At 40.0% G+C, this 144,179-nt stretch overlaps 1 pseudogene; it reads left to right on the top strand.

The window, feature by feature from the left end:
* Positions 1-694: 694 nt before the first annotated feature.
* On the top strand, positions 695-118,960 carry LOC127630552 (aminopeptidase O-like; annotated as a pseudogene).
* Positions 118,961-144,179: the final 25,219 nt, after the last annotated feature.

A 144,179-nucleotide genomic window follows, 5' to 3' on the forward strand; every position in this document is an offset into this window, starting at 1 on the left:
GTGATGTGACGATCTGCGGGAGAGAGAGAGAGCGGTAAGGCTCGTCACCTGGTTCATAATTATCTCTAACACCTGTCTCTCATTATAGTGATGGCGGAGGGAGATTTAACCTGTTGATATGCACCCCCTTTTTGAGCACAAACCATGAAAATGACACACCTCAACTTAAATGGTTGTATTTACTGGACCCTTTGAAGTATGGACACAGTTGTATCTTTTGAAAGAAGACTTTATTTATATTGACAAGCCGGTTCTTGCCTCCTCCTTTCCATTGGACTGCTTTACAGTGATGTTCTCTTTAATGTTTGAATTACAGGCTGTTAAATACCTCTGGACAAGATGCCTACTAAATAATGAGGGGAATTTTGCGAGAGCCAGGTTTATTATGTGAATGGCACTCAGTTTACATTACTCCTAATGATATTTCAGTCTGGTTCAAGACCCGTTTCTACCTATAGAAAACCCTCAGATATGGAAAGTAACCCACAACCTGATATGGACCCTAATAAAGATGACCTGGCCCTGTGGGCTAACACCAACCTTGCTTGACTTAACTGTTAACTTTCAAAGAAAGATCATTGGTGCCAGTATTGTTCTTTTTCTGGAGCCTGTTAAGGGTTCTTGCAAACAAGGTGAACAGGGATCTGTATCAAACACACCAGCACAAGCACTAGCAGATTTAGGTATAGGCGACATGGGCAAGCGCCCAGGGCGGCATCTTGCCGGCAATGCCGTCGGGTGGCATGGGGCACCCGCACAAACAAATTCGGAATGGTGACATTTGTGCAATCAGTTTTCTATTGCTCATTTGCATATCGTGTCAATTATATCATGTCACCATGCTGAAGCTCATCAGATGGGGTTCGCCCAGTGCGCCATACAAGCTAGAACCGCCACTGAGCACAAGACAGATCTCAGTGGGATGAATTCACCTTAATGCTGCATTGTAGTGACTTGGATGTAGTTGTTTCCCTACTGTCCTAAATGCATGGCTTCTACTGTTCAATATGGACCAGTGGAGTCTTCAGATAAAGAAAGAGGGAGTTTGCTCCCCCCATGCTTTCCCATGTGCTCTCAGAATCTGGCATGATACTAAACCCACAGCTGGTTCTGTGAGATGGACAAAGGACCAGGATTGCAGGTACCAACTATGTTTAGATATGTACATGCATCCATAAGCTTGTCAAGAGTATGTTAATGTTGTTGCATCTGATCTTTAAATTTTAGAATATGTGTATATACAATGGGCTGGCCCATCAACAACAGATCCCTCTTCCCATTCCAGGAACCACCTGTTGCCATGTCAACATGGCAAGCAAGTGTGAGAGCTCCATGTGATTACACTGTTCTAATGAGGGTCGAAAATAAAGCTTATCTAAAGCCTGTGGAGTCAGGTACAGTTAAAACCCCTTAATCAGCCATTGTTGAGTTCAAAATCACAAAACAGTAATTTAATCCACTAATCTCACTTTTGACAATGCTGATGTCTTTTTTTTACTCTGTTCTGCAGGTTTTCTACAGGATTATTATGTTACAATGCCAATGCCAGCCTCTACTTTTACCATGGCAGTAGGACAATGGCTAGAGGCCGGAGTTAAGGTTCCCAACTTTGAGGTTGAAAAACTAAAGAAGCCAATGTCGAAACACCCCTGTACATTTTCCCTCTCACTTAAAGGGATTGTTCAAACTAAAATGTACATTCTTTCATCATTGCTCTCTATTTAAGTAGATGGAGACCTAGAACTGTCAAGCTCCAAAAAATACACAAATAAATAGAACCATTAAAGCATAAAAAAAGCAGTCCATGTCACTTGTGTGCTATATTCCAAGACTTTTGAAGCCATATGAAACTTTTGTGTAAGTAACAGTCTGAAATATTCACTGAAAATGTTTTGAATATATGAGGAAAGAAAGTCATACAGGTTTACAGGCACGTGATGTCAGAATTCTCATTTTTGGGTGAACTATCCCTTTCAATGTCAGTCTAGATAAAGGTCAAACAGGCAGATATTTTCTGTATAATAATTTATATTGTATTCTACTTAATATTTGCATATTTCTCTGTATTACAGGGCTTCTTTGAAAAACTCACAGTCCAGGCCTACAGATCAACAACAGGATAATCTAACTGCTTGCTATTTATCAGAACAAGAGATGATCAGCAATACATTTGCACCCACATTGATAATCCTTGTCGCTTCATGGTCATTGCTGCAAGAGCACAGACTGTTATTCCTCACCGGGTGTTTGCCCCAAAGTTTCACCTTCAGAAAGCAGAGGACATTGTTCTGCCCCTGATTCTCTTCTGTCTGAGTGCTGCACACACTATTCGTGGCGCTATATTTTCACGTGTAGATGTGCTTAATGTACCGCCAGGATTCTCCAGTCTGGGTATGGCCAGGTAAAGATGCTACACTTCTCTGAAATAATTTAAATAATTGTCTGGAAATGATGCATATTGTCCTGTTATCTACTGTAATTTTCTACATTCATAAATAATGCATACAGTACATTTACCAATCCACTTTCTTAGACTTTCAGTAGACTTGGAATATTAAATATTATCACACTCTACCTCTCTGTCTCTGCAACCTTAAGGAAAAGTTCAAAAAAATAAATAATAATAAATAAATATATATATATATATATATATATATATATATATATATATATATATATATATATATATATACACTTTGTTGATTATCAGAATTACATCAGCAGCGGTAAACTACAACACTTCAAGCTTCAAGCTTCTGCTGGGCAGCTGTTCCTATTGATTCCCTTTGGCCTGTGGGCATTGCCCTTGAGGATACCACAGCATTTACCATTTGACTTATTTTAATGCTCTTTTTGGGCAACCAAAGTGTTTGTTTAGAGGTGTGTGTAGCTTTAAGTTGTGAGACCCTGTAGGATCTGCTTAAATGGCTGCTTGATGAGTACACTGAAATACATTTTCCTTCACATTTTTGAAAGGTCACTGCTTTGGAAACTTTTCCAAAGTTGACATGTTTTGTTGTATTTACAGCAAAGTAAGATTTGCTAATATTGTGATTATTGTAATGCACTTTTTATTTGAACATTAACTTTCCTAAGTCTACATCATTAGACTAGGATTTGAAACAACACTTCCTTGTTTTAAGACGTTTAGTTTAGTTAAGACCGATTTTAACTTCTTTTTTTTTTAGATAAGTAGTTGATTTATCAACATTTTAGATGTACTGTTTATTATAAGTTGAATACTCATTATTTTTTGGTTATAACAGCTCAATTATATTAAAGGAATAGATCACCCAGAAGTTCAAATTCTCTCATCATTTTCTCACCCGCATGCTATCCCAGATGTGTATGACTTTCTTCCTTCTGCAGAGCACAAATTAAGACTTTTATAAGAATATCTCAGCTCTGTTGGTCCATTCATTTTGGGACAAGTGAATGGTGACCAAAAATGTTAAGCTTCAAAAAGCACATTAAGGCAACATGAAAGTAATCCATATGACTCCAGTGCTTTAATCCATATCTTGTTAAAGCGATCCAAATTGTTTTGGGTGAGAAAATATAACTCTACGTAGCATTAGGATGTGTACTCAAGCTTGAAATCATGATGATTGTGCCTAGAGGCTGCAATGGCAAGATGGCACGGTCTGTTCTCACCCAAAACCGATTGGATTTCTTCAAAAGACAGATTATACCACTGGAGTAGAGTGGATTATTTTTATGATGCCTATAGGTGCTTTTTGGAATTTCAAAGTTTTGTTCACCAGACACTTGCATTGAATGGACCTCCAGAGCTTAAATATTGTTCTAAAAATCTTTTTTGGGTGAACTATTCTTTTAAATGTGCTGTAAGCGACTTTTTATTTTATTTTTATGGATTGAAATGCAGAAAATGCAGAGAAGGCTACTCTTTGAATGACATCACTTAAATAAGTGTCCTGAGATATATCACTGGTCTCTGTGACAGCTCTAGACTCTGTAAACAGCAAAAAAAATTAAAAATAATTTTGCACATTCTCATAGTTGAAGCGGATAATTGACTCTTAATGCCATCTTCTGATTCATAATAGTTGTCAGTTGAGGGCATGATTTTGCTGCTTGACAACCATGGGAACATGCTTTAATTCTGCTCCTCTGCTCAGTGTTTCTTTGATGTGCTGAATTTTGGAAAGAAGTGGTGTGGCTAATTCAAAGGCTCAGTCTCGTGGAAGTTAGAACGGCTAAAATCGCTTACAGCACCTTTAAGTAATTTTAATAATTTAAACCAAATCTAATCATAGGAGTTGTATGAAACTCCGGGTTCTGGGCTTAAACAGCTCTCTGTGCCGCTGGATCCTGTATTCCTGTCTGGTAGACACCAGGTGGTTAGAATGGGCAGCAACATCTCTCAGTATATCCATCCATCCATCCATCCATCCATCCATCCATCTTCAACCGCTTATCAGAAGTCGGGTCGTGGGGGCAGCTGCTCCAGCAGGGGGCCCCAAACTTCCCTATCCCGAGCCACATTAACCAACTCTGACTGGGGCCAGGCCAGTGTGGAGATGTAATCTCTCCACCTAGTCCTGGGTCTTCCCCGAGGCCTCCTCCCAGCTGGACGTGCCTGATACACCTCCCTAGGGAGGCGGCCAGGGGGCATCCTTACCAGATGCCCAAACCACCTCAACTGACTCCTTTCAACGCAAAGGAGCAGCGGCTCTACTCCGAGCTCCTCACGGATGACTGAGCTCCTCACCCTATCTCTAAGGGAGAAGCCCGCCACCCTTCTGAGGAAGCCCATTTTGGCCGCCTGTACTCGCGACCTAGTTCTTTCAGTCATGACCCAACCTTCATGACCATAGGTGAGGGTAGGAACAAAAATTGACCGGTAGATCGAGAGCTTTGCCTTTCGGCTCAGCTCTCTTTTCGTGACAACGGTGCGATAGAGCGAGTGCAATACCGCCCCCGCTGCCCCGATTCTCCGGCCAACCTCCCGCTCCATTGTCCCCTCACTCGTGAACAAGACCCCGAGGTACTTGAACTCCTTCACTTGGGGCAAAACCTCATTCCCTACCTGGAGTACGCACTCCATCGGTTTCCTGCTGAGAACCATGGCCTCAGATTTAGAGGTGCTAATCCTCATCCCAGCTGCTTCACACTCGACTGCCAAGCTGATCCAGTGAGAGCTGAAGGTCATGGACCGATGATGACATGAAGACAACATCATCTGCAAAAAGCAGCGATGAGATCCACAGCCCACCGAACCAGCACACCTTCCCCACCCCGACTACGCCTCGATATCCTGTCCATGAATATCACAAACAGGATTGGTGACAAAGCGCAGCCTTGGCGGAGACCAACCCCACATGGAATGAACTCGACTTCGTGCCGAGGACCTGGACACAGCTCTCGCTTTGGACGTACAGGGATTGGATCGCCCTAAGAAGGATCCCCCACCCCGCATCTCCAGCAGCACCTCCCACAGTATCTCCCGGGGACCCGGTCATACGCCTTCTCCAGATCCACAAAACACATGTAGACCGGATGGGCATACTCCCAGGCCCCCTCCAGGATCCTTGCGAGAGTAAAGATCTGGTCCGTCATTCCACGGCCAGGACCGAAAACCGCATTGTTCCTCTTCAATCCGAGGTTCGACAATCGGCCGAACCCTCCTCTCCAGCACCTTGGAGTAAACTTTACCAGGGAGGCTGAGAAGTGTGATACCCCTGTAGTTGGCACACACACTCTGATCCCCCTTTTGAAGAGGGGAACCACCACCCCGCTCTGCCACTCCTTAGGCACTGTCCCAGATTTCCACGCTAATGTTGAAGAGGCGTGTCATCCATGACACCCCCTCCACATCCAAAGCTTTCAGCATTTCTGGTCGGATCTCATCAATCCCCGGGCTTTGCCACTGCGGAGTTGTTTGACTACCTCAGTGACCTCCCCAGGGAAATAGAATCTGATCCCCCATCATCCTCCGGCTCTGCCTCTACCATAGAGGGCGTGTTGGGATTTAGGAGTTCTTCAAAGTGTTCCTTCCACCGCCCAATAACCTCCTCAGTTGAGGTCAACAGCGTCCCATCTTTGCTGTATACAGCTTGAATGGTTCCCCGCTTCCCTCCTAAGGTGGCGGACGGTTTTCCAGAAGCACTTTGGTGCGGACCGAAAGTCCTTCTCCATGGCTTCTCTGAACTTTTCCCACACCCACTGCTTTGCCTCCCTCACGGCCGAGGCCGCAGCCCTTCGGGCCTGTCGGTACCTTGCAACTGCCTCCGGAGACCTCCGGGACAACAAATCCCGGAAGGCCTCTTTCTTCAGTCAGACGGCTTCCCTGACCACCAGTGTCCACCACGGTGTTCGAGGATTACCACCCCTTGCGGCACCTAAAACCTTGAGGCCGCAGCTTTCCACCGCGGCTTCGGCAATGGAAGCTTTGAACATTGCCCACTCCGGTTCAATGTCCCCAACCTCCGCTCTCAGTATATCACTGAACCTAAACACTGGAGCCCTGCGGGGCTGTGTTCCCAGCCCACTCTTGTATTCCCTGTACACACGACTGAGGCAACACATAGCTCCAGTGCCATCATTAAGTTTGCTGATGATACGATGGTGGTAGGCACTGACAATGATGAAACACGCTGGTGTCAGGACCACAACCTCTCCCTCAAAGTCAGAAAGACCAAGGAGCTTGTGGTGGACTTCAGGAGAAAGACAGAGAACACAGCCCCATCACCATTAATGGAGCACCAGTGGAAAGAGACAGCAGCTTCAAGTTCCTCTGTGTCCACATCACTGAGGAACTCACATGGTCCGTCCACATTGAGGCCATTGTGAAGAAGGCTCACCAGCGCCTCTTCTTCCTGAGACAGCTGTGGAAGTTTGGAATGAACCACCACATCCTCATACAGTTCTACACCAGTACTGTAGAGAGCAACCTGACTGGCTGCCTCACCTCCTGGTACGGCAACAGCATCGCCCTCAACCGCATAGCACTGTATAGGGTGGTGAAAACTACCAGACACATCATTGGAGGTGAGCTTCCCTCCCTCCAGGATATCTATACAAGGAGGTGTGTGAAAAAATCATCAGAGCCACCTGAGCCTTGGGCTGCTCCCACTGCTACCATCAGGCAGGCGGTATCGCAACATCAGGACCCACACCAGCCAACTCCATGACAGATTCTTCCCCCAAGCAATCAGATTTTTTAACTCTTGATCTCTCACGATCAATATACGTATATCAGCACTGCACTTTATTAATCTCCCACTGGACTGTCAAAATTATATTCTCTCTTAACAACACACTGGCAACTGACTATCAACTGACTCTCTGAATGTCAATACAGCACAATGCAACCTACTGTATATTATATATGCACTGTACTATTCTTATTGTATACTGTGTATTCTATATTGTGTGTATTGTATACTGTACATTGTATAATATTATTTGTATATTGTGTTAAGTAATTATGTGCATATTAGTTTTGTAAATTGTGTTGTGTAAATCTGATGTTTATTGTAAATTGGTATATGTCTCATCACTGTCATGACTGCCATGTTGCTCGGAACGGCACCCAAGACTTTCACCCACTGTTGCACTTGTGTATATGGTTGAGTGACAATAAAGTGATTTGATTCAAGCTTGTTGTATTTAATGAGGTTCCAAATGTATTTTTTATTGATTTTTTTCTCCCCAATTTGGAATGCCAAATTCCCAATGCGCTCTAATTCCTTGTGGTGGCGTAGTGACTCCCTCAATCCGTGTGGCAGAGGGCGAATCTCAGTTGCCTTCACATCTGAGATCGTCAATCCGTGCATCTTATCATTTGGCTTGATGAGCACGTTACTGCGAAGACACGTGTGGAGGCCTCACGCTATTCTCCGCGGCATCCATGCTCAACTCACCACATGCCCCACTGAGAGCCAGAACCACATTATATCGACCACGAGGAGGTTACCCCATGTGACTGTACCCTCCATAGCAACCGGGCCAATTTGGTTGCTTAGGAGACCTGGTTGGAGTCACTCAGCATACCCTGGATTCGAACTTGCAACTCCAGGGGTGATAGTCTTTACACGCTGAGCTACCCAGGCCCCCTCCAAAAAATAAAGGTGCTAAAATTGGTATGTTCAATTAATTTCCATTAATCCGTTCAAACTGTCCATTTCAATTAATTCGAAAAAATGATTCTTCCTTGTGTTCATTAGTGGGGGTCACATAATTGCGTTAGTGATGATGATTGAGAGGCGATGGATCAATTTGCAGGCTTTTTAATGAAGAAGATGAAGATGTAAATCAACGTGGAGTGTCATGAACCAAATCAATAAACTAACACAAGTGTTACACGTATTAGAACAGACAAAGGAATGAACAAAACTGGAGGGTATCTATACACTGGATGAAATAATATGGGAATGGAAGACAGGTGAGGATGATGTGGAACTGATGGAAGTGATGACACTATGCACATTACATAAAAAATGTAGTCTGGGAGAAAACTTCAAAATAAGAGTCCTAGGGAAACCATGGATACAGACTGTGAAATTACTATGGGATGGTCGAGGCTACAGGCACTGTCTCTGGGTCATTGACTGTGGCAGGTGTGGGCGCTGGCTCATTGACTGTGGGAGGATTGGAGGAAGGAGCCGTGGGAGGAGATTCCAAGTCCTCTTCTTCCACACCCACAGTGAAAGGTGAGCTGGTATCTTGTAGAGCCTCCTCCATGAACTCGGAGCGTCCAGTGAGGATCTGCCAGAGGCATTAGCTCCTTTAGTGCACTATTGAGACCAGCCCTGAAGCCCACAAGAGAATGGTCTCTATAGTGCACCAAATTTGCCAGCTGGAGAAACTCACGCATGTGATCCTCAACCGGATTGTCCCCCTGCTCGAGGAGGAGGATTCTAACAGCTGGTAGACCCATCTTTGTCATTCAGATCTTCTATCACGTAATTGTAGTAGTGATGATGATGGAGGGGTGAGAGGCAATGGATCAGTTTGCAGGCTTTTTAATGAAGAAGAAGAAGAAGAAGAAGAAGAAGAAGAAGAAGAAGAAGAAGAAGAAGAAGAAGAAGATATAAAACAGTGTGGAGTGCCACGAACCAAACTAACAAGTGTTACACAGACGAGAACTGACAAAGGAATGAACAGAACTTGAGGGTGTTTTATACAAAGGAGGAACTAATGAGGGAATGGAAGACAGGTGAGAAGGATGTGAAATGGATGGAAGTGAACTTCAAAATAAGAGTCCTAGGGAAAACATGGAGACAGACTGTGACAATGGGAAACATTCCTTGATTATTTTAAACCAGATCTTTAATGCATTTTACTTCTTAAACATGTATTAAACATTTTTTATTTGATTGGCTACAATCACCCATCTACTGTAGGGCTGGACAATCATTAGATATAAATATAATATAAAGTACAGCTGCCACAATTAAATAAGTGTCAATTATACAAAGTAGTAATCCATGCAGGTCTATTAATGTTTCATCAAAAAGTTATATTCAGATTTTCTGTTTAATGTGTGTTTTTGCAGTGGTTGAGCATTATACCCAATCACAGACAATGTATTGCTCACTTCTGTTCACAATTTATTCCAAATTTGAATAACAGATTTGTTTTTCATTCTTCAGAGAAGTCCAATGTGAAGTTAACAATTTCGGCACAGTCTTTATTTACTGATAAAACAGCCATAACGTAATTCAGAAAGAGTTATCTCCTTGTTTTGGATTTGAAGTCTACATAAAATAAATGTCATTCTGTTGGTCCACCCAAAATAAATATTTTAGTGAAAACTGTATCAATCAAAATGAATCGCAATTACAACATCAAGGGAAAATAATCAACAAATGTGATTTTTGGAATATCAGGTATTGTTGTGATTTCTATGGAATATAAGGTAATTTGTGATTTTCAGTAAAGCAACCCTTTTAGATTTATGCAAACATCAGTAATGAGAGTCATTTGGCTACCATTTAAATAAACTCATTCTTCCATAGGTGTTCCTGTATTTCCCACCACGCCCCTGTCCAAGAATATGTATTCCACAAGAAATGAGGTCATTTTTCTCTGCCTCAAGCACTTCCAGCCATTCATCAAGAGAAAATGTCACATTCTAATTAGCACTGGACACGCATAATAACAGTGTTCACTCCTGTTTTTCTTCTTCTGAATTAATTACTCCCTTTTTGCTTTAGCTAGTGTGAGGCATAGTACCATATTGTTTCTTTTTCTTTTTTATGTCTGGAGGTTATTTACTTATTTTAGAGAACTGAACATTTATTACAGCTTGGTTTTATTAGCCTCCCTACAAATCTGCCAGTGGATGACTGTGAAATATGTCTGTGCGGGAGAAACAGATACTTATGTTCCCTGTCCTTTGCCCTGTGCAGGTCACAAAAGTAGACAGCCATCCGCCCCTTCTCTAGGGAATGCTATAGTCCTCCAGGCTCCAAGCTCATCTCAGCCAAATCAGAGCAAAAGGAGTGATTAACAAAGTAGGTTTGGGGCTGAGAGATGGCCACTTTAAGTTGCAGATCCCCCAGGATGTGGGAGAGGATGTGTGGATTACTCCTAGCAACAAAAGCCATTTGCTTCTGGAACCACTTCAGAGAGAGTAGCTGTTTAATCTGAAAACTGGGAAGTATGTGGGCCCAAATCCTTGGGGTCGTGCCAATATCTTCTTTTATTTTACGCTTGTACTTTTGCTGCTGGGGCCTTTGGACATGATGTTGGTGGTGGTTGTTGTTCTCTGGAGGGATTGAGGTTGGACAGGAAGTCACAGTTATGAAGTCAAAAAAGGGCAGGCCTGATACTGTGTGCTTTGCTTTCCTTCCAAATACCCACATGACTGGTGTCCCAGTGCGAAAACACAGCAATTCCACAGGTACATGTGTGTATTCTTGGCTTAATTCCAGTTGAACTGAATGTGATTCGTGAAATCCTGGAATCTGATTACAGACTGAAGGAAGCTTGAGGAAATATTTCTGTAAGGAATGTCATCCTCATTCCATCCTGTGTATTGCTGACTGATCTTGTAGGAAGTCTAGACCAAGGCGGCAACATAAACAGAGATGCTCATATCTTCAGATCTTCAGCACGTCATGCACCAGTATTTGCTGGAAATGCACAGGAAGGGCAAAGCACTCTCCTCAACTTTGAAGGCGGTCAATTTCTGTCCCTTAACACCTCTTTTACACCACAGCAGGACATAGTTGGAATTCTTCTTGTGCCAGATGTGCAAATATGGGCATTGCCTGCTTTCGGGGAGACTGAAAACGTCTGCAACTAAGAGAAAACCAATAGGGACTTTTTGTGTTTTCCCACGCTATGTCGGTGATGTAAGGTGTTAAGTAACATTAGGTGGGTAATGGCTTTATCTAGATAATTTTCATTTTAAGTAAGTCTAATTTTTAGAGAAATCGAACTAAATTTAGTGAGGCTTATGTTTAAAACGAGGTACCACAATGTGGTATGAAAATGTAATTCAGTTTTTTAAAAAGACTTAATATATAATTTTGCTTCTCAAGTAAATGTATTTTGTTTTAAGGATATTTAAGGATTTTAATGGAAAACAAGACCAATTTTGACAAAGGAAATATTTTTAACAGTGATTTTATGGCAGACATTCTAACTCACCAACCTACTCGAAGTGCATTTCATGTGCTTTTTTAATAATACACTATATAAATAGCTCATCACTGCCTTTTACTTAGCAATTGCTCTGCTACTGAGACCGGTAGCTGACCTTATATAGCCTGTTTTATATGAATTCTGAAACAGTCTGGACCGACACTCGAGGAGCCTGAATGATGTGTGGAGAAAAATATGCAGAACGCTAGCATGCTGTAAAAATCCCACTTACCCTTCACAGTTTGGGTCAAAATGAGCTGTCACAGAACTGTCACCTACTATGAATGAATTATGGGCTTCATCTGGATTATGGCCTTGGAGTGATTTTGAGAGGGAAAAATGCTTTTCAGATTGAATTTATTTGTTGGAGCTGAAGAAGAGAGCAAGTGTTTAAATTCTGCCTGGGGAGTTTGAGACCTTCAGCCTGGGGGCCAGTTACTGTTCATATTTCACTACCTGAAAGGTTAGTCAGCAAATGCACAGAACGAATAAAGAAGACATTTGTGTTCATTTCCCTAAGGTGCTTGAGTGAGCAGTACAGGAGCTGGTGATGGGAGATATTCTCCACTTAATAAAGCATGCTCAAGGTTAACCAGAGGTTATTGCGCAACAAGTTTGCATCTTTTCACAAGGCTTTAGCATATTTATGAAAAAACAGCGTGTACTACATTTTTTGCATATTGGACCCGTTCATTTCTTTATATGTGCCTTACTCCACTTGATATTTTTCTTTAGAAAAAGAGGGATGAATCGAAATAATTTTCTGTGAAAATAAACATTATGCGGCCCTCTACATTGCGAGTAAAACACTTGCATATGCAACTAAATTTCAAGCTAAGTGACTAAAACATATGTGTTATTAGCCACAGGCTAATGTTCAGATTTCACTCACAGGTGATTGAGTTGAGTAATGGTCAATAATATAAACATAGTGATCTTTTTTACTGAATAAGAAGCTGGCGATTAAGAAGCTGGATTCAGCCTAGTCTTTAACTGCATGTTGTGTTTCGAGAACATGCACTCTGAAGGAAACTGACCTTATTTGGCTGCATTGGGTCCTGAGTAGAGGTCGACCGATATTGGTTTTTTCAGGCCGATGCCGATCTTTTGAAATCCGGGTCGGCCGATGGCCGATAAATGCTGCCGATTTATTTTGGCCGATATGTGCTTGTTTTAAACCTCTTATTTGAACCTTTTATTTGAAAGATAAAATGTAACACAAATAATTACTTAAGATAGACACAATTTCTCAACAAATACATTTATTGAACACTTGACCAATATGCACTTGTACACTTACAGTCAGGTCCATAAATATTGGGACATCGACACAATTCTAATCCTTTTGGCTCTATACATCACCACAATGGATTTGAAATGAAACGAACAAGATGTGCTTTAACTGCAGACTTTCAGCTTTAATTTGAGGGTATTTACATCCAAATCAGGTGAACGGTGTAAGAATTACAACAGTTTGTATATGTGCCTCCCACTTTTTAAGGGACCAAAAGTAATGGGACAATTGGCTGCTCAGCTGTTCCATGACCAGGTGTGTGTTATTCCCTCATTATCCCATTTACAAGGAGCAGATAAAAGGTCCAGAGTTCATTTCAAGTGTGCTATTTGCATTTGGAATCTGTTGCTGTCAACTCTCAATATGAGATCCAAAGAGCTGTGCAGTTAAAACACATCTTGTTCGTTTAATTTCAAATCCATTGTGGTGGTGTATAGAGCCAAAAAGATTAGAATTGTGTCGATGTCCCAATATTTATGGACCTGACTGTAAATTAAAAATGTATAATGTAAAAACATATTTTATAAATAATGTATAACAAATATATTAAATAAACGAAGCAGGTGTTACGAACTGCTCTGAGACACGAAGGTTGAGATCCAAATGCAGCTTTAATTAAGGGGCAATCCAGACATGTAATCCAATATTCAGAGCATCCAAGAGAAGCACAGGCATAACTAGGGGTGGGTACCGTTAAGGTTTTAATGGTATTACTATCTTACCGATACTGCTTATCGATCCGGTACTTAAACGGTATTCTTAACGGTTCTTTTTGTTATATACATATATAAAACAAAGATAAACAATAGATAAACAAAAGATAAACAATTACACAAAGATAAACATTATAGGCACAGTGATTTAATTTCAGGAAGGTCTACTAACATTACTGTTCAGGTGTGGTCTAAAAAGAAATCTAATAAAGTAATCAATTGTAAAATAACACTGCATAGTTTATCATAGATAGGTTAATGCTTATTAATGCAGAAGTTATTCATTCAAGAGCTGTAAGTGATTTTCTCTTTGGCTTTTGTTGTTTGATTCGCAGTAATGGCTCAATCGTCAGCATGTTTATTAGACAGCTTCCACTTTAAGACCGAGTGCTGATCTAATAGGCTCCAGATGCACCATATTTTCTCCCAACTATTTCCATAACTACGTCCATTTAAGACATAAACTGTGTTTAAGTGAATCTCCACAAGTCGTTTTGACATATTTGTGTGTATAGTTGATCGTTTAGATGCGCACATGAAACCCAAAGTAGCCTATACTTTGCTTGTCTCGTTGTGGTCTGTTTCGGAGCGCGCGCCGCCTTGGGAATGGGATCTCTTGCGCTATTTTTATTATTAAACGCGTCCTGCAATTTAGCAACAGAAGCTAGACTGCATTTTACAACAATCACCGATCGTGCTGATTCTGACGTTAAGTTTGAGTTTTAGGGAGAAATGTCAGTGCACCGCTGTGAAGGGAAGGAAGTTGTGCTAGACAGAATGCAGCTTATGTATTTTTCTTTTTATAATCTTTGGAAGGTGAAATCATAATATAAAATCAGACTAATATCACGCATCTAAAGTGTAACCAGGCTACGTTTGAATGTTTACTTCTGTCACTCATTAAGCAGGGCTCGTGTTGTGCTTGCTGTGGCACGGCGTCAGCGAGATCTGTCTCTCCCTCTCTGACTGCGAATAGATAAATTGCATCACAGACAAATGGTTTCATATTATTATACATAGTAGTGGCTGGCGAGATAAAATAACTTTCTCTTTATAGCAATAATAAATGGTTATTTAGGGTGTTGTTACACATGGTCTGCCACTGCGAGGATGATCAGCTGTCCTTCCTGTCTCCCTGTAGCACTGTCTTAGGCGTCTCACAGTACGGACATTGCAATTTATTGCCCTGGCCACATCTGCAGTCCTCATACCTCCATGCAGCACGCCTAAGGCACATTCACGCAGATGAGCAGGGATCCTGGGCATCTTTCTTTTGGTGTTTTTAAGAGTCAGTAGAAAGGTCTCTTTAGTGTCCTAAGTTTTTATAACTGCGACCTTAATTGCCTACCATCTGTAAGCTGTTAGTGTCTTAATGACGTTCCACAGGTACATGTTTATCACATGACAAAATTATTTTTAAAATACATTGTCCTGAAAAAGGGACATTTATTTTTTTGCTGAGTTTAGTACAATAAAGATTTGTAGACGGAAGTCAAAACACATTATGCAAGTAAAAGCTTCCTTTTTGGCTCATTCTGTGTATTTTGTGTCTAGGCAAGACAAGATCCAGGCATTCCATTTTTATTTCATGTCTCTTTTAATAGCATTTTTTTGTTGTTGTTTAAAGACAATTGGTAATCAAGAAGTAAAAAATAAACAATTCTAATCATACTTTCACTTATAAGTGAAAAACCACCGTGCAACTTCTCTCTCTCTCTCTCTCTCTCTCTCTCTCTCTCTCTATGTGCACTGCACTCATTCAACACTACTGACCCTGAAGCATTTCCGGTATCATTCCGGAGTTAACATTTTCTGAAAAAAAACTCAAACGTTTGTCTGAAGTGACTTATCCAGACGTGTTGAAACTGAGAACGTCTATACGAGAGAGGCAATTAAAGTGTATCGTAGTTTAGATGCTTACAGTTATTTCCTCAGTTGAAAGGTCAGGAATATTGAATCGCTCCTAGTATAAATAATGAAGCCGTGCAATGAAGCTGTCTGCATGACCTTCGGACAAGTTAAGGATTTCTTTAATTAGAAAAATAAATATCTTGCCTCATTTTTCTGTAGCTTTTATACTACTACATCTAACCTGAGAATTTAGCAGTTCAATACTCCAGATATTGTTTACTTTTGACAGTTTGCTTATGTACCTCATTTGTTAGTTGCTGAGGATATAAGTGTCTGCTAAATGACTAAATGTAATAATAAACTTGTTGTGTAGCTTCATTTATTATAATGTGAGTGATCTATAGTCACTTTTAGAGCTCTACCCATCAAACTTACAGTTAGTTGGCTTAAATATTTGTTCACCAACCAGAAATAAGATGTGTGCTACAGTTGTTATTACTGCACATATCCAGCCATCTTGCTTCATTGCAGCCATTCATTCATCCATTTGTGGTTGCTTTCTCAGAAATCTTTAATTCTGTTAGTTCCAGGCATCCAGGGAGCATCCATCAACATAGTACACATTTTAATAATGACATTTTATGATGATCGTGTTAAACGTTAGCAACGTTAATAGTGTTTAAATCATGACAATCATCTAGTAGGAAGAGTTCAAGGGAAAACAACGTCACTCCCTTAAACCAACGAATAGTGAGATGGTCTATAGGCTACATATCGATGTACATCATACAAGTGCATATAAAAAAAATGTAGGATGTAGTAAGTATAATACATGTGAAAAGTAAATATTTAAAGGGTCAGTTGTACATAATGAAACATTTTAACTAAAACAAACACAGCAAATTTGGAAGAATGACAAATTAGCTCTGGGAATATATATGAAAACTGTGTGAAGATGCCCCCATCTTGGTTTACCTGATATTCCAGATTGAATTACGGCAATACATTGTAAAAAGTTTGCTGAGTGAAAACAAATTTACTGGCCAGTGGTGATTATTTCTTGTCGGTAGAGGGTTGTTATGCCACAAATACTGTCAATGTAACGTTGAGCAGGACAGGCAAGAGACAGTGATGAAGATGATGGGAAAACCCAAGTGCAGTTTCATTTTAGAAAGTGCAATACATAGAAAATGTAAGTCATGAATTCAAAGTGAAAACAAAACAAAATATAAACCAGAACACAAACTACAACCAAACTTATCTAGACTCAACCTGACTTAAACATTATGCAAAAAACATCTGACCAAGGACAAAGGAAAACATAAAAGATTTAAATAATATATAATATAATATAAATATATTTTGTTTTGGATTTTTTGCAATTCAGTTTGGTGATACTTCTCGTTTAAGCAGAGTAGGACAGAATGTTTTTGGTATTTATAGCAGTGACGATTACAGTGTGCAAACTTAAAGATTAACAATAAAAAAAAAAATTCTCTCTTAAAATATGCACCACCCACATAGAGCAGATTTGGGATTGTACATGTTTAATGGGAAATTAATCATCCTGCATATACAGTATTATGACTCACCAGAGTAGTACAGCATCATGAATTTTTTAGGATTTTTGAGTTCTGAAAATCACAAGCATTGGACCAAAGATAATGAAAATGCAAAAACATTAAAATTATAGCCACACATTTAATAGTCTGCTTTACATAAGGTTTTGCTGCAATGTGAAATGCCCTAATTATAATAAGGCTGCCTTTGGTTGTTGAAATTTGTTTGGGCTTATTCAAATATTATATGGTTTGATATGTAATTTGATATGTTGATTGGACCATGAATGAACACATGAATGTCCAAACAATGAATTAGCACCATTTTTCAACATCGCTTCTGTCAGCTTTTCAGAAAAGGCATGTAAATGGATACTTCAGCACATGTTTGTAAGGTATTGTTGGGTGGGTTTGGTGGTTACGGTAATATCTTGACTCACTGTCTGTTGGGTGATGCATAATATCTGGGTTACATCAGGCTTAGAGACAATTTTTTGCTTACGTGCTCTTCCTGCAGTTATAATATGACCATATAGGAAAGGAAAGTGGAGTCCCATGGGTATAGGGTGTAATGTGGGTGACGGATGTGAAGCTTTCGGAATGTGCTGCACTAGCCAGGGAGCAAGGAGACTGAGATAACACCACTTAAATAGCCCTTTCTCTTGCTCTTTCTTTTCTCTCCCTATTTCTCACTCTCTTTACTTTCTTGTTTTCACTCCACTCTGATTACTGAGTAACCTAAGAAGTGTGTGACAGAGACCGTCTTTCAGACCTGGGGGACTTTGGCACGAAAGACAGCTGTTAATCAAATTGTCAAGGATGAGATGTTTTTCTCCCAGAGTCCACAGAGAGGGTTTTCTGTCCCTCCTCATGCTGTGTGCACACAAAAGCCCAAGCGAATGAAAGAATTCAGAGCATGCCTGCACCTGGAGATCGGGGAAGCATGTTTAGAGGGCAGTTCAGTATCTGCAATCACAAGCTTTTCTACTTGGTGTGTTTTTCACTTTTTAATGAAAGGCAGCAAAAATAAGATTTTTTGGCATATCTGACTCAAATTTGTTCATTTGTTTGTTTAAAAAACAAACAAATGACCGGATTCAGACAACATCCATATGTGGTTTATAGTCCAATTAAAATCAAATTTTTTGGATTGTGTCTCAGGCTGAACATTCAGCTCAGATTTTAAAACAGTTAAAACATTTTTGTTGTTGTTTATTCTTTTTAAGTCATTTGTGACAAAACATGCATGTAACAAAAGTCAAAGTGTGTAATATTGTCCGAATATACGTATATTCTCCCACTTTTTCCACATTTAGTGAACTATGATATTTGCAATGTAGGGAATGAGTGAACCAGTGAACCACGTGGTTCATAACACATATTGCGTTAGTTCTGAGTTGAAATGCTCACTATGTGGTGCTAAAAGTGAGTTAAAAATTCTCCTTAATAAGTTTTTAAAGTTAATACTCTATTGCAGTGATTCCCAACCCTGTTTCTGGAGGTGCCCCAACACTGCATGTTTTGTATATCTCCCTTTTCTGACACTCCCAATTCAGCTCTTGGAATCTCCACGAACAAGCTGATGAGTTGAATCAGGTGTGTTTGATTAGAGGGATATCCAAAATGTGTAGTGATGTGGGGCCTCCAGGAACAGGCTTGGGAACCACTGCCCTATCGGGTATTAAATTAATGAAATTGTAATGAAAATGAATGAAACACTTAATGTTTGTGGTTCTTCAGGACTCGTATCCCTTTACATCACAAGTGCAATGCTCTTTCAGTTGAGCTATTGATAAAAAATTAAAGTTGACTAAAAGGAGAGACATTTTTTAAATATTTTTAAATATTTGTTTTATTTAAAACATTCTTTTTTTGTTTCATTTATAAGTTTTTAAAGCCCTAAAATGAAATCATATATCCCTACTTTATTATTTTATTTATATATTGTAAGTTAAATATGTAAAAATTACTTCTTAAGGTGTATGAAGCACACATTTTATATGACAATTAATCGTGAAAGCCCTAAAAGAGACCATTAATCTTCATAGTCCTAAAACAGACAATTAATTGTCATAATTGTAATTATTTTTTTGACAATTAATTGTCAACCAAATTTCATAATCGTGACAGCCCTGAGTAAAATGATTCCATGAGACCAGATTGGTTATGGACATGAATGAGTCAAATGCCTCTGTCACGTATGTTCTCTTATGCTCTTTGTAAATTTAGTACAGTGGTAAGATGGAATAGACATGGGCAGAGGCAAAATGTCCAGTTTTTCCTCCTATCTTTCCACACTGACAAGCAACTCACAGTTGTTGTACTGTATGAGTTAGTGTCTTAGCTTCATGCTGACACTTATATCATTAATAGATCAAGTACAGTAAATACATTGAATAGTGAATACACTGTCTGAACAAACAGAGCACATTTCATTAATTGAAAATCACAGTGTGGATAGTTCTAAAGATTAGATTTGAAAACCAAATCTATTTATTTAAGCAGTGGGAACAAAGCCTAAGCATACCCCAAGTCTTTTTCCTCTCTTCTCTTTAAAAGCTTGCATTAAATTTAAATAAGTAGTGTATGCTCTGTTATTATTATTACATTCCTGCCTTGTTATCAGGGGCCTTTGCTTCCTTTCTTTATCAGCCTCATGGTTTACCCCTTTCTGGAGGACTGGCCTGACTGAGTCATTTCCCTAATTAACCACCACGTCTTTGTTGATGGGACAATTCCAGCTGATTCCAAAAGACTGTCTGCCATTTGAAACCTTGTGTGGATGTTTCAGTCGTTGTGTTTCAGACCAGCCTCATATTCTCTACTGGAAATTGAGAGTCATATTGGAAAACAAATTGATATGGCTTTGTGTGACAGAACCTGCATCTTGTATTGCGCAGAGAGAGTTCATTTGGCCCAGAGCCTGATTTAAGGCAGTGGGAGTGTCAGTACAAGCTGGTAAACTGGAGCAAAGATTGAAGCAAGGAGCCATTACCCAAGTATCCCTGGAGGAGAATCTACCACACAAAAATCCAGAATGGATGAGCCCATTCAAAGACTTGGCAGATGCCCCTGCTATGTGTATACTGAATCATTCTATATTACTGTAATAGCCATTTGCATTTAATTTGATTCTCCGAGCCAAGAAAGCCGCCCTTCCTCCCCAGACCTCTGACCAGACACAAATACAACAAATCTAAGCACAATGATTCTTAATAAGTGTGTACCTGACGATGAAAGATAGTTATTGCTAGATTTGAACAAATTGTCTTTCCTGTGGAGTCAGGATAATGAATCTGGAAGCAAATTTTTTTTAATAGATTTTCAGAAAGGAGTTTGACACAGTGGTTAGTGATATTGGTGGATATGGTTGTAATTTAGACTTTATTTTGGCTTCATAAGCGATGACTCGCAGACATTTTTACACAAATTTCATTGATTTTGGGGAGACCTATGACCAGAGGTGTCATGCACCTATTGTTTTAAAGGGGCACCAGTGACCGTCCTCGCTCGCTTGTTCCCATAGGTGAAATAAAACATAACTGTTTTATTATGCTGTTCAGCATAAAATTGCTAGATAGTCTAGTTAGAGAAGCCTGGTCTCATGAAAATTGTGTAAAAAAAAATTATATTAAGGGGGCCCCTTATCACAGTAGTTTCGAGGTGAACTGTCCAATCAAATTTTCTTCCTCGCTGATCAGGTTATGCAGGATAACATTCTATCGAGTTTTAAATCAACAAAACCTACCTCCCTATTAGTATGCAACAGAATGAGATTTTCATGGTATGATAACCATCAAAAACAATTCCACAGTATAACAGAATCAAGGTGCATTGCTAATATTATTTGCAGTTTAATATTTAGTTTTAGCTAAATTTAGACCAAAAAAGACATACTTCCCTACTTAGTTCCCTACTGCAATTTAATTGCATGCCATTCCAACATGATCACACGAGATGTCAGCAAGACTGCAGAGCTCCAGTACCCTAGGATTCAGCCACACTTTGACTACTCGCTGACATGCGGCATACCCATCAGACATTTTTGCATCGGCTCATGTATGTTTACCTTCCCTTTTGGTATGACTGGAAGCACGCTGCATTAGCAGCGTGGGAGACCTGGGTTTGCATCCCATATTGAAACCAGGAAGTAATCGCATTCACATTATCAGTGACAAGTGCGATTCGAAGGTTGCATTTTCCCCCCTAACATTACATTTTTACTCCATGGATGGTTAGGTTTGGGGTTATGAGGTTCATTTAATAAAATATGCATTCCTCTTCACTGTATTACATATTAGACATCTGGAAAAAAAAACTTGTTTAAAACTTTGCTTTTGGCGCCCCTCTATGGGCAGTTCACCCTGTAAATGGAGCTCTCACAGGTGCAAGTAGGTATAGCTGTTGGCCAGAGATCTCCAAGTGGGTGTGGAGTCTCCAAAATAGGGTGTTGTTTCCCCCAAAAGGGGTAGAGTTACTCCAAAAAAGGGTTGTGCCCAATCTGAAGGGGGGCGACACCTCCACAGACGGGTATGGTTAGGGAAAGTGTTAGGTAAGGGGCTCCTTATGTCTTTGTTGGCAGTTTGGAGCTCCCGCCCCTTTTTGGAACTCTGTCAGCAGCTATACCCTTCTCCACATGTGCGCAAATGCCAAACAACACCACTTTGGCCGCTTGGGGCAGTGTCTTGAATTGCATTTAGCACATAGAGATTTAAGGTAAAGAAAAGCCAACCTACTATTTCTAATTTCAATGTGAGATCAGTATAGCCATACTGTCAAACATAATTTTTAAATTATTATTTTAAGATAAATGAAATTTAACATAGCTGCAGGCTTTGGCGACCAGTTGATTGAGAGCTTAGCTGTGACCCTGCAACAGACCTCAAACAATTCCAACTCTGAATGAACCTGAGGTGGCGAGCACTCCTCCTGCGTGATCCAAGAGCAAAATGGAATCTTCTTCATCATCCTCGTCCTCTTTGAGGATGTTAGACAAAACTTTATCCCCATCGTCATCTTCCTCTCCCGACAATGTGTCCTTGAACAGCGGGGGAAAGACTGGAGACAGATTGTCCATAATCTCACCCCATGATGGGGCCTGTGGGCACGCCGCTGACTCTTCTCTGGAGAAAAGAGACACGGGTCCTTTTTGCCCATGAATGTGACCCTCAACCTTCCCTCCCGAACCTTGGTCGAGAAGGATGAACAATGGGGGCAACCCTCTGGGCTGGACAATGTGGTCTGGGCGTGTTTAGCCCCCAGGCACGAGATGCAATGCTGATGAGAATCTTTTGCGGAATTCCAATTGTAAAAGTATGAAATAGCATTGTGTGAGGAGCAAAAAGAAAAGTACAGAAGTTTTGACATTTTCATACTAACAAGAGTTCACTTCTGTCACTCACTCGACGTTGTGTCGAATGAAGTGACACAAGGGGTCTTCTTGGGATGCCATACGTACCTCTGAACTTGAGAAAAGGCCAATGTCAAATTGGCAGACAGAATTTGCATTGCATAAGGGGAAGCAGGGCAGCGTCTGTCAGTCAGAGTTTTTCTTCGGAGCCGAGCCGTTGTGCAACAGCAAAGCTGATTTCACCACTGTTTCACTCACCTCTATCAGCAAGAAGCACTGCAGTTGGATCTATGGCACGTTTCCAGCTGGCGTTTCTCTCTCTGCACGCTGTGCAGTCCACACCCCTGGGCACAACAGCACTTTCATTGCTTAAAAGAGTGTTCTCCTCCTAAAATAATTGTATTTTGTCTAAAAGAGTTTGTGTTTTCCACTCATAAAAGAGCAATACACAGCGGGCGTTGAACAGTGTAGTTCCTGGATGCGGTCGATTTCTCTACAAAACCGACGGCCACAGATGCTGCCTCGTGTGCCTGGGCAACGATCACACTGAGGTGGCATTTGTGGATGGTTCATGTACTCACTGCGAGAACATGACCATGGCAGCATTGTGGTCGCGGCACTCCTCCTTAAGGTGAATGCCACTTCAGCCACCCCCCAACACGCTCGCTCGTCCAAGCTCAGGATGAGTGCTGCTTGCCTCGCAGCCAGACGGCATACTCCCTTGAGCCCCTGGAATTGGATGACGACATTTCCGCTGCATCGGAGAGCATCCAGGAGTCTGACGCGGGGGACTCGACTGGGCTGCCACCTTCGGAGGTTTCACCCACTAATACGGGGCAAGCACGTCTTGATCCGTTCAGACAGCACCTAGATGGTAGCTTACATAAATCGCCAAGGGGATGTGTGCGGTCGTCATATGTCACAACTCGCCATCTCCTCCTTTGGAGTCAGGTCGCTGCATCTATAGTCACGGCAGGTTTCGCCCAGCGGAGAGTGGGGGCTCCACCCCCAGGGAGTCCAGCTGATTTGGGACCGATTCGGCACGGCACAGATAGATCTCTTTGCCTCCCAGGACAACTCCCATTGCTTGTTCTGGTACTCCCTGACAGAAGCTCCTCTCGGGACAGATGCGCTAGCACACAGCTGGCCCTGGGGGCTGTGCAAGTACATATTTCCCCCGGTGAGCCTCCTTACACTGGTGCTGTGCAAGATCAGGGAGAACGAGGAACAGGTCACCTTGGTGGCTCCTTACTGGCCCACCAAGACCTGGTTCTCGGATCTTACGCTCCTCGCGACAGCACCTCCCTGGAAAATTCCCCTGAGGATGGACCACGCCAGACCTCTGGAACCTCCACGTCTGGCCCCTGACCGGGATGTGAAAGATCTAGTGGATCTACCACCTGCAGTCGTAGACACGATCAATCAAGCCAGAGCTCCCTTCACCAGGCAATTTTACACCTTAAAGTGGCGCTTGTTCGCGAATTGGGGTTCTTCCCGAGCCGAAGACCCGCAGAGATATGCAGTTCAGTCAGTGCTTTCATTCCAGCAGGAGAGGCTGGAGGGGAGGATGTCCCCATCCACCTTGAAGGTGTATGTAGCTGCTATCGCAGCCCACCATGACGCAGTAGATGGCAAGTCCCTAGGTAAGCACGACTTGATTATCAGGTTCCTGCAAGGCACCCAGAGACTGAACCCTCCCCAGCCTAGTGGATTGAACCCTTTCCCGGCCCCTCTTGATCACGTTAGCCTCCATCAAGAGGGTTGGGGACCTGTAACCGTTCTCTGTCAGCAACACCTGCCTGGAGTTCAATCTAGCACATTCTCAAGTTATCCTGAGGCCGTGACCAGGCTACATGCCCAAGGTTCATACGACCCCCTTCAGAGATTAGGTCGTGAACCTGCAAATGCTGCCCCGGGAGGAGGCAGACTCAGCCCTTTCGTTGCAGTGTCCTGTACGTTTTTTGTGTATCTATCTGGACCACACGCAGAGCTTTAGATGTTCGGAAAGGGAACGCCTTCTCCAAGCAGAGGCTAGCCCACTGGGTCGTTGACGCCATCTCACTGGCCTACCAGACCTACCTTGCGGGTCCGAGCACACTCTACAAGAAGTGTGGCATCCTTGTGGCTCCACAGGCTTAGTTCCCTTCTCAGGCGAACTCCTCATGATGTCTTTACCGCGGTACGGTCCCCTTGTCGGCGGACCCATGTTTCCCTTGGACCGCTGCCCCGGTCGCCATGCTTGTAGAGCTCCCCCCTGATTAGGCTCAACCTACCACCGTGCCACTCCCACGTACGGCTTCACAACCCTCGTGGTGTATTTGTCACGTTTTACCTCCCCCTAAATTGGGCAGGATATGGCCTCCACAGGGTCTTTTCCCTCTGAAAGAATAGAACCGGGAAAGTCCACCTTCCCCGTTGCATTTCATATCGTTGAGATAGCTCCAGCCACTTCACGTTCTATGCGATAGACATAGAGAGAGAAAAGTAAGCGGCTGCTGAGCTTACTCCCATACTAGTCATGTAGCACCTATCCCCCCCCTGGGTTGCGGGGAACCTAAGGTCTGTATATGACATATTGGGGTGTTGGGGAGGGCTACGTGCAGCTGACACAGTTGCCTCTAGCACGCAGTAGCCTGCTTCCACCTGTCGCGACAGTTCACGTAACACAGTCAGTGCGTGGCATTTTTAGATGGGACCCCTTGTGTCACTTCATCCGATACAACGTCGAGTGAGTGACAGAAGGGGAACGTCATGGTTACTGTCGTATCCTCCGTTCCCTGAGGGAGGGAACGAGACGTTGTGTCCCTCCTGCCACAGCACTACACCTACCCCTGTAAACGGCCGTGACTTATTCTCGACTCCTCAGTGCAAAATCCTGACTGACAGACGCTGCCCCGCTTCCCTTTATACCTGCATGTCTGGGGCGGAGCATGCAAATTCTGTCTGCCAATTTGACATTGGTCTTTTCTCAAGTTCAAAGGTACGTTTGGCATCCCAAGAATACCCCTTGTGTCACTTCATTCGACACAACGTCTCGTTCCCTCCCTCAGGGAATGGAGGTTACGACAGTAACCATGACATTTCAAGTGAAATGAGGGTGGGTAAATAATGATCAAATGACCTGTGGAAGGTGCGACTCAAATGGAGTGATGAAAAATAGAAAAATCTAAACACATCTATCTATGAATATTTTAAAGTTCAGTTGCATTTTATTTTACAGTATGTGAACTTTCAGTATACTTACAGTGTTCTTACCTAACAAAGTACTGAGTAATATTAGGTAACTATATGTACTTAATATGGGTTTAAGGTTAGGGTTGGGGCTATATTTAATGTTTTCACCAAGTAATTACTGTAGTTGTTTTAATTATAAAGTATGTAAATGCAGAACAGTGCTGTAAAATAATGTGCTAACAAAGGTTCTTAAAGTTCAATATTTTGCAGTTGAAACTACAAAAAAGGCTTCTGTCCACCACGCTGACATTCTGTTAGCACGTCTCTTGAAGGGTGCTACTTAACTTTTTCCGGAAAGAGCTTTAAGAGCTTTTTCTTGATAAAATAGAAAGTACATTGTAGAGCACTCCACACATTCCAGAAATCTTCATTCTTGACCAAGGGCCTCACTCAGAGATTAGCTTTGCTGGATGCAAGGAAGCTCACATAAAGGGGCCCACATTGTAAGCCTTATGCTTTACATAAACATCTGCTGCTGCTCCACAGTCTGGAAGGTCTTTATGGTGCTGATGAGCACCTCTGGGTCTGTTTATGCACACTCTTCAGCAAGCATCTGTAACGTTAATTTGGAGCAATCAAGTTAAAATGGTGCCAAGAGGCACTATATGATAAACATCGCCAACGATGCAAGCAGGATTCTATTCCCCAAATTTCCCACTGGTTGGAAGTAAGTCTACATATGGATTGCATTGTTGTGGTGATCTGTAGCAGGCCTTGATGTAAGAGGCAGCTACAAGATTTGATTTGCTCTATGGAGCATCCGCCACAAATCTTGGTTGTCTCGCCATAGCAATAGTTTCTGTGTGTGGGTATTTATTTACAGGATTTCATGTTTGACACATGCGATCTGCCATAAAAAGCACTGGCATGCACAAAGAGCCCCACTGGGCCTACAGAGAAAATCATACCTCATTTTCCGCACAGGCCTTAAAATTAAACCTGAACCCGACATGTACCCGAGATCGTGTGAATCGACCCTACCCAGCCCGAATGATACAGTCACATTTTAAACCCGAACCCGACCTGAACCCGAAATCACATACTATCTAATTTATTCTGGCAAGTTCTGTTGCAATAGGCTGTATTTTATTTAAGCATATAGGCAACATTCGTAACAGTAATGAAACAGTAAACATACATAGTTTTAACAAGGCACAGCAGCCCCTTAGTACACTAGTGCAGTGCAGTGACTGAAGAAAAAGACATTTGTCCAGCATGTGTTTACAAAGGAAAACAATGGGAAAACAGAACTGATGTGTGCAAAAATATGTTTGGTGTGAATGGCTCCTAACTCATCCGTTCGCACGTGTCTGTGAGTGAGAGCGCATGCGCGAAAGTTTCGGTAGTTCTGTTTATTTTTTCATTCATACAAACATGAATCCGACCCGATCCCGAAGTTCTACTTGAAAACTGACCCGAACACGGCCCGAAACCCATCGGGTTCAGGTTGCAGACCTCTAATCCCCACTACCTAATCTATAGTCTAGAGGAAATTGAAATAGGAGAGGTCATTGTAGTATATAATACTATAACTAATCTAAGAGGTCATTTTACTATAGAAAATATAGTGTTTCAGTGTTTCAGTTTCACTGCTCCATTTCAAAAATAACATTGATTGATTTCACTGCAAAAATGACTCATTTTGAAATTAGCCACATCATTGCAGTGAAAGAGAAATAGACTGTGGTACTCCAACTCTTAAAGTGGTATTATTGTTACTGTAGTTTGTGTTTAACCAATGAAAAGATTTACTGAGCAAGTGTAAGTTGAGTAAGGTCCCCATATTGACTCGTATTAGCCAGGACATACTGTATTTTAGCTGAAACAAATGCATCTGGATGGCCATTGCCACATATGTAAGAAGCAAAATGATCAAGAAGGAATCCCCACCCGACAAACATCCGGTATTTCCTTACAAGGGATGCATATTGAAGTGGCAAAAGAAGGGAACCCCCTGGCCGACGGTCCCTTATAACTCTACCTACAGCTGGATACAGATTTATTAACCCTGCACATTCGCTGTTTGTGTTAGTCTGGACTATTTTCAATGTTGTCAGCTTTATATAGCATTATTTTATCACCAAATATTTGTATGCCTTATAATATAAGTATTCAGGAGCAACAGTGTTGCTAAACAAAAAGAAGAAAAAAGTCTAGATAAGCTAGTAAACCTCACTACTTGACTAGATGGTTGTAACATGTCGACCATTGTGACCCATACCTAATAACCTGTCAACCGCACACACACACACAAGTTGAGACAGTCACAATGTCGGAGGAAACTGCTTTTATTTAATAGCAGTGCAGGCAAAAGTACAAACAGGGGCAAATCCAGTGAAGAGGCGTCAAAGGGGAGCGTGATGTCGGAGCCGGGGAATCAAGAGGAAGGAAGGGGCAATTCCGGGAGAGAGTGGTCAACGAGAGCGGGAGGTCGAAGCCGGGAAAACAGTTAACAACTATGGCGTAGAACAAGACGGGACTAGCGGGATCAACGACAGGGGAACAAGGGGAGCTGGCAAGCTAAGAGGTAAACAAGAGGAGTATCAGAACTAGGCGAGACTAGCGGGGGGGCAAGGACACGGGAAACTAAATACAATAACCAACCCCCGTGCAGCGAAAGGGTGGTGATATATATAGTGACGAGTGCAGGTGTAAACAATGAACAGGTGATGAGACGAGTGCAGGTGAAACTAATGTGCAGGAGTGCAGATGACGCGAGTGCAGGTGGTCATAATGTTCTGGGGATTGGAAGCGCGTGAGAAACTCGAGGAAGGGAGATTGCCTACGAGCATGTGAGCGAGTAGGAGCAAAGTGGGCATGAGGGCTCGAGCGAGCAAAAAGAGCGTGAAAAGCTCGAGGGGGCGAAGCGAGGGAGTGTGCGTGTGTGTGCTAGACGTTGCGGGGAGAAGCAGAGGAGCGGGGTTCGTGACATAACCAAAGATTTGCAGGTTTGGAAACGACAAGGTGCGATCCTTGAGCTACCAATGGGAGGGCTTTTCTAACTGAAGCACTAACAACAAGAGCCGAATGTGCCATTACTGTTTTTCTTTGTCCTTGTGACTCTCTTGTGTTCCATATATATCTCCAACTATAGTCTCAACACCATATCAGGAGGAATGCTCATTACTCATTAAAGCCAATTTGAGTGTTGTGCAAATAGTGTGTGCTGAAGGTGAATGAAATGTCATTTCGAACCAGTCTTGCCATTCTCTGTTGACCTCTCTCATCAACAAGGCGTTTCCATCCACAGAACTGCCGCTCACTGGATATTTTTTGTTTTTGACACGAATCGTAGTAAATTCTAGTGACTGTTGTACATGAAAATGTGCTCTGGTACTCCTTGACAGAAGCTCCTCTCAGGATAGACACGCTGACACACAGCTGGACCCGGGGGCTGCGCAAGTACGCATTTCCATTTATTTCCATTTATGCATTTACATTTATGCATTTTGGCAGACGCTTTTGTCCAAAGCGACTTACAGTGCACTTATTACAGGGACAATCCCCCCAGAGCAACCTGGAGTTAAGTGCCTTGCTCAAGGGCCTAACAGTGGCATCTTGGTGGTGCTGGGGCTTGAACCCCCGACCTTCTGGTCAGTAAACCTGAGCCTCAAAAACTGAGCCACCACTGCCCCCAGTGAGCCTCCTTGCCCTGGTGCTGTGCAAGATCAGGGAGGACGAGTACAGGTCACTTTGGTGGCTTCTTAATGGCCCACCCAGACCTGGTTCTCGGATCTTACGCTCCACACGGCAGCACCTCCCTGGAAAATTCCCTTGAGGAAGGACCTTCTTTCTCAGGGATGGGGCACCCTCTGGCACCCGTACCCAGACCTCTGGAACCTCCACGTCTTTCCCTGGATAGGACATGGAAGATCTAGTGGATCTAACACCTGTAGTCTTAGACACGATCAACTAAGCCAGAGCTCCCTCCACCAGGCAACTTTATGCTCTAAAGTGGCGCTTGTTCAGAAATTGGTGTTCTTACCGAGCCAAAGACACGCAGAGGTGCACAGTTCATCAGTGCTTTCATTCCTGCAGGAGAGGCTGGAGGGGCGGCTGTCCACCTCCAACTTGAAGGTGTATGTACCTGCTATCGCAACCAACCACGATGCAGTAGATGGCAAGTCCCTAGGTAAACATGACTTATAAGGTTCCTGAAAGGCGCCCGGAGACTGAACCCTCCCCGGCCTAGCCTGTTCCCCTCCTGGGATCTCTCAGTGGTCCTCACGGGCATTCAGAGTCCCCCCTTCGAGACACTTGATTCAGTTGAGCTCAAGGCCTAACGCGACGGCCCTCCTGATCGCGTTAGCCTCCATCAAGAGGGTCGGGGAGCTGTAAGCATTCTCTGAAAGCGACACCTGCCTGGAGTTCTGTCCGGCACATTCTGACGTTATCCTGAGGCCGCGACCGGGCTACGTGCCGTGCCCTACAGTTCCTTTACACTGGTGCCCGTAAGATCCAAGTTACTCCACTACACGTAAACATTACCTGTGTTTGCACAAGACTGGTGTGATAGAATTGCTCTTGAACTTTGTCTGTTTAAGGTTGTATCAACATTTTTTCATTAATTTCTTGGCCATGTAAAACCAGTAACTTTTGCAAAAACTGGATGATGTGATGGAACTTTCTGTAAAACATTTTAGTGCAAAACTATTACATATCTTGGGTCAGTACAGACCCTATACACTTTTGGTCATTGATTTTTTATTTGTATTTTTTTGTGCAATTTTGGTATTTTTGTTACCAAACATTTTGAGGGATACTAAAGATTTGGGGGAATAACACCAAAAAATAAAGGAGGTGGAATGAGGTCCTGGGTCACTAAAGACCTGAGGTATGCATTTAAGAATTAATACCAATTACTTGTATAAAGGACATAAGACATAAAGATCTATTCCAGCTCTAACTTATTGAGTAACTTGGGAAATCAGATGTTGCATAGGAGTTCTTATGATGTTTATAAACTTAATAAGGTCAAGGTCATGTTTATTTTAAAGAAAGATTTTAATATCTGCCAAGATTCGCTTTTAAATGTTAGTTCTGATGAAGTGTAAGGAATGGAGAGTTTTGTTGTTTTTGGTTTGCTGTTGACGGGAACTGTGGGAGTGCTGACTGCTGCTTCTAACGACTGTTACCGGCAGCAACATGACTGCGGACTGCTGCTCCACATCTGTGGAACATAGAGGAGCTTCTGTAGCTACTAAAAAAAATAACATTTTCTGGAATTTGGACAGTGTCCACCTTTAAGAACAGGCTTCTGTTCTATTACACTTCTCCTAAACACTATCCAGAGGCAGGGCTTTTTCGCAGTCCCTTAGCTCTACTTAGGGGCAAACTTTTTGGGCATACAGGCTTGTGCTAAAATAACATATTGATGACTTGAGGGAACCATAAAGGTGTGAATGATAGCCAAGCCTGCCACCTTCAACTTAAAGTCAAGACCAACCTTTTTTTTATTGATGTCCTGCCAGTTGCAGTGGTCATTGTGTGGTCAACAGTGGGCAGAAGAAAAAAAATCTCTCCCCAGACCAGACAAGGTGAATGTCTGACTGAAAAGGTAAAAACACTTTCATAAAGCTCTAAGATTATTTTATCAGCACTGTATGTGGTTCATTTTGTGCAGGAGAAATGCTCCCAGCTATCTACAACCGTACGTGTCACATTTAAAAAAAAACATTATGTGGCCAAGCCGAAGCCCAGGGACACGAACGAAACGGCTTTGTTTTTCCTGACTTGTCGGAACTTTGTTTGGAACATGGTTTTGATAACAGCCTATTTGCTGTACGAAACACACAAGGATATCTGGTTGAAAAGGTCACTTGAGGTAGTTTTGGCAGAGAAGGCAATCAATACCATATTTCATCTGGTTTTATGTGCAGTCTGAATCCTGAGGTCATGTTTTTTAGTACAATTAGAAGAAATAACCTTATCTCACAGTGGACAGCCTGTTGTCGTTCAGCAGTTTTCATAGTGGAACCTTTCATGGTAAGAAAGATCTGAGGATGGTTATACTGTATGTCTTGTAATTTTGCTGCTATTGGCAAATGAACCTGGATTGTTTGGAGAAGGGTGCGGCATGGGTGGCTACTCTGAAATCCACTGGCAGTGAACAAGCATCATTTTGGCTGAGAGCTCCACCTCTTTAACGATAGTCTGGCTACGGGAGAGAAAATCCCACACTTTGATGTTCTTTCAGGGTGGCTGAGTTTTATAACATGTTATAACTAGATCAGAGCTGAAGTCAGAGCTCCAAGCTCTCTGCGCCCACAGTAACATTATAACCAATGATTTGTTACAGAGCAAATAAAGTCATGATGTCCAATCAAGTGTGTTTTTTCAAGATTGTGAAAAAAATTATTCTGTCTAAATGCTCAAATAAATCAGCCTGCTGTGATGGCCTACTGATGTGCATTTCTGTGTTTTTTTTTTGTGCACATATCGTGTTTCTCTCTCAGAGTGTGCTAAGGGGTGAGAAGAACCTTTATGGGAAGAGATTTTGCCATGAAATCGCCAACTCCTGGTTTGGGCTGGCCATTGGGGCATGGGATTGGACGGAAGAATGGATCATGAAGGTTTCGCCAATTATTTTGAGGATGTGTTCTAGGCCCAATTTCAGCAGGTATTAAGCTTAATTTAACTTAAAAAATAGAAAACAGAAACATAGAAAATTGCACATTACAGGCCTAGGGAAACTCCCTAAAGATGCTATAAGATGTTATAAAAGAATTTTTGTTGACCTATGTCAAGTTTATTTCAATGATTACTATACATATTGTTTCAAAGCAGCTTTAAAGAACACCAGGCCTAAATGCCCCCCGTGAGCAAGCCAAAAGTGACTGGGCAAGGAAAACACTCAAAAAGATGTTTAGGTAGTTGAGGGAGAAAAGACTTGGGAGGGACCAGACTCAGCTTGGGGAGCCACTCCTTGTCTGGCTTAACAATAAATGTATTTATTCCAATTAACATAGTATACTGTATGAACAGTAATACTATTCATGTGTTCATTGAAAAAAATATTTAATATGTTATTGTGTTTATATTGTATGGATAATAATTGAATTGTAACACTTTACAATAAGTTTCCATTTGTTAACATTAGTTAATGCATTAAGTACTATGAACAAACAACGAACTATACATTTGTTACAGCATTTATTAATCTTTGTTAATGTTAGTTAATAAAAACACAATTGCTCATTGTCAGTTCATGTCATTTCATAGTGTATTAACTAATGTTAACAAGTACAACTTTTGATTTAAAAAACGTATTAGTAAATGTAGAAATTAACATTAACTAACATTAACAAATGCTTAAAAAGTGTTGTTCATTGTTATTTCATGTTAACTAATGGAACCTTATTGTATAGTGTTGCTGATTTAATTGTAAGCATAATGATTAATTTAAAGTATTTGAAGTACATTATGAAAAGACTGGAGGGATAGGTGTCCGAGCATCACTTTCTGATCTCATTTGCCCCTTCTTCCTATTGCTTCCTGTTCCTTGTCAAATGTCAAAAAGACTTAAATCCAGCATGTTTACCAAAGCTCACCACAAACCTATTTGATACAGCACCTGCTGATTAGTCAGAGTTGAAAATGAGTTTGAAATTAAATTGAATTAGCTGCGAAGCTGCAGTAACTCCATGTCTTCACTTCTGTTAATGGCTAAGATGGCGCGAGTGAAGCATGGTTGTGTGCAACATCATTAGTGCACTTCACTGCATTCACAATATATTGTTTGCTTGTGTTGCATTGAAAAATATAGTGTTGTATTGATAGAATGTACTTAATTTTCTCCACATCATGATCTGGACCAAAGTGGTCTTTAGTTCACATATCTTTCTTTTCTCCTGTTCTCTTTCTCTTTCTTTCTCAGTTGAGTTGTAGAGCGACTAAGGAGCAGAGACATTTGAAGGCTCTTTTGGACTGGAGGACACTGAGTGATGAGTTACAGAATTCTGAAGAAGAGCTTTAGGTCCTCAGGTCTGATTGGCCATCTCTCTCTCTCTCTCTCTCTCTCTCTCTCTCTCTCTCTCTCTCTCTCTCTCTCTCTTTTTCTCTATATCTATCTCTCTATATTTATCTCTCTCACATTCTCTGGCTGTCATTTTTTCCACATTCTGTACACTTTATCATGCAACTGCATAATCCATCATCTGCACCAGTGTTGTGCACCATTGAATGAAGAATGCCAATTAAATTCCAGTTCAATTCCTGAATTTGTATTGAATTTAAATTGAGGTAGCAAAAAGGATGTATAATTGCAATCTATATATATATAGTATATGGAAGTATGAGGAATTTCAATGTAGTTTTTCTATTACAAGATACTGTGTTCTGTGCTGCTGTGCTTGTTGAACCAACATGCACTGGGCCATGAACGATGGGGTTGCATTATTTGGACATTTGCGTGGTTTTATTTACATTGTTGTTATTGATTTTGTCACAGTAGTTAGCTTGTTGTTTTGCAGTGATGAGTTTTTCTCTCTAATAAAATCATCAAGTTATTGTTTGTTAAAGCTGTCGTGTTTTACGTACCACGTGTCAAGGTCTATTCGTGGCATTTTAAGATATTTATGTACAACATTCAGTATATGTAAAAGTCATTGCAGGTTGACATTTTAAATGGATATTTCATCCAAAAATTTAAATTCTCTTATACAGGTGAAACTCGAAAAATTAGAATATCGTGCAAAAGTTCATTAATTTCAGTAATTCAACTTAAAATGTGAAACTAATATATTATATAGACTCATTACAAGCAAAGTAAGATATTTCAAGCCTTTATTTGATATAATTTTGATGATTATGGCTTACAGCTTATGAAAACCCCAAATTCAGAATCTCAGAAAATTAGAATATTGTGAAAAGGTTCAGTATTGTAGGCTCAAAGTGTCACACTCTAATCAGCTAAACACCTGCAAAGGGTTCCTGAGCCTTTAAATGGTCTCTCAGTCTGGTTCAGTTGAATTCACAATCATGGGGAAGACTGCTGACCTGACAGTTGTGCAGAAAACCATCATTGACACCCTCCACAAGGAGGGAAAGCCTCAAAAGGTAATTGCAAAAGAAGTTGGATGTTCTCAAAGTGCTGTATCAAAGCACATTAATAGAAAGTTAAGTGGAAGGGAAAAGTGTGGAAGAAAAAGGTGCACAAGCAGCAGGGATGACCGTAGCCTGGAGAGGATTGTCAGGAAAAGGCCATTCAAATGTGTGGGGAGCTTCACAAGGAGTGGACTGAGGCTGGAGTTACTGCATCAAGAGCCACCACACACAGACGGGTCCTGGACATGGGCTTCAAATGTCAAACGTCTTACCTGGGCTAAAGAAAAAAAGAACTGGTCTGTTGCTCAGTGGTCCAAAGACCTCTTTTCTGATGAGAGCAAATTTTGCATCTCATTTGGAAACCAAGGTCCCAGAGTCTGGAGGAAGAATGGAGAGGCACACAATCCAAGATGCTTGAAGTCCAGTGTGAAGTTTCCACAGTCTGTGTTGGTTTGGGGAGCCATGTCATCGGCTGGTGTTGGTCCACTGTGCTTTATTAAGTCCAGAGTCAACGCAGCCGTCTACCGGGACATTTTAGAGCACTTCATGCTTCCTTCAGCAGACAAGCTTTATGGAGATGCTGACTTCATTTTCCAGCAGGACTTGGCACCTGCCCACACTGCCAAAAGTACCAAAACCTGGTTCAATGACCATGGTATTACTGTGCTTGATTGGCAAACTCGCCTGACCTGAACCCCATAGAGAATCTATGGGGCATTGCCAAGAGAAAGATGAGAGACATGAGACCAAACAATGCAGAAGAGCTGAAGGCCGCTATTGAAGCATCTTGGTCTTCCATAACACCTCAGCAGTGCCACAGGCTGATAGCATCCATGCCACGCCGCATTGAGGCAGTAATTAATGCAAAAGGGGCCCAAACCAAGTACTGAGTACATATGCATGATTATACTTTTCAGAGGGCCGACATTTCTGTATTTAAAATCCTTTTTTTTATTGATTTCATGTAATATTCTAATTTTCTGAGATTCTGAATTTGGGGTTTTCATAAGCTGTAAGCCATAATCATCAAAATTATATCAAATAAAGGCTTGAAATATCTTACTTTGCTTGTAATGAGTCTATATAATATATTAGTTTCACCTTTTAAGTTGAATTACTGAAATGAATGAACTTTTGCACGATATTCAAATTTTTCGAGTTTCACCTGTAATTTACTCACCCTCATGGTATCCCAGGTGTGTATGACTTTCTTTCTTCATCAGAACACACTTGGACATTAATTTAATCGCTGGATTCGAATGGATGACATTTATGCTTCAAAGGTCTGATCACCATTCACTTGCATTTTAAGGACCTACTGAGATATTTTAATATTTTTCTTCAAGTGTGTTCTGGTGAAGAAAGAAAGTCATACACACCTGGGTGAGTAAATGATTTAAAATTTTCATTTTGGGGTGAACTAACCATCTAAGTTCAGTTAATTTACTAAAATGAAATAGATTAATTCAATTTAAAAAAGCAATGCAACCATATTTATTTATGTTTCACAAACACATCCCTTTTTACTGTATTAATAATCAATAATAAATGTAAAAAATGTAACAATGTTTAAAATGCCACCCCTATAAATTAACATTTTATTTATTTCACTATATTTAGTACATTTTCATTTGATGGAAAATTATAAAAATTTTGAAACTATTTTCATGAAGTGATCTGAAAAATATGTGGTTGATCATTCCAAAAACAAAAGATTTTAATGCCTATGTGAATTGTATTTATTTATGTATTTATGTTTTTAGAGAGACATTTTTTGTCTTAGCTAAAAAAAATAATTCTACCTATTAGGGAATAAATAGCCATGCTTGGTAAAAAAAATATAAATAAAATAATAATAATAATGTAATTATTTGTCTCTAAATGTGTCTTGGACTAATGAAATTGTGAAGTATGACTGTGTTTAATTTTAATTCAGTAAATTCCACTTCATGTGAGGCATGAATTCAAATTCCAACTCATGAACTGAAAGAGAGTTCATTCTGAAATTCTGAATTTTGCACAACCCTGATCTGCACAAATAACAGCACATAACACACAGCCTGAGATTCACTCTAGTGCTGAGGCACTCAGAGGCACAATTACAAGATGTTTCCAGAGGCACTGGTTTTAAAATACACAAGTATATACAGTCTGTAATTTATATAATCAATAATTAAAATAGTTCATTCATGATCTGTTGGGTACCTTAGTGAAAATTAAAAAGGAAAAGCCAAATCAATGAGTAATTATGTCACGTATAATGTGTTTCTTATGTTATGGTAAACAGAATATTTAAATAAAGAGTGAAGTCACAGGAATGATCTGTTTATTAGAATTAGATTTTCTTTAACAAGAAGTGCTCATATTCTTGCAAATTAAATTTCCAGGTAGATTTAGGATTGATTTACTGGGGAGATTAAAATAGTTTTGACATTTCAGTCTGCACAGAAGAATGTAGAGCTTGTCAGCTTGCATGAGTGATAACTGATATAACGTGATGTAATGTTGTCATGAAGATCAAAGTGTCTTGTCAAGTATTGTATATGAAGGAGCAGATCAGCTTTGGCTTAAGAATGAGAAAATGAGAATGTGTGCACAGTATGTCTCTGATAGAGCTTCTCTGGAATTCAGCTGTCACAATTCCAGCATGTTTTGGAGATCCACCTGACAGCATGTGTCTGGCCCTTCCTCCACATTGAGGGGCCCACACCCATAATAATCTCTGGGATAAAGTGTTCAGACTGTGGAAAAATACCTCTCTTTGTGGATAAATCATAGAAATGTAACCGCTCTAATAAATAATAAAATTAAAAGTTAGACATGTTAGTCAAACACTGATGTCATAAGAGGAAACTTCGTAGTTTTAATATGGATGTCTCTTTTATGGTCTGTCTTAACCTGAGTCTTAAGTTAATTTCAATCAACAGCATTTGCGGAATAATTTTGATTACCACAAAAATTACTCTAAGCAAAACTCGTGGCCATAGTGAGGCACTTACAATGGAAGTGAATAGGTCCAGTCCATTAACTTTAAAACACACAAGGTTTCAAACATATAGCCATAAGATGTAAACATTGTTCATGTTAAATGATTTTACTATGAAAAAATTGCTTATTAAAGTTATCAGTGCAGAGTTACTTTATATCCAAATGTGGCTGGGCGGGGGGTGGGGCCGGGTCGTGATCCTACACACCCGGTCCGGTATTAGGCTAATCAAGCCTCCGAGAGGGATAAAGGTTGACTGCAGAGGATCGTGCGGGAGAGAGAGATCTTTAACGGAGGCTTGATTAGCCTAATACGGACTGAGTGTGTAGGATCACGACCTGGCCCCGCCCTCCGCCCTGCCACACCAATATTACAATTTTGTTGTTATGTTGACATTACAACAGTAAACCATGTTATCTGATAAACACTGTTACGGCGGTAAAAAAAATTATCGCACTAAAAGAATGTTAATGTGGCAGGCAGGGCGATTTTTGCTTTCGTCATTGTATTTGCCATTCCAGTCTATTATCTGCGTCCCTGGGCTATAAACGCCGCAACATCTGTGCTGCTTGTTATGCATCACTTTTTAAACTGCTGTTTCGTTAACGCACTTCCGTCACCACTTTCGGGAAACCGGATGAGAGCACCCGAACCGGTGAGGAAAATACACTGCAAGCGTATTTAGTTATGGAATGCGCGTCTTGACTAATGTGCATTTTTAGAGACTCTGATTTGTGTTGGAGAGCGTGCTGCAGTCTCTCCCGCTGTACGAGCTTGTTGCTATGTGGTCGCTGTTTGCGTGAACTGGAGGAGGACACTGGAGATGGTAGGGAGAATTGGTTTTTAATCTCTCACTAATCGTTCGTAGTGGTATGAGGTGCGTGTTCCTGAAGTGTTGGTCTGTAGATAAAAATGTTGCCTAATCTATTCCCTTTCTCAGCTGTGAGAATTCGATGTCGTAAATGCTGTTTCTCTACTCTGTTCTTAACCAGTGAAAGCTACGTTTTCACTGTCTCTTGGTAAACCATTCACTAATTTTCTCGACGATCTGTATGTATTAATTGAGTAATATTAATTTTTGCTTATAGGTTTGTGAAGGCCCATATCTGCATTCCAGTCAGGGTGCTTCGCATTTTATCACGGCAAAATTTGAGTTTATTGTTTGTTTTTGTTTTTCAACTGTTTTGTTTTCTTGGTTTGTAGTGGACCTTTTTGACTTTTAGGATCTTTCCTGGAGATCTGAATTGTCTATTGTTTCCTTTTCATTCTAATCATTTTCCTTGTTTTCTTTAGTTTTACATAAATTTTTTCCCTATTGCATTATATTTGTCTATTTGAACTGTTATTTTGTATAAGTTGCGTTTTTCTTTATTTCTTTTGAAATACAAATTGTTTATTTTTGGTTGCCATTTGTCTTTGCTCTAAGTAACTGGTTATTTACCTCACTTAGTGGCAACATGTATTTTCCTTTATTTGGGTTTGCTTAAGAGTTGTATTCGCAACCCATAACAAGTGATTATTTATTTTGATGTACATCTTCTTGTGTGTTGGCAGGACTTGAGCACTGGGGGCAGAGGACTGGCTTATTAGGTGGTGGTATCGTCCTCACCGTGTGTTGTGACCACCTCACCATGTGCTGTGATTGGTATTAACCCCTGTGTGTGTGTGTGTGTGTGTGTGTGTGTGTGTGTGCGTGCGTACGTGCACCGTGAAATGCAGTGATCTTCATTTGCGGGTGGCGTGGCCTGACTTTCTGCCTCTTGGTAAGCCTCGTCCTTGGCCCTGATGTTTCTTAACCAGTAGTGGCCGGTTGATTTGTAACAAAGTGCTCCATAACCAGTTTTACTATCATTCTCTGTTTTAAGAAATGCCAATAAAGTATATTTTTGTACGGTGAAAATGTCATATCGTCATATCGGTGATACGGACCTGTGTATGCCTTCTGTAGGGGCTAGTGTTAATTCTTTGGGTGAAATTCCCAGGGTGGTGTAGTTGGAGTGTAAATAGTACATCTTATTAATTTATTATAATTCTTTAGGAAACCCCCCTTACTGCCCTCGTCTCACCCGCCACATTAACATGTTTAATGTTTACGTCTTGTGGCTATGCTTTTGAAAAAGTGTGTATTTTAAAATGTTTGGACTGGCCTTCACTTCCATTGTAAGTGCCTTAATGTAACCATGCTTATTTAAATAAAGGAGGGATGAGCAAAACAATTTTTTAGATAATTAACAATATGCCACAAATGCTGTCGATTGAGCTTAACTTGTTTTGAACCTGGAACGTTGAAAGTGTCGCAACGGTTTGAGGCTGTCTATACAGGACATGTTCTCAACCATTTATTTGTGTTGTTGGCAATAGTAGCACAAGCTCGTGCAATGCAAAATGGGAGACACCGCGCCGCATGTGGGTCCGTTAGCTGCTCCCCACAATGAAGGTGATTTCAGGTTTCAAAACTGACCTTACACACTTTTTTCTTAATGCCATAGACATTTGTTGTTTTTAGAGACTATACTTGTTTAGAACAATAAAAAACATTTATTAATTTATTTATTAAGGTTGTCTTAAAATGTCCCCAAAGGAAGGCTTTGGCAGATTTAGTTCACTTTTGGGGACATTTATTTTCCCCAAAACTATAGCTAAGAATGTGTACACAGACACTACCAATAGTACTCAAGGGAACCTGTTCTTTTGTTCATCTATCTATACACCCATTCAGAGGAGAAGGCTGCCTATTTTGCATGTTAAATACCTGTCATCCTTTTCATTCGTCTGCTTTTGCACTTCCACAAATACACACACAGCCAGTCTGACCAGGAGGAATAGTATATGTTTTTTAAAGAAGCTCACCCTTATCACTCTCTCCCAGAGAGAGCGAGGTAGACAGTCGACTCTTTATTTTTGAAGAGAAACCAAATGTAATCATCAATAATGTAGCACAAGAGAAGTGAGAGTCCCAAATACAAGAAACTCACAGGTAGTCTGAGCCATTCTGATTGCTCTATTCTATACCTAGTGTTCAGTAGACATTGCTGACTTACTTGGGGTGGATCCCATGATTATCGGCTCACACATACCATAGTTTGAGAAATTATAGTTTAGCTTGAAATGCCCTTGTGAAATTATGAGGTCAAGAATTGTCGTAGCAGTAGTTAGAGGCACTTGTTATTGCAAGCATCACTATTACTATTGCTCATACTTAAGGTTTAGGGATTTTAACAAATCCATGTATTAAACTTTGGTATTTAACTGTTCTTGCACTGTTTGTGCTGAATGATGACATGAATGATAACTCAAATTGAGTAGCATTGAGGTGTGAATTAATCAGACACAATTTTCGCTTATACTTTGGATAAAATTAATTACACTGAAGGAGGAATGCTAGTGCCAATCATAGAGACTTGGGGAATTTGAAATATTTTACTTTGACCAGTAAAAAAAACCAAAAAAACCCTAGCAATGACCTAGCAACCATTCAGAACACCCTGGCAACAGTGTTGGGTAAATTACTCAAAAAGTAATCCACTTCAAAATGATCGCTCATGAGGTGATCAACCCAGGGACCAAGACGTTAGCTCCGGAGCAGGTAAGCAGACTGCTCTGTCCCCCGGTGGAGGGCCGGGAGAAGAATCTTTTGTTGGATTTGATGGCCCAGACCATCCGACTCAGTTACGCAATTCAGTTTGCCAGGCCCCCTCCCCCCTTCACGGGTGTCCGCTTCTCCGCAGTACACGGCGAACATGCTAAATCCCTGTGCGTGGAAATCGCTACTCTTCTACTCAAAGACGCGATAGAGCCTGTCCCTCCAACCGAGATGAAGAAGGGTTTCTACAGCCCTTACTTCATCATACCCAAGAAAGGCGGCGGCTTACGACCGATCACGGACTTGCGAGTTTTCAACCGGGCCTTATACAAACTCCTATTCAAAATGCTCACGCAAAAACACATCTTAACTTGCATCCAGCATCTAGATTGGTTCGCAGCGGTAGACCTGAAGGACGCGTACTTTCACGTCTGAATTCTGCCTCGACACAGACCCTTCCTACGGTTTGCGTTCGACGGCCAGGCATATCAGTACATAGTACTCCCCTTCGGCATGTCTCTGTCCCCACACGTCTTCACGAAAGTCACAGAGTCAGCTCTTGCCCCGCTCCGAGAAGCCAGCATCCGCATACTCAATTACCTCGACGACTGGTTCATACTGGCCCACTCCCGAGAGTTACTATGAACTCACTGAACAGGTGCTCAGGCACCTCAGCTGCTTGGGGCTTCAGGTCAACCGAGAAAATAGCAAACTCACGCCAGTTCAGAGTATCTCTTTTCTCGGCATGGAGTTAGACTTGGTCTCAATGTTAGCACGTCTCACCAACGAGCGTGCGCAGTCAGTGCTGGACTGCCTCGCCACCGTGGCCGTTGCACCGCTGGTGTTGATTTATATTCAGCACTGGCTTCAGACTCGAGTCCCGAGACGAGCATGGCGTGAACAAACATGGTAACAATCACCCCCGCCTGCCACCAAACGTTCAAACCCTGGACAGACCTCTGCTTTTTACGGGCAGGAGTGCCCCTGCAGCAGGTGTTCCGATGCGTCCTGGTCACGACAGATGCCTCCAGATCGGGTTGGGACGCCGTGTGCAACAGGCATGCAGCCGTGGGCCGTTGGAAAGGGGCCCTGCTGCGCTGGCACATCAACTGCCTAGAGTTGCTGACTGTATTCTTTGCCCTGCGGAAGTTTCTCGCCCGTCATTTCTTGGACCTTCTTTCTCAGGGACGGGGCATGCTCTGGCACCTGCACCCAGACCTATGGAACCTCCACATCTGGCCCCTGGACAGGACGCGGAAGATCTAGCTGGTCTACCACCTGCCGTCGTAGACACAATCAGCCAAGCCAGAGCCTCCTCTACCAGGCAACTTTACGCCCTGAAGTGGCGCTTGTTTGTGAATTGGTGTTCTTCCCGGGCTGAAGACCCACAGAGGAAGTGTTGTGTCCTCGTGGGCACTGGCCAGGGGTACCTCCCTGGCAGACATATATAGAGCAAGGGGTTGGCAACACCTAATACCTTTTGTGAGATTTTACAATCTCAGGGTTGAGTCAGTATCGTCCCTTGTCTTCTCAGGTCCGAGCCGGTAGAACTCGGTAACATGCTAATGAACTGACTGGGTGGATCGCTTGCACCTAGCACCCTTTCCCTCGGTCGAGGTAAAACTGTGCGCTTTCTCTCCCAGAAGATTCCATATATTCGGATCCCTGGACGACTCCTCCCTAGCCCTACGGGTCCGCAATTCGGCGGAGGAATTTGCTGACCCAATCCGCTACGGGTACTCAATCTACCTGTACTGGAATAGGTGCTCCACAGGTCCGGACTCCTGCGTGGACTCCTCCTGTGTGTATTTTCTGCTGTACGGTCCCCTTGCGAGTGGACCCGCATCTCCCTTAGGCAGTTCCAGCTGCCCTCTGGTCGCCGTGCTGTAGCAACTCCCCCCTCCTTGAGGCTGAATCTACCACCGTGCCATTTTTTCCACATGTGACCTGAGGGGCCCATGTGATTTATCTCGACACTTTTCCTCCCCGTTCCTGGGCAGGTGTGGTCTCCGCAGGGTCTTTTCCCCCTGAAAGAATAGGAAACTGGGTAAGACTCCCTTCCCACGATTCGTGTAAGGGCCCCAGCCGCTTTGGCTCTATGCGGGAAACATAGAGAGACAAGAGGCCCGGCTAGGCTCTGCCCATTCCCAGATTGGCAAGCGTCGCCTTGTTCCCTTGCTTCGGGTAACCAAAAGGGTTGCACGTAAATATACCTGCCCGCTCTTGTGTCTGCAGTACATGTACACGGCGCAGCGCATGACGTGATTTGAATTGGACCCCTAGTGTCACTTCTTCGACACAACATTAAAGTGAGCGACAGACGGGGAACGTCTAGGTTACGGATGTAACCTCCGTTTCCTGATGGAGGGAACGAGACGTTGTGTCTTCCTGGCCACGTCGCTGAGCCGAGCCACTGTAGTGACTTAGTCTGCCTAATTCCCATTGGCCTTTTTTCATAGATCAGAGGCATATTCGGCGCACAAGAGAGACCCCTAGTGTCGCTTATTCAACACAAACATTTTTAAAAAGCACAAAAAAAATAAAAATAAATCTAATGTAAAAAATATTGTCTGTCAATTAATAAAGTCATAAAAAATGAAATCATCAAAATGCTGTTTAAAGGTAAAGTTTGTAATTTCTGTGCCTCCTGTGACACCAAACTTGCAAAAATAATTAATGTTGTTAAACATTTTCCCCAAATACTCCCACTATCTCCCAATGGTAGGACATACAGGTCACCTTTGACTTTCATTGCATCTTTCTTCAATGCAACAAAATTGAATGGTGACTGTCACACTGCAGGAAATGGCAACTTCCCAAAAGTATTTCAAATCCACAACTCATATAGAAAACCTGTTTACTGTAAAAACAAGAAACATATCCATACCTCTCCTACTCTTAATGTGCACTTATGTACCATTTGTGCTGAAGAACCGTAAAAATTCAGCATTACTGTAATCTGCTGGGCTGTAGATAGAGAAGCCATCAGAGATATAATGGTTTTGTGAATGCAATTGTTTATACATTTAGTAAACTGTTAAGAGGGCTTTAATGTATGCTGATGTCAGTATAATACTACCCAGACTGCTGTAGATGCAGCACTTTACCTTATCAGGCCACAGCCTTCATGTTGTGTTTGTGTGTACATGTGTTTGTGTATTTGTGCTGCAGGCCCAATAGAGAGAACACAGGGGAAGTGAGTGAGTCTGGTGCTTCAGTAGTAAATCATGCCCTCATTCCAGGAAAACCCTTCATCCAAGTTCACTATCTGGAGGTAGGTCTCAGAATCATGCACATCGTGCCTGCCAATTTTTTCCCGATATATACAAATAAATATGTAGTTTGAGGGTGTAAGGAGATATTCACAGAAATTTGGCCTTTCGATCAGTACTCCTTTCCCCAGCCTTTCAAATGTTTGTATCATCCAGGATACAAAAAGTTTTAGAGTCAAAGGTTTATAAATTATCATTGAAAATCAATTGGTCTCTCTATGGAAAAAATGAATGGGATTTTTATTTCCAGAACCAGACTGTTGCATTGGTGTCATTGCAGCATCACTCAAAAACAAATGTTTTTCTTTACAGATGCCATTGTATAAATATCTTAATCACAGGCATATTTGTAGCTACATGATTCATTTATTTCTAAAGTTTCTAATAACAGGGAGGTTACAGAGATAAAGTGAGTAGTATTCATCTGGTCATGTGATCTCAACATGATGGTGCTGCCCATAAGGGTGCAACCAACTCCTTGAGGAATAAAACACATTTTTTTTGAAGAAAATTATTTAATATGACTGTTCATCTTATGTCCATGTACACAGCCTACTGTATTTTTAAACTTATTTAAATTAATAATTTTATTTTAAACTATTATACTCATCGTGTTTAAACCTCTTTTTGATTTAAGTGCACCTTTAAATATGTTTAAGATGGGATAGTCTAATGGTATGGACTTTGATTTGTGTGAAAGGGGGCCCAGGTCCAAATCCCCTGAACTTGAGAGCCAGTTATCACCATGCATTTTAATTGTATGGAATAGATTATCTTGAACTTTTGGATTGGGAGTTTGGTTGGTTGATGATGATTTGTTTAATTAAATGTAAATTTTCTCTGAAAGGTTCGACCTTCATTAGATTTACCAAATGTATTATGTAAATGTCTGGTTTCTGCCACAGAGATTAGGATAAACACCTTTTCCCCCCTACATCAATTGTTGTGGTAATTTTTCGTTGCATTCAAAATCATCTTGGCTCAAAAATCTAAGGGGCTATAACACTTTTGCATCTGGTCAAAGCCCATACTCTTCAGGGAAATCTGGAAGATTCCGGATCTGTAGTTTGTTCTCTATTTCTTTCAGGGCTACTTCCTCTTGAAGTTTCTGGCTGATCAGGTTGGGGAGAGGAGTTCCTTCTCTTCTTCAAAACTTTTGTGAGAAAATTAATCTATCTCAGGTGAGAGCAAGCATGGGAGCATCTATTAATTTAGGCTGAACACAAATGTTTTTGTTGGACAACGTTTGCATATTTGGGCCATTATTTAAATCTCATCATCATTCCATCAGCTTGTGTCAGTGAAAGAATGCACCATTTCCCCTGAAGCTGGAATTTTTTTAACTTGATTTAAGACCAAGCTTTTTGACACATAGTTGTATTGGTAGAAGACTGGCAGAAAAGCAAAATCATTTTTATTTTTTATTATTAGCTCTTTTTTTAAGCTGAAGTGTGTACTATTTAGAGTCACTAGTGTCACTGAATGGAATTGCACAAATAATTATTGTTTTCAAACAGGTTTACCAAACACTTACCCTGTCCTCCATTCATTGGACAAACAGGTAGTCCCACCCAAACTTGCACCTTTGGTTGAGCCAGCATAACTTTGTCGAGCTGTTCGGGAAGCTCAAGAAAAACATACACTTTTTCGAGGAAGTAAAATGGCTTCAATAAATATTTGTGTCTGCATAAGAAGCTGGTGTAGGAGAAATTGTTTTAACACATACAAATTAAATTCTGTATGTTAAGTTTGAAGCTGTACTGAGTACTCTTTGTTATTGAGACAATGCTCTTCATGTCTCTTTTAGGCTTTCCTGCAGATGCTCCTGGACACATTTACAGCAATGAGCAGGTAGGAAGGAATTGTGTCAACATTGGCTGTCTGAAGTGTACACTCTTTTAGTGGCTCATTGAAGCAGAGCTCCTCAGTGACACTGCCATTATTTTTAGTGAGGGGAAATGAGATTGTAAAGTTGGACGCAGGGTCCAAAATGAACAATTTGCCACACTTGCCAATGGTGGGTGAATAACAGACCGTAAAAACATTCTTCTAAGCCATGAAACATTTTTTCACTTTATTTTAATAAAAATATATATTTTTGTCCATATCATTATTCACCTGTTTATTAGTGAGAAATAGTGCAGGTAATTTCTTTTCACGTGTCACTTAGGATGAGAGAGAAATATTCCACATGTGTCACAACATGTTCTGGATTAAAGAAACCCTTTTACTTTAAAAAGATGTGCATGTAGTGGAAGATATTTTCTATAGTAAAGGTTTGGACATCTTTGATCTGAACCGCATACATTACTCTAGTATTTTAGAGAGGGTCAGATTGTGATTCTTATATTTGCTTTCAATCATGTATTATTTCAGTTTCAGGCTTGCTGGTGAGTAACTCCTTTTTATTTACTCAGAAAAGCCACATTCGGATCTTGCCGAGTGTTAATTTTGGATCTTTGTTGGAGAAATACAGCTATACCAGACCCTAGAGATATCTTTCTCTACCTCAAATGCCTTTTCCATGGGGTCTCTTCCTCAATCTTGCCCATTGAATATTTGCTTTCCTTTTTCTCTGTTTCATCATTCACTTGTTGGCGTAATGTTGCCATTATAATTATACAAAGAACAGTTAAAATATGAAGAGACTTCTTTTGCTTTCTATAATATTTTAGTGATTTGTGGCCAGTAGGAACTCTGGAGTAGCTCTGATGTGTTTTATTTTTTTCAATGTAAATGGTACTAGTGTCAGATCCAAACAACTGTCAGTTTCTATACTGATATATCAGTCTGAAGACCGCTTTTCTCATGACTTTGAACTGAGTGTACACACTGCATGCAAAGTATGTGCAAAGCTAGCAAAAACACAAAACCAAAGCCGAGTTGGGAGATACAGTTCATTGACCAATAGCAGATTTCATTCACTTAAATTATTCTAATTACAGAGTTTTTGAATTAGGTCTTTGAAACCAACATTCAAAACGACTGCTAGAGAAAGCATACAGTAATGTAACTGGACTATTGACTTAAAACTTTACAATTATTGTGACAAAGCCCTTGTGACAACTTTGACCTGTGACACCTAGCCCCAGTCTCCCCTATTTGATATTGTTTTTTCAACGAAGACAGTACCATTCAAATTTCACATCTCTCCCACCTCCCATCTCTCTTTTCAACCCACTGCATTCATTTCCATTCTCACCTTCACCTCTGCTATCTACCATCTTAATTTCTTTTTACTTTATTTCTGCTCTCCTGTTTCATCCTTTGCTCTTTTTGTTTCGTGTAGTCTCATTAAGGCCTGGCCACTGGCTGATTGATTGAGTTACATTAAACTGAAAGGTAAGGGCGTTCAATATTTGTGTCTGCTGCTCACAAGTGTAAACATTCATGGCAGCACAATGCTGGAACATCAGATTGATGTGGTGAAACAATTACAGATGGGCCTCTGAGTGTTAGATCAAAGACAGATCGATGCCATTCCTCCCACACCACCTCTCATTTCAGGAAGTCCATGACAGGTTCGGTTAATGTGTGCATGACTTGGTTCAGGAGATCTGTCCTTTACTTCGCTCAGTGTCTCCCTTTAAGTGTTAATTTGAAATAACTGGCAAAAAGTTCCCTTTACATGATAGTTACCATGGTTTTTCTATAGTAAGACTGACTGTAGTAACTATGGTATTTAGCAGAAAAAGATCAACGATGAGCCATCCATATTTATACCTGCGGTTATAAGGGTGTTACCACAAATACCACAGGAAACTATGGTTGCTATGCAAGAACTTTCATAATTTTTAGATAAAAACAAACAAACATAATTTGATCAATTTATGAGAGGTTCCTTAAAACATGTTACCATGGTAACCATAGTTTACACGAAAATACATTAAGTACTACAGTTATTGTAATTACAGTAAAACTATGACTACTTGATGTTAGTGGCAGCTGTCATAAAAAAAAAATACGAAATTAAATAAAAAAGACAAAAATTCTGACATGTTAAAAAAGATTCCATATAAATGAATGTAATTTTACTGTAGCTACTATGACATTTTTAGCTAGGTGTTGAATTTTTACAAGAGGTGTTAAAAAAATTATTTACAACATTTTGTGCAACAGTATGCAACATGCTTTCAAATGATGTGCTTCAATTTTAAATAAACTGAAAGTGACCCATATGTTATTAATTGCACATTACTGCATGATTAGTCATAACAGGACAGTTTTTAGATGTACTACTGAGTGCACTTCACAAATCCGTTCTGATTAGCATTCATGCTTCATTAAACCTATCTCAGTGTAGAACGAGTATTTGTTTTTGAAATATGCTTTGTTTTTTTTTCGCTAAGTCCTCAAAATGCACCTTGGCATGACAACGCTGTTATTTAGTAATCATTGTCCAGTGAGCTCAGTGATTTGCTTTGACAATGAGGGCTTTTCCTTCTTCGATGCCGAGGTGGAAATTTCCATTCTTGGCTTTGTCATCACCTAAATGTGCTCAACTGCCATGTCAAAGGCCTAAGTGTTGGAGACACACTGTTCCTGCCTGAGACAGTCCATTAGTTGATTATATGTGCTTTGTATTTGTGTGTGTGTGCATGTGCGTGTCTGTGCTCTTGCAAGTTAACAAGATTGATCTAGACTAGAGTGAGAGGTGGATGACTTCTATTACAGCTAGAGATAATATAGTTTAGGTGGGGGAGCAAGCAGAAAGACAAATCTGTAGTGTGCAACGCTGACTGCTGATGTTTTCAGCTAATTTTCTCAAAAATTCTTCTAAAATACTTTAGTTTCAAACCATGAACCAAACCAACCAGCTTCTAAGATGGAACCATTACAACTTTGATTTGAAAAAAAAGAAGTAAGAATGCATACTTAACGTCGCATTCTTAATTGAATAACAATCCAGTAAATTATTGTGATGTTATCGAATGAAAAAAGGCTTAATACAAAACGTCATGGTTACTGTTGTAACCTCCGTTCCCAGAGGGAAGGAACGAGACATTGTGTCGAATGAAGTGACGTACCTCTGAACCTGAGAAAAGGAAAATGTAAAATTGGCAGACAGAATTTGCAGGTGCTACATGACTAGCATGGGAGCAAGCCCAGCAGCCGCGACCTTCTCTCTCACATAGAACGTGAAAGGCTGGGGCTATCTTAACACTATGAAATGCGTTGGGGAAGGTGGTCTTTCCCGGTCCTATTCTTTCAGAGGGAAAAGACCCTGCGAAGGCCACATCCTGCCCAGTCTAGGGGGAGGTAAAATGTGGCAAATACACCACGAGGGTTGTGAAACCGTACGTGGGAAATGGCGCGGTGGTAGGTCCAGCCTGATGAGGGGGGACTCTACAAGCACAGCGACCGGGGCGCCGGGGCTGCCCAAGGGAAACGCGGGTCCGCCGACAGGGGGACCGTATCCTAGGAAATACATAGGAAATACGGGGAGTTTGCCTGAAAAGGGAACTAAGCCCGTGGAGCCGGACCCCAGTACAGAGCACCTGTGACTCGTAGTGGGTCTGGACGTGTATTGCTCCACTAAATTCGCAGGCCAGAAGACTAGGGAGGAGAACATCCAGGGAGCGACGCTTAGTGGCTAACCTGGGAGAGAAGGCACACTGGATCAACTTATTGAAGGGTGCTGTGTACAAGCGGACACCCGGTCAGTTATGCAGTGTTACAGAGTTCTTCCGGCTCGGACCTGACAAAACATGGGACGAAACCGACTCAACCCTGAGATTGTAAAATCTGGCAAAGGTATTGGGTGTTGCCCAGCCCTCTGCTCTGCAGATGTCTGCTGAGGTGGTCCCATGGGCCAGTGCCCACGAGGATGCCACACTTCTCGTAGTGTGCTCGAACCTGCAAGGGGGCAAGCACGGCCTGGGTGTGATAAGCTAAAGAAATAGCATCAACGACCCAGTGAGCTAACCTCTGTTTGGAGACGGCGTCCCCTTTCCGCCATCTGCCAAAGCAGACATAGAGCTGCTAAGAACATCTAAAGCTCTGCGCGCGGTCCAAATAGATACGCAAAGCACGTACCGGACACAGCAATGAAAGGTCTGGGTCTGCCTCCTTCCAGGGCAGCACCTGCAGGTTCACGACCTGGTCCCTGAAGGGGGTTGTAGGAACCTTGGCACGTAGCCCGGTCGTGGCCTCAGGAAAACGTGAGAATGTGACTAATTCTTCAGATTCATACAATGCAAGTAGTTCAAGAGCTTAGGAAGACCATGCACTTTTTTCGTGGTTACTGTTTCCATGGTAACAGCGACCTCTTTGAATGGTGGATCTCTCTTCAGGATTATGGGTAGTGTAGTTCTTCACTGGGAATTCAGCTATTCAATTATTATAATTTTTTTTTTTTTTATCGAAGTTGAAATATTCTTATGGCTTTTTCAGAAACATATGTCATCATTTACAGGGATAGTTCACTCAAAAAGAACAATGTCATAATTTTATCACCCTAATGTCATTCCAAACCTGTATTTTCCTCTTTTCTTCCTGTAGAACACAAAGGGAGATGTTAGGCAGAAGGTTAGCCTCAGTCACCATAACAATTTATTGTATGGAAAAAATATGCAATGAAATAAATATTGACCAGTGCTAACAATCAGCAGAATTAGCTTCTTTTTTTCTCTTGAGAGAAAATGAATGGGATTGTTATGTCTGAATGGTTGCTGAGATGAGACTTAGGATGTATTTGCAGGCTTTAATAAAAATGATGACAGTGAAACAACAAATGGGAACTCAAAAAAAAAACAACAAACAAGAAATGACAAAGGACTGCAAAAACTAAAGGCTATTTATAAAAAAAAAAGAGCTAATGAGGCAATGGAAAACAGGTGAGAACAATGAGGAACAGACGGCAGTAATGAGGGCAGGGCATACTGGGTAATGTAGTCCGGGGGAAATATTTCAAAATAAGAGTCCTAGGAAACATGAAGGAGACAGACTGTGACACTGCTGTTGCTCTATTTTTTTCATACATTACTTGTACACTTCCTGTTAATTAAGGTTACTTTTAATTTGAATGATACTGGTTTTAAAGCACATAAAAGAAAGGCCAAAAGATCTTCTCCAAGTATGACTGAATGTAAGACTTTTCTATTTCAGTTGAGGCATGACACTTGAAACCATCTCTTCAGACTGGTTAGCTACATCAGAAATGCCAAAGGTAAGATTAAGAAAGCCAGAATCTATTTTGAGACATTTGTTATTCAAGCCAGATAAAATACTCCTTTATTATGCATTTGCAAACTGAATAAAAGTGAGCTTGTTACACAACATGCACAAGATGTGTTGCAGCTACCTCTCATGCCTTTCACTGTTGAACAGTGAATGTTGAACCATTTTTAATCCATTTCTGCCCTAGCAATCAAATGTAGAGCACACACATATATCTCTCCTGTTCTGACACATGACATGAATGAAGCAGCTTCCCTCAATCCATTTATCCTTTCAAGCATTTCTAAAGTAGGCTGCCACAAGCTCTTAAACATACAGTTGATGACTAATATGGAACCAGAAGTCATGTTTTTTCATCCTGCATTGATCATGGTTTATTATAGGATTTAGTCATTATTTTACAGTTTGGAAGGGGTGATTCATTCTGGTGAAAATATACTGTTTAAAGCTAACACTTTGAAGACGGTGAATGTGGAAAATACTTTTCGACCTAATATATTGAATGTTAAGACAGAGACCATGATTACATTAAAGGGACAATTCACCCAAATTTGAAAATTTGTAATCTTTGGCTTACTATCACCATGTCATTCCCAAACCCATATAAAAACCTCTTTCTGTTCCAAGGAAGAAATAATTCATGAGATTTGGAACAACATAAGAGTGAGTAAATGAAAGAATTTTCATTTGTGGGAGAATACCTTTAAGATATTTGTGTTATTTGCTGTGAATGGCAAACCACAAAAGCCATTCATCCTCAGTCTGCGTCTCAGAGAAATTAATTCAAACATCCATCGCTCTCCCTTCCAGTGCACCAAACCGTGTCTTAGTTTTGTGCTTGATTTACCCTTATTCACCATCCAGACTGGCATGCAGTGGCATTTTCATTGAAGCTGCCATTAGATCTAATGACACGTGGCTGCCAAAACCAGCACTTGATCAATTTAACTTTTTGGATAAAATATGGCTATTTTTTTTTTTTTTTTTTCATTTTAAAGCCATTATTTTGACTTAAAAAACATGAATGTTCCTCTAAATAAATAATGGAAATAGGTGGCCCACAATAAACAATCACAGTCACACACACACACACACACACACACACACACACACACACACACACACACACACACACACATGTTGTGTTTCCATGTTTTATGGGGACTTTCCATAGACATAATGGTTTTTATACTGTACAAACTTTATATACTATCCCCTAAACCTAACCCTACCCCTAAACCTAACCCTCACAGAAAACTTTCTGCAGTTTTACATTTTCAAAAAACATAATTTAGTATGATTTATAAGCTGTTTTCCTCATGGGGACCGACAAAATGTCCCCACAAGGTCAAAAATTTCGGGTTTTACTATCCTTATGGGGACATTTGGTCCCCACAAAGTGATAAATACACGCTCACACATACACACACACACACACACACAGCGAAGGAATGCGATAGGAACTGTTTAAAGTGTGCATAAGTCAGTATATCTGGATTTTAATGTAGGTTTAAAGCTGGGGCAATGTGAATCTCATGACCTCCTTTGACTCCGGTCACTGCGGGTTGATGCTGACAGGATACACTTTGTGCAGCCTCCCAAATCCACATCCTGACATTTACCTTTTCAAGAGAAAAGCAAAGCGGCTCTTAGATCATTTGCTCGAGAGTGATGGACTCTTTGGCAATTGCCACAGTGCGAGACATTAAGATTTAAGCTAGTTTTAGAGAACTAGGTGGCATTTGCTAATATGTCAAGCTCAGTCATCTCTACGATCTGGGGTAAGTTCATGTGCTGTCATTCCATCACTTGAAAGAGCAATTGAGAAGGATTTGGCGTGTGTTTTTAAGGGACAGATCTGAGAGTGTGTATGTTTGTCTGCCTCTTGGCATATGAGTGTGTATGTGTTTTTTTTTTTGTTTGTTTTTAGCACAAAATAGAGCACAAAATCCAGGGTGGCTTCCTTTTTCTAAAAACAGACAAACAAGACAAGACCTCTGTGAGGTAAAATTGTATTTCCTCTAATACACTACAGAGGTGGCGTATAAGCTGGATCATAAAGGAATGGTTTACCCGGGGGTCTGGGTAGCTCAGCGAGTAAAGACATTGACTACCACCCCTGGAGTTCGTGAGTTCGTATCCAGGGTGTATTGAGTGACTCCAGCCAGGTCTCCTAAGCAACCAAATTGACATGGGGTAACCTCCTTGTGGTCGCTATAATATGTGGTTCTCTCTCTCTCGGTTGGGAGCATGGTGAGTTGTGTGTGGATGCTGTGGAGAATAGCATGGACCTCCACATGCGCTACGTCTCAGCAGTAATGGGCTCAACAAGCTATGTGATAAGATGCAACTGAGATTCGTCCTTCACCATCCAGATTGAGGTGAGTCACTACGCTACCACGAGGACTTAGAGCGCATTGGGAATTCCAAATTGGGGAGAAAAGGATCAACATAAAAATTAACATATTTAATGTTAACTAGCATGACGTTTCTGCATTTACAGTTTTAGAAAGGCTACATTACCTACTGCAACAGCCTAAAACAATGCCTAAATACATTAACTAATCGCTTGTTTGGCCTTGGTTACTTATCATTTATTAGTTTTATTGATTATTTTTATATTCAAGATATTAGTTTTTGTTGCAAGATTATTAAGGCAAACTTTTTCCCCCTTTGGTATTTGTGCACAACACTAGAAACTTCTATTAAGAAAGTAAATAGGGTGAATGTTAATAAAATGTTCAGTAGCAGATAATATATAAAAACATCTGAATCTCAAACAGGGAACAGTGTGCAGTTAACATGACTATCATCGTAAAAAGAAGTCAGAGCAACATCCCACTGGTAACTGCCCAACACCAATTTAGTTCTGAGCTTGCTGTGTTTTGGAGTGTATACAGACGTACGAATACAGAAATACTTCATTTACCGTATATAAAGTCAGTGTGTGTGAGTGTCCTCATACATTGTGTGTGTGTTTTGGGTGTACTTTATGAGTTTGGCAGTGAGAGGGGGTTGATTGCAGTGTCTCGTAGTCGCACAAAGGCCTGGCTGTGCCGGGAATGAGGCAGGCAATCTGGGCCGTAAAACAGCTATATGTGGTATCTAAGTTAACAATGGCAGTTTGCAGCTTGAGAGTCAAATTCTGCTCTGCCCACACTCCTTTCCCGAAAGAGTCACGAAATACACACTCAGACATGCACACATTTTAGCGGAGCCTTTCCCTCTTCTCTGGGGTAATAAAAAAACATGTAACTCTCTTACACATGCACTCACAAAAAGACACACTTAAGACTGGTACACTTTGACAGAGTGGTGCACTTACAGTAGGTGCACTTTGACAGACTTCAGTGAACCGTTTGGCACCGTTTGTGCTATGGATATGTGTGATACCTCATAATGTGTAGCTTCTAGATGAGGGGTATGCTAGACTTTTCTAGCAACCACCAAGCAATTCAACCATCAAAAATACCACAGCGAACCCATTGCAATGCCCAGAAACCACCCAGAGTACCCTAGAAACCCTATTACAATGCCCAGATAATATAATATTTTTGAAAATTTAAAATCAGGTCTACCTTTGAGATTAAGAGAAAGTGTGCATGGTTTGAAGTACCTTGGATATACCATGGTCTATGCACCATAATCAATCAGTACCATGATATATTTCAAAGAGCCATTGTATTACCATCTGGTACCACCGCAGCACTTTTTGTTTCAATCCTATTCAAACCTGTTACTTCCCCCATGTTTCTTATTACCTGAGAGAGCCTGTGTCAACCTTCAGGTGAGATCCCTCTATACCTGTCTTTGTGTTTACACACCTCTACCCACACAAGGCTCATCACTTTTAAAGAGACCGTCCTCGTGAGAATGCCAGCTGAGAGAAGTGTGTGTGTGCTTGCATGTGTGTGATGGAAAGAGAGGGGGGAGACAAACGACCCCTCCTCTGACTGCACGGGGAGTGAACGCTCTTGATTACAATGAAACTCCGCTCCTAGACCTTTTACTGCTGCTACTGCTGTCTACACACATACACACACACTCCGTTCACCTTTCTCTCCTCCCTCTGTCCACCTCATCTCTCTACCTCCCTCCTTCCTGCTGCTTTTCTTACTCGCTCCCCTCCTTTCTCGTCCCTTCCCTCTCTCCAGTTAGTGTGTGTTTGTGTGTGAGAGAAGGTATTTAGTGCACTGATAGCGTAAGCATTAATAAGGTTAAGTACAGTGCGAACACACGGAAAAGACAGGAGCACGGATCGTTGGAGAACTCCTACATGAGCTGGCGTTTCAATTTAATGAGGGAATTTTTCCTCTCACATGCGCTACTCATCGCAGAGCTTGCCTTGTCAAGTGGTTGGTTCCCATCAAAAAGGAACAAGTGATTTCTCTCTCTCTCTCTCTCTCTCTCTCTCTCTCTCTCTCTCTTTCCACTCAACATTCTGCTGCTCTCTTCCTCTCATTCGGTGGTTGACGGACACTAGCTCAGAATGACTGTAGACTCCAACAGTGAAAGAAGTCAAAAAAGAGGTAAATGTACTCTTTAAGCTCTAAAATGAATTTCACCTGTTTATATCTTCCTGTTGTAACTGCTTGATAGTTCATACTCTGTTATTGTGCAACATGTAGTACGTCAGATAACAGGTATAGGCAACTTTTTTACCACTTTTGTCTGTTTTGTTGGGTTTTGCAATCTGCTGAGTGTTTTGGAAAAGTGTCTTGCTGTGCTTGGGGGTTTAATATGTCTTTATCACGTATGTGCTGTCTTTGTGGCGTGTCGTTGCTGTTACTTGTACCTGGAGCATCACTCAGTGGCTAAGAGAGGAAATCACATAGTTCAGAGGTGTATTTTAGGTCTGATTGGAGAAAATAGAAGTGCTTCCTGTTGTTTGAATGGCTTCATTTAGTGCCAAAAGTGTTGAATTGAGCTGTATGTGCTTCGAAGATATACAAATGAACAATGGTTGATTAACAATTTCATTACTGCCATGTTGAAAACGGCATCTTAAACCAACCCCAAGATGGTTAGCTGGTCTTAGCTGGTTTAAGGTGGTCTCTTAGTCTGACTAGCTAAAAAGTTGCCCAAACTCCTCTTAAACCAGCCAACTGACCAGGCTGGGAGACCAGCTAATACTAGCTAGCCATCTTTGGCTGGTTTTAGCTTGTTTTCTGCAAAGTGGCGAAATTAAGACAAAAATGTGGTACAGCAGGTATTTTACAATGTCTCTCTCACCTTCTCACTCTTCTCATACTCCCTCTTTCTCTCTTTCCCTCCCTCCTCTGCTGCCTCTTCCGCAGGTTGCAAAATGGATCCACTTTAGTGGCACTGGTGGAAAGGGCAGCAAGCGGAAAAGAGCACTGCCCAAGGTTAACTTCAAAGAGGTAAGACCGCATCAAACATCCTTTTAAATAGATCTCTTCCTTCTGTCCATCTTTCCCTAATAATTACCCTCTCTTCCATATCCCAATCTCTGTTCTTTATAAGGGATAAGGAAATGTCCCTGTTTTTGCTTAATCACTCCTAATCGAGTCCTCCAACTACGGCCCTTCTCGGATTGCCATTTAAGACTCGCTCAAGTCTGCACATAGAAGCAGGACTATCAGATTTTAGCACATATATGACGTAGTTTGTAGGGCTTTGAATTCTAGAGAAGGGCTCATGCGTGCGTACGTACATCTGTACTGTGTGTCCGCCCCTTTGCCAGCCGACAGCAAAAGTTAGGTGGGGAAAAATCAAGGAATGACTTGAAATAGCTTCTGGGTTTTTTTTTTTTTTTTGCCGTAGCATTTGATAACAATGACTCACTCTTTTGGGATTCTGCTTATGCTATTCAAAATTATTCTTCAGCCAATGGAAATACCTGTTGCTCATTCTGATGGCAAGTCTATCAAATACGCAAGAGTGGAAATTATGTCTCTGTTTTCATTTACCCTTTTGCTCTGCTTGTTTATCAAAATCTTGTTTATGCATACGTGTATACAGATTCCTTGGCACAGTTTTAGCCAAAATGTCAAACAGTTCAGATTCGTCTCTCAGGAACTGGCAAAGAAAGAAAACACGGTCGAGCACATGTGGAATTTGCACACACTGACTGGCTGTACACCACTGCAGTCGGCTCTCTATTAAATGTTAAAAAAAAAACAGTCTACAGTACAGACTGTAGTATTAGGATCATATACGTCTGCATTTTTGTTGTTTATTATCTACAATATTTTGTTTATGTCATCTTCAAGTTTCAGCACTGAGGTAATGTCTGCCCCAAGATCCTGATTATATGACATTTGTGTTACTGTAGATGTCTGTATAGTATGTATATCTGATTGTGTGAATGTATGTCATTCAGCATGTGGAAGGACACTCTTAAACCCAAAACATACTATTTTGCAATTAAGTAAAGGCATGCTCTTTTAGCTACTCAAGCTCAATTTTACGTGTTGAATTCCGAAATCTGTCAGACAGCAAAATCATGACACAATGAAAGTACACGTTGCATTCTCAACATTGCCACAAGGGGTGATATAGCAGATGTTAGTGTGAACTGTTTGCATTTACTTTGAGTTTCCCTTTTAAATCAACTACTGTAAGGGTGGAGCAACAGTTTGAAGAGAATGTTGCTGAGCAATTAAGTTGAAGTCAGTATACAGGTATTTATAGAACTTGCTTGAATTCGAACACATCCTGTTTTGTTCACAAATTTTAAAGGTAACCCTAGCACCCCCTTAAGTACTAAGGTGTGTTACCACCACAGTAACACAAGAACACACATTAAGCATGTTAAAATGGGATTGTGTGTTGGCAATGATTCAATCAAGTGCTTATGTCTGCATTTGCCTTGTTGCTTGAACTATGTTAATGTCTTAGGTACTGCCACTACCTTGTCTTTTATTAAACTGTTTCAAACCCTTACAAAATACTGTGGTGTTACCATGGTAAAGACCAGGTCATATCATGGTGCTGAATGATTACACTATGATGATACTTTAAGGTACTACCTTGATATACACTCACCTAAAGGATTATTAGGAACACCTGTTCAATTTCTCATTAATGCAATTATCTAATCAACCAATCACATGGCAGTTGCTTCAATGCATTTAGGGGTGTGGTCCTGGTCAAGACAATCTCCTGAACTCCAAACTGAATGTCAGAATGGGAAAGAAATGTGATTTAAGCAATTTTGAGCGTGGCATGGTTGTTGGTGCCAGACGGGCCGGTCTGAGTATTTCACAATCTGCTCAGTTACTGGGATTTTCACGCACAACCATTTCTAGGGTTTACAAAGAATGGTGTGAAAAGGGAAAAATATCCAGTATGCGGCAGTCCTGTGGGTGAAAATGCCTTGTTGATGCTAGAGGTCAGAGGAGAATGGGCCGACTGATTCCAGCTGATAGAAGAGCAACTTTGCCTGAAATAACCACTTGTTACAACCGAGGTATGCAGCAAAGCATTTGTGAAGCCACAACATGCACAACCTTGAGGCGGATGGGCTACAACAGCAGAAGACCCCACCGGGTACCACTCATCTCCACTACAAATAGGAAAAAGAGGCTACAATTTGCCAGAGCTCACCAAAATTGGACAGTTGAAGACTGGAAAAATGTTGCCTGGTCTGATGAGTCTCGATTTCTGTTGAGACATTCAGATGGTAGAGTCAGAATTTGGCGTAAACAGAATTAGAACATGGATCCATCATGCCTTGTTACCACTGTGCAGTCTGGTGGTGGTGGTGTAATGGTGTGGGGGATGTTTTCTTGGCACACTTTAGGCCCCTTAGTGCCAATTGGGCATCGTTTAAATGCCACGGCCTACCTGAGCATTGTTTCTGACCATGTCCATCCCTTTATGGCCACCATGTACCCATCCTCTGATGGCTACTTCCAGCAGGATAATGCACCATGTCACAAAGCTCGAATTATTTCAAATTGGTTTCTTGAACATGACAATGAGTTCACTGTACTAAAATGGCCCCCACAGTCACCAGATCTCAACCCAATAGAGCATCTTTGGGATGTGGTGGAACGGGAGCTTCGTGCCCTGGATGAGCATCCCACAAATCTCCATCAACTGCAAGATGCTATCCTATCAATATGGGCCAACATTTCTAAAGAATGCTTTCAGCACCTTGTTGAATCAATGCCACATAGAATTAAGGCAGTTCTGAAGGTGAAAGGGGGTCAAACACAGTATTAGTGTGGTGTTCCTAATAATCCTTTAGGTGAGTGTATTTCCAAAGAACATAGTACTACTATTGTACTATGTCCAGTAATAGTGCTTTGCTGTTAGTTAAGCATGTACTACTTGTATCAACACCATCCAAAATAGTGTTTTTATGTTTTTTGTTCATATAAACATAATTTTTAAACATGTTATATAGCATGTCCAATCAAGTCACTCTAATTTAAATTTGGACATATTTGAAACATGTTACATCCACACCACACCTTTCACAACAAGTAGAGAAGTCCAGTCTATCTCGCACCTGGCAAATTAACACATTTGTTACATGAAACTTCAGAGAACAGTGATGTGGGGTGTGTGTAGAGAGAGGGAGAGAGAGAGAGAGAGAGAGAGAGAGAGAGAGAGAGAGAGAGAGAGAGAGGACCATGAAAGAGAAGAAAGACCAATTACAGTCCAGTTGGCTTTGTACAATGACCAGGGTGGGGACAGAGAGAGAGAAAGAGAGCGAGTGAGCAATTGTTTGAAGTGGTGCCATAAAAGCCAACCTGAAAGGAAACACTGGTGACCCCTCCTCTCCTCAAGCCCCTTCCTCTCTTTCACACAGCCTGCTTGTGTAAGGCAACGGGAGCCCCTGGCTCTTTCCAGGTGCGTTTTATATTGGACATTCGTGTACTTCAAAAGCAGGCGCCCCATCCTCAGCTTGCCCATAAATCAAGCTCAGGTTGGGATCTTAAAGAGGCGGAGGGGCGAGAGGAGAGCATGTGAGCTGTACAGGCAGAGTAACAAACAGGCAGCTCTCATAGGAAATTACATCATAGGTAATTGGCACTGTACAGGTCAAGACACCCGCACTGACCCCAGACTGAAATCAGGGCCACAGTTTAATGTGAAATGAAAGTTTTTAGCCAAAATGAAAATGGGGTTTTATTGCCTCCATTTGTGTGTGTGTGTGTGTGTGTGTGTGTGTGTGTGTGTGTGTGTGTGTGTGTGTGTGTGTGTGTGTGTGTGTGTGTGTGTGTGTGTGTGTGTGTGTGTGTGTGTGTGTGTGTGTGTGTGTGTGTGTGTGTGTGTGTGTGTGTGTGTGTGTGTTTTGGGAGTTGCTGAGCCATATTAGTTACTCTTTGTGGTAATGAGCTTCATTTGGCTCCATTTTCATCCAAAGCCAAACTAATGAGAGAGCCTGTCTACATCGGCTAATCATGCAGAGAGAGAGAGACTTACCTCTCATGTGGTCTAATACATGATCTAGACTCCCTCTTTTCTGTTAACCCTCTGTTCACTTATTACAGGATCAGTCCCCATAGAAAACCTGTGGTTAAGTGCCTTAATCAAGGGCACATTAGGGATTTCTGCTTGCGCAGTTCAAACCTGCAATGGCCCTGTCACAAATGGTGATCTAAAAGGTGATTGGCTCTTTTACCTGTAAGGTGGGTGTAACAGTTCGTGGAAAGGAGAAAGGTGGGGCCAGCTTGACAAAACATGTAGACATTTAGTGTTGCACTTTTCAGCCACACACAGTACGTTATGCTTCACACTACATTATGATTTTCAGCTTCACTACACATAAACTCTGTTGGCTTTTCAGCTCAACACTACACATAGTCAGCTTCATGCATCATCTCTCTCCAGGGGCGGGTTTATGATTTCTGAGGCCCCAAGAAACTGATCAACCCGGGGCCCCATTTTGAACATTTTTGTTAGAAAAATAGCATAAAATTTATTTTAAATCATAATTTTAAATTCATCCTATCAGCCGTTGTAGCCAAGTACATTCAAAATGTTTACTGAAATGTAAAAATGTTTTGCATGTTTTCCACAATACAAAATATATATATATATAGATATATTTACCATATTTATTTACAAAACACTTTTTTTAAAAAACATTTTATGGACAGGGTGTGTAAAACATACTACACCCCCTAACATTTTGGAATTCAGTTTTAATTTATGATTGTAAGCCAACAACAATTTATTGTTGTCCAGTTTGTCATTATAATTTAATACAGTATTTTTATTATTACTTTGAGGATTTGTTGAATACAATAGTAATATATTTCTGTTTTATTTAATTTACTTTCACCAGGAACTTATATTCTGATGCAGCAGTGTATTATTGTTCACTGTTGTAACAGTAGACATACAAGGCACGGCAGCCCCTCAGCACTCTAGAGCAGAATGGAAAAAAATTAGCTGGAAGCGCTGAAACTTTGCTTGGTGCAGAACAATCTGCAACAATGTTGTAATGGTCACCTCTTTGCAACCTGAACCTGTTCAGAACGTTACATTTTTGTGACACATGTACTAAAAACTTTTGACATTGTGTCTAAAAAAAAATGCTGGTCCTTTGAGACAGAAGAAATGGCAAGACGCAGTTCAGCAGACATGGATGTTTGTCCAGCGTATGTTTACATAGGAAAACAATAGAAAAACAGAACAGATGTCCGGGGCCCCATGCAATTGCGTGCATTGCGTGATGTTCAGACTTCTGTCTCTCTCTCTCGTCTGCCGCTGTCTCCTCTCCATAAATACTCCCGCCGTCCCTCACTGGAATGCGAGATTGGTGTGGCACACAGGTAGACCTCATTCACCACTTATCTTCCTGGCCTCGCTCTGCCCAGACAACGCGCTGCCCCACCCTGCTTGCCACATACCCCCATCGCAAAACTCCGGTCAGGGAATTCTCCGGCCTGTGACATACTGCCCACCCCCCCCCATTTCTAGGGAGGGAGCATTGATGCATCAGGATGGTGCCTGGGAGTGGGAACAGGACAAGAGAGGAGAAAGCAGAGAGAGGAGAGAGAGAGAGACTGGCTCACCCTGGACACGCCATCCACTGGCCCTCAGCTTGCAGTACTACTTCCGTCCGTGACGCCGGGCAATGGCACTTGACCCCTCAGCATTCCCTTTCGGTTGCCGGTTAACACAGAGCTCCAGTGCCACTGGATTGAGCACTCCCTCTACATCCTTGATGGCACATCCTTCCTCCTTCCCGGGTTTCTGCACCAGTGTAACTGTTCGTGGAAAGGAGGAAGCTGGGGCCAGCTTGACAAAACACGTAGACATGTATTGTTGCACTCTTCAGCCACACACAATAACACACTACTTCACACTACGTTACGCTTTTCAGCTTCATAAACTGTTGGTTTTTCAGCACAACACTACACACAGTCAGCTTCAAACGTCTCCTCTCCTTAAATACTCCCGCCACCCCTCACTGGAACTCAAGACCGCTGTAGCACACAGGTGGACCTCATTCACCACTTATCTTCCCAGCCTCGCTCTGCCCAGACGCCGCTCTGGTCAAGTCTCAGCGGGACTTCCTTTTTTACATCCGCCATATTTGGCATTCCAATTTCTCGGTCTCTGGCTCTGTGCAGTGTTTGCTAAGCAAAAGGCACTCCAAAAGTGTACAAACTAAAGTATACACCTACAGTATTTAAATTAAGTCAATGCCATTCCTTTCCACACAAGCTTCCTTTCTATTTTATTATATTTAATTTGTGCTATTTGTCCTGCACAGTTAACATCACGCTATTATCGCCTGAGAAAAGCAGGGGTAGACAGTTTGCGTACATGTTTAGGTACAGCTTTGAAGCGAAACAGGGATGAGTTTATTTATCAAAATATACCACAATCAATCATCTTTGAATACATACAAACTTTATTACTATTCTAAACATAAATCTAATCTAACATGTATATACATGAGACGGGTTGGTGAAAAGTGACAGAAGGTGAAATAAAGGATCAGTACAGTGAAAATGAACATTATGGAGTCTGTTGACAATACCTTAAGAACCATTTATCCTTCTTTGAGTCTACATCGATTTGCTATCGGATTACCCAAATTATTTAATTAATACACCAGCACTTTGAGCACAATATTGTAGATATACTTGCGTGTCTTTGTGGTGTTTCCTTGCGTTCTTTCTGTTGCTTGGTTCTTGGCGCTTGGCCGAAAGTTTGTTCCGTCGATGTTTTGATCACTGTATGATCGAAGTTTATTGTCTGTATGAATGATCATTTTGAAGCGAGGCCGTAGATAGTGATGAGTTTTCTCGGGACGTTGAGTCCCGAGCTCTCTTGAAACTCACATGGGGAAGAGTCAACGCGACGTCGGAGCAGTCAGCGGAGCAGAAGATGAAGCAGAAGAGAAGAGACCGAGAAGAAGAGCGTGTTCTTCCTGTTTGGAAATATTTGAACTGAATTTGGCCACATCCCCAAAGGTGTCCTGTGCCAATCAGCAGTGACTTTTCAGAGTCACATGGTCGACTGGGCTGTACTTTCTGATAGTAGATTTATGGTCCTTTTGTTATAGATTCTCTCTATTTTCCCACTCAAAAATAGTGCATATTTAATCATGAACTTTATATCTTGCAAATGGTACAAGAGACATGATATTCATTGTCATCAGCTTTCTCTATGTAACCAAACAAATACTTGCATACCAAATATGAAATGTTTTCATGGATATTATACATGTAGGTAACAAAATATGAAAATCCCTGGTTACAAAATCATATTGGTTTTACACCTCATTGGATTTTATCAAGTTAAGCCTTCTAGTTACCATTCTTCGTAGAATTAGACGAATCATACAAAATTAAAGATTAGATTGTGCAATCACATATAATTGATTATCGCTACACACATTTTAAAGAGGTCCATCAGTCTATAATCTTTAATTTGTCAGGTACAAACGTTACCATAGTTCAAAGTGATTTTCAGCATTATCTAGTAAGGCTTGATTAAGATGAAATGTCTTGGAGTTGTGCAAATCTGATGGTCCTTGTAACCTTACAAAAGAGAAGTCTGCTTTAACTCTGTGTGGAAGATCAGGAGGTCAGGTTGCGGAGGGGCCTTTCTGACCAATGTGGATGCCTGGGCCGTGTGATATATCACTGTGAAGAATTTCAGGACTGCAAAGGTTGAAAAATCTAGATTGAAGTCATATCGTTTCAATTCTTCTTACTACACAATCATCATGTTCTTGTGGACTATAGACATGTGCAAGCGACAGCCATCACAAGACAAAAAATACCCCTGAAGTGAATCTTTTTGGGCAGGGCTGATCTTTCAGTTACCAAATCTTCTTTAATCAGAGCACATGCTCTTACCGCTAGGTCTCCACAGCTTCGACGCCATCCTAAATCTTTAACTGCAATGCCACACATCAACCAAAGAAAGGAATATTGGGTTGTCTGAAAAGTTCACATTCAAGAATAATGTAATCCTTTTCACTGCAATGCCTAAACCATAGTGAAAAAGCAGATATATTAAACTTCTGATCTTTTCTTATTATACATATTCATTCCTTCAATCCTTATTCTCTGCTTGTTTCAAATGAACATTCAGTGGAATGCAGATGAAAGCACTTGCTTGCGGGATGGTCTAATCCAAATTCCTGTTGTGTGTTGACATTACCCTTACTTCACATTGCCAAATGGATGTTCTTGTGGCCTGTTTGATATTTTGTGGTAATGTACGCCACTCTAGTTTATCTTTGCAGACCTCTGACAGCATGAATCCAGTTTGCTTTTAGTACCATACACGGAGATGTCCAACGGAGCACTTGATTGCTGTGACCTGTTTCCTTCTATATCTCAGTCTCTCTCTCTGTCTCTCTGTATCTCTGTCTCTCTCTCTCTCTAAATGAATGTTTCTCTAATTTTTCCTTGCATTGCATCCTGATTTATGTAGATGGAGGAAGAGGTAAAGGAAGTAGGCCCCTCAATCCAGATCCTCTCTGAAAAGATGAGTTCACAGAATTACACGCTGAAAGCCTACAGTCTGTGTACAGTATGTGCGTGAGGAATGTCTGCAGTTAGTGAATATTTTGGCATCAGTCAGTGCGCGAGCGAACCCAAAAATGTGCGGTTATGTGTGGCTGCCAGGGCTGGAATATAATTCACACTGGTATTAGAAAAGAGCGCAGTTTGGCAAGAGCCATAGAAAAGCAACAAACAGAGCGAACCATAAACAAAAGCAAAACAAGGCTGACCTTTTCACTTACTGCTGCTCCTCCTTTGCCAGAAGTAAAGGAAAGAGGTGGGGAGGTCTCCACCATTCTGACTCATTTCTTACATGAACTTACTGGACTTAAGGTGGAAAAAACAGGAATCTTAAGGAACTACTGCTGATATTGACACAAAAGTGCCTCAAACACACACACGCATACACCCACAAACAAACACTTAATACAAACATCATAAATGGAGCTATGAATGTGAGAAACTGAACCTACATGAGAGGTGGAGGGATTTGAATGAGGTTTATACAGAGAAGTGTTAACCTTTGTTTAGAAATAAAAAAAAAAAAATTAAAATAAAAAAAAATTCTTAAAGGAATATTCTGGGTTCAAAACAGCATTTGAGGCATCATTTTGATTAGCACAAAAAAATAGTATATTTTATTCGTATCTCCTTTTCTTATAAAAATTGGGGGCCTGGGTAGCTCAATGAGTATTGACTCTGACCACCACTCAGGACTGGGAAGAGAAATCGGCTTTGGATTTTTGTTTGCTGTCCTTTTCTGCATAACGTGCGCCGTTTTGAGGTCTGTTCTGCATAACGCGATGGCTAATTTTAGCTTATTGCATCACATTCGGTCCGTTTTGTGGCAGACCCACCGGCATGCTTGGTTCTTCCGATGGCCAGTCTGCCCCTGATAGTCCCTTAAAGTGCATCGGCCCACCGGGAAAATTACCGGTATGCCAGATTACCAGTCCTGCCCTGCTACCACCCCTGGAGTCGCGAGTTAGAATCCAGGGCGTTCTGGATTCTTGCTCTCAATTCAGCTGAGAAGCCCTAATATCTCATGACTTTAGAAACAAAATTCCAATTTAATCATGTTTTTTATATTTTTACTGGAAAAGAAGACCAAATCCTGATTAAGAAAGGTGTTTTTTTTTTTTTTTTTTTTTTTTGGAGTGTATGAGTGTGTGGATGTGGGTGAGAAGAGAGAGATGTCATATGTGTGTCCTCTCTGCATGTGTGGGAATGATCCAGAGGCCATATCCAATCGTGGAGGTGCAAGTGAAGGGCAGAGGCGTGGAGAGGAACAAATGCTAGAGAGAATAAACCATGAGGTCATGTGCTTTTTATTACACGCACACGCACGCGCACACACACACACACACACACACACACACACACACACACACACTACACTACACTTGACATTCTTCGCATCAGAGGGATTTATACAACATGCAATCATTTAATCAGAAAAGTTATTTTAAGTTTGAATGTATTTAAACTTCATAGCCACATGCTCATTGGCTCAACACTATAACCAGTAACGGCAATGGAATGACTGATGATGTAAAGGAAACCTAAACATTTCACATGTGCTGGTGTGTTTGAAGTGTGCAGGGAAGGGAAGAGGCATTTGCCTGATTTGATGTGTGCTTATTTGTGCTACATTGATTTTGTTTAAAGAAAAGTTATTAAAAATGAACATCAGTCACACAATACTCAAGAATTTTTAACAAAAGAATAAAGCCATAAGCATTAAGAGCCGTACTGCCAATATACGACATATTTTTCCTATTATTGAGGGTGTATGCCCAGGCATGTATGTGTATTAGTGTTGCATGACTATGTGTCTTTTTTTTTATTGACAATTGCATGGCTGATCATTTCCACTGTGTGGGATGCTTTGTACTCTACCAGGGTGGAATAAACAATGTTCTCAACAGAGCTCTTGCGTCCAACTTCCTAGGCAGGCCCATCATAATCAGATTACTGATGTGTTTTATTTGATACAGTAATTAGGAGTGTGTACTCGCTAGAGAGCAGTGTAGAGGGTTGTAATGTAGACTCTGGGTCTTTAAAAGCCAGAGCATTATATGAACAGTATGTATATGAAAGGCTCTGCCGCTCCTGGTGCATAAAAGCAGAATTATGCGGTCTCTCTCATTTGCCTCTTTTTTTTTTTTTTTTTTTTTTCTCTCTTGCCATTTCCCTCCATTCAGGAGAGAAGTGCTTTAACATGTGTCTAGAGACCTCTAAGCTGAGTCTTAATGTGACGTTCAGTGTAAGCTTGATGCTACTAGAGAGCGTTGATGATAGTGGCGGTCTGTACTGTGCTTTTTGTGTCAGGTGGAGAGTGTGGAAATGGATATATAATACGTTTTTCTGCTGAAAAAACAGCTTGAACCAGCCTAAGATGGTTTAGTGGTCTTAGCTGGTCTAACTGTTTTTTTTTTCAGCTGGTGCTCCCCTGGTTTAGCTGGAAAAGTATCCAGAATCCTTCTTAAAACAGCTAAAAGATCAGCCAGACCAGCTGTGACCAGAAAACCAGCTTAGTCTAGTTTAAGATGTTTTTAGGGATCTACAAAACTACACATTTTCAAAATGGGTCTTACAGAAGTCTTATACAATTAGACTGGTTTAGGGTTCACCTGGTCCCGACTGGATGTGTTTCTTAGGAGGTGTATACAACAAATTCATTCAAAAGTTGTTTCTTGTGTTTAGAAACTGCTAAATGGAGCACAGTGGAATAAAACCCAATATAGGGGTTTCAAGACACATTTTTAAAAGTTTAAGAGCCAGATGTCACAAGCTCTCCTTTGTTGGAGGATCATGGAAGAATGTGTGTTTTTGTATTGTTTGATTGTAATCACTGTTTTTTTTTTTTAATCAGCACACATGCTGGCACTTTCCCTTGAAAGCTTGTGTTGAAGTTCTCTCGGAGGAATAGGGCCTGAAGCTTTTAACGTGAGTGGTTCCCTTACCGAAAAAAGTGATCAACATCTCCAGTGTCATTAAATACCATCTGTGTTTGTCTTTCCAATGCACATGGAAAAGGCATCAGTTAGGAAATGCATAGATACACATATTCTTTAACTAATTACATATGGTCTCTCTTCACTCTTCCCACGTCCATGACGTTCAAGCTCCGATTGGATTTATGTCCAATTTGCAGGTAAATGCGTCTTCATAAATGAGAGGCAGCATAATGCACATGCCCATGTTAAATTACTTTGTGCATGTTTTGCATCATGTTCCCCTGCCCCGTGAATGGGCCTTATTTGGTGGGAAATTAAATTGATGCTCGTGAATAAAAACTGTATAGCAGTGACTCAAGCATCACTTCATCCCATTACTCATTGGTTGTAAGCTGCCGCTCAAACATCTGTCTGGTTGGGGAAAAATCAGTGTTTGGGTAATGAGCGAGGGAGACGGCGGCGACTCTGGTGCTATTAGCCCTCCCCCTTCCACTCTTCCACTCTTCCTCTCTCACTCTCTGAAGGTCTACAGAGCAGACTTTTAAAGCCCACAGCATACACAGCAGGCTCTTTAATGCGAGAGCTTAATGCTGTTGGGCTCACAGGCGCAGAGATTATTGAGGGAGACACATGTATCCAATAACTGAGACTTTTAAAGGGTTTTATTTGTCGTTAGGCGCACAGATCAATTTGTGCCGTTTTAGCCGAAGTGCCTCAGAACATTTGTAAAAGGACTTTGGGCTATGGGCACAGTAACTCTCCCTGCTGCACTTTTATTTGAAAGTTTTTGGGCAGTTAAGAAACACTCCAATGGACTATTATTCTTTTAATTTGTAGAAATATGCCTAATTAATGAATTTGTGACCTTAAACTTATAAACCTCAAAGTATCCAATTAAAATAAAAATTTGATTCAGTCACAAGTAGGTATGCTGCAACAATGCAATATAGTCATATTACATTTCAGAATACCTCTCAGAAGTCACATTTTCTTAGCAAGTACTGTAGTTGTAATAAAGTCTTCTCTCATCTTTTCAAAATAAGAAGCACAAACCTAACCTAAGGCTAAATTAATGTTTTCAATATTTAGAGAACGCACAAAACGCTTTTGTTTATCTGATTGTACTTATTTCTCTTACTGCCCCTCGTAAACCTACAGTTTCATCTAAAGTCATTCCATCTTGCTTAGCACAGAAAAACATAACTTTTTCCCCCAGACTTTCCACACAACCAAAAGTCTGTACAACCTTTAAAAATAAACTAAATAAAACCCCCAACCACCAAAATGCCATTGGACTGATGCCATTGAGGAAACGTTTCAGTGATTTCCTGGGTTGTTGGCAGTCAGACAGGAAAATTAGCCCTTATCAGATCCATTTGATGGCACTATATTTGGGTCTTTAACTGAGCACGGCCAAAGAACGAGTTATAATGGTACAGACAGGAATAGCAGGCTGAAATAGCTGCCTGCCTGACTGGCACAATCAGTGGACTGCATGTTGGATGGCTAACTGTAATCAGCACTGCCTGGGCACAAAGGGAAGATGACGATAGCACCATACAATGCAATTACCATTGCACGGCATCCTTCTGTTGTTTTTCTGTGGTGGTCTGCTTGGCAATATGACATTCAAATTCCAAAAACTGTTCGTATGTTGCCTCACGTTTTCCTGGATAGTCATGCTTTCGAATAAATTTGTTATCTGCTATCATTTGTTGGTTCTTCATGTGCTAGAGAGCATTCACTAAAACAAAGGTCAGCACAGGCAGAGTATATAAGATGCTCTGAGAGAGGACAGTAGCTTTAATCTAACTGGCCTGTAGGCATGTTACTGTACATTCTTTGTGTCTTTGCTTTCATGGTCTAATCCCTTCAGCCTCTTAACCTGAAACACAAGATTAAGACTGTAAAATGAAAAGGTAAAATAATCTGTAGGATGTAGGTAGTGTTTTTGACCTGTCATTTTGTAAGAGGTGATGTAAAGAGAGACATGTCAGTGGAACAGGAGATTTAATTGAAAGGGCTTGTTGCTTTAAAGAACAGTTTCTGAGGGTGAGATGTCCTGCAAATCTGTTCCAAGAATGACTTCAGTAAGTGTCAAATCTCTGACGTTCTGGAATGAAGACTAATATGAGTCATTGCTCATAAGTCATGTGACACTAAACTTTCAACCTTGTATATTGGGTTAATTAAAAGGTTTTGGCCAGTTGTTGTTGTTGTTGTTGTTGTTTTTTTTCTTTCCAACATGTAATGTAGTGGTTTGATGCAATACCAATCACTAAAGCAGAATCTTTGCCTTAAGGCAAGTGGAGATGTTTGAAGCAGATTTGTTAGCAGCTGCCTGGTGTGACACATATTAGTCTCTATGGATGACTCATCCCGTGCTGCTAGTCAGGAGTCTTTAATCTTCTTAAAGAGCCACTGCCACTGTCCTTTGATGCTACATGAAACAGTCTGTCTATAGTAGGGTTGGGAATCAAAAACCACATCTTATTTAGAATCGGTTCCATTTAAAAAAATAAAAATAAAACATAAATGCCAGAACCAAATTTTTTTTCACAATGACCGCTTCCTAGAGGTCGACCGATATTGTTTTTTTCAGGCCGATGCCGATCTTTTGAAATCCGGGTCGGCCGATTAATGCTGCCGATTTATTTTGGCCGATATGTGCTTGTTTTTAACCTCTTATTTGAACCTTTTATTTGAAAGATAAAATGTAACACAAATAATTACTTAAGATAGACAAAATTTCTCAACAAATGCATTTATTGAACACTTGACCAATCTGCACTTGTACACTTAAATTAAAAATGTATAATGTAAAAACATATTGTGTAAATAATGTATAACAAATATACATGTGTTAAGCAGGTGTTACGAACTGCTCCAAGACACGAAGGTAGAGATCCAAATGCAGCTTTAATTAAGGGGCAATCCAGACATGTAATCCAATATTCAGAGCATCCAAGAGAAGCACAGGCATAACTACGGATGGGTATCGTTAAGGTTTTAATGGTATTACTCTTACCGATACTGCTTATCGATCCGGTACTTTAACGGTATTCTTAACGGTTCTTTTTGTTATATATATATATATATATATATATATATATATATATATATATATATATATATATATATATATATATATATATACACAAAGATAAACATTATATAGGCACAGTGATTTAATTTCAGGAAGGTCTACTAACATTACTGTTCAGGTGTGGTCTAAAAAGAAATCTAATAAGTAATCAATTGTAAAATAACACTGCATAGTTTATCATAGATAGATTAATGCTTATTAATGCAGAAGTTATTCATTCAAGAGCTGTAAGTGATTTTCTCTTTGTCTTTTGTTGTTTGATTCGCAGTAATGGCTCAATCGTCAGCATATTTATTAGACAGCTTCCCCTTTAAGACCGAGTCTAATAGGCTCCTGATGCGCCATATTTTCTCCCAACTATTTCCATAACTACGTCCATTTAAGACATAAACTGTGTTTAAGTGAATCTCCACAAGTCGTTTTGACATATTTTTGTGTATAGTTGATTGTTTAGACGCGCACATGAAACCCAAAGTAGCCTATACTTTTCTTGTCTCGTTGCTGTCTGTATTGGAGCATGCGCCGCCTTGGGAACGGTATCTCTTGCGCTCTTTTTATTATTAAATGCGTCCCGCAATTTAGCAACAGTAGCTAGACTGCATTTTACAACAATCACCGATCGTGCTGATTCTGACGTTAAGTTTGAGTTTTAGGGAGAAATGTCAGTGCACCGCTGTGAAGGGAAGTTGTGCTAGACAGAATGCGGCTTATGTTATATTCTTTTTATAATCTTTGGAAGGCGAAATCTAAAATAAAATCAGACTAATAATCACAGATCTTAAGTGTAAACAGGCTAGGTTTGAATGTTTAGTTCTGTCACTCATTATGCAGGGCTCGTGTTGTGCTCGCTGTGGCACCGCATCAGCGAGATCTCTCTCTCTCTCTCCGACTGCGAATAGATAAATTGCATCACAGACAAATGGTTTCATATTATTATACATAGAAATGGCTGGCGAGATAAAATAACTTTCTCTTTGTAGCAATAATAAATGTATTTTCTTAATTTCTCCAGTAACGACAGCAGAACCGATAACGTCCGAGAAGCCAGTCCTTCAATAGCCTATAGTGCGTTGGTATCTTTTTTATTACTTATTTCTCTGCATTGAGTGACAACCCTCTCAAATATAAGACACACAAACAGAACAATAAAAGTCTCAGATTCACTGTCTGTAATTGCAAAATTCTTGCTTGCTTATTGTAACATGATAGCAACCCTTCTGCTGTGAGAATGAAACTTCAACTACGCTATCAATATCCAAAGTAGCCGAACGTCATGTCGCGTTTTTTCTTGAAGCTGGCATTAACATATCAAAAGTTTTTAATTAAATATAAAGAAGTTATACAAATTTAATCCTTACCGTTTTCTACAAGGAACTTAGCGCCTTCCTTAGGCACTGGATGAGGTCTGCTCACTCTGCTGGAAAATGACTCTAGGGGCAGCGTGCGTCGAACACGTGTTCCACAACAACACTAGGCTGCCCACAGATGCGCCTGCCTAATAATCGGCTTGATATACTTGGATATTGGCCGATGCCGATTATGTTAAAAAATGCAAAAAATCGGCCGATTAATCGGTCGCCCTCTACCGCTTCCATTAACATTTCTTGAAAATCCGCTTTCTTCTTTCGGTGCTGATAATTAAAATACTTGCACTTTGTATATCAGAAATTGAAAACATTAAATTATTTTAAGAGGTAATTATTCTGCATTTTAGTGTATATTTAATCTGGACAAAAATAAATAGCATCATGTCATCGACCCATATGGGCAGATTATTTAAGAGGAGGGAAGATTCTCTTCAAATATACTTAAATAATCATTAATGGGACATTACGTTAAATTGGAAACGGAAGCACTCCCATTCCTAGTCTGTTGTCATGTGTGATTTCACTATCAATGGCTGTCATGATGAAATGTTCATGTATTGTCAATCTCTTGCACTGTACCCTGCTTTGAAATGCATGTCTCTACTGGACTTTCAATATGTGCACATATCTGTGTTCATGAGCGCTCGAGAGAGGAATCTCAGCACACTAGTGTTTGCATGCATTCACACCATCTCCCTATTTTCGTCACGTTTTGTTTTGGTCCAAAGCTCCAGTGCCATGTGAAAGGAATGTTGGATACAGAGAAGGAGAGACACACAGAAAGAAAGATATCTGGGCTCAGTCCATCTGCGGACCCCTGTCCACTCAGAGGCCTAATACTAAAGGGTCAGCGAGGGTCTTAAAGCTGACAGCAACAGGCAGCCCCATCTGCAGCTTGTTACCAGACCCCCATCCAGTTGTGCAGACAGGGTAACATTTCATTTTCATAACACATCCTGCCAGGAACTCGCCAGGTGGCAGATACTACATCGGTGTGCAGGGAGATGAACCCGAGCAGGCTTTTAGCAGGAACTGATGCTATCTCCATAACATTTTAATTTATTCGCAAGGTTTTTTTCTTCTCTCCTGTCTCACAAATCTGCTCTGACTTTGGTTTATATGGAGGAAATTCTATTGATATGGGAGAAGCCTGTTGTGAGTATGTGCAGTATACAGAATGAATACTGACTGTATGATCAGATAAAAAATATAAATTATGGCTTGTCAGCTCTTTAGATTTCTGATCAGAGCTATATATACAGACATGATGTCATCTGTCTGTAAAATCTATATTCTTACTCTGTTTTTTGTTTTTTGTCTTTACATTTACTGGTAAGGGACAGGCAGTGAAACATCAAAGCTCTTTTTAACATCCTAGTGAGCTGCCTTCTAAAATGCCGTTCACACTGAATATTTCTTTCGTTAAAAAAGCTAGACATTGCACTATGAATAGATCAGAATGCAGATGTCTGGAGATATGTTTTTAACAGTTGAAGTTCATTTTAACTTGACATGTCGTCAAAGCATGGCACTCCTCTGCAATATGCTGAAAAAACAACAAGATGCCATGCAGTGGTCAAAGACATCCATCTAGCACATAGAAAGATAATTACAAAACAGTACGGATAGATGCAGAAATGCTTTTGGTGTGAACTTCCCCTAAAGCAGCATTCTAACCATCAAGGAACATCATAAGTGACAGATATGAAAGGGTCTACTCATGCATCAACTCAATGTAACATAAAAAAGATCTTTGCATCGGAAACTCGACTCACAATTGTTTTCAGTAGCGATGTGAGCACAATATTCTAATAAGCATTCAAATACATACCGTTAACAGTTTTACACACACAATATTGGGTAAAGTAGTCTATTGTTAATTAGCTTGAACTATTTTTATCAATATTTTTCAGTATTAAAATAAATATATTTATAGTCGCCATTTGTCTCCCATTGTACGCCATCTTGCATTGATTTTTTTCCCCACTTTGCTGGTCCCAATCCAATTTGAGATTATCTTCTCTGTGATGCATACATTCTATGCTGCCATAGAACTCTGCCAAAATAAGGAATCTTAGGAGGCAGCATAATGAAGGGAGCACACGTTCCTCTTTGCCCTGAATTGTAAACATACAAAAACATAACATGGCAAACATGCAGATATTAACATCTGTGCATAGCACATAATCTTTCAGACCTTGGATAGCTGATAATGGCCTCTTCCTGGAGTCTGAAGAGTTTAAACAGGTTTCTCTTTTTGATTAAATTGTAACTCAATATGAGCAAGGAGCTTATGTGGAGTGAGCCTGTGCAACAGGTGACCCTTGAGATGGCAGCCAGAAAAACAACATGATCCTCAAATGGCACATACAGGGATCGAAGTCATCTTGAGGGGTCACTGAGAGGTAACCCTGCAATGACATCTGGACTACAAATACAGAAATTGCTTTGGTCTAGACCATAATACACATGCCATTTGAGCTTGGCCCTTGTTTTCAAATCAATCTTCTGGTTCAAATTGTAGTGTCTGGAGCACCCTTCCTCGCAGTAACCTCCCTCCCCCTTTTTCTCAACTTTTCACCCACAGCTGTTTGTTTTTGCCACCCAATTTGCAGATATTATGCACACAAGTATGCCTTTTGTTCTTCTCATCAAAGCTGTCCTTCATGATGCTGTTGTGGTGCGGGGCGAGGACATTTCCCTGTTTTCTCCTTTCTTTCTTTCACTCTCCCACACTATAAAATATTTGTTGTCACATGACCTAAATATGTGCTTCATGTGGTGACATCTAAATTAACTGTTTTTGTTCAAGTAAAATTATTATGTAATATCACAGAATCAACCTGCCTACAAGAAGTTACACCAATGAGTAATTTTATTCAGGACAGAAATTTCTGCGCCACTAGCACCACCAAACAGAATTACAAAAGCAAATTATTGTTTTCACACTGGTTTCCCAAACCACTCCCTGTATCTTCCATTAGTCGGATAAACACAGTCCCACTCCAAACTCACACTGTTGGTTGAGTCTGGATGGTCCGGTGACAATCAACAAACCTCATTAAGTTAAAAGATGAGCTCTTAACATTACCACACAACAACACAACAAATAATTAACACTGATAAAAAAAAAAAAAAACTACAATAACAGCATAAATAAAGTCAGAAAACAGCAAATAATAATGAATAAATAAGCATATAACTCTAACCACACCATTTATTCCTGTTGCAATGCATGTTGGGAACTTTCAAATCAGCAACATTGTTCAATATGAAATTGTTCAGACAACTCTGTTAGGCTAGGTGGGACAACATTTGGGGGAATATTGTTGGTCTAACTTGTGTTTTTATGTGGATGCAAAGTAATTCACATTTTGTACCTGTAACTCAAAAAAACCCATAAGCTGGATAAAACTGTTGTGCCACTTCTGCACATGGTATAGCTGTCTTATTTTCTAATCACCCACCATCTAGTATGCAGATGCAATTAGTGCTGAAATAGCTCTGTGTCTTAAAGCAACATTATGTAACTTTTTGTTTTTGTTAAAAAATAACAAAAGAGATTGCAACAAAACAAAAATCCATCTTCCAAACCAAGTCTTTACCCAAATACACTTTGATAAACCTCTAATAATGATTTATATTTTAGAGCTGCCAGGATGGATTTCACGGGAAATTGCACACATACGTCATTCGCCCCTGCGTATTGACGTCATATCAGTACACAGAGAAAATAAACTTTGGCTACTGTAGTGCATGTGAGGTGTGGGAGTACCATGAAGCTGAAAGTTTATCACAACGGATGAGAAAAATTGACCATGGATCATTCAAAACAGCAAACTTCCGGGAATCACCGGTTGTAAAAACAAAGAAACCCCGAACAGAGCAGAGTCTTATTATTATGCAACAATCTAGGATGACCATCCGTCCACTTTTTTTTTTTTTTTTTTTTAAGAGCTGAACAAAGTGAGCAAATATTTGTAGAGCTGTAAAGCTGGCACTTGTATGTTTATGGCAAAAAAGTCAGAAAATACAATGAGCATGAACCCAGGTGAGGGAGAAAAAAAAGTCTTTATTCACATATCATCCACACTAAACATTATGTGACAAGAATAAAAAATGCCAGTCCAAGGAGAGTTTGTCATAAAAATTGACCTTTAGGGAAGTAGGCTACACCTGGCCACAGCAGGACTGAAAAGTGTGAAGTATAGTATAAAGATTTTTTTTATTTTTTTTTTATTTTCTACTGTTGTGTTTTATTTTATGGGCATTATTAACTGTACTAATGTTACTATTCATTAAACGTATTAAATACTGTAACGTACTCTATGATAGAAGGGACGGAAACAGGTGTCAGCTTAAAGGGTAAGCTTTTGTTTATTTTTCTTTTTTAACAACACTATTGTAGGTTTTTTTTCCTTTTTCCTTGCTCGGGTTCTCTCTCCTCTGCTCTGTCACTGCTGCCCTTTTTATGCCGCTCTCCTCATGTTACTGAAATTAGACACAGGTGTTAGTCATCATTTAGCTCAGGTGTGAGCGCCCTTACCGCTTTTCTCTCCCGGACGGGCGCTTGACCACGCCCCCGCTGCCACAAATACATTTTGTAAATGTATTTAATGAATGCATTAATTAATAAATGCCATTAGTGTAAATTTGGTTATTAATATAGTTGGTTTGATAGTAACATTAAAAAATATTGCCTCATTATGTAGCTTCAATATAGCTAATTACTTTTTCAAAAGAGTAGCTTGACTGTAGCTTAACTACTTAAAATTATGAGTCGCTTGTAGCTTGTCAAACTACAGTTCCAAAGTAGCTTCCCCAACACTGGTTACAACCTCATGCAGGTATTAAAACCTTTCAACGTTTGACCTTATCAGACTAGCAATCATTGTGTCTAATGTTAACGAACGTTGCCTAACTTTTGTAACGTCATTTCAAACAGCATAAGATATGGCACTTATCTGCTCAGATGATGTTTCCGTCTTTTCCTTTCTTTCGTTATTTACTTGTCCATTCGCTCTGATAAGATGTCCTGTGTCCAGTGTACACCGGTGCCTCGAACCCCATTCATCCACACAGAGGAGCAGAGCTGAAGCACAACTTACATCATTACCAAAACAATGCTCTTCCACAATGTCAATGTCATTCCTTTCCTTGCAAATACACCTCCTTTCTGTATAAATTAGGCTCATTATAGATTGCGCTTTATTCCCAAAAATGTCCGGCCGCAATTTATATCATGCTTTTAAAGCATGATAAAAACAGGCGGCGATTTTGCAAAGATTTTGCATGCATGTTTGTGCCGTAGCCTAATTTGGATAATTCCTTTAGTGATTCTGATGCAGATGATGATAAACCAGCACAAACAGCATGTACAAATAAACTTTACAGGTTCTTGGTGATTTCTCCCCACACTTTTGGAGGAAATCAACCTACAATGGTTTGCTTGGTTTTCTTTGAATATTAAACTTGGATAGGAGAAATAATATAAAATGGAAAGAGGTACTATAGCTTAAATAGCAGTTTCAATTTGTACAGTGAATTGCAAGCCCACCCTGGTAAGTTGTGATGTGTCCCAAAGTGACTGAATGAGACTGGGCTTACTAGGCTTTTGTATGCTCTTGTTTCTGGTTGAAAACATCCACTGCTCATACAATGTGATCAAACTCATTAGAATGTACAAGAGTCAGTTGATTAGAATAAATGCATGATTGGTGACACTTTCTTTTGAGTGTTAGAATCGCAAACTGATTCCAGAGCCAATTGTCACATTACACATCAAGAGTGCCTCTGGGTATTCCCCATATTAGAAGGTCAATGTAACTTTTCTTGTTCGGACAGCTGTAGACAAAAATAACAGACCTTTCAAGTGCATTTTATCTATAGGCTGTAGATCTATGGCATTTTTGTTTTCTCAGCAGCTGGACATTAGAGAGGGAGGACTCTTGAATGCACTGCTCCAACCTGCATTTAGCGCTATAGGCCAAAATGGATGAAGGTCTTACTGTAAAGAGGAACAAGGAGGGGATTTATGAGCTGGTGAAAGATGTACAGGGTCAATATCTGTATTATGAGTTTTGTATCATAAGTTATGGGAAGACAGGCATAAAGCCAGAATTTACTTATAAACCCTCTTCATGTATACAGAGCTTAATACCCAGTTTACATTTACACCACTTTGTCATCTTTTTTTCCCTTGAGAATTCATGCTTTACCAATTAAAGTCATTCATATTTTAGGAATATTTTGTCTATCCTAGTTTGATATGCAGAGACAGTAATAAGTAAGCCATTTGTTGGTTGATTTCCTCCTGAAAATGTAAACATTGTAGCTTTACCAATGGCTTGAGTTTGGGACAGGGCTACACATTTTAGCCGACCACTGGAAGACAGTGAGTGTTAAGGAAACCTTTTTGAAAGCAGTAATTATTTTTGCAATTCAATTTGGTGACACTAGTTGCACCTAAATTACACATTACAGCTTTAAATGATTCTGTATTGTTGGAAACATAATATTTGAAGTTACAAATAGGCTGTGAAAAATAGCCTTGCACTGTACATCTGTTATATTTATACACTTTCGTGATGCATTTCCCTCTATTAACCCTACTGTCTCATGTCAAGATCTTTTTAGTAGGCATGAGCTAATGTTGTGAAAACAGACGTATCGGTTTCACTAAGTGATGTCTCATCGACTTGCTGTCTGGTGCAGTCTGCTTGATTATGCACAGGTATGGAGCTCTACATACACTCCTGTCCGAGTGGCCAGCACACAGACAACATAATCTGAGACTAGACTAGGCCAGTGTCAGGATAAACCTTGAATAGAGTGCATCACCTTGAGCTGCCTGTTGAACAAGGGCATGAGAGTTCTAGCTTCTAAAATAAGGTTCATTGATTTTTTTTTCCCCCTCAGCTTTACCCAGTGTCCTTTACCAACATTGGAGTCGTAGTTGGACCTGATTCACATTGGAGCTATGGTACTCATATGGGTCACGCAGCATCGTGTCCAGAAGGCAGTTTGTCTCAATCATATTCTTACACTAATTTTTTCTCTTCTGTATATCTGTCCAGTTTTCCCCTCCTTTGTTAAAACCGGTAGTGTGGACAATACAAATTGTGGGACTTTTCCCCTTAAATAAAATATCCAATTGGCTACCTCACGACCATAAACCATGATGTGCCACTTGCTTGTCAGATGCAGTTGGTATTTTAGAGATTCACATTCTAGAGAGCAATTCATTGGACAAAAATCTGTGTAGCGTAAGATGTCATGAATTTTGATGTTCTGTTTTCTAGAAAGAAAAAGTGTTGATTTTTGTAGTGCTCTAGCATATAGAAGGCCTCAATGAGAATACACATGCACTAAAGTCACAAAACTCCCATTTTGATTTCATGGAGTTTAAAAAAAAAGAATGATTTAGAGAAAAAGAGTTGAAGTCCAACATCGTATCATGACTTTTAATAATTTGTATGTTATGACAAAATTGTAAGATATCAAATGACTTGGCTCGTAGGAAAACATACAACTTTTGTTCCCATTGAGACCAACCAATCAAGAAACAATATTTCAAATTGATGCAATACAGGCATAAAAATTTAGCTATACAACCATTTATTTTAAGGAAGGAAACATCTGTAAACAAATTTGGTTACGCATTCCTTTTTTATTTATGCGATACAAATGACTGATGTATATGTTGTATGCTTTCGTCTCATCCGAATCCGATGTTTTCTTTATTCTGTCATACACAAAATAACTCTGTTAAGAGTTGGAGTTTGGGTTAGGGGTTACATTTTGGAAAAATCTTATAAACTCTCATTTTAAACCCCAAAGTTTTTCTTCCTTCCGTTGTAGACTACAGTGTTTTCCTGCTAAAATCTTGTATTTAGGTAAGGGGTAAAACTTTATGTATGGTTTAGGTTAGGGCTATACTTATGGCACTTTTCCACTGCATGTTATGGCTTGACTCTACTCGCTTTACTTTTCTGAGCTTTGTTTCCACTGCAGTTTAGTGCCGCCTCAACGTAGGTGGGATTATAGGCTGATCGTCATAGTTGCGCCGCCTCTACTGACGTGACATCTTAAACACGACAATAAACAATAACACGACTGCTAGCTGTTAGCTACTAGCTCATTGTGCTGCATAAAGTATTTGTTGCATGGTGATTTTACACAAGTGTAACAGTTAAATTGGCCTGGTTGTTTTAGAAGCAAGCTTCCAGTAGCTGGTAAACTAAATAAAGTGAAGCTTTCAAGCAGATGTGGTGGGTCCAGGGCACTCTCCCTCCCATTGCATGCTGGTCTAGATAGAGTTCCTTTGGTCGAACCACTTCCACTTTTCCTTGATGGTTCTGTAGTCATTTAAGTTTTTTTAAACTTTTCCCTACACTGTTGGTAGGTCTGGTGGTAGCCGTGTGTGGTCAACAGCTTAGACACTTCCTGAAAGACCTTTTTAGTTTCCGTTGTTTTGCTCATCGCTAACGAGTGGACCATCTGCATCTCGTTTATTGACCATGGCATGGTTTTGCAAACAGCCATTACTTATTACAATTCGAATGTCGCATTGGTTGTCGGTTGATTTCCAGTGTCACAAATCCAGTGATGCTGGTAGTGACAATTTTCACCAATCAGTGATCTGCAGGGTTTTGACGTCATATTTAGTATCGGCTCGGCTCGCTTGGAACCTCGACCGAGGTGGTACTAAAGTACCAGGTACTATCCACAGTGGAAAACCCCCAAAAAGCGAGCAGAGTCGAGTTGTACAGTGCAGTGGAAAAGCCCCAATACAGTAGGAAAAGTCGGAACAACATAGTTCATTGGTTTGTTTATTTTTCTCTATGGGAGTAGAACTCATATGTTCACATAAGTAAAGTCAGCGTGTAGGATTTCCGAAGATTTTACCATCTTGTACTATAATAATGACTTTTCATGAGACTGGGTTGTTGAAGTCACTGTTTAGAGTGCTAAAAGCTTGGATTGCCATTAGGTTTCTCTATAATCATATAGTCTATAATTCACAAAAATCTCCCCTTCCCCATAGTGACGAGAGAACCCTGATGCCACTGAAACTGGGAGTCTTATATTACCTGAACTACAGAGCAAATTTGTGTTGACCGGCATGTATCATGTCATCATTTATCTGCCTGTAGCATTCAGTTCATAGATACACTGAGATCTGCCTCGTTCAAAGACAGTGGGCTTTGAGTCTTTTGAATGTCAACCCTGAGGCAAAGCTTAACGACGGGGGAAAAAAAAGACCTGTTAAAGGCAATAAAGGAGAAAGAGAGAGAAAAAAGATAGTGTAACCCAAGTACCCCAGGCTGGGTGTTATGCCGTCTGTCAATGCCTGAGTGTGTTTTTACGAGGCTGTGGTCAGACAGCATAAAAAGCCCAGCAGTTGTAAAACTGCCACAGAAATCACGCTCTGTTTTAATAATGCCATTTAGGCACAGACACTTGTGCAAGAATAACAGGGAGTGAATGGCTGTGCATTCTAACACTCCAGACCCCCCTCAGGCCAAAGGTTTGAGGGGAATGAGGCATGAGGTTTCAAAGAGGGAAGAGTACCTCCGTTTCCAAGGTTTTCTTGAATTGTAGTTGCAGATGAAAGTGAACCTTTTCTGAATGTCTCTTTTAGAAATTGACATCAGTGCACCAAACTTTTCAACATCCGTTTATCTGTACTTTTATACTCGTCATTGCTTTGCCATCCGTTGTCGTTTTTACCAATTGACTTGTGTCCTTTAAGCTTAAAAAGTCTTGAATAAGGACAGGAATGTGATTAAACAAGCCGTCGTTAGTTCTCTCACTACTTTTGCCTAGTGATGTCACATGTTTTCATAATGTACTGTAATCTTTGAGATTTAGGGCCAAAGGGCTCATTTTACAGATGTTCTGTCAAAGACTTTGTCGTTTTTGTCTCAGAGTGAAGTCATCAGGCAGAAGACATCATCCTTGAAAATGTATTGACCGTTTAAAAGGCTTGGTTTCTAATTTAATATTCGTACTGTTACCATGGAAATGCGTGAACAATGGCAGGATACAGGGGCACCAGAGGGGAGCAGGAATAATTTTTTTCAACTGCACTTTGACAGGCGCTTGACATTGCATGATGCGGTCAGATATCCACTGACAGGGCTTAAATAAAGATATTTGATAAGATATTTATAATCTATAAGAGAGAGGGAATTTTGTCAAATTGTTAATGTAATTGAGTAGTTGAAACAAATTTTCAGCAATGTGGCAGATTACTAAATCAAAAGTTTTTTCCCTAATTGTTTTGTGAAAAACTAAAAGGTGATATAAATAGTATTAAATCTAAAAGATTACAGAGAAGCTATAAAAATATGCTTCCCTTATACATTCAAAATTTAACCTAATACAGTGTCTTCTACTGTATGTTGATATTGACCACTTCACATTTATATATGGTCAATTAATGGGTTAATTTTAGCCAGAAAATACACTCACCTAAAGGATTATTAGGAACACCTGTTCAATTTCTCATTAATGCAATTATCTAATCAACCAATCACATGGCAGTTGCTTCAATGCATTTAGGGGTGTGGTCCTGGTCAAGACAATCTCCTGAACTCCAAACTGAATGTCAGAATGGGAAAGAAAGGTGATTTAAGCTATTTTGAGCGTGGCATGGTTGTTGGTGCCAGACGGGCCGGTCTGAGTATTTCACAATCTGCTCAATTACTGGGATTTTCACGCACAACCATTTCTAGGGTTTACAAAGAATGGTGTGAAAAGGGAAAAACATCCAGTATGCGGCAGTCCTGTGGGCGAAAATGCCTTGTTGATGCTAGAGGTCAGAGGAGAATGGGCCGATTGATTCAAGCTGATAGAAGAGCAACTTTGCCTGAAATAACCACTCGTTACAACCGAGGTATGCAGCAAAGCATTTGTGAAGCCACAACACGCACAACCTTGAGACGGATGGGCTACAACAGCAGAAGACCCCACCGGGTACCACTCATCTCCACCACAAATAGGAAAAAGAGGCTACAATTTGCAAGAGCTCACCAAAATTGGACAGTTGAAGACTGGAAAAATGTTGCCTGGTCTGATGAGTCTCGATATCTGTTGAGACATTCAGATGGTAGAGTCAGAATTTGGTGTAAACAGAATGAGAACATGGATCCATCATGCCTTGTTACCACTGTGCAGGCTGCTGGTGGTGGTGTAATGGTGTGGGGGATGTTTTCTTGGCACACTTTAGGCCCCTTTAAATGCCACGGCCTACCTGAGCATTGTTTCTGACCATGTCCATCCCTTTATGACCACCATGTACCCATCCTCTGATGGCTACTTCCAGCAGTATAATGCACCATGTCACAAAGCTCGAATCATTTCAAATTGGTTTCTTGAACATGACAATGAGTTCACTGTACTAAAATGGCCCCCACATTCACCAGATCTCAACCCAATAGAGCATCTTTGGGATGTGGTGGAACGGGAGCTTTGTGCCCTGGATGTGCATCCCACAAATCTCCATCAACTGCAAGATGCTATCCTATCAATATGGGCCAACATTTCTAAAGAATGCTTTCAGCACCTTGTTGAATCAATGCCACGTAGAATTAAGGCAGTTCTGAAGGCGAAAGGGGGTCAAACACAGTATTAGTATGGTGTTCCTAATAATCCTTTAGGTGAGTGTATAAACAATCATTCCATACAGAACAATACACCTGACATACGGTATAGGTAAGATTTTTTATTTTTTTTTATTTTAGACATTTGTCCCAGACATATAAAACACACATATTCACACACTTTCACACACACTGTCACATATTCAGTGAACAAAAGGTGAAAGAACATTTTGCCTTTTTCCTGTGATTGTGAAACATGTCACTGGTTTCCTAAGTGATTTTGCTCAAACCTGTCACTCAGTCTGAATAAGCATAATACCCCATGTCTGAACATTGCTACTATACAATTGTGTCCCACATGAAGGGAATTTCCCCTTGAATTGGATAAAACACACTGCCACATCAGGATCCCCGTTTGAACAATAGAAATTCCAAAAGTAATTACGAAATTGAAAATGGCCATCTTTCATGCAGCAACAATCTCAGTGACTACATATGTTGCTGTAGATCTTCACAAAAGCAGTCAATTCATTGAAAAGATCTAACACTAAAGAGTGATCTGTTCATGAATTGGGCATTGCTACTTCTCTTATTAAAGCACCAAGGAGAGGTAAGGTGGATGTTAATGTATTATATAAATAAAAACAACTTAATTTGGAAGACTTGGAATATAGAGCAGAAGTCATATGGACTACTTTTATTATATTTTCATGTTGCAATTTTGTCATTTTTGAAGCTTGACAGCCCAAGTCTTCTTTTAGTAAATCTTAAATTGTGGCCTGTTCCTCAGAATCACTATAATTTGTCTTCAGAAGACTTGGCATATAGATCACAAGTTGTATGGACCACTTTTGTGGTACTTTTTTTTTTTTTTTTTTTTATCATTTTGGTGCTCTATTCCTTTACTGTTAATAAGCAAAAGTGTGGTCAGTATATTCTTCAAAAATTCACCTTTTGTGTTCCACGGAAGAAAGATTTTTTTCACTCATCCTCTTCTAAACCTGTGCGGGTCAACAATCTCTTTAAAGCAGAGAGTTGTGAATTGTGAAGACAGTTGAAAGCATTTGGTTTGCTTTCAGCTTGTGTCTGTGTGTGCCTCCTTTCGCTTTCCATAAACAGAAACATAATCTCAGCACCTATGAGTCACTGTTCTTCTTTACCCACCACATCGTCTTCCTGCATGCTGTTTTTTCCCCTTCTCGGAGAGAGGCAGTCAGGGAAGTGATACATTCTCTCTCACCTCTTTGCACACGCTGAAAGAGTCTGAATAGCCGTCGTTTTGACTTCCATTTAAAGGGTTTTTTGGGACGATCGAGTATTTTATAAAGGATATTGTCTTAAAAGTGGTGGAATACTCTACATATGACTAAAACAGTCATTTTAGATCAAATAAGGGATGGGAGAGCTTTCCACAAGCACTCGTGCATGATTTAAAAGTACATCATTTTTCATTAAGCTCCTCGCTCTGTTTATTTGCGTGCTGCAAACTTTTCCATGGCTTTAATGGACACTGCATGAAAAGACTCTTTCATGTGGAGAGAAATGAAAAAAGCAGCGGAAAACCAAACTCGCTCAGGCCAGAGTGACTGCATGTGTCGAGCTGTACTTTTTGGAAGGAATCTTAGAGTGGAAAGGACATTCATGTGACTCGCAGAGGCAAGTGTGTTAATGATGAATGATGGATTTTGAGTTTTCTGTTTGATTTGGCCTGAATGACATGAATGATTTATTTTTTGTTGAAAAACAATTAGGCCTTGAGCTAGTGCTGAACGCTTTGCTGAGGTTATCACATAACATATCACAAACACATAAGAGTGTTTCTTGCCTGTGATCTTGCCAAATATCCACATTACTCTGATCTTTTTTATACAGTATATGCGTAAATGTACAGTATATAAGTAGTCCATGTGACCATGCATCATATTCCAAGTCGGTAACACTTTACAATAAGGTTGTATTCATTAATATTAGTTAATATGAACTAACAATGAACAATATTTTTTTTCAGAGCTTATTAATCTAGGTTATTGTAAATGACAACATATATTTATCATTTGCTTTAAATAAAGTTGTAGGTCAACATTAGTCGTTTGTCCATAATGCATTACCAATGAATAATTTGCATCTTAAAAAATCAACACTGACAAAGATTAATATATATATTTGTTAATTGTTAGTTCTTGATACCTAATGCAATTACAAATGTTAAAAAATAAAACCTTATTGTATAGTGTTACCTCAAAGTCTGCTAAAGGTATATGATTTTACTTAACAAGGAATTTAAGTTATTTTTCAGCAAAAATCTTGATATCTTTGCGCGTTCATGAGCGCTTTCAGAGAAGCTTGTTTGAAATGGCTTGTGTTAATCTGAGAACTTGTGTTGTTTAGTGCTAGCACACTGTGAACAAGCTTCTCTCATAGCACTTAAAGTGAGGCACTTTTTGCTGCCATTTGTATTGCAAAGGCACAGAGGGATCTTCGGTAAAACATTTGCTTTTGTGTGAACTAACTGAAAGTTGTTTTAGATGTTTACAGGTAAAAACATGCAGAGATAATGTTAAATTCTTTGTATTTATTGACAGGTTGAAGTTGCTTAAAAGCTCGGGATACAAGTAAATTATTTATTTGGGGTTCAGATGAAGGGAACAAAAATGGTTGTGAGACCCAGTCCTAACCCTATTCAGTACTAAGACCAATACCCTATATTTCAAAGAGATAGACACACTCAAACCTTCTTATCTACATGACACCATAATCTCCTTTCTTCACAGTCTCCTTACAAACACTGCTGTTGCTCCATTCATCAGTTTACTCCTTGGGCCCATGCACTGGAGGCCAACCAAGTGATGGAAAGCGCCATTCTGTCTTTAACTAGGTGATGTATTGTGCCAGAGTGTTTCCCCCAGATAGCTGATCACCTCTCTTTCTTTTCTGCCTTGTTTTTGACAAGATGAGTGGACTGGGGCACTGCGGCGTTGTTTGTTCCTCAGTGTGGAAAAGGTTTTGTTGCCATGCTGAAACAATTGCCATTCCCTGAAGCAAATTGAGTGTGGAGGAGGGCTTTCGTCTCCCCTATCTTTTATGACTTGAAATTCCTCTCGTCTTTCAAAGAGAGCGGATCCGATGATCTTGGGTGGGCCTGTGAATGCCTCTTAATGACAGAGCAGGAACTAGGTGATGTACCCTCTTATCGGACGAAAGTGAGAAATCTTTTCTTTCCAGCACATTAAATCTTCACAGTGGATTTGAGAGAGAAAAACCGTTGACCCTTGCCATTTATTCTTCGAAGCATGATGACTTTATTGGGTTTCTCACGGTCAAATTACTGTCATTTTGCTTTTATTTGACGCAGCCATTTTGTCCTGCACTCTGATTCTCTTAAGGCCTTGAATGGCCACAGAATATTCAAGAGTGAAATAGTTCCCTCTTTCAGTAATGTAGACAAATATAGTTCTTATTTTGGTTAGGCAGGGTGCAGCCCTAAATTTCCTAACCATTTTAGGGAAGGACATTTCAACGGATCGAGTCGTTGATAAAGTCGCGTCTGTGAGTAGTGATTTGAAAATGCTAATGATAAAGATTGTTGCTTACTTAATTTTCCATATTAAGGTGTAACTCATTTATAGAAGCAGGAGCTGTGAATGAACAATGTCCCATGGTAAGCAGCAGAGTGTGTGTGTGGTTGATTTAATGTATGTGTGTGCTGGGCTTGGTCAGAGAGAGAAAGGGACCTGGCACAGGAGAGAGGAGACTGTGCATCAGTGCTGTACAAATCTTGATGTAATAATAGAGTAATAATAGCAGGCCTGCCACCACCCATCTCCTACCACATCACTCTTCTGCCAGCTCACCCCTTCTCTCTCTTGCTGTCTGTCTACGTGTCCCTCACTCATGGTACCATTTTCCTTTCCAGTCTCTCTCTCTCTGCATCTCCAGCCACATCAGTCACTAAAACAATCTCTCTGTTTTAGTTTTTCAGTTTTAAAGGGATAGTTCATCCTAAAATAGACATTCTGTGGAAGATGTTTGGAAGAATGTCAACCTTAGTCACCATATCACTTTTAAAATGATACAATGAAAATAAATGGTGACTGATGCTGTCAATCTGTCTAACATCTTCAACTGAAGAAAGCATGAGGGTGAGTATTTTTGAGTAATGATTTTTGGGTAAACTATTCTTTTTAAGGTACTTTATTGACATGACAAATTTTTGTTAATTTGTATTGCCAAATAATTTACAGCTTAGCTGCATACAAATAAAACAGTTTAAAACTAGATAGTTGTATGTTGGTCAAGATGTTGGCTTGACAAAGCCACGCAAGAAAGTTCAAATAGTTTTGAAAGTTTGAAGGTTTTAAAGCCAATGCAGTAATAAAGACAGAAAGGACACACATTTGATAGAAAGAAAGAAAGAAAGAAAGAAAGAAAGAAAGAAAGAAAGAAAGAAAGAAAGAGAGAGCAACTTGAAGCAGATTAAAGGCCTTGTGTGTGTTTGTTTACATTAACATTTTACAGTTGAGTTTGATGGAATTTTCAAACTGGCAAAGACTATTCAATGTAAGTCTATAGGATGTTTTCGTTTTTGATTGTCTGCTTTGAGAAAACCGTAAGTCCAATCAGTTGAATGCTTTACCATCATTCCAAGCTGTGTGAATATGTATGCTGTTTAAAGAGCCCTTTTATGTTAATTTACAGGTTCATAATTCTATTTTGGGTTCTACTAGAATAGGGTTGCATGCTTTAATGTTAAAAAAATTTTTTTACATATTTTTCTCATACTGTCCATTGCTGTAGCACCTCTTTTCACCCTCTGTCTTAAACGCTCTGTTGTAGCTCTTGTCTCTTTAAAGCCCCCCTTTCCGAAAAGCCCAGTCTGCTCTGATTGGTTAGCTGTTGTGACTGGTCAACCGCTTACTGTGACTGGTCAACCGGTCGTGTGTTTGAAATATAACCCCCTTACCATAACAGAGTTTCAGTTCCTGAGGCTTCATGAGCAGCGCATTCCTGAGGCGGGCATTATGCAAATGTGTTACATAGTGATGTCACGGAAGTAATGGCTGGACTGCAAACCAGGCCTTTCAGGCCGTTAAGGAGCAGGGTTTTCTGTGGGAGAGAGTATCTCCCTTTGGCATGAACTGTGCTTTGTAACTTTACAGACCTTTTACGTGCACAAACAGCTAAATTACACATTAAAGGAAAGGCAAAATCCTAAAAAGCATAATAGAGCCTCTTTAAGATACAAGTGTTGAACTGAGGTTGGCTAACGGCAACACATCACATGCTTTTGAAGTCTCACTTACGTCAGCTGTTAAATGGCAAACACTTCTGTGTAGTAAAAAACATTAAGTGTTCCATTTGGGATGATTCTACACTACATTCATACACTACATTGCTGAGTGCATAATATATTTTGTAAGTGAATAGTGTGTGTTTTTAGACACAGCTATAGTTTTAATCAAATTAATCAGGGTGTTACAACAATAGAATGCTGTTTAGGGGTAGGGGTTGGTGTAGGGTGTCTGTAGGACACTAAATAAACACAATTAACTCACTGCAGTGATGCCCCTGTAATGTAAGTTAGTATTTAATTAGGAGTGCAAATAGTATCTGCAGTGACGTGCGGTGATGTCTTAAAGAGGCTAGGCACTGAGTTATGAAAGCCAGATTACCTGATTTATTGTTTAAGCTAATAATACGTAATAAGAGTAAACGTTACGCACAAGCGTGGCATATCAAGAAATGTACAAATCAGGATGTATATCGTGTACTCTCTCTCTCTCTCACACACACACACACACACACACACACACACACACACACGTAAACAGTGAACGTTACGCATTTATCAGATCCTTCAAAACCTCTCGGTTTTCCTTTACCTTTTCATTGTGGTAGGTTATATTCAGCTTCCTTTGCTTGTCAAGTGCAAGGTCGATCCGAGATTGTCAGTGTAATTTGACACTGGATGTGAGCTGACGACTTTTCATGCTTGGTTAAAGCTGCGGGCCGGTTGTTCAAATCATAATATCCTGCTGAAGTCCAAACAGTCTGACTGGTTGAAAAAAGCAGGCAGGGATAGCAGTACATCCGCTGATTGTTAGCACAGCCACATAGCCAATCTTTTCTTACATACAAATCAGTTTGAAATGATCGGATAATTTTTGGACCCTTTTGCTGTACTAGTCCATCTAAGGCTGGCGTAGACCTCCCTCTTGCAATTAACTCATATTTAGAATTAAAATCGAGCTTGGAAAAATTTCTTAATTCCGTGATTACGGCCGGTGCTGTCATTTTGATTTTGAATTTGGCGGGGATAGGCATGTACGCCAACTGTGGTGTAATGACGTTAGCTACGCAAATGTCCAGGAATATCTCGATTTTAATTGGTCCATGTCTGATACGTAACGGAGATGATTACGGCATAACATATTTACGTCAAAAGGCACAGCAGATTTGTGCTTTTTGCCGTACATGTTAAAGAATACAGGATCGAAGTGCGCATGCGCAACATGGGTTTTCCGCTTGTCGTCTGCAATGAAAGGACCGTAAAAGCACTGCTTATTCTTTCATTTGTTTTTACCATTTGTTTTTACCATACAAGTTTATTATTTAATAAACATTTTATTTTTGAATTTTGGCAGGGTAGGCAGTGCCTAGTTTGCCTACCCAGACCGCACGTCAGTGAGTATCTGCCACTTTTGCACCAGGGTATAAAAAATAAATAAATATGCTTTTTGTTGCCATTTACACTTAATGTAAATGGCATCTAGCCACTGCCTAATAAAAATGGGCCATGGTAGAGTGCAACAGTGCTCGTCCACTTTTCAACTTGGTTTCTGAAGTAATTCTCCTATTAATTTTTTTCCCCCTAGGGATTCCATAAAATCCTTTTATAAAAGAGTTCTAAGCCATAAACCAAACCAATCAGCTCCAAAGTGAATCACAACATTACAAACTATGATTTTAAGCCAAAAAGGATTTAAAATTTGGACAAAAAGGTTCATTCAAGACTGTGTACTTTCATTAAGGTATGAACTATAATCCCAAGAAGCATTGCGAATGACATAATCAAATAAAAAAATGATAGAAAATGTAAAACTATTGATTTAAAGTAATTGATTATCAGTACAGAAAAACAAGTACAAAATCAATATAAAAAATTTATAGAAATTAGGAAGCACAATAGCCAAATTGGACACTGTTTTTGTTATGGAGACAGACTCAAGACAGATCATAATCACATGTTGTGGCAGACACACATGCAGTTCTGTGCTGCTATCGCAGTCAGTCAGTCAGTCAGTCAGTCAGTCAGTCAGTCAGTCAGTCAGTCAGTCTCTCTCTCTCTCTCTCTCTCTCTCTCTCTCTCTCTCTCTCTCTCTCTCTCTCTCTCTCTCTCATGGCCCAGCTTGAGTAGCTGGATATGAAAGCAACAGGAAAATTTCCTTCTTAGTCTCCATCATACACACATATAACCATATAATATACGCATGCTGTCAGGTCAGTGATAGCCACTGTCGATATTCTTGCCGATTTCGCTCTAACTCACATTGTGCCTTTATAAATGTTTGTCCAGATGTGTTATGAGGGTGACTCATGAGTTCTGTCGTGCCTTTCAAAGTGCAGCTCCATTTTTTGATAATCTTTTTGCAATGTAAGGCACACAGGGCTTTTCATTTGTACCCATTTGCGATTTGTTGCGACTTGCTTCTCTTTATAGCTCCTTATGCCTGGAATGTTCCATTTGAGCCACTGTAAAATGGGTTAAGACAAGAGTAAGCAGGGTAAGAATTAAATAAGAAACATAATCCCCTTTAAATATAGCCATTTCATGCGATAATTGGTTTAGGCCTGATTTCCATACTGCAAGATGAAACTAAGGCATTAAAGCATCTTTCCACTGCTTAAATCCCAGAGCATTCCTTTCCTTCATAGCTCTCTGTACTCTAGAAACCATTATGCCGACTTAGCTTTTTTGAGAAGGGCAAGACATGTGATTTTTCTTTTATTCTGAAGATTATCAGAGGAGTTCTATTATGGGAGGAAATTTCATTATGTACAATATGTTATTTCCTCTGGTTCTTGTTCTACGTCACTGGAATGCTCTTCCCACTCAGAACTGGTACTCAAAATCCACTTTTTTTTTCTTCTTGTTCGGCTTTGATACTTTGCGAAGAGAGCATTGATGTCTTATTTAGCCTCCTAAAAATCCCATAAGTTTCACGGATATAATTTTTGATGGCATTTGGAGCTTGTAAATAATATTGAGCTGCCTTTCCTCAGAATCCTCAACTACTTGATTCAGATCTACTCCTTTTATTTATATTGTGATTTAAACTTTACGGGGAACCATTTGATAACACTTGGTATGTTTACATGCACTTCAGAAGTTTGATCGCTTTCGTTATAAAACAGTAATTCATATTTTAAAAATGTCATGTAAATGCTTTAGTCTGATTGAAATGGCACCATTTCGATTTTTGCGAAGTCAGATTACAGATGCGATTTTAGTTTGGCTTCACCCAGCATGTACACATGTTAATTAAACTACAATTGCCCTTGCCATTGTATGCATGCTCTGAAAGACAGAGGTGATGTATGACTTGTATTTAACCCATCACTTTTGAAGTCATGCCTTCAAATATTCGAATACACATTGTGTCATGTTTACATGACGACAGATGAAGACTAGCTTGACTACACAAAAACCTGCTGTTGCTTGATTATACTATAACTGCACATGTAAACGAACTGACTAAATGATATGTGATCTGTCATTAACTGTTCTTACTAGTAAATCAGTTTAAAGTAAAAGGATATGGTAGCTGAACAAAAACATTTAAAACATTTTTTCCCACTTTGTTTCAGTTGTGTCCAGAGCAGTTGGTGCTGCTGTTGGAGCTTCTTTTAGAAGAAGACCACATATAACCTACAGGCCCAGAATGTTGAGGTGCAGTAGCCTACAATCCAACACATTCTTCCCACATGCATTTACATTTAGAGAACTGTACATAACTACCAACATTGCCTTCAAACTCATTCCCAACATCAGTAGAGCTGATCAGTTAGTTATTTATCTCTATTGAAAATGTTTCAAAATATATATATATATATATATATATATATATATTTATATATTTATTTATTTTTTTTAAATTTTTTTTTTCTAATATCACCGTTTTCCAAAGTACTAGATACTAGCGATCGTTTTCAAAAGTCTCAATTTTCGGTGGAGGAAAATGCTATTCCAATATGGATGAGAGGCCTAAAGGTATAATCAATGCATTTTCAACTGAAAACTTAAAAGTGTGGGCATTCTTAGTTTCTCTGGTAGCACTCTGTGTTCTCCGGTATCATAAAATCATTTCATAACTAAAAACATCCAACAATTAATTTCCATTTATTTTTGTATTTATTTATTTGGGATGTAGTCATTCAATAAGCAGTATAATAATGTCAGCCAGTTATCATTGCAAAATGAATCATTTCCATCACTCTCTCAGGTTTGTATTTATTTTTATTTTTTTTTGCGATAATGACCAACTGACATTACATTTGTATATTATATCTTACTTAGTGTCTTGGAAGTCAATAGTTAAATGCTGGCCCAATTTCTTCTCCAATTTTCTGACAACAATTTATTGTTGTCAGAATTTCACAATAATTCTGCCTAAGGTGTTTTATACCCACCTTTCTTTTGCTGTTTCCTCTTCACACCTTTTCAAATATTGACTAGAGGCAGGCGGAACTCATCTATCATGTCTCCACCTACACCTCTTGTGTTCACAGTTGGGGAAAAAAAACAATCTACCATTCTATCATTTTATGTTGCTCTAGTTCTTATTTGTATACTGTAACACTGATACTGCTGACATTTACTTTTTTACCCCAGTGAATAAGTTGCTTGCATTTATTTGTAAGTAATCTCATCATTTTGTTTGAGAGAGAGGTTTCGAAAATATCATGTCTACTTGAATTCCCTCAAATATCCCCTTGCCTGGCTGTATCAGGAGCATGCAAATGAAGATATCTGATTTCTCTCAGATTTTGTGGAGATGTTTTTTTTCTTCCAAAGACTTTCAGGGTTGTAGGCCCTGCGTTTCGCTCTTCAAGTAGCAGCATTAGCAAAACACTAACCCCTGTGGTATTTACCTCCTTATTCAATTACTGTCCCGGCAGCCAATTAGGCCACTTTGTGATTTTTACTCAATTCAGAAGAGGCCAGCTTCTGTTTGGGAGCAAAATTTGGCAGGTCAGTACTGGCCTACCGCAACGTTCTTTTGAAATGAAGAATTATTTGGCAGGTCAGAAGATGTAAGATAATACAAAACGGTGACCACAGTAAGTCCCAGACTACCACAGCTAGTTTCAAACCGGGGCCCAAAGGGAGGTTTTCGTCAAGACCTTCAAGGAAAAACAAAAGGCTCTCTAAAAATAAATCAGGTTATTACCATCAAGCTCCCCTCCCTGCATCCACCCGCTCTATTGCTTCTTTTTCTCCCCTCCTGCTCCCAGGCCCTGACGGTCATCTTTTCTTCCAAACAGAATTAATTCTGCTCCCTGTAAGCCATTATTTACCACTCTGTAGTAACATAGCCATTTAGCATACTTTTTCTCTCAAGGATTGCTTCTGAAACATAATTTTCATGTTTTAATATAGAAGTAAATCCTTATTATCTGCGCATAATTATTAGCTCAGCATGAAGATTGCTTTAAGATCATAATAAGTGTAGAGGAGTGGCCGGCGCCACTTAGTCTGTGTGGGTCATGACTGGGCGTTGTTTTCATTCAAGAAATGAATCACAGCTTTGCTATGAATATTTCATAATTAGTGGTGTTTGCTAAGGCAAAAATCACTATTACCTTTGAACAAACCCCTAACACTGAGGCCAGAAGCATACTTCACGCGAGTATGCAAACAGATGTGAATGCTAGGCCAATACATTGCCTGTTGAAAATACATTATATGTGTTATTTTCAGATAACTTGTATTAAACATCAACTTAAGCTTACTTTCTCAGCAAATGTGCTATTACTTTTCTAAGTTACCAAACCAGCAATTTTCTCTGGGGATGAAAATAACAGACAGAAAAATCCCATAGACTAGGGACCCAAGCCATGTGCCAGTAAGCAACCACCTAGCAACCAGCCAGAATCTGCTAGTGTTTCTTAATCATTTCCTGGAGTAACACCTAAAGGCCTGAGTATGCTTAAGTTGTTCACATTGCTGATCGTTCCACACACAGTATGCATGATGCAAATTTCAGCACAGTCCATCTGACCCAGATTTTCTTGACCCACAGGTGCAGTCCTCAACTGTGCGCATCATCAGCGCATGCGCTGTATATTGACTATGAATGTGTTCAATTCTGAAGTGAGAGCTTCGGAGAGTGGAAGAGTGTAGGGCACTTCAGCACCATATTTCCAAGCCAAAGGGGTTTAAATGTTTTAAAAAGTTCACTATAATGGGGACTGGGTAGATCAGTGAGCATTGATGCTGACTACCACCCCTGGAGTCGCGAGTTTGAATCCAGCCAGGTCTAGGAAGGGTAGAGTCACATGGGGTAACCTCATCATGGTCGCGATTTAGGGGTTCTCACTGTCAATGGGGCATGTAGTATGTTGTGCGTGGATCGCGGAGTGTAGCATGAGCCTACCGTGCTGTGAGTCTCCATGGTGTCATGCACAGTGAGCCATGTGATAAGATGCATGGATTGACTGACCGTCTCAGAAGCAGAGGCAACAGCACAACACATTATGGATGTCTCTCTTAATCGACACATTCAATTCAGATCATCCAGCGCTCTTCTAATCACCTAATCTGTAGAATATGGAATGTTAGATAAAAGAGACATCCAAAATGTGTAGTGTTAGTGTTATTTCAGGACAGGATTGAGAAACACTGCCCTAAAACAATCAGAGCAGCTTAGAATAGCAAGCAATGCCCTGGCAAGCACCCATAATGCCCATCAGTGTGGCAGTTTTGCACAGGCAAGCACCCCTCATATTTTCTTTAGATTATGTAAAAATCTAGTTGGTCAGTTCAATCTGAACAAGATTAACATAAGTGTTTTTTTAACATGAATTGCTTCAGTAAAAAAACATTTGAATACAATCATTTAGTTACTATTATTATTATTCATTTTAAGACAGTTTGTTCATATTTGGATAAATTACAATAGAACAGAAAAACTGGAGTGCATTAACTGTAGATTAAATATAGGGTCAATTTTAGGTCACTGTGCAGGTTTAGTTAATATGCCTTCATTACAGCTCTTATTCCATTGCACAATACCTTACTTGAGAACCCAGCATATGAGTTATTTATGGTGTTTGAAGAGTATTTGCAATGGAAACCGGTAAGCTTAGGCCTGCCACTCAGGAGAATAGCACCTCTCTCTCACTCCATGGCGCATAATTTGTACCGTGTATGTCATGCGAGTACAGGCAAAAGCATAAGGGCTAAGGGTTGTGGTATGCTGTTTCATGTGAGGACTCGTGCACGTGTATGTGCGAGTACCATCTGTCGGAACTCATTGTATCACAGTTACTCTCAAAGCCTGACCACAAAGTTCACACGGACGACCAGCCAGGAAAAGAGAAATTGATGAAAGGTACATCAGAAGTTTTCTGGATATGGTTTGTAATATGTGTGTTCCTAGAGCCAGGTGAATACGGGAGAAAAAACACGTAAATTACAAAATGGCCTACTCAATGAGAGGCCAGATAACAACACACTTTCCTATTGAAACACGTTTTTTTTGCCTGGCAGACAAGAGACAAAACAATATGAAACACAAGGCAAATTCAATGTTCTGTTAGATGAAACCAAATGACTTCTACACAGTTTTCTGAATTAATAATATGGCAAAACACAACAACTAATTAACTGACCCCAGAAAATTGTCAAAGTCAGTTTTGATAGGTTTGAGGACAGCAGGAAAAAAAACTATTCTAAATGCAAATAATAAAATGCAACAAACCATATAATTGTTTTCCAATAATCAAACCAATATAAACTGCACATTTCTGCTTTTAAACCTTCCAAACATTGGCCCTATTCTGTAACCTAAATTGTAACTTTTTTTTTAAGAAAAGGATGGAAGAGTAAATTTTATTTAATTGATGATTCGCAAAAATAGTCTTATCAAAATGATTGTCCATATATGCAGCAGGTGATACAAGGGCTGCTGCAACCACTCCCTTCCCAGGGCGGCATGATCCATGCAAAGATCAACAACATTTAAGGGATTTGAAAGGGTGGTGCTCTTGTCATATTATGAAATATGTCATCACTGATGATAAATGAGTTGATTTCATCTGGTTATGGTGGTGTAGTTGTAGTCATGCCATTTACTATCTACAATCAGTAAACCCATATAAGCCTGCTCTGTTTGTTATATCAATCTCTGTGTGTGCATAATGCCACCACGTGTCTAACAAGACTTTACTTACTAATTGTAAATGGCACGTACTAGTATATTAGCATGTGCCCATTAGAACATGTGCTTGTGCATGCATGGTTACAAATATTTTCATAATTTAAATTATGTGTGTGCTTGTCGGCGTGCCCTCTCTTGTGCCCTGTACAGAACCAGCAGCTGCACAGGGGATCAGAGTTGAGCTGCATTCCTGGGGAGACCCCTGAGGCAGGACAGCTGTGGTGTGCCTGCCTACGTCTCTCTCTCTGTCTCTCTCCCACTCTCAAGAGGAGCAGTAATTACATGGGACATTCCAAAATGCATTACTGCAAGCATTCACACAGAAACGCTCACAGATGCCGTAATCAGTGATGCACATGGCTGTTGCGGGGACACACGGGTTACCGAATGGTGAATGGTGAGATACTGACCAAATATTTAAGGAATAGCTCAGTCACCCAAACATACTTTTTTTTTATTATTAAAATAATTTGATCACCCTCATTACTCATGAATTTCAATCTTCCATTTAATTAAAAAGATTTTTAGCAGAATGTTGACGCTGCCCTTTTTCATACAAGGGAAGTAAATGGGGACGGGAGTTGTTGAGCTCTAAAAATGACCACCTTAAATGTAAACCATTAGACATAAACACTATGTTCAAAGTCTTCTGAAGCCATTCAATAGCTTTGTGTGTGTAACAGATCGAAGGTTTTCCTTTATTCGAAAATCTTGCCCTCTGCTAAAACTTATTTAGGTTTTCATTTGATGGAAGAAAGAAAGTCATATGGGTTTGGAATGACATGAGGGTGAGCAAATGATCACAGAATTTTAATATCCCAAAATTTGGGTTAGCTAACCATTTAAAGGTTGCGTGTGCCATTTCTGTTCCCTGTAGTGGTAATAAATGCAGTTGCAAAAATGAATGATAATATTCAAACAGGTTTCTCAAACACTCCCCTCACCTTCCATTGGTTGGACAAACAAAGTCCCACCCCAAACTCATGCCATTGGTTGAACCAGTGTTGCTATGTTGGGCTGGTAAGGATGCTCAAAAAACAGACTAATGTTTTGATATCACCTTAGGGCCACAATGCCTAGACATTTCAGGGGAATCAACTTACGAATGGCTTGCAACAGTAGCTGTTACTTCATATTAAGGGAATATTCTGGGTTCAATACAATTTAGCTCAATTGACAGCATTTGTAGCATAATATTTATAACCACAAAAATTTATTTCGACTCGTCCCTCCTTTTTCTTAAACAAAAAAATCACAAATTGAGGTTACAGTGAGGCACTTACAAAGAAAATGAATGGGGCTAATTTTTGGAAGGTTTAAAGGTAGAAATGTGAATCTTATAATTTTATGAAAGCACTTATTCTTTCTTTTAAAATTCATATTTTATTTAAATCTTTAATAACAGTCATTTTAGGGTTTGTTGACGTTTCAACATCGAAGTTGTAAAATTGGCTATAACTTTACACAGAAAAGGTTAGTAAGTGATTTTATCACACTAAAATCATGTCTACACGCATATTGTTTACGTCTTGTGGCTATACTTTTGAAAGAGTGAGTATTTTAACTTTCAAAAATTGGCCCCCATTCACTTCCATTGTAAGTGCCTCACTGTAATCCAGATTATTGGTTTTTTTAAAGAAAAGGAGGGGCAAGACAATGTTAGTTTTTGTGAAAATCAATATTATGCCACAAATGCTGTTGATTTAAGCTTAACTTGTATTGACCCCGGAACATTCCTTTAATTTGCGAAAGGAGAAATTATTTCTACATCCAATAATCTACAATTCACTTTTAGCCATCAGAACATGAATTGAGCTCTTTTGTCTTTATCGTTCTGTCTTATTCCCTCATTCACCACATACCTCTTATACAGTATCTGTCTTCTCATCAGTTTTAATGAGTCAGATACCTGTTGCTATGTACATATTAAGTTTGTTGAATTCTCCAAATGTCCTGAGGTTAGGTTAATGTAGGTCAGACTGTCTGACTAAACAAAATATCTTCCTGTTGTGGGAGTTTAGATCAGATATTCAGAGCAGTCACTGTTATCATAAGCTGTTGTTACCGCACCCCTGGCTAAAGAAATAATTCTGTTTGTGTCTTCACTCAGATACAAACCAGACCTATTACTGCATGTGTGTATGCGGTGGATCTGCCCTCCTGCTAATTAGAACTGTGTGTTTTCTCTAGTATGTGGTCTGCACTGCCGTCACTGTGGCTTCTTTGGGTTCCGGCAGTTCTGGGACCGTGATGGGAATGGGTTTCTTTCTTGCTGTGTGTGTTTGTGTGCAGCCCACAGTTTATGCCACAGAATATCTGACACTGCATTGTAAAAATGTTTGAACCTAAAAGTTAAAAGTAATAATGAATTTACATTTTTTATATTTAAATATTATTAATTAAGCTAGGTGCTAACATACAAATGCAAACAATAGAATATAATAGAATAGCAATATGCATATTATTCCTCCTACAGTAGTATGTGAGATCAAGGCCACATCTACATTTATATGTTTTTGATAAAAAAATGATGTTCCGTTTCCAAATGGCATCGTTTTCCAAAGTATAGCCTACGGTACTAGAGAGTATTTCAGTTTTTGGCAAAATTAAATCAGCTGACAAAGTATTAGTGTGGACTTGGACTAAGATCAGTGTATCCCAAAGCACAACATGTTGAATACTGTAATATGCCAAAGTTGCCTGGACGGTATATTACATGTGGTGGATTTTAGAAGTAATTTTTATCCATGCCTGCTTTTTGTGCTTTTATTTCCTAAAACCCCTTCTGCTACAGAAAAGGAATTGGCAACATTTCTCTTTTGTCTTTTTTTAGTTGTAAGAAATGGTAGGGAATGTGAGGCACAACAGTTTTTAAATTAATTAATCTTTTAAAGTCTTTTTAAAGTAATAAGGTAAAAAAAAAGGACATTTTAGGACATTAATTTTATAGGATGCTTATATGCAAATGTAGCAGCGGCCGTAAATAGAATTAGACTACGCCACCCCGAGGTCTAACCCGGGGAACTGTAAGTAACCACCAAGGCTTCTATAGCATTAGGCAGTTAGGTTTGCGCACTGAGCAAGCAGAGAAATTGTTCCGTACGAAAAGAAAATACAATTTTATTAATCAATTTCACAACAAAGATAGTGAACAAAAAGCTGATGTCAGCATATTTTTAAAACACTGCAAACTGGATAAGAGCCAATACCACATCACAATATATATCTACATTCACAGCACTCCAATGAAGATCAAACAATTAGTCAATAAAACACAATAATAAATAACACACCAGGAGGTGTGACTCAGTGTCCTGACATAAACTCTATTTCACACACGCACACTCACAATACCGGGCTTGAGGCTTACTGATGGGCGTCCAGCGACTCGGGCATGAGCATCCCAGTAATCAACCCCAAACGCACGCGCACAACCACACTATCAGCACAGCAACGGTCACACTGTGGAGGTACTCACACATACCAAAGAAGGCCCACCACCTCGAGCACGCCGTCCCCACCGTCAGCACTCAGCTCCTCAACATGTAACAAGGACAGAATAAACAAAATTAACTACAGGTCATAATTTCACAACATAAACCAGACTAACAACAATAACAACATGCAGAACAAATAACTTTACCAACAACAACAGCACGAATAAAGTAAACAACAACAACAAAGAAAATGAAATAAAGTTGTAAAACAGTAATGCTAAGAAATCAAATCAACAAACAAAGAAAATGAAATAACTTTGCACAATGACAATAATGCTGGTAAATGAAATGAACAAAAAGGGAAATGCAATACCTTTACAAAATAACAATAATGCTGGTAAATGAAATAAACAAAAAGGGAGATGAAATAACTTTTAGAACACAAAGACGCACGACCCACTCGACGGATCACAATATGAATCACGTAACAAACACACTCATCCGTGGATAACACAAATCTGAGGGCAGATACTCAATCAGCCACACAAGTGGCCTACGATGCAGTTGGGAAAAAGTAGCTCAGTCCATTAACTTGGACTCGGCGAAAACCAGTTCAGCACATAAGAAAAACATGCATTAAGAGCATTTAAGCAAAGCAGCAGTTGCCCCAAGGCAGGCCGCGAACGCTTCCCTGCTATGGTAGCTATCCCTAAAACACACAATAATAGTTGTATTAAGCTACCACCCAACTAAGGCAAAATCACAGGCCCGAATGGAGAAAACTTACCTGAGCAACAGCGCGCTGACACCCGAATCTCGCAGGCAATGCGCCGTGTGGGAGTCGACAAACGTAACACGTTATTCCGTTCAATCCGATGAAACATGGGGTAGCCGAAACACAGCAAGTAATTCTATGAAAAATCGGAATCCCACATAAACCACAAGCTAACTAGCAACAGTACAACATTTGCGACAGACCTCTACATACGGCTGCGACACCACCAAAACTGGGTGAACCCAAACAACACGAGCCTCCAGCGTCTCACACTGCCCCAGAAGGTACGTTCGAGCTATAATATCCTCCTCCTGACATGATTGGCCACCAAGAACACACAAGCCAATCGCGAACCGGATAGGAAAGATAAAAGCCGGGGGGGAGGAGGGACTGGGTTCAATCACAGTCCATCCTGCCACACAAACGCAAATTGGCAGTCAGACTTGAATAGAGTAGAATAGAATAGGATGCCAATTTGCTTACTGTCAATATATGTTAGATTAGAGCATTTTGCATCATAATACTCAATGTTGGCATACAGTAGTATGTCAAATGTGCCCTGGTGGTATAAATTAAACATACTAAACAGGGGAGATGGAAATCATACCTGAGCCAACTTTCGCATTAAAAGCATTTCACATTTTGGTTTAAAAAATATGTTTTTTTTTTTATATGCTAGTGGGTTTGCTGGCAGGCGAGGACAGATGGGAGTTAATTATGTCAGCAAGAGAGAACTGCACAAACCCATTGCTTGTAAACACGCGGTGACATTTGAAACCTGTTGCTTCGATATATTTGTGACCGGAAGGCTCTTTGCAGTGCCATTGTTTCCTGTTGTTTTCCTGAGTCACTTCACACCTCGTTTTAAAGCCAACGTTCTCACACACTTTTATGCACACTCTCACAATCTGACTACATTAATCATTAAACTGCCTGCCACCTTCAGACCCCTCCAGCTCCCACCCATTCAGCTTCAATTTAACCCCCACTGTGTGTGTGTGTGTGTGTGTGTGTGTGTGTGTGTGTGTGTGTGTGTGTGTGTGTGTGTGTGTGTGTGTGTGTGTGTGTGTGTGTGTGTGAGCGTGTATTTATCACTTTGTGGGGACCAAATGTCCCCATAAGGATAGTAAAACCTGAAATTTTTTACCTTGTGGGGACATTTTGTCGGTCCCCATGAGGAAAACAGCTTATAAATCATTCTAAATTATGTTTTTTGAAAATGTAAAAATGCAGAAAGTTTTCTGTGAGGGTTAGGTTTAGGGGTAGGGTTAGGTTTAGGGGATAGAATATAAAGTTTGTAGAGTATAAAAACCATTATGTCTATGGAAAGTCCCCATAAAACATGGAAACACAACGTGTGTGTGTGTGTGTGTGTGTGTGTGTGTGTGTGTGTGTGTGTGTGTGTGTGTGTGTGTGTGTGTGTGTGTGTGTGTGTGTGTGTGTGTGTGTGTGTGTGAGCGTGTATTTATCACTTTGTGGGGACCAAATGTCCCCATAAGGATAGTAAAACCCGAAATTTTTGAACTTGTGGGGACATTTTGTCGGTCCCCATGAGGAAAACAGCTTATAAATCATACTAAATTATGTTTTTTGAAAATGTAAAAATGCAGAAAGTTTTCTGTGAGGGTTAGGTTTAGGGGTAGGGTTAGGTTTAGGGGATAGAATATAAAGTTTGTACAGTATAAAAAACATTATGTCTATGGAAAGTCCCCATAAAACATGGAAACACTACGAGAGAGAGAGAGAGAGAGAGAGAGAGAGAGGACAGGTTGAAATGCTTAAGGCAAATGTATATTTACACCAGATAAAGGCGTTATAGAGAGGAATGTGTAGTATTAATGGACTGTTGCTGTGCAATAGACTTACTTTACATGACCACAGAGCAGGTGGGCTACAAAACCTAACAGGAACATACATATTACCATCATATCATCTGTTGTAGGTTCACATCAGACAGGTCTCAGATATACAATCAATCAGAATAGAATATAGAATAGCAAATTGCATGCTGTCCATCCAATATAGCATGTGATGTAATAAATATGTATAAAATATTACACCAAAATAGAATGGCAATTTGCATACAATCCATCCTGTATAGTATGTGAGCAGTTTGCATTCTATGTGAGATGTTGAATGTGCTGAAATTGAATAGAATATCGGTTAGCATTTTATCTGTCCTATAGTATGTGAGATGTTATATATCCTGAAATCGTATGCTAGAATAGCACTTTGCATACTATCCATCCCAAATAGGGTGAGATTTTAAATGTTGAAATAACATAATAGAATATAATTGAATAGAATATATAGAGTAAATATTGCACACTTTTCATCCAATATAGTATGTGAGATGTTAAAATAGCATAATAGAATAGAAAAATTATTTGCATTCTATCTATCCTACAGTATATGTGAGATGTTAAAATAGCATAATAGAATAGAAAAATAATTTGTAGTATGTGAGATGTTAAATATGCTAAAATAGTATACTAGAATTGAATAGAATAGCAATTTGCATACTTCCCATCCTATATAGTATGTGATATGTTGAATATGTTTAAATAGTAAACTAGAATTGAATAGAATAGCAATTTGCATACTTCCCATCCTAAATAGTATGTGAGATCTATTGATTGTAAATAGCTCATAGCCCTCAAGTTCCAGATCAGCTCCCTTCTCTTTACTGAGCCAAGTCTCTGATATAGCAATTGCATTAAACATAGTGAATTGTCCTATAGTCCTTAACTTTTGTAAAATTGATATAAAGACTTCTAATATTGAAGTGTATTATTGACAATGTATCATCCATCATTACTTTTGAATTATTCATTTGTATAATACTCAGTTGCAGTTGTCGATATTGTAGAAGTGTTTCTCAGGATCAATGTCATTCTCAATTTCATACATTTTGTGTTCTGTAAAGTCGAAAGTTTTCAAGTTCAGCTTCTCGTTATTCTCATGTCCAGGCAATTTGTTATCCACACAATCAGATGAACCTATTTCTCCAAACTTATCATCTTCCATATCTTTGAAAGGAAAGGAATAGTCCCTGTTCCATCTCGTCTTAGCTGTCATTGTCTATTCAGATATTCCCACACAAAAAATTGTTTTGTCTTGGCCATTTATTTCACAAACAGTTTGTTTTAATGTCAGCTGCATTATGTTCATCAATGTCACTATCTATTAATTACTTATTTTCCAGAGGACAGAGCCAAATTGTTGTTATCATCTGTATGGATCTAGGTCTTTTAGCTCTCTCACCACGACCACTTTTGCGGTTTCGGGAGATCCATTCAGCTGAATCGTGATTTTGCAATTTCTTGTCCAAGTGGCTTTTATTTTGCTTTGCTTCCTTAGAATACATGCCTGCCTGGCAATGTCAGCATTATTTTTGGTGAGATGTTCATTCAAATACACTCCCATCCCTGTCAGCTTCTTAATAGTCTTTTAATGCTCTTGCGATTCACAAAACAAACAATGATTGCTGGCTTTATTCTGCTGTCCTTTCAGGGAAGTGTATGACAAGCTGCAACTTTGTTGCTTTCTATGGTCATATTTTGTCTCTTAAAAGCTTGTGGTGTTCCAGTGTTTGTAACTCATTGTTTGTGACTTACGCCGCCCTGGCATATGTTTTGTGCTTGATCTCAAGTCAGGTTATAATCAAGTCTTACATACAGTATATATTGTTCCATGTCATCATTCTTTTCTCCAAGTCTTCAATCGTATTATCCTTTTCCTTGAGAAATGTTTTAAGGAGTTTCACCTCATCCATTCCATGAGTTTGGTCTGTTGTTTGGCGATTTATCTCCTCTGACATAAAGTTAAAGAATTTCTTGATTCCCTCCATTTCTTCTTGTTGTTTCCATCTTTGGTGGCATTTTTTCTTGTTTCGATACTCTTGAAACTTGTATTTTCATTTGTTTCTCAGAAAGAGCGAGGGCTTCTTTCTAGAACAACCATCTTAACTGTGGGGAGTCAGTCATAGCAGTTTATTGGTTGTTCTCTCCATCCTATATAGTGTATGAGATGTAGAATATGTTTGAATACTATGCCAAAAATGTCCTATTTGAAGTATAGGGCTAATAATCCCTAAAGCTACAGAAAAGAGGGAGTTTGTGGTGGTTCTCTTTCAATTTGTTTTTGTAGAAACATGGCAAGGAATGTGAGGAAAAAACTGTAGGTAAAACTGTACAAATCAGTCAAATCTAAAAGTTAAAGCTAGGGTGTGTAATCCAGAGAGGCTATCTGTTAGCAAGCTAGCTTTGAAAGCATAGAGCCCGCCCTCGCTTCAGAGGTGTCTCCAAAGCCACGCCTCCTCTATCACACACACACATACACATATATATATGTATATATATATATATATATATATATATGTATATGTGTATATGTTTATTTTTTTATATTTAGACCACTTAAATTATTAATTGCTATCAGGATGTGAAGAGACTTTCAACCAGCATAACAAAAAATGTGTCTGGAAACGTTTGCACACCTAGCTTTAAGTAAAATGAGCTGTGAATTATTTAAACGTAATCTGATAAAACAAGACGGTAAGACAAAAGAGTAATGAGATCTTAAAGTTGTAGTTTTGTGTGAGGTCTGGTTGTGGGCAGAGCTCAGAGCTGGAGGGTGTCGTGAGGGAGTGTGAGGGAGCATTAGAATGACAGCAGAGAACAAGAACAGGGATAAGAACGAGAGGGAGAGACAGCCAGTCTGTGATCTCCCCGCTCTGCTCCACTAACACAGCCTCCATTTATATGTGAGAGAGACGGAGAACATCTAATATAAACAGAGCACACACCACCACTGACACATGCTTGCCTCAACATAAAAATACATTGATAACAAAACCACAGATTCATACCCAATTTCCCCATGTGTGTATGATTCTTGCAGGACAGTGTTATTATAGAGATGTTTGGCTGCTTTGATCTCTGAGCTTTTGTTTAATCACTTTCTATCTGTCTCTTTCTCATTAGGTGAAGCATTGCTAGTGTGAACCGGTGGTCCAGCATAAACACACAACTGCATGCCAAGACATTGAGCTCATTCTGATCCTTGACCAGGTACATAATTTGTTTTCTTTCACATAAAAACACTTTTTAATCAAGCAATATCACATGAGCAAAAGTGCTAAAGTACGTCTGTGATTCAGCCTTAGGCATGAGGCCACGTGTAATCAAAACTGTGCTGATATTCAGTACGACATGATTGTTTGTGATATTGCTTTTTCTTTTTTACAACATTCATTTTTCTATCACAAATACATTTAAACACATAATGGACAGTTATTCTGTGTATACGTTTGCTCCGCAAATGAAATGGTTCTAAATGAAGCCAAAGCAGGATTTGCAAACAAAGCTGACTATCAGGGTGATACAAACAGTGAAGCATGCCAGTGCTGTTATACTATATATCAGCACTCTTGGACTGTGGCTTGTCCAATCAGATTAGAGTATAAAAGCATATTTCATTTGCGAAATTTAAAAAAAAAAAAAAAAAAAATGTGTGCATGTGTCTGTGTATGACAGGCTATGGATGTGTATTTGTATGGTGAGCTGATGGTCCATGAAGATGCTTGGCAGCAAGCTTTAGCACGTCATTGCCTGTCCACCATTCAAAACGACATGGACCAATCAGCACGCAGCATTGTGGAGGAAATAATCCTCTGAAATCAGGGATGTCAGGTAAGATTCACCATGAGTATCATCACTCTCCATATTGCCTTAGTTACTTAATATCCGATTAGTGTATTTGTTAAATGACCTTAATATATTTCAAAGTCCAATATAAATCAACTCGTTGCTGAAGATGAAAATGCCAGTAGTTCAAGGATGCAAAATATTTTTGGTAATCAAGGGATGCTCCAAAATCAGTTATGCTCTCTCAATATGCACAATCAACTGTTTTCAGTGGCTGAGTGATGGTGTGTCCCATTTTTTGGTTATATTTGGAAACTTTTGACCAGAAAATCCCACATTATGCAAGTACTAAGAGCTACTTAAAGTCACTGTGGCCAGAGTGATGCAGAAGTTGTAAAAAGGTCTTTTGTTTATACTCTCCACATTATTCAAAATCTATTCCCAGTGTCCTGTACACAGCAAGCTTACACATTCTTCCTGAAGCTCCCGCCTGCCTCTTGTGCACTTTTCCAGGAAGCCCGTCAAGATCTGTTTGTATTAGAATGATTATTGAATGTGCTCCTCAAACATTTCTGAAGCACCAGAAAAGAAACAAGTCAGCACATTTCTTTTCCAGACAGGGCGTAAGAAGAGAGATGTGTCCATGGGTCCAGCTAATCACTTTTAGGTAGTCGACATGTCTTGCGGTTTGACATGCTAGACTCCATCTAAAACTATTTTAAGAAGCATTTTCCCTTTTTAAAATAAATATGCTTGCAGTTTTATGAGCCTATATTAATTGAGACTATATTAAAACTTTTTCAGTTGTTTTTATTGTACTGCAGAAAAATTAACAAAAAATTGTTAGGGCAAAAATGTAGTGAAAAATAAATGGTGACCAGTTAAAGAACCTAAAATTAATGTTCCCCGTCTGTCACTCAGTCGACGTTGTGTCGCTGAGTTGACACTAGGGGTCGCTCCTGCGGAGCACGGCCATCTCTGATTTTGAGAAAAGGCCAATGAGAATTGACGTGTGGAATTTGCATGCCACTCCCCCGGACATACGGGTATAAAAGGAGTGACGCTGCAAATACACATCAGATATCTTCTTCGGAGCCGAGAGAGCAGTCATAGAGCTGAATTCCTCTGCTGTTTCATTCGTCTCTGCAAGCTGTTGGCTTTACGGCGCTTTCCAGCGGTCCTCCCCCTCACATACTACGTTGTGCTGAGCATACACCCCTGGGTGCTTCAGCAGCTGATAAAAGGGTTTACGGAGTGAATAACTTCGTATATATATATATATATATATATATATATATATATATATATATATATATATATATATATATATATATATATATAAAACATTAAAAGAGTATATTTCTCTAAAAGAGTGGCACAAACGGTGAAGCGTCTTTTTCAAAGTGTCTTTCCGTTTGTGTGTGTTTCCTGGTTGCGGTCGTTCTCTCTCCCCGTCTGATGGCCACGATCATTGCCTCTTGTGTCTGGGTGTTACCCACGCAGAGTCAGCGTTTGTGGATGGTTCATGCTCTCACTCGTAAGAGCGCGAGGCACCCCAGCTGCTCCCCGACTCGGTCCTTCTACCTACGGGTATGAGGTGGTGACAGCTAGTGCTGGGGGCGATATGGGGACCTCAGTGGGAGCCTCTCTGCCGGGTACAACCCCACGGACCTCCTCGTAATGCTTGTATGTTCCAACCGAGCACTGGGGCGCGGTTGCCGGTTCGCTTCATAGTGGACCCATGATCACGTTCGGAGCACCTGACGACGATGAGATCTCGATCGCGGCATCGGAGAGCGGGTTTGTCATGTCTGATGCTGAAGACTCTGCTGAGCTCCCACCCTCGGGTGCAGCGGCTCAGTCGCAGGCTGACGCGGAGCTGACAGCCATGCTTGCCCGGGCAGCCGCGAGTGTCGGGCTGGAGTGGAACCCTCCACCTCCCCCGAAACCTCGCGGCTCAACGATTGGTTCCTGGGGCCGGAGCGCCGCTTACGGCCATGCTCCGCCCCGTTCATTTCTTCCCGGAGGTGCATGAGGAGCTTACCCGCTCGTGGTGGGCACCTTTCACTGCCCACATGCGAGCGGTAAGCTCCTCCGCTCTCACTACCCTCGATGGCGGGGCGGCAAGGGGCTACACGGCGATTTCCCCAGGTGGACCAAGCGGTCGCGGTGCACTTATGCCCGCAAAACGCCTCCACCTGACGGAACCGCCCGATGCTTCCATCCAGGGCCTGTAGGCTGACATCATCTCTGACGGCTAAAGCCTACAGCGCCGCTGGACAAGCCTCCGCCTTACCATGGCACTCCAGCAGGTGCACCAAGCCAAGGCACTTGGAGAACTACACGAGGGTAGTCCTGACCCAGGTCTAATGCAGGAGCTGCGTTCAGCGACCGACTTCGCCCTCCGGGCAACGAAGGTCACGGCGCGGGCTCTCGGGCAGGCGATGTCCACCTTGGTGGTCCAGGAGCGCCACCTATGGCTCAACCTGGTCGAGTCGCGAGAGGCTGACAAGGTACGTTTCCTTGACGCCCCCATCTCCCAGGTTGGGTTGTTTGGCGATACCGTTGGAGACTTCGCCCGGCAGTTCTCAATGGTAAGGAGGCAGACGGAGGCTATACAGCACATCCTGCCCAGGCGGAGCTACAGGCCCCGCACCCTGTCTGCTCGTCGCCCAGCGCGTCCCCCTGCGGTACCAACACCAGCGCCGCCACAGCCCGCCCCTCGGGGCCGGCCCCGGCGCGGAGCTACCCACAGGACAGCGATGTCCCCCGCCTCACGACCGGCTGCCAAGAACCCTAAGATGGCTTCGAAGCGCCCCTGAGACGGGCAGCCCTGGGACTAAGGAAACTGCACTTTGGGAGCTGGTAAGCAGACCACTCCCTCCCCCGCCGGAGGGGCGGGTGGAGAATCCTTATTTCCTTTTGGAATTTATTATCACGACTGCCAGCCACCAGTTCTATTTGGCAGGTACAGCGCCCTGGAAACGGGTCTTCCTCTTTCGCGCGTCCAGCTCAGCACAACCCCTCTCCCGAGCCGACGATCCCCGTAGGCCACGAGGACGAAATTCTTCCTCCCCCTTCCCAGGCTGTTCCGGGAGCGGTCACAAGGAGCCAGGTAAGTGCTTCGTAAATGTCTTGGGGCTTCGGGTCAACTGGGAAAAGAGCAAGCTCGTCCCAGTTCAGAGCATCTCTTTTCTCGGAGTTGGACTCGATCTCAATTTACATTTACATTTATGCATTTGGCAGACGCTTTTATCCAAAGCGACTTACAGTGCAATTATTACAGGGACAATCCCCCCGGAGCAACCTGGAGTTAAGTGCCTTGCTCAAGGACACAATGGTGGTGACTGTGGGGCTTGAACCAGCATCCTTCTGATTACCAGATTACCAGTTATGTACTTAGACCACTACACCACCACCACTCCACATCTCAATGTTGCATACGTTCAGACAGAACACGTTGGTCCCACTGAAATCCTTTTAGAGGCTCCTGGGGCATATGGCATCATCAGCCATGGTTACACCGCTCGGGCTGATGCATATGAGACCACTCCAGCATTGGCTGCAGTCCCGAGTCGAGAGACGAGCATGGCGCCACAGCACACACTGCGTCCTCATCACACAGATGTGTTGCCGCTCTCTCAACCCCTGGTCAGACCTAGCGTTCTTGCGGGCAGGAGTTCCCCTAGGCCAGGTCTCCAGGCATGTCGTGGTTTTTTCAACAGGGCTGGGGCGCCGTGTGCAGCGGGCCCGCTTTTTCATTGGCACATCAACTGCCTCGAGTTGCTGGCAGTACTACTTGCCCTGAGGAGGCTTTTGCCGTTGATCCGGGGCAAGCACGTGTTGCTCCGGACAGACAACACAGCCGCGGCGGCGTATGTCAACCGCCAAGTCGCTGCGGGCCACTCACATCCCAGGTTACCTCAACAGCACAGCGGACGCGCTGTCGCGGCAGGTTACATCCAGGGGAGAGTGGAGGCTCCACCCTCAGGTGGTTCAGCTGATCTGGAGTCGATTCGAAGCGCAGGAAGACCCGTTTGCTTCCCCGGAATCCTCCCATTGCCCACTTTGGTACTCTCTGACCGAGGCCCCCCTCGGCACAGATGCCCTGGCACACAGCTGGCCCCCAGGGCTTCACAAGTATGCATTTCCCCCAGTGAGCCTACTTGCACAGACGTTGTGCAAAGTCAGGGAAGACAGGGAGCAGGTCCTCTTAGCGGCCCCTTATTGGCCCTCCCAGATTTGGTTCACGGACCTCACGCTCCTCGCGACCTCTGGAATCTCCATGTCTGGCCCTTGGACGGGACGCGGTACACTTAGGTGGGCTACACTTAGGTAGACACGATCACTCAGGCGAGAGCCCCCTCAACAAGGCGTATTTATGGCCTGAAGTGGCGTCTGTTTGCTCAGTGGTGTTCTTCCCGTGGTGAAGACCCCAGAGATGCGCAGTTGCAGCAGTGCTTTCCTTTCTGCAGGAAAGGTTGGAGGGACGGCTGTCCCACTCCACCTTGAAGGTGTATGTAGCCGCTATATTGGCCAGTCCTTATACTTCTGAGCAGTTAGCCGTTCCCCCTAGGAGCAGGGGACCGCTTCATGCCTGCCAGTGTGTTGGGGTAGTTATGCGACGGCTTGCTGCGCTGGCTACGAGGCACACAGAGGTTTGCCCGTCTCGCACCGCTTGTCTGCGTAACTCGGTTCAGCTCTGTGCCGTTTTCCATGGGACCCCTAGTGTCAACTCAGCGACACAACGTCGACTGAGTGACAGACAGGGAACGTCTCGGTTACTGGCGTAACCTCCATTCCCTGATGGAGGGAACAAGACGTTGTGTTCCCGCTAGCCAAAATACTGAACCATCCGCTGAAAGTACCGGGTCTTTGGCTCGGCTCCTCAGTGCGATACCTGATGTGTATTTGCAGCGTCACTCCTTTTATACCCGTTTGTCCGGGGGAGTGGCATGCAAATTCCACACGGCAATTCTCATTGGCCTTTTCTGAAAATCAGAGATGGCCGTGCTCCGCAGGAGTGACCCCTAGTGTCAACTCAGCGACACAACGTCTCGTTCCATCCATCAGGGAACGGAGGTTACGTCAGTAACCGAGACGTTTCCCTTGTACATTCATATACATTTTCATTGTAGTTTATTTTTATTTAATCTTAATTTTTTTTAGAGGACAATTAAGTCGGATTTGAACGTGGGTTTCTGTGTGCCAACAGCTCTCTTGTACTGTATAAGTCAAGTGCAGTCTTCATAGCTCAGTTACACATTCATATAAATGTTATGCGACAACAATCTTTTTACATTATACTTGATGAATTTCTTGCCTCCACACCAGCATATCATCCACAAGGGAGGAATTCCCTGGGTCTGCATAACAGCTCATAATTTGTTGCTTCCTTAAAAGCTGTAGAGGACAGATATATGTTGGTAACCATGAGCGGAAGAAAGGTTAATTGTCTGCCTTTGAAGCTGCCTATCTCACCATGTATTCACGCGAAGATATTATCCTGTTTAACAGAGCAGCAAGTTACACAGACCATGGTCTGAAGGGCTGCTAAATACTTGTCAGCCTCTGGGAAAGAAGATTTATAGGTCCTGTTTGGTAGTGAGATAAATCCTTTAGCTGTCTCTTTCTAAAGTTTTTTTGGTGAGTCTTTGGTGCTTTTAATCCACCGACAAGACATTTTTATTTGTTTGGGGACTTGGTGGAGACTGGTGGCTTTTTCAAGCCTATGTGGTTTATGTCACTTGAATCACGCCAGGCGAAATTATCATCCTGCGATTTGTGCCACACTAATGCAGCATTTTCATTCTCAGAGAGCCTGTTTGCCTTTAGAGGTCAGCGTCTAGACATTGTCAATAATTCTTCAGTACACACTGGGCGACTGCCTCACTTGGACGTGCCCTGAAATGTGAGAGGTAAATTCTGATGATATCAGATTACACCTATTGTCCTAAAGTATGCCAAACAGTGGGTCACAAAAACTATTAAACGATAATAATGGGCATGTTGTGCTTTTCAGGCAATGGCTGTTTTTCTTTTTTAGCTGTGTTGGAAAGCTAATGAAGAAAAATCTAGAATCCAGACAGATGTATTTGGAGTGAGCAGGGCTGGCCCTCAGGCTCTTGTATAAGAAAACAGTATTGTCAACAGCCCCATTGGGCCAATGCTGTGTTGTACATCTTAGGTTAGATCTTGTGAAGTAAAAAAGTAAAATCGTCCAAAACCTTGAGTCTGTTCTGGTGGTTGTAATTTTATAAAAGTGAGTAAAAAAATGGACTAAATTCTGTTGCCATCATTTATAAAATGAGTCCATTCTTTTGCTTTTATTTTCTAAAAGTAAGGAAAAACTTTAGTCTGGTCTGTTGCCATCATTTATAAAAGCGAGTAAATACTTCAGTCTGTTCTTTTGCTGTCATTTTACAGAAGCAAATAAAAACTAGAGTCCGTTCTGTTGCTGCTGTTTAATTAAACATGTCAAATCTCAAGTCCGTTCTATTGCCTTTATTTAATAAAAGTGAGTAAAAACTCCAGTCCATGCATTACAGTCATTTTACCACAGCCGCTTGTGACTTATTGCTAATAAAATATTTCTGACAGACATAAAAATACAATGCTAAAAATAACATTTATAATTTTTTGTGATGGACCAAGTACAAATCTGTACTGTAGGCTTAATCAGGCCAGCTGAAAAATCCTCATTGTTTAGCCCTGAGTAAGTTTTCAAACTTCAGAATGTTCACCTGAAATAATCCTTATATTAGATGTTAAAACGCAGCCATAGTTCATGCCTTTCGGTTATACTCTGTCTAGCGATTACAATCAGTGCAGTTCAGAGATAGTAAAAATACCCCACAAAGAACTGTAAGTGAACTTCTGAGAAATGTCTCAGGCATGAAATTTGAACATCATCTCATAAAAGCAAAGGGAGGGTTGGAGCTGGTTGAGTTTGGAGGCCTGTGAAATTCGTCTTGATGGGGATAATGAGGGACATCCCCCAGACCAGCTGATCGTGCTCAATCAAAGGAGACCCACAGGATCAACAGGTTTTGCCTTTCATGTTGCTGGCTGTGTGGGTTCCTGGCGTGCTGATTTGTGACTAAAGATAAAAATCACATTGCCAGGGATTACCACACAACTGCCGCTTGGACAGCTACTATGGAAACCAGAGGCACCATCTTAATGCAGCTCCAGAAAATAAAAATAAAAGAAGATGTGGCTTTTCTCCGGGGCCTCCAGAAGGATATCAAAGAAATGCAGAGGAGGAACACTTCCCTCCCGATGAACGGCGTGGGTGAAAGAGCATGCATACTCACTCACGCTCATGAAGTGTTAAGGAGAGACTCTCAAACAGGTGCAGAGCTTAGCTAATTGGTGAACAGTGACTGAACTCTTTGTTCACAGTGGCTAAGTTCTGAACCTGATGAGAGGATGACAGGTGTTAAGAGAGTCCTCATGGAATCGTGGAAGTGCTTTTTTTCTTCTCATTCCTTTAACTTGCTGCAGATACAAAGTGCTAAAAGTTTAATAACACTTTTGATATGAAAGGGGTTACAAAAATGGAAGACAGCATTAAAGGTTCACACAACAGCACAGCGTTTCAATCCTGCTTGAGAGTGCCAAACAAGGTTGTTAACAAAAAGTGAACACTGACTGTGTGAACGTAGCCAAAGAAAGAGAAAGTCAGTGGGGGTGTAATAAAAAAGATTTGTTGGCAAAATACAACAGGGCCTCCTTCTCACCTGTATTCATACCATTATTTTCTGTCCCACGGGCACATTTTCCAATTTCTTCATCAAAACATTCTCCTACATATGGTTCTTTCAAATGCCTACAATCAGACTGAGAGTTCATACATCACTGTGCAAACATTCTTTGTGGGGTAAAATTAAACTTTGTCTTAGCAGTGCCGTGTGATGCGGTTGCCTTCATAATGGACTGATTGTGAGATTCATTTTGTGAAAAGCAAAACAAACTATTGCCGAGAGCACTTGGGTTGGCGTGACAGATTAAGAGCAACTTTGAGATGGTGGAGATGACTGTAATGAAGGCTGATGAGAAACAGACTGCGCTAATGGAGCCCACGGTGAGATGAGGAGCCCAGGAGTCATAATCCTTCTCCTCCACATGTCATGTAGTTGCGCTACTTGCCTAAACTCAATTAATGTTTTGTTTGTTTGTGTTTTAGTATAGGTCCAAAAACATACAGGTCAAAGGACAATGCCCACATTTCCAAAAGTAGCATACTTTATTAATGGTCAAGAATTAATACCTCCTTCGAAATATAGTGCATACTCTGAAAATACGGGAATTCAGAAGCAGTAACTCTCTTTTTCTGCTGGGCAACAATGTCCACATGAAAACAAGAATAATTCTTGTGGAAATGTGGACAGGAGGAGGAACAAAGCGAGACCCGGCCGCAAAGACCAAAACATCTGCGTCTCTCTACTTTAAAAACAGCCCCACTTTTAGCTTCCATGGGTGAAATATGAAAGACAGGAAGCTGTGTGCTTAAAAGGACCTCTGCAGATTGAGTTAGCGGACGGCCAGCGGCCATTTCTGACAGCATGCAGCATTCTAAGTCATGTCAGATGTACAAGTTAAATATGAAGCTGCGGAGAAGCTGGCCATTAATGACTATATTTAGAAGCTGTTTAAAGATGCATTACCATCCAAGACTAGTAAAAATGGAATTAGTTGCATGGGCTGTATTTAAAATGTCATTAGGGTATATTTTGTGGGAAATTAAGTGCTAAGCACCTTCAGCTGAAGCATATTATACTATCTCTGATCCTTCCATCAACTCCACCATGCCGAATAGGAGTCATATGCGAGTATGTGCGAGAGACGGATAGATGGACCTGGCCTCCCGTGCCTACTGAGCTGATTACAGTATTGTAGAAACACTGGCTCAGTTCAGCAGGAACAGGAGTCTGGTCCACAAACCCCCCTACAAACATCAATACCAAAGTAAAACCTCCCTTTAGTTCCTGCTTGAAACCTTTGCCATTGTGTTTCATTTATTAGTAAATGTTTAACTCCGTACATTTGAAGATTATTTACATTTGAGATGACTAATGTTTGCATATATCTATCTGTAAAGCATATCTCAGATGCCTGTCCGAATAAAAACAATGGGTCCGGACAGAACAAAATAGAAGATCTACACTAATATTCCCATTGCTATATAATGATTTAGTAACTTTACTGCAAAGAGTATTAGGATACAGTATGTTTTGATGCATGACAAACAGAACTATATCACAGCCATGAATCACAGGTTTAATTTTGTAGTGATTCTAGTCCTTTTCTGTTGCAGGTTTCAGATTTGTCTGGTCTCTAGTCGCAGGTTGAACTCAGGGAAGTCAACCCGTCAGATGTTTCAGGATTCTACTTTTTTTGTCCTTCATCACTGATGCCCAAAGGGAATACTTAATGGAATATGCACAAAATACAGCACTGCAATCAGAGACCATATAAGAAATCACTGTTGTTTTCCATCTATAAGCCATGTTACCAAAGCTGGGAGCAATACCTCCACATTTTTATGTTGACAAAAATAATAAAATACACATTGTACACAAATGTATATGAGCCAAATTCTGTTTAATTAGTCTATCATAAGTGTTGGAGAACCTGAATTAGACCAGAGGTACAATTTGTTTACCATGCATATCAAAAAAGGAAATGTCATCATTCTCTGAACCGTCACACTGTCCTCAACTCTTCAGTTCATGTGTTCAGTCCCAGAGCCCTGATTGGATATAAAGAAAAATGTTTGTGGTAGAAATATGTGCTGATGATGGATGTTTGCACGCTAAACATGTAACCTTATCCTCACTCTTGCAGTTTTTACACCACCACACACATTCAGCAACAATGTGTATTTCTGATTTCACACATTTTAGACAATTCATTTGTTAGAAATATGGTACCATACAATCTATTGATCATTAATCAGATATAATTAATAAGTATTAACAATGAAATCTAATGAAAAAATTATATAATTAATAAAAGCAATTTATGATATGTTGTTCACACATAGGGTTTCATAGTTAAAGGGATATTTCACCCCACAATTTGTGTTATTTTCTCACCCTCATGTTGTTCCATATTTTAGCCTAACATTCCCCCTAAAATCTTCTAATAGATGTTTGAACAGGGCTGCCACTGGCCAAATTGATGCCTTATGCAGAGTTCCTGCGTAATGTGAGTGTGAAGCAATCGTCTGTGTTTCGCAATTGATTTTGAGTCCTTGAGTAAGGGCAGCCGGTGGCCTTTCTTGTGCCCTCCTAGTGTAAGATGGTGCTCCTCCCTAGGAGTTGGTGCCCTATGCAGACTGCGTAGTCTGCATATAGGGAGTAGCGGTACTGTGTTTGGATCAACATGAGTGTTAGTAAATGATGATCTAATTTTTATTTTGGGGTGAACTATCCCTTTAAGGTGCAGAGGCAACTTGGTTTATGGTGAATTTTGAAAATATTCAATTGTAAGCATTTAGGGGCACTGCAAATAAAAGAAAATACTGATATGAGTCTTCCAGTAAGGCATTACATTCAGTATGACCTTGTTCTGAGGGATGATCTCATGCTTGAGAAAGAGTGGGATAGGGAGAAGGCAAGGAGGAAGTTGTCATACTGGTTGATTGACCCTCTGAGAAACACTACCGATGATAGAGTCTATGAAGTACAGTACATAGACTCTAAACTATTCAAGAGGCCCCGCTTTGGGAGCCAGCGAGAACTCACACACACACAAATGTGAGCATTCATGTGGTAAGAAGACTCAGGCATGCTGTCCTGTCAGAACAGTATGTGGGAGGACAGTGAGTGCAGACAAATGGCGTGTTAGCTAGACAGAGCTTTGCAGTAAAACAATAAAGACACCGAGACCAAACACTCACAAAATACACCTGCAAAACTGACAGGAGTCACATCCCTGAAAATGTACAGTCTCCAATTCACTTTTGATGTCATCCAAACACACAGTTATATACACCGATCAGCCACAACATTAAAACCACCTGCCTAATATTGTGTATGTCCCCCTCATGCTGCCAAAACAGCACCAACCCACATCCCAAAATAGTATTCTGTGATGATATTCTTCTCACCACAATTGTAAAGAGTAGTTATTTGAGTTACCGTAGACTTTGTTACTTTGAACCAGTCTCGCCATTCTCTGTTGACCTCTCTCATCAACAAGGCGTCTCCATCCACAGAACTGCTGCTCACTGGAAGTTTTTTGTTTTTGGCACCATTCTGAGAAAATTCTAGAGACTGTCGTGTTTGAAAATCCCAGGAGATCAGCAGTTACATAAATACTCAAACAAAATCTATGCACATATCTAATCAGCAAATCATGTGGCAGCAGTGCAGTGCGTAAAATCATGCAGATATGGGTCAGGAGCTTCAGTTAATGTTCACGTCAACCTTTAAAATGGGGAACAATTTTTTATCTCTGTGATTTGGACCGTGGCATGATTGTTGTTGCCAGATGGGCTGGTTTGACTATTTCTGCAACTGCTGATCTCCTGGGATTTTCACGCCCACAGTCTATAGAATTTAATCTGAATGGTGCCGAAAACAAAAAACATCCATTGAGCGGAAGTTTTTATTTGATAGCGGCTTTCACAACACACATAGTTTCAAATCAGCTTTACTGAAGACCGGGCATTAACAGAAGTTAAAACTGTAATGTCATCATTGTGTAGTATGATTAAAATACGATTGTGAATTGTGTTTAAAAATAAGTCATTAATAATATCTGTTTATAACCCCAGCGAGCAAGCTGAAGGCGACTGTAGCAAGGAACACAAAACTCCATAAGCTGTTGGTTAATGGAGAAAAATAACCTTGGGAGAAACCAGACTCACTGTGGGGGCCAAAAGATAACCGCACTGTACAATTGTGGTGAGAAGAATATCATCTCAGAATACTATTTTGGGATGCGAGTTGGTTGTTGGTTGTTTTGGCAGCACGAGGGGGACCTACATAATATTAGGCAGGTGGTTTTAATGTTGTGGCTGATCAGTGTGTGTGTGTGTATGTATATGTATATGTATATGTATATATATATATATATATATATATATATATATATATATATATATATATATATATATATATATATATATATATATATATATATTCGGAGGCCCCTTTTGTGTTTAAAGAGAACACCCACAGCTTTTGAAATAAAATTGCCAGCTGGGATTCTCTTATAAATGCCATTTTGTCCCACCCAGCATTTGAGTGTGTAACTGAGCTACGCTAAGTTTCCTTGTCCTAATAAATAGTTTTGCCGGAGCACACAAAACTAGGAGTTTTTATGTGAGGCTCTTGGAACAGGCTTTGTGGAGTGTGTCCTGAAGAGTCTTCAGCCTGAAATGAACTCTGCTGTCCAGCGAGGAAGCTATGTTTAGTTTGCAGTCTATTGAGGCAAGAATATTGTTACAGGTCTGTATGCTGTTATTTTTTCAGTGGAAATTTTATAGAATCGTCGCAAAGCTATTTTCAATCATGGTGAGCACGTAAGTTAAAAGGATAGTTCACCCAAAATTTAACATTCTGTCAACATTAACTCACCCTAATGTGGTCTCAAACTTGTATGACTGACTGACTTCTACGATAAAATTGTCATAATAGACCAATTGGGCATGAAAACCGCAAACCTGGCAACTGTGTGGTTTGTGCACATGAACGAGCTTCATGAATGTGCCAAGGAGACTACAGATCTCAAGATTTATTGTGAAAAAAGACTTCAATTTTGGTCTGTTTTTCACCCCCAGCGATCATATCACTTAAGAAGACATGAATTAAACCACTCAAAACGTATGCATGATTTTTATGCTGACTTTATGTCCTTTTTTAGAGCTTGAATGTTTTGCATCCCATTGAGAAAAACACATTATACAGTAAATCCTTCAAAATATTTTTGCTAGTGTTCCGCTGATAAGAGTTTGAGATGGCATGAGGGCAATGATGAGACTAGTTATCATTTTTGGGTGGAACGATCACTTTAAGCTCCTAAAAAGTATATAAAAAAGAAACACCATAAAAATATATGCACTATATTTCAAGTCATCAAATCTCATACGATAGCTTTATGTGAGGAACAGATGGAATTTTAAGTCAATATTCAATGCCAATCTTTCCCTCCTATGAGCTGTTAACAGGAAAACTGCTGCTACCAGACCACAGAGTTGAATTCGAAAACTTGATTAGTCCGATTAATGAACAAAACTTTTCAATGAACCACTTGAACTGGTTCACAAATCAGACTGAATTATGACTCAATGACTCACTGAGCCAATCACAGTGGTTCTCCAGTTGACAGCTCACTGGAGGGCATGTTTAGTCACGATGAATGTTGGACTTTCATTTCAGTCTGTTCCTGGCAAAAAGCAATTGTATGTATGGCTTGGAAAGACTTTGTATAAATGGAGCACAGATGTATAGATTACTTTTATGGTGTTTTGTTGTCCTTTTTGGAACTTAACAGCTGCGGTCATTAAAAACGGTCACTCTATGGAAAAGAGTAGTGGTTGGGGGTGGGGGGCACGATATGTTAAAGTATTGCAATATTTTTCCTAACAATATCAACGTCATTAGTGCATTTGCGTGTTTTCCAGTGCTCCGGTATTGTGTGTTATTGTGTGTCATGGTCGTTACAGTTGAGCTCCAATATGACATCAAAGATCCAGAAACCACCATTATAGTCCATATGAATCGAGCATTATATTCAAAGTCCTTGAAGCAATATGATAGATTTGTGAAACGCTAAAGGATGCATTTAAAGGGAAAATACTGTATGCATGCGCAGGGCATTTCAGGGAATGAGTGATGCTCTGTCATTGACACACACACACACACACACACACACAGCACGCTATTGATAAGCAATATCAAACTACTGTGAAATAGCCTACAGACAGAAACTCCAAGTTCTTCCTGCAGTATTATGCTAAAATAATACCCATTAATAATATATTACAAATTAGAATATTTAAATTGACTGTTACATCCTATCACAAATAGGTAAACTAAAGAATCCACTTATTCGAGGATCAGTATTTTTTATCTTCACAAATTAATGGTTTCAAATATTTTGGATATCCATCCATCCATCCATCCATCCATCTTCAACCGCTTATCCGAAGTCGGGTCGCGGGGGCAGCTGCTCCAGCAGGGGGCCCCAAACTTCCCTATCCCGAGCCACATTAACCAGCTCTGACTGGGCGACCCCGAGGCGTTCCCAGGCCAGTGTGGAGATGTAATCTCTCCACCTAGTCCTGGGTCTTCCCCGAGGCCTCCTCCCAGCTGGACGTGCCTGAAACACCTCCCTAGGGAGGCGGCCAGGGAGCATCCTTACCAGATGCCCAAACCACCTCAACTGACTCCTTTCAACGCAAAGGAGCAGCGGCTCTACTCCGAGCTCCTCACGGATTACTGAGCTCCTCACCCTATCTCTAAGGGAGAAGCCCGCCACCCTTCTGAGGAAGCCCATTTCGGCCGCTTGTACTCGCTGACCTAGTTCTTTCGGTCATGACCCAACCTTCATGACCATAGGTGAGGGTAGGAACAAAAATTGACCGGTAGATCGAGAGCTTTGCCTTTCGGCTCAGCTCTCTTTTCGTGACAACAGTGTGATAGAGCGAGTGCAATACTGCCCCTGCTGCCCCGATTCTCCGGCCAACCTCCCGCTCCATTGTCCCCTCACTCGTGAACAAGACCCCGAGGTACTTGAACTCCTTCACTTGGGGCAAAACCTCATTCCCTACCTGGAGTACGCACTCCATCGGTTTTTATTTTGGATATATATATATTTATTTGATAAAGCATTTGGTGGGGGGCCTGGGTAGCTCAGCGTGTATATATGCTCACTATCACACCTGGAGTAGAGAGTTCAAATCAAAGGAGTGCTGAGTGACTCCAGCCAGGTCTCCTAAGCAACCAAATTGGTCCAGTTGCTAGGGAGGGTAGAGTCACATGGAGTAACCTCCTCGTGGTCTTTATTAGTGGTTCTCGTTCTCAATGGGGCGCATGGCAAGTTGTGCGTGGATCGTGTAGAGTAGCATGAGCCTCCTCAAGCTGGGAATCTCCGCGGTGTCATGCACAGCGAGCCACGTGATAAGATGCATGGATTGACTCTCACAGAAGCGGAGGCAACTGAGACTTGTCTTCTGCCACCCAGATTAAGGGGAGTAACTGCGCCACCACTAGGACCTACAAAGTAGTGGGAATTGGGCATTCCAAATTGGGAGAAAAGAGGACAAAAACAAATAAACTAAAATAATGCATTTGGTGATTTGGCAACAGTTTTCTGAAGACCTATGAATAAGAATTAAAAACAATGAGTAAAATATGATATTACAATATATAGCAGTTTTGAATCGCAATACACCAAAAATAAATCACAATTACATTGGCATAATATCGTATTGCCAGTGTGACAAATGTATGTTGTTACACTAGATTATTGACATAATTTAATCAATAACGGTATTATTTTATGGGACTCTTATTATGAAAACATTTGTTTTGGAAGTTTCACAGTTGTCAATGGTCATGTGATATAAACTTAATAATTTGCGTTTTGTTTTCAATTCTTCATGACATGTATATTTCTTATTTTTTTGTATTGTTTTTGGTCTCACTCTTGATAAATATTTCTGCACTAAATTAAGGAAGCACTATTACGTAAACTTCGTCATGCGTGAGGGTAATGCTGATGTAATTGCGTGCGCGCTCTCTCTTTCGCTGGATGTCGTGGCGAGAGGTATGTTTTTATCTGCTCCTCAGAGAAGTGTGTAAATGTGCTTTATTGAGTGTAGTATAGGGATTTTCTGTATGTAATGAGTTTATTTGTTGTCTTTTCTGTACTGAGAGATCAACAATCTGGGTTATAAATGTTATAAGAGTATGTTTGATCGAAGTACGCATTTGATTAATGGCCGCAGTTGCACGTGCGGTACGCTTGTGAGTTTAGATCGTTAAAATCTTTACAGTTGAATTTAATATGAGCTATACAGTTGTAATTGTGTAAAGTTGTATTTGTTTATTTTGAAGGATCCATGCAATGTTTAAATGTATTTTCTGTATATGAATTTACATGAGATATCGTGTGTTGATTGACAGGCACGGCTAGACCAGAAATGGCAATTAACTGTGCTTGAGTGTGATCGTGTCTGTTATTTCTTTTGACACAGGTATGTAGATGGATCATTTACTATTGTTATTTTTCTATATTTCTTATTTTTCTGTCTTTTATTATTTAATTTATTTCTATAATTAAGTGCTCTCTTTCGCTGGATGTTGTGGCGAGAGGCACGGCTAGACCTGAAATGGCAATTAACTGTGCTTGAGTGTGATCGTGTCTGTTATTTCTTTTGACACAGACACAGTGAAGCTGAAAGTAAAGAAAAACAAAAGTACATCATTGTGTGGGATCTCTTTCTTTAAAATCAAACACAACGCAGAAGAAAACCCACTACACCAGTTACCTTTTGATTCCCACCCCTAGAAATTACCTATATGAAGATTCCTCAAAATTTCTCCTTTTTGTGTTCAACAGAGATAAAAACTTTCTAGATTGGAACGACATTAAGGCGAGAAAATATGACAGAATTTATATTTTTGGGTGATCTATTGCTCTGTCCACTGATATTACCGAGATGAGCCCATATACTTTGCATCAAGTATGTATATAATGGTGTGGGTGAAAGTTGAGCTGAGCAATTACATTTTTTTCATAACTCAACTTGCCATAGAAGGAGCTGCACTCAGCATGCAAGCTGTTGGGTGTACACTTATTTTTGTACAGCATCTGTGTTAAGCTGAAACGCTTTTGATTTTAAAGGTGTTGTAAACAGTCGGCAGCCTATTCTGTTGCTCTCTGCATACCACAAGAACTGGCATAGGGTCATTAAAGGCACTGATGACAACTTAATTGAGCTCTGTGCAGCCACTGTCTAGTCTGAATAGGCCACAGAGTTCACATGATCAAACTCATGGCATCCGAGGGTGTAAATGTTCATTTCACAATGTGCTGAACCCATCACAATGTAAAACCAGCTGAATCAAAGAAGACCTCACCTTGACAGTTATTTCACAGGAATGCAAACAGGACCTTGGGAGAAGACAGCAAAGTTTAAAAACATATGCAAGACTAGGTTTATTGAAATGTAGGAGGACAGGAGCTCTTTTACAGCACAGAGGTGTCAGGGAGGGAGAGAATGTGCAAGAAACAGCATCCTTATACACTCACCTAAAGGATTATTAGGAACACCATACTAATACTGTGTTTGACCCCCTTTCACCTTCAGAACTGCCTTAATTATATGTGGCATTGATTCAACAAGGTGCTGAAAGCATTCTTTAGAAATGTTGGCCCATATTGATAGGATAGCATCTTGCAGTTGATGGAGATTTGTGGGGTGCACATCCAGGGCACGAAGCTCTCGTTCCATCACATCCCAAAGATGCTCTATTGGGTTGAGATCTGGTGACTGTGGGGGCCATTTTAGTACAGTGAACTCATTGTCATGTTCAAGAAACCAATTTGAAATTATTCAAGCTTTGTGACATGGTGCATTATCCTGCTGGAAGTAACCATCAGAGGATGGGTACATGGTGGCCATAAAGGGATGGACAAGGTCAGAAACAATGCTCAGGTAGGCCGTGGCATTTAAACGATGCCCAATTGGCACTAAGGGGCCTAAAGTGTGCCAAGAAAACATCCCCCACACCATTACACCACCACCACGCATGATGGATCCATGTTCTCATTCTGTTTACGCCAAATTCTGACTCTACCATCTGAATGTCTCAACAGAAATCGAGACTCATCAGACCAGGCAACATTTTTCCAGTCTTCAACTGTCCAATTTTGGTGAGCTCTTGCAAATTGTAGCCTCTTTTTCCTATTTGTTGTGGAGATGAGTGGTACCCGGTGGGGTCTTCTGCTGTTGTAGCCCATCCGTCTCAAGGTTGTGCGTGTTGTGGCTTCACAAATGCTTTGCTGCATACCTCGGTTGTAACGAGTGGTTATTTCAGGCAAAGTTGCTCTTCTATCAGCTTGAATCAATCGGCCCATTTTCCTCTGACCTCTAGCATCAACAAGGCATTTTCGCCCACAGGACTGCCGCATACTGTTTTTCCCTTTTCACACCATTCTTTGTAAACCCTAGAAATGGTTGTGCGTGAAAATCCCAGTAACTCAGCAGATTGTGAAATACTCAGTCCGGCCCGTCTGGCACCAACAACCACGCCACGCTCAAAATTGCTTAAATCACCTTTCTTTCCCATTCTGACATTCAGTTTGGAGTTCAGGAGATTGTCTTGACCAGGACCACACCCCTAAATGCATTGAAGCAACTGCCATGTGATTGGTTGATTAGATAATTGCATTAATGAGAAATTGAACAGGTGTTCCTAATAATCCTTTAGGTGAGTGTATATGCCCAGGGGCCGGTTGCACCAGCTATACGTACATTACACCTTAAGACTAGTTGTGGCATAAAGGGGTCACCCTGTCAATTTCAACACATTCAATATATATATGATATTAAAATCAATAAATGTCTGTTTTTCCAGTATTTTGTATCAGTATTTATCTATTTTAGAAACAGTTCCTATATATTGTTGATTACAATGGGCAAATACACTATTTATCAAATCTACTTTTATTACGTAGGCTATCGTATTTTAACGGGGATATAATCTATTACAGCTGACAATGTGAGCAAACAAGGTTTGAACATCAACCGTAACTAAATCAAATTGAAGTTCGCGGCTTTTTAACACTTCCGTGCACAAATATGAATGCTGCAAATTGGATCAATAGAGGTAAACGTCATATTATGCAACTACACACTACTTTAAAGAGAGCCTACGACCTACTAGTTAAACTGAGTCTTGCCTTAAGAACAGGTGGTGCAACCAAATTTAGCACTGACTAACTAGCAGTTACTAAGCCCTTATTGTGAACCTTCCGTCCCAACTTACGTGAGAACTTACGCACATCTGGTGCAACCCTACCCATGCCTCTTTTGCTACTGCCTGAGATTAGATCAAAGAGAAGGACGCCATCAGTAATTTTCCAGTCTACTTCACTTTGCCTTATTTAACTGGTGACGCAAGGATGATTTTCTTGCGGTGCCATAATTAGATATCATACGTTTTGCTGTGACCTCTGGTGCCCTCTGTAGGTGGGGTGGTGGAAAAATGTCAGAAGCCAGAGAGGCGGTTCAGACATCTCAGATGCTGCCAGAACAAGTAGCTCAGCAGCTGTGTCTACCCAGAACACGCACTGCACCACCCAAGCCTCATAGACAGCCTGATATGCCCTAGAAAAACCTTCATCCACCCACACACCAAGCACAATGAAAAAAAAAAATCTTTACCATAATATAACATAGGCCTATTTGTTATGAGTAGAGAGGAGGAAGAGCTAGTTTTTACTCATGAGGGATCGATGGAGACATTTAATCAACCTAAAGAGGGTTTCCAACGAATGTAAATGGTCACATTTCAGGTTTTACAATCTGTCAACACTAAGCAACCAAATTGGTCCAGTTGCTAGGGAGGTTAGAGTCACATGGGGTAACCTCCTTGTGGTCGCGGTTAGTGGTTCTCGTTCTCAATGGGGCACATGGTAAGTTGTGCGTGGATCGCGGAGAGTAGCATGAGCCTCCTCAAGCTGTGTCATGCACAGCGAGCCACGTGATAAGATGCATGGATTGACTTTCACAGAAGCGGAGGCAAGTGCATCAAGTCATAACATTGGGGAAACAATCAGAGAATAACTTATTACAAAATATTTAAATGCATACCATGTGCACATGAAATTATTACATGATTTCTTACTAAATGTAACGTCACAATATTGTAGATATTTCTTTTTACCACAAAACTTTAAATTAAAATGAATATATAAACAAAAGAACCTCGGTTTGAATGCTCATAAATTATCTGCATTATATAATGTAATAATCTTAAATTCTGTTTGTTTGTTGACAAAATGTTCAAATTAGGGGAGCTCTATAATAATTGCTGTGTTCAAGATGGCATAAATGATGCCTTTGTAGGGGACTTCAATAGGAGAATAATCATTGTCAGTCATGCTGAGTCATTCCAAACTAAATTTCCAATTAAAATTACTTAAAAAGTGAGCTCGCAATGACCATTATTTTTGAGCCTCACACCTTTTAGTCCTCCGAAACACTCACAGTGCAGCTAAAAGGAACAGACTGTCAGTCTTTCAGGCAATTTTGTGATGGGTAACCATATACTTTAGGAAACCAAAACACTAAATATCCGGTCAATTATTTTCCTGTGCCAAGCCTGAATTTCCTACAATCATATTGAGGGACTGTGTGAGAAATCTCTCTGGGAACAGACCCACCTGTGATAAGAGGGTTATAAGAGTGTTGCAAAGCTCATCTCACCTGACATCATCTCCCTCTTCATGATTCTCAGTCACGCTCTGCAGTATATTTCTGATCCAGTTCAGATAATCCAGCCAGGCTTCCCTGGGAAGCTAAAGAGGGGTGAAATAATAAACAGAGAAATACGAATAATCCCTGAAATTGATTGTGAGCTGGAGCTAACTTCAATTTATCAACTGAATTCAAACCCTTGTATGAGTTCAGTCATCTGAACAGTCAACATGGGAATAAAGCTTGACAAAGAGACGGAAACTTTCTTAAATTGAGCAGTTATATTTCATTTCTGCATTATATACAGCAGGGTTCAAAAGTCTTAGTTTACTTGTGAGAATGCTTCTATTTTTCCACTGTTCTAATTTAATAAAGTTTCAGTACAAATGATATTATCGGATAAAAATTTTAGTTGAATTGTATAAATTAACATGAGTTTCACAACTTCTTAATATTTGGTATGTCCTCTTGCTTGAATCACAGCATGCATCTGAGCTGGCATGGACAAATCCTGATGATCCATGTTATCCTAACATGATTCAAGAATATTCCAAACAGCATCTTGTTTGGTTAAATAGAAGGAAGGAAATATGACCTTTTGTGAAAGGTCAATTTGCATACTTAATTAATACTAGTAATAGTGCAGAATCTTCAATATTTATAAATTTTACATTATGATGTTTTTTGTTTTTATATATATATTTTATCCTCAAATATTCATGGACTCTTTAACATTGGACATTTGAACCCCACTGTATTATAGAGCTGTATATTTAGAAAAGTTAAAGCCCAACATGAGGCTCATAACTTTCTTTAAACACAATAATCAGCTTAGTTGTGAGACACATTTTTCTGAAGTTATGTCACAGCCAAGGATCATGACCTATGTTTAGCACGATGAGGTAAATAATTAAACTGTGGTATTCACGAGTCTCCTTTCAGAGACAGAGGGCCTCCTTCAGTCAATCATTCTATGGACAATGACAATTGAATCACTGCAAACAAACATCCCAAAAAAGCACCCTGGGCACACAAGGCACCTGAGGTCTGCTGCTATTCTTCTGTTGTGCTGGCTTATAGAATAGGTGGCATTGTGAGGATATCCTCTAGAGTTGGGGCGGCACTGAAGAGGCCCAGATCTTTTGGGAGCTGAGCCAGAAATAGATATCTGAGGACTGGACTGAGGCTGGCAGGGTGGGTACAGGAGGAAGGAGGCTCTGTTTGTTTGGGACTGCTCTGATGGGGGCGGGGGGAGATAAGGTCAGGCTTTGGAGACTAGTGATTGTGTAGGTTTGGGGAGATGTATTCAAATAAAGCTCTAAAGGGTCTGCAGGAGAGCTACTAAGAAAAAGCTCTGTATTCTGAACAATACACATTTTTTTGTCTTTTGCAGACAGTTGATTAGGTGATTTGTGGAGATTAGATGTGTGTTATAGTTTGCATGCTAGCAAATGATCTGCTGTCATTCAAAAATGTCATGACGCTATCTAAATTCCACTATACACTATATACTGCAAATACACTACAGTCTTTAGTCTGATGTGTTGATGCTATATTGCTAGATGCTACATTTAATTTGATGCTAATGGAAACAAATGTGAGGAACAAATACCGTGTACTGTCTTTCAGTATGTTGTAGCTTAAAGAAATAGTTCACACAAAAATGACAATTCTCTCTTCATTTACTTACCCTCATAACAATTCTTCTGCAGAACACAAACTAAGATATTTTTATGGACATTTGATTTAAATATATCCATTTAATGGGGTCCAACACATGGAAGCTCCAAAAAGGGCATAAAGGCAGCATAAATTAGTGTTGCAACGATCAAGAAATTTGAGGTAGAAACCATTCAATATTTTAACATTGTTAATATAACAGTGATAATATCACTTGATGCATGAACAGAGCACTGAACATGCACTCTGCCCATTTACACCCACTGTACACATGCTCTGTAATCAAGCTTCAAATCATGAGAGCACCAAGGAGACTTATAGGGCTTTATAGTGAAAAAGGTCTCATCCAAAACAGATCATATCGCTTCATAAGACATGGATTAAACCACTCGAGTCATATGGATTACATTTATGCTGCCTTTTTGGAGTTTAGAAGTGTTGGTCTCCATGGACTTGCATTGTATGGATATATTCAAATCAAATTAAATCAATTAAAATATCAGAACCTTTATTTTGTAGAGTTTTTGGTCCAGTGAATCTTTGTGGAACAATGTCGTTTCAATGTTTCTTCAGATAAACGATCAACACCAAGGTACAATACAAAATGACAGCCTTGTTTCTGTATAAGTCAAATTAAAACATGGTGTCTACTCTAAAGTCTTGAACAAAAGAATAGCTTCCAATATTTTGTTTTCATTTTCTAAGCAATTAAGGCCTATATTTATCAGAGAAGGCAGTGCTGTACCTGATGGTGGAGTCAGCAAAGGTAAATGGCACCACATTTGGAAAGAAGGCTCTGAGCCGGTCCTACTAATCACACATGCACACAGATATCACAGCAACTAGAAATGTGAAATACAGAATCATTTTTGTGGCCCAAAGTTGAAGTGTGTCATTTCAGTGACACTAGTAGCACGAAATTATATTGCAAAAATAAGTTAGTGTCCAAACATATGGCCCTAAAATCCTGCTTTTGAGAAAGCAAGACTGAAATATTATAATAATGTATGTCCAATGTAGGCTTCTGTATGTGTGGAGTTAAAATATTGTTTGTTTTTGCAATTCCATTTGGTGAAACGAAAGAAAGGTGACTGTTCTGGCACAAAAAGGGGATGGAAACTTAAAGGAATAGTTCATCAAAAAATGACAAAGTTCTGTCATAAAGTGACACAAAAATTCATATGTAACAAAATTATGTCAGATTAATCCTTTTGTGTTCCATGTTAAAAAGAAAGTCCATTTTCATTTTTGGGTGATCTACTCCAATAAGAAGGTCGTCTTTTAATATTACAATTTCAGACCATATATTGAATGGAGTCTGCATGCATTTAGATGTCTGCTTATCAAGCTTCTGATGGTAAAACCAGTGCATAAGAGAGTGGCAGCTTGATCCTGTGATTTCTATTCGGTCAGTCTCTGGAGGAAGCAGCTAGTGTAGAACTGAATGAGAGTTCTAACGGCCAAGTTCTCTGTCAGCATATTCCTGCACACACAAAATTATACAGTACATACAGTATCTATCTATCTATCTATCTATCTATCTATCTATCTATCTATCTATCTATCTATCTATCTATCTATCTATCTATCTATCTATCTATCTATCTATCTATCTATCTATCTATCTATCTATCTATCTAAACCCTCTAGAGAGGTAAATATATAATAGAAAATGTAAATAAATTCCAAAGCCAGTATTCACCTGTAAATCTCATTGACTGTGAGGAAGATGTGGCAGTGAAGGGCTGAAGCTTGTGGCGGAAAAAGAATGTCACAGCGCAAAATAATAAATGTTCTTCCTTTTTCAACCGCTAGAGGGCAATGTTGCTGTAATAAGCAGGACCTTTTGAAAGAGTTACACCCAAAGATCCTCTCCCATAATTCACTGCTACAAATTTATGGCCAAGCTTTTTCAACAACACAATGCACACTGCTTATTATACTGCAATATCATCTGTTTTACATTCATGTGAAAAACATTACATCCAAGCAGCTGTACATGTGTCTGATGCAGCACTTGAACTTACATGTTAATATTTCAATAAAACAGGTTTCATTAATAAACAGCCCTATTCCATAGTTCATAATATGGCCAAAGGATGTCATTAAAACAGTTTCACTCAGACCCAAAACATCAATGCTCCAGAGAGCCCACATGTACCCCTGCTGTCTTTGATCCTCTGAGTGTATTTTTCTGTTACGTGTGTAAGCCACAAGGAAAAGCCTCATTATTCTCTCCTTCATTTGGGACCATTAAAAAGCTTACCACACCCAGCCAACAGGCACCATCATCTGCCCTCTGCATGCACACACACAATCCTCACACCCCACCCCATCCGTAGCCCCCCCCAAACCCCAAAGCATCTCAGATATTCCCATAACCCCAGCTATTAAACTCTTGCCAAAAGCCGCCAATTTGCTGCTCCAATAAAAAGAGATGCATTTGAGCAACAAACATTAGATGGTATGATCCTATCTCAGAAACAGAGACAGAGAGAGAGAGTGAGACTGCGTTAAGAATACGGCAAACATCAACTCACAGCCAAATCATAAAATACCAATGAAAGAAACTGTATGACTGCAATCATAAGCAATTTATCTCGTGCAAAGATTCTGATGCACCTGGAGCAGAAATGTTGTATGAAACAGCAGATATATAACACAATTTTGATTTGAGTAAAACAGTCATAGTTGATCCCAGTTTCTTCTGGTTCTCAGGTGCCCTTCAGCCTGGAATCAAACCTGCAACCATTGCATCAGGAGCCATTCCTATGCTAGCATTGAATAACACCTCTCCTTAAAGTCAACATGAATTGTAATTCACAACCCATTTTACTTCAGTAGCATGACATATTTCAGAGTGAAAAAATATTCATTTGAAGAAAAAAAAAGTAGGGCAGGCCTTTTTTTATTTTATCCATCGTGAATTGATTGGATCTTGAAAAGTGGTTTCTGTATGAAAGGTGGTTGGAGGGAAAAGACTGAAATTTATAACATAATAAGAGGGCTTGAAAGAAAGATTACCAAGACAACGTTTTTTCTTTGGAATAAATGATGAATTGAGAATAATAAGACCAGAAATGTGTATTAAGAGAGTAAACCGGGTTCAGTTGATTTCAAGTTGACGCTCAAGCGGCATTCAGACAAAACACATTCTTGGGTTTAAAAAAAAGCTTTACACAACGCAAAGAATGGAACAGAAGACAGGCCTCTCAAGGTGCATTTTTAAAAGTTGCAGTTCTTTAAACTTGATGATCTTAAAAAATATGCCTCTCATTTGTGAGACACTGAAAAAACAGCGAGACATGGTGCAACCAGGGGCACATCTACACATTTCTGAGTGGGTATGCAAAACAAAAATGTTGTTCCCCATGTATGTGTCAAGCAGGGGCGGGGGGTGATTGTCATCCATTTGGCGCCACTATGTATTGCATTAAAAACAGAGTAGGCAATGCTGAGGATGCCTCTTGTGTCTCTAAAACCTCAAATAAGAGATCAAATGTGACAAAAGCAGAGGCATAGGTAAGGGTTGTCTGATTGCTTTTTAATAAAGACTAAATCTTTCTCTTTCTAGTGAAAACAGATGGGCTTTCTGAACACTCGTCCATACTTTCTCCCAACACTTCAGGGAGGGTCAATTACAGCATGGTCAAAACATCCTCATTCTGGCAGTGGGATGCTGGAGGATGCTGCTTATTGTTATTGGATCTAGGCTTTGAGGAAGGTGGATTAAAACAGAAATGTGAAACTAATTTTTGGTTTCCCCTTTTTTGATTGCGGTTTAAACAACTTGTTCCTGAAACCTATACTCACTGCAGAGTTCAATTTGCTCTGAAGTGCAAATAACTAAGAGTTGAATCAGCTGCATTTGGACCTAATTTTACCTGTCTATATCACTCAGAATGAGATGATAAACATAGAACCTCAAACATCAGCTGTATGAAAACAGCCTGATGTCCTTAGACAGATAAGGTGGGGCCCAAAAGTCTGAGGCCACACTGAAAATCTGGGATTTGGAATCTAATTTAAACCTGGAAATAAACAAAGTTTCATGATGTTGACAAATGTTAAACAAAGAAAAGTTATGATGTTAAATGAATCAGAAATATTTATGATTCTGCGCTATTTCTACTAGGTCACTAATCAAATAAGCCAATTTGTCACATTGACAATTTGATCATGTTAACTCCTTTGTACAAATGCAGTTTGGAACATTCTCAAATTATGGGTCATCAGGTTTCACACAAACATGTGGAGTTCATGCCAATTTGAGTGCATGCTGTCATTTAAGCAAAAAAAAAAAAAAAAAAAAAAAAAAAAACTGATAAAAAAATGAAACGGTTAGTTCACCCAAAAATGAAAATTATCCCATAATTTACTCACCCTCAAGCCATCCTAGTTGTATATGACTTTCTTCTTTCAGCCAAACACAATCACAAAAAAATATTTTTTTTTATAATGTTTTATAATGGGAGTGAATGGTACCTTAGATTTTGAAGCCCAAAAAAGCACATCCATCCATCCATCAAAAAAGTAATTCATACGGCTCCAGTGGGTTAATAATTTTTTGGTACGAAAAATATCCATATTTATAACTTTACAAACTATAATCACTGGCTTCCAGTAAAAGCTGTCTGTGTTCTCACGAGAGAGTCGAGTTCTGGTGTATGACGTAGGTGTAGAGAAGCTCCGTTGAGAAGTGACGAACATGAAAGCGCAGAGGATAGAAGAAGCCAGTGAACGCACAGACCGCCAATACCGGATGCCAGTTGATTATAGTTTATAAAGTTATAAATATGAATATTTTGTATTACAAAAATGCAACACAACTTTATGATTAATTGATTGATTGATTGATTGATTGATCTGTTTTTTTTGCATTGAGCCTGTCTGAGATCGACATCTGTTCAATTGCTTTATACTGTGTTGTTATTGGGTTGAAGTAAAGTGACAGACAGTAACTCCCATCACTTTTTGTGCGAAGATCTCTGGCATGAGTGATCAAAGCTCTATTTTTTCTCCCTCAAACACAAATGTGCAGAGAGAGAGAATGAGAAGGAGGATGAAATGAAAACTCACGCATTACTTTCAAATGATTTCTTTCTTTTCTTTTTAATTCTGGATGACTGGCAAGCACGAATGTTCAAGGGAATGCTAGCTCTCTTGCCACACACATGGGAGGGAAAAGAGAGAGAAAGAGAGCGAGAGATAGAAAGAGAGTGAAAGAGAGAGAGAGAGAGCTTGCACATGAGTGAATCCAATTATATCAGATAGATGTTCTAGATTTAAATGGTTTAAACACATTCAAATGTTTCTCACGTTTTCAACTGGTCTTAGAAACATGCACATGTACTTGGAAATATGAAAAGATGACATCGATACCAAGTACGAGTGTTTACCCCCCAGTATCGGCCCAATACGGGTACTACCGAGTAGTACCGGTGCACCTCTAATTTTGTATTTGTAATGTGTATTCTTATTTTAACTTTTTAACATCAATGTATGTAAATAATCTTGATTTAAATTGCTCTATGTCAGAATGAAAATCAAAGTTGAAGCTGCCTCATAAAGATTTGTGTTTTAACATTGATGATTTAAGTCACACCGTTTCTCTGTATTTTCAAAAGGAAGAAAGTGTATCAGGTAAAGGCATTCATTTCTACGCTGTGTCCCACAATAACAACATATCATCAAATTCCTTTTTAGCACCATATTTTGACAGTCATCACAGAAGCATCATATTAACTGGCAACCAAAGTAAATATTAGGAGACATGCAGTAGCCTACTAGTTGTCACCAAAAAAGACAGTGTGAACTTGCTAATAAACATGGCATGGTCATGTTCTGTTGTCAGTAGGTGCAAGGTGTTGATATTTCAGTTTAACTTTAAAAGTAATAGCCATTCATATCACTACAATATGTAAGTACTATACAATTCTACAATATAGAGTACACTATTGTTCTCTATAAAATGCACATTTGATTTTACTTTCTCCCAAAACAGTAAATAGCAACAAAAACTACCACATTCCTGTCCTAGACATCTGTTTGCCACTATGCACTGCAAAAAATGTCTGATTCATGAGATTATTGCGTGTAATGTCTTAAGGTAGATTTTGAAGCAATTTGATCTAATATTTAATAATTTTTTAACAAATGTATGTAGCTAATGACAATTCCTGAAATTATAAAATGTATTTTTATTTTTTTTTCAGTATCAAATGTTATTTTAAATCAATAGTTTTTCAGATTAATTTCCAATAGGATCATATTTGGGGTTAAAACCCCCTCTGTTGCAGGGACAAAAAGGTCCCTGTTGAACATATTGCTTTTCTTAAGTTTGGGGAATAGTTTTGTTATAAAATCATTTCAAAATGGGCTCACATTGACTGATCCAATCACAATAGGGATTCATTTATTTATAAATAATTGAGAAGTTATGAAATGTCAAATGTGTTTGAAATTAACAGAAAATGGTGCACCATTTTAAGTGGTTAATTTGAATAAGCATTATCTATTTTTGTTACTTTTAAAAAGCATCTTGCTGCCTCAAATTTATTTGCATTAGTTGTCAAATGTTGCACTATAACGATTGGCCCTATATCAACATGATATCACTTTAACGCACATGGGGCCTTTTACTAATTGGATTTTAAAACTTTTCAACTTGTTTGTGGATCTCCACTATATAATACTACAACAGGCTAAACAATAATATTGAAGGAATCAAGAATGTTAGCAATTTCTAGATAGGAAACACTCTGTGTAAACTTATATGTATAGTTGAAATATAGTTTCCTGCAAGCTAATAGGAAAACTTGCTCACCAGTATCGATTCATTAACATGCTTTTCCAAGTTCTGTGTGACTGTTTCAGGGTCAGACAAGACAGATTCCAGTAACCTCAGTGCTGCCCCCTCCCGATAGGTGGGGCTATGACCCCACTGGGCCACCATGGCCTTTTCATCCCTCGTTAGCCTTTTACTGCATGGGAGAAAAAGAGAGAAAACTCGTACATAGGCCACAAAGTGGCAACTAAATGTTGGTAGCATTTGAGACTGTGTTGCATTGGGCCTCACAGATAGCCTCAATAATCTCCTCAGACAGGAAGAACCACACAAAATGGAATGCTTCAACACAGTACCAATCAGAGGTGACATCTGAGGACATGTGACCAAGGGAACGCATGCCACTGACTTGGTGTATGTTACCATATGAACATCTATAAGAAACAATTGCAACAGAGATGTGAGCGAATATTTACTTCACAGAGATTATTTACGGTGAATATTTTGACAGTTTTACTGCCACACAACTCAATGTCTTTCACAACAGTCATTAAAAATATAAATTTCAATTTATACATCCTTATCTCTGCAATATTTGACAAATAGTTGTTGTCACAGGCACTCTAAAGGACAGTCAGGAGTGAAATTAGGTGTTTATGGTAACTATGCTGATGAGTTCGTCAAACCGTAACAGCTTTTAATGATCTTCTCCTTCATTAATGACACCACCTGAAAGTTAAAGCAGAAAAAAAGTTTGTGAAACAGCCTGTCATTTCACAAATTTAATGAAAAGAAGATTAAAAGATAATTTCAAACTTTAAAGTGTTTAGTAAAAACAGTATTTGATCATAATTAACTTACATATGACCCAAGTCTCATGAAAAAGACAGTAGAAAATTAAGTAAAATTAATTAAATAACATTTTTTAAACTTTTTTTTTCCTAACTTTGTCAAGAGCCTCATTATAATATTGTTTAAGGAGTTGATCCAGCAGGTTTTCCTGTAGCATGAGCAGAGTTGAGAAGATTACTTTGGACATTTTTCCATTACAGATTACAGAATACATGCTGTAAAATGTCATTTGTAACGTATTTCATTCTAAATACTTTGGATTTCTTCTTCAGCACTGGTAGAGTTTTTCACTTGTTTTGACTATAAAAAATCTGCCAGTACAGTAAGACAAAATACACATGTTAAAAATACATTCTCTGAAAAACATAAATGTCTTATGCAGTGTTGTTTCTAAAACAAGATCAATCAAATTTATCTTGTTTTAAGGATTTGTTTTATATTTTTACAGGAAAACAATACAAAAATGATTATCAAGAATAAGATTTTTGCCTTAATATCAAAGGTCTGACTAGAAAAAATTATTATGATCCAACGTGAATTTTCTTGATAAACAATTATGATCGTGAATGGTAACATGTGCATGTAAAATGGCTAGAAATAGCATTTTAGCTTAGCGTAAATCTGACAATTTACACAAGGAATATTTATTTTTCTTCTGCTTCAAACGTACTTCTCTGTCTGCTCGTATGAATGTAACGCATCATAAGAAAGTGTTTCATCACTGTTCAAATACACTTTGGATTGCATCATTTATATGTATAAATGTTTTTCATCTGAAATATTAAATGAAACAAATGACAATAAAATGCAAAGAAAACTCTTCAGTAATCAATATACATTTATGAATGTAACTGTAGTGGAATACAGTTACTTATATTTTGTATTTTAAATATGTATTCTCGTAACATGTATTTTGTTACTTCCCAACCCTTAGCATGAGCTACACTGTCCTCCTCCTCTGATATCAGATGACACAACAAATTCTGTCCAGTGCACACATATTATATAAAACAATGCTGATGACAGCTTAAAAACACAACACCCGCCACTTATGGGGGAGGCTAACAAATATCAACGGCCATGAAATATTTTATTATGTGTGTATGACTGGACAATTATTTGTTCATCATAAGTACATCCATATGTACAAAATGAATAATAAAGAGTGAAAAGGACAATGGATCTGGTGACAAGCCCTGTCTGTTTCTGAAAAGGACAGGTCTGAAGCTTTGCCAAAAAATATGTCTGCTTGTGGTGGGGCCATGTGGTTTCTTTAGGTTTACAGTATGCTAAGATGTCCTCCACAGGCACAAAGAGGCTCAATTACTACCATCTGAACTGCAAAAACACTGCAGATCACACTTAAGTCTAAGCTGAGCTCTGGTTGCAGCACAACCCATTTAAATGGGGCCTTTTTTCATTCTCATTTTTTTCTCTGGCTTGAGGTAGAGAGAAGAAACATGGCATCTGCCATGATTATTTTTTTCTTGTTGTTGTTCTTCAAAGTGATAGGCTAAAACAATACAGATGCCAAGGTTGTATCGAAACAACTTTTAACAATAATTTTACAATTAATGAAATAAAACAGAGTTTGTAAATTGCAAATTCACAAACTTTACAGATTATGTCTGATAGACTTCTCTTGCCTAAATCTTGTATACTAGCAAATCAAAACTAAATTTTTAAGATATTAACTTGCATAACTCAGATATATATATACACAGATCAGCCACAACATTAAAACCACCTGCTTAATATTGTGTAGGTCCCCCTCATGCTGCCAAAACAGCACCAACCTGCATCTCAGAATAGCATTCTGAGATGATATTCTTCTCACCACAATTGTACAGAGTGGTTATCTGAGTTACCGTAGGCTTTGTCAGTTCAAACCAGCCTGGCCATTCTCTGTTGCCTTGCCTTGTCTCATCAACAAGGCATTTCCATCCACAGAATTGCCGCTCACTGGATGTTTTATTTTTTGGCATCATTCAGAGTAAATTCTATAGAAACCAGCACGTCTGGCTTGTCATCAACATTTAATTTTGTGGCTGATCATAATATATATATATTATAATATATATATTATATATATATATATATATATATATATATATATATATATATATATATATATATATATATTTGAAGAAAATATTAGTAATTGCCACAATACTAAGGTGTTCTGCGTATTGCCAGGACATTGTTACATGGTTGCTAAGATTGGTTATTACCACGTTGCTAGGGTATTATGGGTAGTTACCACGTGTAGCCCAAGTTAGAAGAGCACACCTACAAGTCTATTGGATTTTTTGGTCCTCAGTTTCATCTGTCTAGATACTTTCTTTCTACATTCTTTCTTTTGATGTCTCAATCTCTCTTTTTTCAAAAATCCTAATCCTAAGCATTGAACACTAGGCATGTAACTTCTACTGCATATATATATATATATATATATATATATATATATATATATATATATATATATATATATATACAGTTGAAGTCAGAAGTTTACATACACTTAGGTTGAAGTCATTAATACTCATTTTTTAACCATTCCACAGATTTCATATTAGCAAACTATAGTTTTGGCAAGTCGTTTAGGACATCTACATCTAGTAATTTTCCCAACAATTGTTTACAGACAGACTGTTTCACATTTAATTGCCTATATCACAATACTAGTGGGTCAGAAGTTTACATACACTAAGATAACTGTGTCTTTAAGCAGCTTGGAAAATTCCACAAAATGATGTCAAGCCTTTTAGACAATTAACTTCTGATAGGAAGTGTACTGAACTGAAGGTGTACCTGTGGAAGTATTATAAGGCCTACATTCAAACTCAGTGCCTCTTTACTTGACATCTTGGGAAAATCAAAACAAATCAGCCAAGACCTCAGAAAAAAATGTGGACCTGAACAGGTTTGGTTCATCATTGGGAGCAATTTTCAAATGCCTGACGGTACCACATTCATCTGTACAAACAATAGTACACAGGTATAAACACCATGGGACCACGCAGGAAGGAGATGCATTCTGTCTCCTGATGAATGCTGTTTGGTGCAAAAAGTGCAAATCAATCCCAGAACAGCAGCAAAGGACCTTGTGAAGATGCTGGAGGAAAGCGGTAGACAAGTATCTATATCCACAGTAAAACGAGTCCTATATCAAATTAACCTGAAAGGCTGATTAGCAAGTAAGATAACACTGCTCCAAAACTGCCATAATAATGCCAGACGACAGTTTGCAAGTGCACATGGGGAAAAAGATCTTACTTTTTGTAGAAATGCCCTCTGGTCTAATAAAACAAAAATTGAACTGTTCGGCCATAGTGACCATTGTTATGTTTGGAGGAAAAAGGGTGAGTCTTACAAGCCGAAGAACACCATCCCAGCAGTGAAGCATAGAGGTGGCAGCATCATGGTGTGGGGGTACTTTGCTGCAGGAGGGACTGGTGCACTTCACAATATAGATGGCATCATGAGGAAGGAAAATTATGTGGATATATTGAAGCAAAATCTCAAGACATCAGCCATGTAAATCTCGGTCGCAAATGGGTCTTCCAAATGTACAATGACCCCAAGCATACTTACAAAGTTGTGGCAAAATGGCTTAAGGACAACACAGTCATGGTATTGGAGTGGCCAACACAAAGCCCTGACCTTAATCTGGCAGAACTAAATAAGCATACGCAAGCAATGATGCCTAAATCCTGTCTCAGTTTCACCAGTTCTGTCTGGAGGAATGGGCCAAAATTCCAGCAACTTATTGTGATAAGCTTGTGGAAGGCAACCCAAAATATTTGACCCAATTTAAACAATTTAAAGGCAATGCTACCAAATACTAATAACGTGTATGTGAACCTTTGGCACTGGGAATGTGAGGAAAGAAATAAAAAGCTGAAATATATAATTCTCTCTACTATTATTCTGCTATTAAAATTCTACTATTTAAATTTTTTAAATAAAGTAGTGATCTTAACTAACCTAAGAGGGGGAATGTTTTCTACGATTAAATGTCAAGAAATGTGGCTAAGGTGAATGTAAACTTCAACTGTATATATAATACCTACACGACCTGTCAAAAGGTTTGAAACACTCATTCTTTATTATATATAGGCTATATATATATATATATATATATATATATATATATATATATATATATATATATTTATTTTTCACATTTTAGAATATTAGTAAAGTCATCGAAACTATGGAATAACATGAATGGAACTATGGGAATTATGTTGTGACAAAACAAAATCCAAAATAAATCAACACTGTGTTATATTTTAGCATCTTCAAAGTAGTCACCCTTTGCCTAGAATTTGCAGACATTTTCTCGACCAACTTCTTGAGGTATCACCCTGGGATGCTTTTTAAACAGAATTGAAGGAGTTCCCATCTATGTTGGCCTCTTATTGTCTCCTTTTCTTTATTATCTGGTCCAAGTCATCAGTTTCAAAAACATGTTTTTTTCTTACATTTTAGTTTTATAATGAAATAAATTAATATGGGGTCACAATTATAGTTTTGTCGACAAAACTCTTTTCAAACATTTAAGCATACACCTTCAGATCAATGAGAAATATTTCAGTCACGTAGTAGTATATATACAGTATATATAGTATATACATACAGTATGTACAGTATATATATGGCAGTTAAGTTTCAAGAACCTTTAAGTAAACAAATCAGTTCTTGGTTCACACATGTCAAAGACTTGCGGTAAAGTAAATCATTCACTTTAAATTCAGTAACAATTTTTTATAATTTAGTGAGTTAATTAAATGAAGGATTCACCAAACTCATTCAAACTAATAACGTGTCAGATGGCGAGTCATTCGGATTTATTCACTAAAAGAACCGGCTTTTAAGAATAACATAATTTATTTTGCTGTGGAGTGCCGCTGAACAACTATGCAGGAAACACTGGCAGGGAGTATAAAGACAGGGTCATTGTGGCTTAGCCTGGAACAGTCTTCTGCTATAGAGAATGTACTTGAAGAGACCACACAACTGCTTAAGGACATCTTCCAGAGCTCCAGGAGCCCTGAAGAAGTAGAGGGGCCATCAAACATGGCCTGGTTTCTCTGATGTGGCGAGAAAGAGCCATGCTGGCGCTTGAAAGTGAAGGATCATGGGAGAATGGGCAAGAGACTTTAATGACAGAAGAGACTTTGATCCTTGACTCTGAGGAAGCACCACCTTGTCTCTTCTCTGAGGAAAAACCACCCACAAAAAGAAAATGATGACGAAGACTCTTAAACTTGACTAAACTGGCTTTGTGAGTGACAGGACTGATTGTTTAGTCATACTGAGTGACTAAAGGAGCACAGGCCTTCTTTGCCATTGCAGCTCTGTGGAGGTCAACTGGAATCATACCAGTGGAACATCATGAAGAACACACATTGCAACCCATGCTGATCGACATGTAGCATGAGCTTTCATATGTTGACAAGGACAGTAAACAGTGCTCAGAACAAACAAGGGTGGGGGTAAATGGAAAAACGCACAGTCCATTAAGACCGCAACAAATATGAGAATGGAAAAAAAAGAGATCAACTGCATTCAGGGACAGGCAAGATGTCAGGCATAGAGATGGAAGAAAGATGTTTGGAAGACACCCGCTTTAGAAACTCATACAACATCAATTTGTTAAAACACAAGAAGAAAAAAATACAGAAACCGTGGACAGCAATTACAAACAACAGAGCAGAACAAACCAGAATGTTATCGGCAAGTAAAAATAAATCAATGCGATACGTTATAAGCAAACCCTGAATAGTACAGTGATTGTTTTAGGTGGTATTGTAATAAAAACTAAATCAGAGAAGTCTCAACCCTGAAATGTTCTGCATGCACACTATACTTACCTAGGTAACACGAAAAAAGAAAGAAAAATAAGACTGACACTCGAACACTTCCCATTATAAATTTACCCTAAAAGTGGAACTTTGAGCAATCTTGAGCATTACATTAATACCTAAGATCTAAGTCTAAGGAACAAGAATGTGCAATGTACATATACCTTGTAATGTGCTCTAGAGATCAGTTTTTGTTCCAAGAGCTAGAACTGTCCTGAGCCGAGATATTGTGGTTTCCGTAAACAGCTGTACAATCGAAATTTGTCTTGTGACATGACAAAGATGGCCGTTGTGGTTAAACCAAGTAAAATACAAATAAAAAATGGTGGTTTTGCAAAACTAATACATAGAGTTAATCACTCAAAAAAATTGTTTTTGATGGACTGACCCTTTTTTAAATGATAAACATCTTGCATGCAAACTTATGCACTCAACTGTGTATTACAGTCACTTTTTTTAAGTTTTTTTTTATTATTATTGTTAAAAAAAAGCTATATTTTCATTGTTTCATCAGCTGGACTATTGACAACAAGGTACACAACAGTACAATCTACTGAACAGACTTCATTTTGACC

The sequence above is a fragment of the Xyrauchen texanus genome, chromosome 37, assembly GCF_025860055.1.
Source record: "Xyrauchen texanus isolate HMW12.3.18 chromosome 37, RBS_HiC_50CHRs, whole genome shotgun sequence".
NCBI classification, from domain to species: domain Eukaryota; kingdom Metazoa; phylum Chordata; class Actinopteri; order Cypriniformes; family Catostomidae; genus Xyrauchen; species Xyrauchen texanus.